This window comes from Lissotriton vulgaris, chromosome 2_1 (assembly GCF_964263255.1).
Source record: "Lissotriton vulgaris chromosome 2_1, aLisVul1.2, whole genome shotgun sequence".
In the NCBI taxonomy this organism is placed as follows: Eukaryota; Metazoa; Chordata; class Amphibia; order Caudata; family Salamandridae; genus Lissotriton; species Lissotriton vulgaris.
Window position 1 is genome coordinate 1,245,179,620 of NC_141687.1, and position 144,179 is coordinate 1,245,323,798.

Consider the following 144,179-nt stretch of genomic DNA (forward strand, 5'->3'; position numbering starts at 1 on the left):
GAGCAATGGGCAAAGAGCTACAAGGTAATTCAGGACTGGCTTCAAAAATTTGCAGCTATAAAACAAAAGCAAAAGAAGTAGCAGAGTGGTACTCGCTATTAGCCCAAAATGGAGAGGATACGCAGCTTGAATGTTACGAGATTTGGAAAAAGGACCTGCCGGAGAAGACCTCGATATAATTGGGCAAGTATCTATGTCGTTTTTATGGTCATATGTAAATGCTGCACCATTAAAAAAAATCACCTCTTCACAGTACATAAAGCCTACTGGACACCTCAGAAACTATCGAAAATGGGGAGGCAAGAAACCAAGAAGTGTCCAAAATGTGGAGAAGGAAAAGCAAACGAGGTACATATGTTCTGGAGCTGCCCGGTAATTTTCCAGTTTTGGTAGAAAATAGGTAAGACTATTTCAAATATTATGGGTTTGGAAATAATGTTAACAATGGTGGCTATAATATTTGAGATCTTACCAAAGGTTTTAACTGGTGTGTTTCTAACTAAAAACATAGAACATTGTTTTTCACTCTAATACTCTTGGCACGAAGAGAATTGTGCATTAAATGGATTTTAGTTGCCCTCCCACGGAAGACGCATGGATATATTCCATCCAAAGGGTAGCAAAATTGGACCAAGCTGGTACTAAGCGTAAGAAAACTGCCATTTGGGAAATTTGGGATAACTGGGTGGAGAGGAGTTCTGGGATTTAGGTCGGATTTTCACAGTCAGAGTTCTAACACCAGTTAAGGTAAATCAGTACATTGAATTTTAGGTACACAGGTCTCTCACACACGATTTTTGTGTTGGGGAGGTAACGGGTTGTGACTTATTTTTTTTTTTTTGTGTGTTGCTCAGTCCAATGATTACAAAAATATGCTATAAATAAACCCCAAGGATTGGGGACACTAGTGGTGCAAGAACCTCCCAAGAATCAAGATCAGGGTTGGTCTTTTCACAACAAAGCCGATGGGCAGCTTTCCCGGAGTCCTAGGACCGGAAGCCCCCTTGGAAAAATCCCAGCTATCTGTGATAAGCGAATAATTCCCATCCTTGAACCGAATGCATATTTAAAGATATATGAGGACAAAAAAAAAACAAAAAAAAGAAAATCAAAAACAAGAAAATCAAACATCAAAAACTCAAACTATGAAAAAAACCCAGAGCAACTCAAGGTGCTCCACACACAAGTTGTGCAAATCAGGAAACAAGATAAGAAGAAAAAAAGGCAAGTGGAACACACATAACTGAAGATGGAATCTTGATACAAGCTGATTGATCTGAAAATGTCTGAAAAATAATGGCGAAATAACAGCACAAACTGTGACAGATATGAATGACAGACTTCTGAAAATCTGAAGTCAGAAGATCAACCAAATAAGAGCGCCAAACAAGAAGTATGCATCTCCTGAATGGACATATTTGGCAAAGATTAAACTAGAACAAAATTATTAATCTGAGAGATTATTGATTTCAGTTGGAGACATAAACTGAGAATGAAGGTGATCAACAGTGAATAATTTCCTGATGAAGTGACTGTACTGAATTTCGGAATAATAGTTTAAGAAGATGATTTTTCATAGTGCGCCTGCAGAACTCTCTTATATGAGATTACTAGTTAGAGATTTTCACATGCCCACTTTTTGATAGTAAGGCTGGCAATTGAAGAAAATAAATGTTTGCCTTATATATCCAGCTGAAGATAGCTTTGAGCCTGCATTGAACTTTGAGCTGCTGAATAATATGCCCGCACCTGCTTACATCAACTTAATTTTTGAAAAAAACGAAAATACTTGGCTCAAATGTATGACATTTTTTGAAGAATTTATTCTTAGAATTTTTCTCCTTGTTTAGAGAGCTTGATTTTTGTAATATTTTTGAGAAGCCATTGTCTTAGAAAGAAGATGGCTACATGTGAACAACAATTTTGAAGGATGTAAAAATTGTTTTATGACTTTCATTTTGCAAGTTTCAATTGGTATATTTTAGAAAATTGTCCTTTTTGAAGGGTCTCCAAAAATGTCTTGTCTTTATGCTGAACCCTATTTTTGCTGGATATGGAACTCTGTGCATTTTACTGCTGCTACCCAGTGGCGGGATTTGGTGTTGCGCCTTGCAGCATAGTAAAATCAGTACCCTCCTAATTGGCATATTTAACTTGTGTATAAGTCCCTAGTGTATGATACCAAGGTGTACATTGAGCCTTCAGCACCCATTGTGCCATCCACTACACTGGTAATGTAAACACAACTTTCCAGAAATTTGACATGTCAAAATAACCCATTTGACAGCCTTAAACATTCCTTTTGAATATTTAAAAGTCACCCCTAATTAGGCCTTAATGCCCATAACCCAGCGTGCATGTTTTTTAAAAGTAGTACATGTAAATGCATAATGTTAAACATGTCCTTACGGTGAAAAATTACTAAAAGCTATTTTCAATTTTGGAAGGTATGGCTGTGTCATAGGAAACTACTGGGATCTGGGATGCAATATTAAAAAACTAATACTGTATCTTGGGAATAGGACTAGCTAGAAAAGTAATTAAACTACTATTTTTCATAGTTATTAAAAACTCAATTCAATGGTGAAGTTGGAATTTTTCTAAATATTACAGAAAAGTAAGTTATAGAAAGTTGCCTTTGCCCTGTCTGGAGTTCCTAATAACTAAGGGGCCCATTAGGATGGCGGGCGGATTGACCCCGCTGAGCCGGCGGTAGCCACCGCCGGCCTGGTGGGGATGATCTGCCCGCCATCCGTCCATGATTCACCCCCCACCACATTAGGATGGCTGGGGGGTCCGTGGTTGATGGGAAAACCGCCCCCCACTTTCCCGCCGGTCGACACATCGACCGGACGTAGACTGCCACAATATGGTGGCGGTGTCTGTAAGACACCACCATCCATATTATGATGAGAGTGAAGATGAGCCTTTCCATTGCGGCGTTGCTGCCATGGAAAGGCATGCGGTCATAGGCCCCCAGGATATTGGGGGGTGGGTGGTGCACATGGGGGGTACCTATGGTACCCCCCTGCATTGGCGTGGACAAGGTAGCAGGCACCGCCCGGTGACTGTCACCTTGTGCATGCCAATGCACAACGTGCATTCCCAGCATTATGGCGGGCGTTGCTGTGAGCACCGCCCACCACAATGCTGGGAATGAGGGATGCCACTGCCACGGTGGTGGTGGCATCCTAATTGCAGCTGTGGGACCACCGCACCCCTGGTGGACGGTCCTGCATTCCGTTACTTGCCAGGCGGACTTTGTCCGCCAGCCATCCTAATGGACCCTATATTCTGCATTTTAATTCTCCCACTTAGGCAAATCAGTAATTAGCATTTAAATATGCATGAATGAGGTATGAATTTACTCCCAGGAGCAAACTATAGGCTGATCTGAATGGGTAGAGATGAACTATCTGTGCCTGACAGAATATGCAGGGGAGGCTGGGTGGACTTTCTTTGATATGAAAGTGTCAAACCTGGGTCAATGTCACATCTTGTTTTACAGGTCTGCTGAGATTTGTCATATGATCCTTGAGTCGCACTTCAAAGAGGCATCCTTATCACATTCAAATGTTAGTTGACACTTGGGCGGGGCCCATCTTTTTGTCATTGCCCCCCCGGCCCCCAGCCAGTCTTTTCGACATTAGAGTATCACAGCCTGTTTGGCAGGGTTGCTGGTCTTACATATAACATATGGGTGCAGTTCGAAGGAGGAAAATAGAATGCCAAAACAATTTTGTATTTCCACTGTCTAATTGATTAAACCTCAGCTTTGTTCTACTAGACAGGGACTACAGGGAGTACATGGACTGCCTAAAAGTGGGTTTTAGTGTTAGATATGTAAGGACTGTAGTATAGTCATATTATAGTCCCCAAACACTTCCAGCCCTGAGATCCAACGTTTAGTGTGGCCGAAGACTTTGGCCATCTTGAAAATGCCCAAAGTGAGTATCATTTTTTTTAAAAATAATTTTATTTATGCATTTTAATCATACAATTGTACTGTACATCAGTGTAATGCAAGGCACAGTATCATCTGCCACAGTAGTATACATATCAATGACACCTTCCCGTACTAGTACAATTACAAAAGTAACGTCCCCCCCCCCCAAGTATTCCTATATAGGTCAAAAAGTCTATATGATATGTCCAAAAGATCCGCAGCACGGTTCATAGGAATTGCAAAGGTAGCATCTGGTAACAGCAGGTATGTAGTCCAGGTAGTACAGATTTGTGAGACATCACAGCGCAGACATAGTTATGTTACAGCCCACAACCTCCGCCCCCTGCTCCCAAGGAAATTGTCCCTCTGAGAATTCAACATTTCCAGAGCTACCAACTAATTCATGTACCAGAGTCACCACCCAGGTGTCCCTCCCGGGAGGTGGGAGACTGGGTTCCCAGCACAACAGCATTATCTGTTAGCGAAACATTCCTCCTTTCTGTACACACACCTTCTTCTGCCCTCTCCAGCAGGTATAAAATTAACGGACCCCAAATGTCTTTAGGACGTGATTGGATGGGTAACATGTCTGCATATTGATGCATATGGTCTTGCCAAGTAATCATTGTTTGAAGCCAATCCTTAAACTTGGGAGCTCGACCTCTGCCCCATCAACACACCACCTGCCGTTTTGCCAATAGGTACCCCATAGCCAGGAACTTTTTATGTACTGTGTTAATGTCTTGAATTAATCCCATAAGGGACAGTAATGGGCACGGCCTCAGTCGATCCCCTATCATGGTCAATATCGCATCAAAGACCTGAGTCTAGAACTCAGCCACCAGGGGGCAGCTCCATGCCAAGTGTATAAAGTCTGCCTCCGCCTGCCCACACCTTACACAGTTATCATGCTCTCTGAGTCGGAATTTATAAAGTTTAGCAGGGGTATGATATAACCGGTGTAAGAACTTAAAATGCACTGGGCATAGCCTACTGTTACCTGTGACGGCCTATGTCTGTGTACAGCTAAGTTCCCATTGGTCATCAGTCAACGGGGCATCAAGATCACCATCCCATTCCGATCGGGCTCGGGCTGGATGGGATAACGGAGCATTTTCTATGTGCTTATATAGGAGGGATATGGCATGCCTAGGGGGTTCTGCCTGTAGGAAGACATGTAGTGGAGCAAATGTGTCTGGCTCATGAGGGAACTTCAGAGTGGTGGCCCGCACACTTTGCGGAAGGCGTGCGTACATGACTGTGTCCATAACTGATGGGGTGCGCGTTCCAAAAAACTGTTACCTGGAGCAGAAGCTCCCCTCTAAGTAAAAGTCTCCCCAGGTGTAATATTTAAGATCCTCTAACATCTTCCTGCAAATTCCCTCACATGTAACCTGTAACAACGGGTTGTGCAACAGGGGCATTTTTGGAAAATAGAACATAGTATTCCCAAGTTTGCGAGCAATAAGATACCATGCCTGTATTGTACAGTCAACTGTGGATGGGTCTCTCATACGCTGCCCTACCACTGTGAAAATGAATCCCGAAGGGGACACCTGGGCCATGTATCCATTTTCCACCGCTAGGTGCGGCATAAAAGGCGGAGGATGGAGCAGTATATTGCATAGTGGGCCTGCATGCAATAATAATAGTATTCAAAATTAGGGACTTCGTATCCTCCAAGATGATACGGCAACATCAACGTGTTTAGGTTTAGACACGCCTGATTTCCACCCCATATGAGTCGCGTGAGCTGGGATCGTAGTTTACAAAAGAAAAAGGGTCCCGGGTGATAAGGAATATTGATGAAGAGGTATAATAGTTTCGGTAGCAGGACCATCTTAATTAATGATATACGTCCTGCTATTGATAGGGGAAGTCGCAGCCATTTAGTGACGGTGTCAGTTATTTTATCAATAGCTGAGCCATAATTCTGCCTCATTAGGCCATCTTTATCTCTAGCATGTGTATTCCAAGGTATTTAACCTCATCAGTTTCTCACATCGGGGGTAGTCCAGGGGATGCTCTTGAGTGTTACCCGTCAAAGGAAAAAACGCAGATTTTGACCAATTTATTTGTACCCCAGAGATAGCGCAGAATTTAGTTATCTCGCGTAAAATAGGGTTAAGATTATCCTGGGGGTTTTAACAAACAATGTTGTATCATCTGTGTAGAGCGTAACGAGCAGCTGTTTAGAGGGTTAGACTAATGCCTTGTCATTAATGCGCTGTCTAAGTTTGGCGACCAGGGGTCCAATAGCCAGGTGAACAAAATGGGGGACTGGGGCAGCCTTGGCGTGTCTCCCTAGATACCTCAAAGGGAGTGGATCTAGCCCCATTCAGTAGGACTGGTGCCACTGGTTGACTATAGAGAAGTTGCACCCACTGTAGGAAAGTAGCAGGCATCCCCATATTCCCCAGAGTACCTAGGAGATAGTCTCACTCCAGGGAATCGAACGCTTTAGTAGCGTCTAGGAATACCGCCACCGCAGAGCAGTTAGGGTCAATGTCCTGCAAGACTGCCGCCAAGGTCCTTAAATTGTGCGATGTAGCTCGGCTGGGGATGAATCCTGCCTGATCCGGGAGCACAAGGCGCTGCATCAATAAATTCAGCCTTGTTGCCAGGAGCTTTGCTAGGATTTTGGTGTCACAGTTTAACAGAGACAAGGGCCTGTACGAATCACAATTATGTGGCGGCTTCCCCGGCTTTAATAGTAAAGTGATGAGGACTTCTCGCATAGTGACAGGCAAGCGACTTTCCTCAAAAGCTGCATAGTATACTTCTTTCAGGATAGGCGCCAGGATGGAGACGTAGGTTTTATGAAATTCAATTGGTATCCCATCCGACCCTGGGGCACGGCCCAAATTCATTTGCATAATAGCCTCTAATATTTCATCCAGCTCCAAGTCTAATGCCAGAAAATTCCTCTGCACATCTCCCAACCAAGCTAGTGCTGTATCCTCAAAATATTCAGACAAAACTAGCGGGGTACCCTTCTGTGACGAGTATAACAAACTATAAAAGTCTCGGAATGTGTTTAGATGATCAGGAAGGTTCCTATGCACATTGCCCCGATTATCCTGTATCTCTGTAATATAGTTGGAGAATCTTGGTGGTCTGATCGCTGCTGCCAAGGCCTTCCCTGGCCTATCCCCTTCTCCATATATTCTTGCCAAGTGTGGTTTCCCCCTGAATTTTGCATTCCCTATCTGCCAGCTCCTCATACTCCGTCAGTTTGCTGCATAGAGTAGCTTTGAGTGCAGAGGTAGTAGCACATACAGTTATGTCTCTTTCTAAAGTTTTAAGCTCAGATTCCAGGGATGCGAGATCCCTACGCAAAGTTTTAAGGACAACCCCTCCATTAGCTATTCATATGCCACGTATCGTTACTTTAAATGCCTCCCATACCGTGGTGATGCTGGGGACCGAGGCAGTGTTGCATTCGAAAAAATTGTGGATCTCTTGTTTTAGCTCTGTCTTATATACAGTTTCCTGCAAATGTGAGGGGTTGAGACGCCAATTAATGTATGGGGAATATTGTAAGGGAGCATGAATGTCCACAAGCACTGGGGAGGGGTCTGAATACGTTCGGGCCAGATGAGTGACTCGGCCCAGCCAGTGCGACATACCCACAGACACAAATACATAATCCAACCTAGCCCAAGAGGAGTAGACTGCAGAATAGTGTGTGCCTTCTTGCATCGTCGGGTGTGTGTGCCTCCATGAGTCCAGTAATAGTTGTCCGCTACGAGGGCCTGCAGCGTACGCTGCGTAACGGTAAAATGAGACGGGGAGGCATGTGATCTATCCATGCGAGGTTTTAGTGCTGTATTGAAGTCCCCCCCCATATAACATAGGTAGTGTCTACTTCTTGAATTTTGTCCCATAATTGGAGGAGAGCTTGGGGATCATCAGTATTTTGGCAAAAGTAGCTGGTAAAAGTGACATCATATGAGTAAAGTCTCCCCCATACCAGACAATATCTTCCCCCCATCTGTTGCTGTTCCTCCTAGCAGAAAGGGCACCCCTTTTTTAAACAATATGGCGACACCATATAAATAATAAGAGTAAGAGGCGAAGCAGCGGTGTGAGGCCCAGCGGGAAGCGAACTGGGGGTCCAAACCAGTATTCAAGTGGGTTTCCTGCAACATGGCCACCTCAATATTATGTCTGTCTAAATACCCTAGTATTTGTCTCTTCTTCCTGGGGTTGTTTAGACCCCGCAGATTCCAGGACACTACCTTATGGCTGTGAATATTACAGTAGCCTGCTGACATTATCTCTGCTGTGAAAGATTGGACCTGACCGAACCATCTTGACCATAATTAGGAATAAGAACTGAAAGTTTACAAATAGAAAACAATCTCCCCCAACCACACCGGCTTCCCCAACTCGCCGGGTACAATCCCCCACCCTAACCCAATGCCCATCCAGAGACTATAAACCTGTCTCCCCCGAAAGTAAGAATACGGGTACGCCCACATGTGGAGGCCACCAGGGAACCACAACTCGCCCACTTCCTCCATACTTACACCTACATACTACACTGCAAGTGGCGGTCAGTTACGGCAGGAAGTTGCCAAGCAGGACAAGTAACACAGAATATAAAGTATAATTATACATCACCAAAATCGAGAGTCTCGTAAGTGGCAAATTGTCCATCTAAGGCTCGGGAGGATCAATGTTCATTCGATAAGTCAGTCCAGTTCCGACAGTGGAGATTGGGATCTCGAGCGCCTCTGTTCTCCTGCTTCTTTAGTAGCATCCTTGCGGCCTTTCTTAAGATAATCTTCAACTTGTTGCGGGTTCTGAAAAAGGTGTTGCTTTCCATGGTGTGTGACCTTCAATTTGGCTGGGTATAGCATCGCATATGCTATGTCTTGCTGTTGGAGCTTCTTTTTTACCACAGTGTACTTGCGCCTGGCCTCCTGAACTGACGGCGTAAAGTCTGGAAAAAATGCCAGGGTGGTATTCTTGTAGTGGACTTGCTTTCTTTCTCTGGCCAAGCGTAGGACCGCATCCCTATCACGGTAATTTAGAAAGTGAGCAATGATTGGTCTTGGCGATGCTCCCGGGGGCGGACGAGCCGCCAGGGAACTCTTTCCACCGTAAGATAGCCTGAGAAAGATTCTCTACCAAATAAATCCAAAAGCAACTTTTCGATGAAGTTCTCCATGCGGCCCACATTTGTCGACTCCGCAAGGCCCAGAATTCGGACATTATTTCTTCTGGAGCGCGCCTCTAAATCCTCATTTTTATCGGCAATAACTTTGCTCGCGGTTGGCCCATCCTCCAAATCCGACACTCTGGTTTCAGCTTCCTTCAAGCGCTGGTCATGTTGGTCTGGCTTGTTGACCATGGCCTCCATCCTCCTGTCCATGGTGTCCATCTTGGCATCTATGGATGTGAGGCTTTGCTTCATACCCAGCAGGAGGGCCTTCCAGTCTTCTTCAGGCGCGTCCAGGGCTTCCGAGTCTTCGCGCTGCAACGACTGCGACCTAGGTGTCTTGCGTGTCTCAAAGGGGATTTTAGTTTAATTAGCTTTGGTACGCCCAATATTATCAGCTGCAGATTAAGGCTGAGGTTCAAGCCAGACACTCCCTGCGGTCTCCCCCAGGTCCAGGCACAGGATAACAAGCTAGATGCGCCAGACTCCGTAGATGAATTAGAGTGCCTAGTAGCAAGCAGGGTCGTGCCCGCCCGGGATGACAAGCAGCAGTTGTCCACGCAGTATACTAGGCCGGTTCTCCTAATGACTGTCATACCCTGCAAGCAGTGTGCCCAGCTGATCGACAGCAAGGGTACCAGGAGAGGACTCAGGCAGGTAAATTGTCCCAAGCAGGTACTTCAGGATTAAGTATACATCCGAGACAAAGCGACTACAGGCCTTCAGCCCCCACGGGTCCTCCTCTCTCAAGGGTCATATCGTGTGCACCAGTTCCAGCAGCTAAGGGGAGCTCAGGACACTGCTCTCCATGCACGTGGGATAGACGGTCACAGGTCTGCTCTAAACCCCTTGCCCCTGCGGATCTCCACCGCTTAATGGGAATAGGAGCGCTCTTGTTAGCAGCCTCGAGGTGCCCGCATGCCGTCTTATAAAATGGTGGTCCCCTTCCTTAAGGCCCGGGGCTACGGAGGACCAACAGTTCTGGGCACAGTAGCCAGCAGAAAGCGGATCCAAGGACGAGAGAATGTTGGTCCTCAGCCTCTGAGCAGAGCGAGGTCCCAACTTACCAGTAGTACAGCCGTCCGCCACCCCAGGGCAGCATCTGCAGATTCTAGGGTGTCTCAGCGCGTCCAGCTCCGGCAGTAGCAGCGCGGGTATGCAAAATGTCAGCCACACTCGCAGCGTCTGTGTTCCCTGGGCGCCAAACACCCGCAATGCTTCCCTCTGTGCCCACAATCTCTCATGGCGCAATGCGGCAACCCACCTCCTCTGCCAGTCATTGATGCATAGGTTGGAATGGAGCGGCCCTCCAAGTCGCGCTTCTCTGGCCCGTGGTCTTCTTTCCACCGTGACCGTGGCCTTTGGTAGCCACTTCCCCGCTCTGCAGGCACAGGAGCAAGACTCAGCAGCCCGCCAGCAGCACAGCAGCTCCAGGCACGTCTCCACACCGGACCTTCCACCTCAAGTGGTATCAGCGGAGCCCTCATTACTTCAGCAGACTCGAGGTGAGGTCACTGAGCAATATAAGCAGGATAGGATGGTCAGAGAGGATGAAATATAGCTTGGCAGGGTTCGAGCCTCACCGGTGTGTGGCCATATTGATTGTGCGCCACCTAGCGCCCCTAAGTGAGTAGCAACCTTTACCCCATTGCTTAGGGCATCCCCAGGGGTAACTCCCATCCACTGTCTTGAGCTGGGCATAAATGTGGCATCTCCAGGTGCCCACTTCAGAACACTCTTGGACCTGTGGAAGATTAGAATAGGACTGAACCTGCCGTCTGAGACCCGAGAAGAGCCTAGAAGAATGTAGCTACTCTGCCTTTTGTACCTGGGCAAAGAGGTGGACTCCAAAGGGCATAAGGCTGACCTCCTGTTAAAGGGACACAACAAGCTACAAGAAGCCTTTTCCTGCAACTGACATGTGGCAACTGGCCCTTGGCTGATCCTTTCTGTAGGCCTCTGTCTGACACCCTGTGAGTCTATGTGACTTCCCTGAGGTCGTGGGAGGTTTTAGACATCTACTGCTGTGGTGGATTGAGACTTAAGGACTAAGAGAAGAAGGTGAAGTCTTTGACCAGGATGGAACTGGTTAGTGTAGCCGACTTGCACTTCATCATGGTCAGCATAAAATTGCACCCAAGTCCGGTTCTAATGTGACCATTGACTATAAATGGTACATTGTGCTTCATCAAGATATTTCTACTTAAAACAATATAAACATTTGTCTCCAGTTTCCTTTATTGGGTTTTTGTCATATTGTTGTAATTTAATTTTACATTTCAGGGTTTTCATTGTTTTGCATTTTGACTTCATTACTGTTCTAGTACTGAATAAATACTTAACACATTGACCTTAAATTAATCCTGCTCTTTGCCTAGCTACCAGAGGGTTGAATTAAGATTTATTTATGGACTTTATTGGTTTATCCTGACAGGGATTGTGATTATTACTTGAGGTGAGTACTTACCTCCCTCAACTAATAATGCAATTTCGATGGATTTAGGCCCAGATCCTTGTACTGGGGTGAATGTATGACATTGTTCTACATTCTGCCCATCAACTGTGTTTTTTGCAATTTTCACCCCGAGTGTGCTGGGTATACTCAGACGTGAGTCCTAGGCTCTCCACACCACTGGAGTCAAGCTATCCAGGCTGATGAAGGCTGATAGCCAGAAACCGATCCTTGGATGCTTGATTCCGGTCTGGGAAAGACATGGCTTGGTAGTACGGACTATACTGTTCCCATGAGGCACAGGGTCAGAGCTGATTTGCATATAGCCAGTGTCTAACCCAGGGTGGTGTGGAGTGCAAAGAAACGATGGATTTAGGCCCAGATCCTTGTACTGGGGTGAATGTATGACATTGTTCTACATTCTGTCCATCAACTGTGTTTTTTGCAATTTTCACCCCGAGTGTGCTGGGTATACTCAAGCGTTAGTCCCAGGCTTTCCACGCCACTGGAGTCAAGCTATCCAGGCTGATGAAGGCTGATAGCCAGAAACCGGTCCTTGGATGCTTGATTCCGGTCTGGGAAAGACATGGCTTGGTAGTTCGGACTGGACTGTTCCCATGAGGCACAGGGTCAGAGCTGATTTGCATATAGCCAATGTCTAACCCAGGGTGGTGTGGAGTGCAAAAAAACGATGGATTTAGGCCCAGATCCTTGTACTGGGGTTAATGTATGACATTGTTCTACATTCTGTCCATCAACTGTATTTTTTGCAATTTTCACCCCGAGTGTGCTGGGTATACTCAGACGTGAGTCCCAGGCTCTCCACACCACTGGAGTCAAGCTATCCAGGCTGATGAAGGCTGATAGCCAGAAACCGGTCCTTGGATGCTTGATTCTGGTCTGGGAAGGACATGGCTTGGTAGTTCGGACTGGACTGTTCCCATGAGGCACAGGGTCACAGCTGATTTGCATATAGCCAGTGTCTAACCCAGGGTGCTGTGGAGTGCAAAAAAACGATCGATTTAGGCCCAGATCCTTGTACTGGGGTGAATATATGACATCGTTCTACATTCTGTCCATCAACTGTGTTTTTTGAAATTTTCACCCCGAGTGTGCTGGGTATACTCAGACGTGAGTCCCAGGCTCTCCACACCACTGGAGTCAAGCTATCCAGGCTGATGAAGGCTGATAGCCAGAAACCGGTCCTTGGATGCTTGATTCCGGTCTGGGAAAGACATGGCTTGGTAGTTCGGACTGGACTGTTCACATGAGGCACAGGGTCAGAGCTGATTTGCATATAGCCAGTGTCTAACCCAGGGTGGTGTGGAGTGCAAACAAACGATGGATTTAGGCCCAGATCCTTGTACTGGGGTGAATGTATGACATTGTTCTACATTCTGTCCATGAACTGTGTTTTTTGCAATTTTCACCCCGAGTGTGCTTGGTATACTCAGACGTGAATCCCAGGCTCTCCACACCACTGGAGTCAAGCTATCCAGGCTGATGAAGGCTGATAGCCAGAAACCGGTCCTTGGATGCTTGATTCTGGTCTGGGAAAGACATGGCTTGGCAGTTCGGACTGGACTGTTCCCATGAGGCACAGGGTCAGAGCTGATTTGCATATAGCCAGTGTCTAACCCAGGGTGGTGTGGAGTGCAAACAAACGATGGATTTAGGCCCAGATCCTTGTACTGGGGTGAATGTATGACATTGTTCTACATTCTGTCCATCAACTGTGTTTTTTTGCAATTTTCACCCCGAGTGTGCTGGGTATACTCAGACGTGAGTCCCAGGCTCTCCACACCACTGGAGTCAAGCTATCCAGGCTGATGAAGGCTGATAGCCAGAAACCGATCCTTGGATGCTTGATTCCGGTCTGGGAAAGACATGGCTTGGTAGTACGGACTATACTGTTCCCATGAGGCACAGGGTCAGAGCTGATTTGCATATAGCCAGTGTCTAACCCAGGGTGGTGTGGAGTGCAAAGAAACGATGGATTTAGGCCCAGATCCTTGTACTGGGGTGAATGTATGACATTGTTCTACATTCTGTCCATCAACTGTGTTTTTTGCAATTTTCACCCCGAGTGTGCTGGGTATACTCAGACGTTAGTCCCAGGCTTTCCACGCCACTGGAGTCAAGCTATCCAGGCTGATGAAGGCTGATAGCCAGAAACCGGTCCTTGGATGCTTGATTCCGGTCTGGGAAAGACATGGCTTGGTAGTTCGGACTGGACTGTTCCCATGAGGCACAGGGTCAGAGCTGATTTGCATATAGCCAATGTCTAACCCAGGGTGGTGTGGAGTGCAAAAAAACGATGGATTTAGGCCCAGATCCTTGTACTGGGGTTAATGTATGACATTGTTCTACATTCTGTCCATCAACTGTATTTTTTGCAATTTTCACCCCGAGTGTGCTGGGTATACTCAGACGTGAGTCCCAGGCTCTCCACACCACTGGAGTCAAGCTATCCAGGCTGATGAAGGCTGATAGCCAGAAACCGGTCCTTGGATGCTTGATTCTGGTCTGGGAAGGACATGGCTTGGTAGTTCGGACTGGACTGTTCCCATGAGGCACAGGGTCACAGCTGATTTGCATATAGCCAGTGTCTAACCCAGGGTGCTGTGGAGTGCAAAAAAACGTTCGATTTAGGCCCAGATCCTTGTACTGGGGTGAATTTATGACATCGTTCTACATTCTGTCCATCAACTGTGTTTTTTGAAATTTTCACCCCGAGTGTGCTGGGTATACTCAGACGTGAGTCCCAGGCTCTCCACACCACTGGAGTCAAGCTATCCAGGCTGATGAAGGCTGATAGCCAGAAACTGGTCCTTGGATGCTTGATTCCGGTCTGGGAAAGACATGGCTTGGTAGTTCGGACTGGACTGTTCACATGAGGCACAGGGTCAGAGCTGATTTGCATATAGCCAGTGTCTAACCCAGGGTGGTGTGGAGTGCAAACAAACGATGGATTTAGGCCCAGATCCTTGTACTGGGGTGAATGTATGACATTGTTCTACATTCTGTCCATCAACTGTGTTTTTTGCAATTTTCACCCCGAGTGTGCTTGGTATACTCAGACGTGAGTCCCAGGCTCTCCACACCACTGGAGTCAAGCTATCCAGGCTGATGAAGGCTGATAGCCAGAAACCGGTCCTTGGATGCTTGATTCTGGTCTGGGAAAGACATGGCTTGGCAGTTCGGACTGGACTGTTCCCATGAGGCACAGGGTCAGAGCTGATTTGCATATAGCCAGTGTCTAACCCAGGGTGGTGTGGAGTGCAAAAAAACAATGGATTTAGGCCCAGATCCTTGTACTGGGGTGAATGTATGACATTGTTCTACATTCTGTCCATCAACTGTGTTTTTTTGCAATTTTCACCCCGAGTGTGCTGGGTATACTCAGACGTGAGTCCCAGGCTCTCCACACCACTGGAGTCAAGCTATCCAGGCTGATGAAGGCTGATAGCCAGAAACCGGTCCTTGGATGCTTGATTCCGGTCTGGGAAAGACATGGCTTGGTAGTTCGGACTGGACTGTTCCCATGAGGCACAGGGTCAGAGCTGATTTGCATATAGCCAGTGTCTAACCCAGGGTGGTGTGGAGTGCAAAAAAACGATGGATTTAGGCCCAGATCCTTGTACTGGGGTGAATGTATGACATTGTTCTACATTCTGTCCATCAACTATGTTTTTTGCAAGATTAAGTGATTTGCCCAGAATCAGAGAATGTTGAGCGTCTATGCTGAGATTCGAACGTGGTTAACCAGCTCTGAGGTCAACCACCCTAGCCGTTAGTAGTGAAGTAGAGCAGTGGGTCATAAAATAGAGTGGAGTAAAGTAGCATGGAATGGCGTAGAGGGAGTTACGTGTAGCGTCATACAGTGGCATAGATTGGAGTGTTGTGGACTGGCATAGAGTGGAGCAGAGTAGAGTGGAGTAGAGTTTAATTGAGTAGAGCATCATATAATGGAGTATTGTGGTGTGGAGTGTCACAGAGTAGAGTAGGGTGGCCTAGAGTGAAGTGGTGTAAAGTACAGAGTCGATTGGTGTGGACTGCAGTGGCATAAAGTGTATTGGTTATGAACAATGCGGTATAGAGCACATTGGCATTTAGTGCAGGAACAAAGAGGAGAGTGGTGTAGAGTAGAGTGGTGTAGATTGGACTACCGTAACATAGAGTGCAGTGGAAAAGAGTGGAGTGGCGCAGGGTGGAGTGGCACAGGGTGGAGTAAAGTGGCATGGAATGCAGAGATGTAGAGTGCAGAGGTGTAGATTGTTCAAGCTAAAGTGAAGAGGAGTGCAATGGTGTTGGATTGAGTGGAGTGGTGGAGTGTAGAGTGCAGCGGTGTAGAGTGATGTAGAGTAGAATGGCATAGAGTGCAGTGGTGGAAAGTAGATTAGAGTGACATAGGGTGCTGTGGCATAGAGTGGAGTGATGCAGAGCAGACTGGCGTAGAGTACATTAGAGTGACATAGAGTTGAGTGGTGTAGAGTAGAATGCAGTGGCATATAGTGCAGTGGTGCAGAGTAGGATGGTGTAGGGTTCAGTGATGGAGAGTGCAGTCTTGCAGAGTAGAGTGTCATAGAATGCAGTGGTGTGGTGTAGAGTGCATTGGCTTAGAGTGCAGTGGTGAAGAGTAGAGAGGTGCAGAGTAGAGTGGTGTAGAGAGCAATAGGGTGGAGTACAGGGGTGCAGTGTAGTATGGAATGGCATAGAGTGCAGTGACGGTGCAATGGTGTAGAATTGCTTAGAGTGCAGAGGTGTAAAGTAGAGTGTTGTAGAGTATAGTGACAAAGAGTGCAAGTGATGCAGAGTAGTTGGTGGTGCATTGATTTTGATTAAAGTGGTGTGGAATGCATTGGTAAAGAGAGCAGTGGAGTAGAGTAGAGTGACATAGGGCTCAGTGGCGTAGAGTAGAATTGTGCAACGTAGAGTGCAGTATGTAGAGTGGTGCAGAATGCAGTGGCAAAGAGTAGATTGTTTCAGAGGCGAGTGAAGTAGCATGGAGTGGAGTGGTATTTATTTAGTTATTTATTTATTTTCTAAACTTATAAAGCGCAAACAAATACCACGAATGGTGTCTCGGCGCTGAGCAGACAGAGAGGCACCTCCTGTGCATTATTGAATGAATAGCCAGGTCTTCACTTGCTTTCTGAAAATCATCAGTGAAGAGCTGCTTTTTATATGGTGGGGCAAGGTATTCCAGAGCTTCGAGGCGGCCACCAAGAAGCGTCTGTCTCCCCATGTAACTGTTCTCACCCGTTGAATGCATAGGGATGCGGATGAGGCAGATCTTAGCGCTCTTTTAGGGACATACACCTGCAGTGATTCCCTAAAAATGTCAGGTCCTTGGCGATTCAGTGCTTTGTATATAATACATAAAGCCTTGAATTTGGTTCTCTTTTTTACTGGGAGCCAATGTAGTTGGTAAACGATGGAGGAGATGGGTGCGGACTTGGGAGTTTTGGTCAAAATTCGTGCAGCGGCATTCTGCACCATTTGTAACTTTTTAAAGACCTGCTCCTGGGCATTCAGCTGAAGCCCATTACTGTAGTCCACCTTGGATAACACCAAGGAGGACATAAGGGTTTTCCCTGCAGACAGGGGAAGGTAAGGTAGCAACTTTTTCACTTTTCATAGCGTGAAAAAGGAAGAGGAGACTACTGCAATAGCATGATTGGTGAAACTTAGTTTGTTGTCAAACAACACTCCTAGGTTTTTGACCTTTGAAACTGGGGTGGGTGGATTACCCATTTCAGGTGGCCACCAGATCGGGGACCAAGATGGTTTTAGGTCTCCAAACACCATTACCTCGGTCTTATCGGTGTTTAATTTTAGACAATTACTGTCCATCCAGTGACTGATGGCTCTCATGCCCGTCTGAAAGTTGGCTGCCACTTCGATCCCATTTTTATGCACAGGGTACAACTGTATGTACAGGGTAGAACTGAGTGGTACAGTGTTAAATGCAGTACAGGAGACTTGGAATACAAGTGGGGGACTTTACTTGGATGGTTATGTCTCTTTCTCAATCAAGGCTTCCCTTTAATTAGTGGAAGAGCTAGTGGGGTCCTTGTGACATTTTTAAATTGGATTTAGTCGATAAAGTGGAAGAGATTATGGATACTTCTCCCCATATTCGTTGTGTTCTTCTATCTTTAAAGAACAGTGCAAGAATTATGTGCATGAATGTTTATAACGCAACTCACAGGAGGTGGTCTGAGGACGTGATGTCTTCTTTAAGTACCTTTTTGCGCTAATTTTCTGTGGGTTGTCCAAGGTTCCACATTAATCTGTTGATGATTGGGGCCCTTATTTATACCCCTATAGTGGTTGTTATTTGTATGGTGGAGGAGATATTGAGGAAGATGATCATTAGGACCAAATTCATCTTAAGCATACCCTTCAGGGGCACATAATCAATGATTTGTCAGCGGAATTTACTATGGTGAATCTTTTGAGTTTAGAGAGTCTGAGTGCAGAAAATAGTGTCCCTACTTTTAAGGACTCTGTCAAGGGAATATTGACCACATTTAGGTGTCAGCCGGTCTGTTCTCTTCTCTTATTTTTTTCTCAGTAGACTGCAATGTAGCCAGCAACCATAATCCACTTGTTGCTGACTTCCACTGGGAAACAGGGCAGTCTGAATCTTATTGTTATTTTAAATCTCAGGTCAAGACAATTGATCAGGGGTGCAGACTAAAGTGGTGCAACATTATCCCTCAGACCTTTATCACTCAGTTAGTCACACCCTGCCTTTTAGAAATACAGACCTGTTTAAATACAAAGGCCTCCTGTCGTAGAATCCTACTAGCAAAGATGACGTCTTATAATAATACTGCCCTTTCAAGGCCAGCTAGGAGGGATATTTTGGCACCTTTTCACTGGTTTGATAATAACTGCACTAATGCACGAAAGGCACTTTTAGCAAAGCTGAAACGAAAGTCTAGGGATGCATGGCATTGTATAAAGCAGGTGTTAATTATAGGAAGAAGAAACTAAAGACAGGGATGTGGGATGACCTTCTCTTGGCAAGCACATCAAAGATAGCACCCAGTTCTGGAAAGTGGTCGCCCACCTTTTTTTTAGGGAGAATAAGGTGCTCGACTAAGCAACGTTGATTTCTGCTCTTTCTTGGGAAGATAATTTTTCCACTTTATATCTGGGGGATTACCCATTCTCTTCTTCTCTGCCCCTGACCTTCTCTGCTAGACTGACATTACAATGGGAAGAGGCCAGAGATCCTATTGTGTCTTTGCCTGGGAGGAATGCTCCTGGGGCAAATGGAGTTTCAGGTGACCTATTTAAGTCTCTTGTGGAGCTGTGGACCCCACTTCTCAAACAGTATGTTAATCAGTTGTTCCTTCCCAGAGTCATTGCATAATTTTGTCATTATACCTGTGTTTAGGAAGAGGATTAGGACTTACCCTGCCTGTTATAGGGCCATTTCTCTAATTGAAATAGATGTTAAGATCATGGGTAGTGTCAAACTGAAACATTCAACCCAGAGGAACGTAACATACTGTCAGACATTCAATATGGATTTTTCATGGGAAAGGTCCACTATAAAGAAGAACCTCAATCTCTATCTTTTAACCAACATATATGTTCGAGAAAAAATGAATCACTCCAATTAGCATTCATGAGCCTCAGCTCTGCATTCGATCTGGTCGACAGAGAGAAGCTCTGGGAAGAGCTGGGGTCCATGGGGGTGGATGTGACTTTGGTGAGCTTTCCCAGGGATCTCTATTGTGGGCCGATGGCTTTGGTATGCTACTTTAGTAACCGTGAATGCACAAACACTTTGCTTTTTAGAAAGGGGGTCTGGGAAAGTGGTATTTTGGACCCCTTTCTTTTTGTACTGTATGTTAATCATCTACAGAATACACTCATTGACCTAGGCATTGACGTGCCAAGAGCAGGAGACAGATTGCTCCCAGCCCTTTTGTACGCTTATGATGTTGTTTTAATTGCCCAGACTGCTAGAAGCCTGCAGCAGCTTTTAGATGCTTTTGACATTTTTATGAGTAGCTTGGATTTGCGTCGTAATTTTTAAAAATCACATGTTAGGGCCTAAAAAACACAAAAACTGATATGTTATCCTTTTACAGACATACTACAAGCAAGCTTGATCATTTTATATATGTAGGTATTTTATTAGACTTTAGATTGAGCTGGCAACCTGTAATAAAAAAGGAACACCTGTAATCTCACGAGAACATGTGCCTTAGTAAATAACTTTTCTACTCCATTGGGTCATAAGCCATTAACAATCATGTTGAATGTTTATAAATACAAATACATCCCCATCTCTGCCTTTTGGTGTGAGATTTGGGGTTATTCAAATCTAGATTATCTAAGGGTAGCAGAGAATAAATACCTTATGAGTCTTTTAGGAGTGGGACAGTATACCCCAAGTGAAATAATACTAGAAGAGCTAGGTATGAGATATATTGGAGATTATATCCAGCTACGACCTCTCTTATGACAGTGTGCTATTTAGCTAAAGGTTGATCTAAGTCTGAAAGGGTAATCATTTAAGATTTATGAAATGGTATAACGTGTAACATTCCCTGGTTGGTATATATTAAAGACAATTTCAGAATTTTAAGAAGGCCAGAGTTATATTTTAATCCCCTAAACATTACCAAAAAGATGTTGCATGGTTAAAAGAGACCTTCTATCAAAGAATGACAGTGGAAAGGGAATCCCTAGCATTAGCCAAACCTCTATAACCAAAAACGTTTTGGTCAAAACAGTACCAGGAATAGAGTCCAATCTTGCTATGCAATGCTATGGTGATTTGTATAGCGCACGGCTGCCTCAGCAAAGAGGCGTCCCGGCGCTGCGGAAGGACAGTGTACAGTGAGGTGGAGACGCTAAGGATGAAACTATTGTTGAAAGAGGTGTGTTTTGATAGCCTTTCTGAAGACTAGAAGATCCTGAATCCCGCGGATAGCTTCAGGGAGACTATTCCATAGCTTGGCCGCTAGGAAACTGAAAGAGCGACCGCCCACTCTGGCCAGTCTGGTGCGGGGGATGATCACAAGATGCTGCCCCTCTGACCGGAGCGATCTCCTAGGGATGTACTCTGACAGGAGTGGGCGAAGCATTGGGGGGGAGGAGGTTTTAAGGATTTTGAAAGCGAGGCACAATGCTTTGAACTGGACCCTTTTGCCCACCGGGAGCCAGTGCAGTTTCTTCAAGGTTCCCGATATAGAGGAATGGCGCGGGAGACCAACCAGAGCCCTGGCGGCCGCATTCTGAACTCTTTGCAATCTAGTGATTTCAGCTAGATTAGCTCCCAATAGAAGGGAGCTCGCATAGTCCAGTCTGGAGAGAATGGTCGCCTGGACGATAAGTTGGCGAGTGCGGCAGTCAAAGAACTTCAGAATGGGCCTGATGTTACGCAAGACACCAAAGCATGTGGCGGCAACTTTTTTGGTGTGGTGCGTGAACTTTAAAGCAGAGTCCACCCAAACTCCCAGGTTTTTGACACATTCCTTAGGCGTAGGGGGAGAGCCTAGCACATCCGGCCACCAGTTGTCACCCCAGGACGAAGTGTTTTTGCCCAGGAGGAGAATCTCCGTTTTCCCGGCATTTAGTTGGAGAAAATTCGCCGTCATCCAGTTGGTGATGTCAGTGAGTGTCTGTTTGAAGTGTTGAGCCTCCAGACCACTGTTGTCATTAAGTGACACCACCAACTGGGTATCGTCGGCGTAGGAAACCAGGGCAAGTCCATTTCTTCTAGCTATCTCTGCCAGGGGGCGGACATATACATTGAACAGGGTGGGGCTCAGGGAAGAGCCTTGCGGCACTCCCTGTCCAATGTTATGTTCCTCAGAGATGTAAGGAGGGGTAGAGACTCTAAAGGACCTGTTGAAAAGGAAGTCTCTAAACCATCCCAGAGCTGACCCTGTGATCCCAATCTCCTCCAATCTCGACAAGAGGACCTCGTGTGACACCGTGTCAAAGGCAGCACTAAGGTCCAACAGGACCAGTGCTGCCGTGCCTCCGGTGTCAAGGATGGTACGGAGGTCCTCTGAAACACTGAGCAAGGCGGTCTCGGTGCTATGACCGGCTCTAAACCCGTGTTGAGAGTCATCCAAGATGTTATTGGTAAGGAGGAAATCTGTCAGAATATTGTTGACGTGTGCCTCGATAATTTTGGCAGGCCAGGGGAGCAGGGAGATAGGTCTAAAGTTCTCAGGAAGCGAGGGGTCTAGAGTGGGTTTTTTTAGAATGGGAGAAACCCAGGCCTGCTTCCACTTGGAGGGAACTTTAGCGGTCAGAAGGGACCGATTGATGATTTCTCGGATGTGCTCAGTGATTGATTCATGGGCTTCGCAGAAGGTATCCGGTTTAAGGGGATCTGCCGGAGAGCCTGATCTAATCTTTTTGCAGATTTTTTGGAAACTCTCTCGCTCAAGCGTGGGAAAAGAGGAGAGAGAGGGCCTAGTAGGATCAAAGATGGCAACTGGCTGCGGGCCTTTGGGAAAGGAGTCGTAGATTTTCAAGATCTTGTTGGTGAAGAAATTGGCCATGTTATTACAGAAGTCGGGGGAAGTGATAGTGGTGTTAACAGTTTTCTTTGCGGTGAGATCTTTCAAGATTTTAAATACAGCTTTCGAGGTGTTAAAGCTGTTATTAATTTCCTTGGCATAATATGCCGCCCTTATTCTGCAGATCTTACGATGGTAGGTTTTTTGGAGCATGACATAGTCTAGTTTTAGATTGACATCGTAATTTTTCCTCCATGCCCTCTCTGCCTTTTTGCATTCCTTTTTCAGGCTTGCTAATTCGGAGTTATACCAAGGGCTAGCTGTATGGGTGCGAGCTTTGAAACATCTGGCCGGGATCAAGGTATCAAGAGCCTGAGTGATCCACAGGCAGAACTGGTCATAGCTTACATCTAAATCTTCGGTAAGGGGTGGAGGATTTAATACCAGAAGATTGTGTAGGTCTTCAAGATGAAGCTTTCTCCATGGCCGTTTCTGGACTGAGGGAGTAGGTGCCGCGACAGATCTAATGCCTACCCATTAGATTTGTCTTTTGACTTTTTTTAGACTGGGTTTGTTCCATCATTTGCTCTATCCCGAAGGTACTTGGTATAAGTATTCTGATCCACCCACATGCATTTGTGATCTTTTCTGTAAATGTGGCAACTTGCATATTGTACTCATATGTCCTTCTTATACCTCTTTTTTATCCTTAGATTTCTATCAGGTTTTATATCTACAACTTTTAACTTCTTGTGGAATCTGTTATAATAGGTCAATATTTTGCATGGTAGTTTACAGATCAGCTTGACTGGGGAAATTGTTAATGAAAAGGCTCTTGATGTTTTTATATAATGTTATGTCATATTTACATTTTTTTGTATTGCTTTGTTGTAAAATTGTGATGCTCTATTTTCTGTTGTCCTTGTACGATTTCATTTTTGAAATTGAATAAAGTATTGAGAAACTGGGTTAAGTAGAGTAGCATAGCATAGTGGCATAGAGCGCACTGCGTGGAGTGATACAGAGTAAAGTAAAGTGCACAGGCATAGAGTGCAGTGGCAGAGAGTGCATTGTTGCAGAGTAGATCGGCATAGAGGGGAGTGCTGTAAAGTGGAGTGGTGTAGAGTGCAGTGGCAAAGAGTACAGTGGTGCAGAGTAGAGAGGTGTAGGGTGAAGTGGTGTAGACAGCAGTATAGCAGTGTGGTGTAGAGTAGAGTGGAGTGCAGTGGTATAGAGGGCATTGTTACAGAGTGAAAAGGCATAGAGTGGAGTGGTGTATAGTGCAGTGGCAAAGAGCAAAGTGGTGCAGAGTAGTGAGGTGCAGAGTGAAGTGGTGTAGATAGCAATAGAGTGGTGTAGAGTGGAGTGCAGTGGCACAGAGTAGAGTGTCATGGAGAGTGCAGTGGTCAATAGTCGAGGGTTGTGGAATACAGTGGTGAAGAGTAGAATGGCGTAGAGAGTAGTGGCATAGAGTACAGTGGTTCAGAGTTGAATAGAGTGGCGTAGAGTGCAATGATGTAGAGTAAAATGGTGAAGAGTGGCGTAGAGTGCATTGGCATAGAGTGCTGCAGAGGAGAGTATAGTGACATTGAGTGCAGTGGTACAAAGGAGATTGCCGTAAAGTACAATGGCGTAGCGTGCACTTGTTTTGAGTAAAGTGGTCTAGAGTGTATTGGCTTTGAGTGCAGTGGCATAGAGTGCATGGGTAGAGTAAAGGGCAGTGGCATAGAGTAGAGTTGTTCAGAGTAGTATTGAGTGGCACAGAGTACAGCCAAGTGGGACAAAGTGGAGTTGTGCAGCATGGATTGTAGTGGCGTAGACTGGAGTGGCGCAGTGTGGAGTGGTGCAGAGTAGATTGCTTCAAAGTGAAGTGGTGGAGAATGGAGTGGTGTGTGGTAGAGTGAGTGGTGCAGAGTAGACTAGAGTGGCATAGAGTGAATTCACATAATGTGCACTGGCATGGAATGGCACTGAGAAGAGTGCATTGGCATAGAGTGCAGTGGCATAGAGTGCAGTGTTGCAAGGTAAAGTGGCATAGAGTGGAGTCCCATAGAGTTGGGTGGTGCAGAGCGGAGTATAGTGGCCTAAAATAGAGTGGTATAGAGTGCGGTGACGAAGAATGCAGTGGTTCATAGTGGAGAAGAGAAGTGTAGCGTGCAATATAAAAGAAATAAAACAAAATAGAGGTATTTAAGTTGTTATTTGTGTAAATACTGGGACAGACCAACATATCTAACATTCCTACAGTGCATGCCTACCTTTTTTTATACAGGAACTGAAGAAAGCATTCCTTTCTTAAGTACATGAAAAGTGGTAAGTTGTGTGCATTTGTTTTCCCTCCATTGCTTTTAGGTGTGCATCTTCCCCCCCAACCCCATAACTCCCAGCCAGGATACCACAACAAAATGAGGCCTGATGGCGCCTTATGGCCTGCCTTTGTTATAGCAACAATCTACTGCAATACCTCCAAAAATGGTGCAGTTCCCCACTGATAGAAAACAATGTTGTTCAAAGAAATACAACAAAAAGAAAGTAGCACTTCCATTGCAAACTCTGTAAAGTGTTTGAGTGTGATTAAAACCAATCTATCCACTTTGGGATCACTGTGTCTTGCTTTTTTTATTTATTTATTTTTACATGCTTTGAACAATTTTTTTCCTCCATCCCGAAGCTGCACTTTGAAAGAGAAAATGCCAGACATTTCCAGCAAAAGTGTTTCTTTCTTTTTTGGATCAATTTCACAGGGAACACTAACAAAAAGCTAGCGTCTGAAGCAGCTGAAACCTGGTTGACCAATCACAAAGGCAAAATCGTGACATTATTGTAGCTACAAAAAATCGCTCAGTAAACATATGTACTGGAGTTTTTCTCTTTCTATTTATATAGACAAGCGAAAAATATTTTTCTGTCTGTCTTTATATGCAAAAATCTGCTTAAGCGGAAAACCTGGATATCATCAGTGATGTCATTTGAGATGTCATGAGTGATGTAATCAGTGATGTCATTGACCATGTCAAGAGTAATGTAATATGTGAGGTAATAATAAGCTGTGCATTGCGGGCTGTAAGTTATAGTTAGCTCAGGTAACTATAAATGCAACATTTCCGTTTCGGAGTAATCCGTCAAGCAAGGGGCGGGAAAAACATGATTTCACAGTGTTATGTCTATGGGGATTATACCTTTTTTTTAATACAACTATAACCCGATCGGCTGAATGGAATTACATCAAATTTGTAAGAAAGTTAGATGTTGGTCCTGAAAGCAGGCTTTTTGTAATTTGGTGTTGATCCATTCTGTAGTTTGTGAGATACTTGAGTTTAAAAATATATATATCTAAGGACGCAAGTCCTTGCAGTGAAATCGCGGATCCTACTGAGATTTGATTGGCTACCAAAAATTTAACCAAGAAGTACTGGCAGCCATCCTGGGATTCAACTTGATGCCAAGTCCCACACAAAATACTCTTTTTAAAAGAAAAGAGGGTAGGATAGCAATAGCCTGACCCTCAGGTCTCTTGAAGGTACCCCACAGAGATCCTCATGACCAAAAAAAGCCTTTTTTTTTTCCTGCCGAATTTTTTTAAAGTTTAGCATGGATCCATCATTTTGTTTTTACTCAGCCCCAGGGTAGCCCAGTTCCTGGAGCATTGTAATAAAGGAGGGCTCATTGATACCCCAGGTACCACCACCTCCTCGGGGCTTTGAAAGAATTCAAGTTGACCATGTGGACGCCACCTCCTTGGGGCTTTAAGTTTAAAGAATGCAGGTTAGCCATGCATACCTCCCCACAGCCCTGGGGGCTGCCACCTCCACTGGCAAAATTGAAGAAGAGAGGAGGCTGCATGGCCCCCCTCTTGAAGTCGTACATGGCCCTGGGGACCTCCCCCACTCATGGCCGACTCTTGCACTGTCCCAGGTTGCCCACGCCGGGGATATCACAGTTTTCTGTGGCTTGGCGGGAGCTTACCCCCAAGCCACAGCAAACACTCCGCTTTAGGCAAGCAAGAGCTCACAAATGCTCTTTCTTGCTGAAAGCAAAGCATTTGTCTGTTTCCCGGTCAGCTGTCAAGCGATCAGGGAAACAGACGAATTGTTTTGAGATACAGGGAGTTGCATGTTTAGCAGCTCTCTGGGTCTCAAAGCAATGCCGGCTCCTGGAGAAGGCTGGGAGCCCGCAGGGACAGTGGGGGCCTTGAGGCTCCCCCAGTGGTCCTCAACAGAGAGGCCAGGCCCTGGGGATGGAGTCCTCAGCCGAAATCAGTTTGAGGGAGGTGCGCATGGCCCCCTGCCCCTTTTTAAAAATAAAGGCCTCACCCCAGGGGGGTGGTGCTGGCCCTGGGGAGGGGTGCCTCGTGGTGCCCCTCACTACGTTTTTTTTTATTTCAAAAATGGCCAGGCCCTAGAGGATGTCCCCCCCAGGTTTGAAATTGGCATGGAGGCGTGTGGCTCCCCTTCCCCCTTCAAAAAAGACCTGGCTCAGAGGGGGGAGATCCCGGGGCCCAATTCCACCCAGGGAAGGGGGGCTGTGCACCCCCCTCACTTAAATAATAATTTACTTTTTTTTTAAAGGACTGGCAAGTCAGCCGCAGCTGAGAGGACTTCAGAGGCCATGCCCCCTCTCTCGATCACTCGCAAATACACCTCCTGGCACACGGCTTGTTGGGGGACAAAAGACCCTTGGCTCTAGAGTGTCCTTGGGGCCAACAAGCCCTCCTGTTACCTCTAGTAAGTCCCACACAGCAGAATTGCTGAGAGGTCTTCGAAGGCAATACCCAATTTCTCCACCACTCTGCAAACGCAACTCCAGGTGCTCTACTGGTTGGGAGATGAAGTCCTCTTGAATGCTAAGGGTTCTTGAGGTACAGAAGCCCTCCTGTTATCTCCAGTAAGTCTCAAGTAAGTCTGACGCAACAGGATTCCTGAGACCTGGTAGGAGGTCATGCCCTCTTTCTTCACCACTCTGTAAATGTGACTGCTAGTTAAAAAAAAATTGACATTTACTTAAAAAACCAAAGGTTACAGGGATATTATAGTTAAGAAACAGAATTCGAAAAACCTTAGAAATTCACTGAAACAATCAAAGGTTACAGTGACATGATAGTTAGGCTCAGATTTCACTCATACAAAACCAGTGAAATTCGGCCATTATAAGTAACTGAGCTAACTATAACATACTTCTGCAATGTACTGTCACATATTACAACACACATGACATGGTCCGTGGCATCACTGATGACATTCTAGAAAAAGAAGGTTATGCTGTTCCTCATTAATCAATGTCAGGACAAGGGAAAATGGGACCAAACTGACGGCTTGGGTTCAAAGTTGGGATCACTGATGACACCCGTACAACCTCTTGGATGCAAACTCGCACATGCACACAAACACTCACATACCCATTCACAGACCCATACTGGTACCGGTATTCACACACCCACTCACCCATCCATAGAGCCCCTCACACACCCACTCATGCACTTGTTCAACCACTCACACAGCCATTCACTCACCCATACAGCTACTAATACGACCAGTCATTCACCCATACAGCCACCCACACAGCCACACATTCAGCCCTACAGCTACTCACACACCCACTTAATTACCTACACAGTGACTCACACGCCCACTCACTCACCTATCCAGCCTCTCAAAAGAGCCACTAAGTCACTCATACAAGCACTCCTACACCACGCAATCACTAACATACCAATTCGTGCACCAATACAAGCACTCACACATCCGCTCACTCACCTATACAGCCATTCACACAGACACTCACTCTCCAATACAGCAACTCACACACTGACTTGTTTAATCAAACACCCACGCAAACAGCCACTCACTCACCCATACAGCCACTTACACACCCAGTTACTCACTCATACAGTCATTTTGACACCCACTCACTTACCCATACAGTCACTACACACCCAGTTACCCACCCATGGAGTCACTCACATGGTCACTCACTCACCCATACAGCCACTGACATTCCCATTCACTCACAATGCAGCCACTCAAACACGATCTCACTCACCCACACAGCTACTCACACACCCACTTATACACCCCTACTGCAACTCATACAGCTATACCCAAGGGTTCAAGACAAAAACCTATATTTAAGGGTGATTTCATCACTCGATCATGGCGCAAATGGTTAGGCATAGTATCTCAATCATTACCGGTCTGTCGATACCAAAATCGTCATGATACGATATTACTGACACGAGTGTAGAGCTTCGGTACCACACAATAGTAGGGTCCAGATTTCTCAGTACCACAGCCCCTCCTTTTGCCCTTATATAGGCAATAACCTATACTTGTGCTAATCTGAGTCCAGGTCTGTATACATAAAGTCATTGAGATGCTGCTGTAGCATCATCCTGTTCCTTAGTTCATCTCTTGACACAGGCTTCCTTACACATGATGTAGCACAGAGGCCACATATTGCAGGAGCGCACTGTATACACAGGCAGAACATGAACAGAATGGCTAAGGCCATCCCAACGACTATCAAAATCTTCCATCCCCAGGCAGATATCAGTTCCCAGAACCACCCTATTAATGACCAGTCTCCTTTATTCACGTGAATGGATTCAAAGATCTTATGCAGTTTGGAGATGGCCTGGTATACTGTCGGAGCGTTATCGGGGATGAAAATGCAGCAACTGGATTGGATCACTTTACATACCCCACCACGGTCTGCAAGTATGACATCTAGGGCAACCCTGTTCTGAAGAGTCATACGGCGGTCTGACTGGAGCTGCGCAGTCAAGTTACTAAGGGCACCAGCCGTTTCGATCACGGCGGATTCAACTACCCTCGTCAATTGGCGAATGTTCCTGCTGTTCACCATAGGCCCCCAAAACAGCTAAAAACCTTTTGCGAAATCCCCAAACTCCTGTTCCGCAGTGTCGTCTTTACTCACGACACCCCTAACTGTCCTTGTCCTATGGTAATCTGCCGCGGCCGTGTAGGTGGGTGGCAACAGGAATGAGATGAAACATGTGGCCGAAAAGTCAGGGGGCAGCCATGTATATGCTCTATCATGGCAGACGAAGTAGGTACCCTTAGCTGCTAAGAACGAAGGGGAGGTCTGAGACGGGAAGACGTAAGTTTCAGTACAGACACTCTTCCCTAACTGAGCTCTGGGGTTCTTGCCATTTCCCAGCAGACATAGGTGACCCTGATGGGGTACTATCCAAATTGGGGAGGACTTATATTTTGTTATATTCCATCTACTGTAAGCCTCCAATTCATCTCTGGGAATCGTTCTATATGTGTCGATATCTCTGCTCATATTTCTGATTCCCGCCACTAGTACCTTGTTGCTCGAGTTGCTTCCCGTGGAACGTGGAGGGTATGGTTCGATGGCAAATAGGAACATTGTTTGGAATGCCCACAGAGAACCATAGTAGCTAAATGGCAGGACAAAATATGGGATACCCTTATCTGTCGTATGTGGCATAAGTCCACATACCTAACAATTCGTCGTGTTCATTACAAACTGGTGTTGGTGTAGGAGCTGAACGAATGAGTTATTTATGAATTCTAATCTTCTGGCGGACTCGTGTTCAGGGAGAGGGTGAAAAGAGTGTGAGGAAACAGTAGGAGGAGGTATGGGTTGTGCAGTGGGTGCAAATGAAACTCGAAAGGTGTATAAAGCATAGCCAACTAAAAACATCATTATACTACACAACATAAAAATGCATATTATTAAAAATCGTGTTTTTGCCACCACAGTGCATATTCTGGTTTCAAAGTTCGTTGATCTGGCAGGTCTCTCCATCTTGGAAAACTCCATCCTCTAAGTTGCTGCCCGTGGTGGGAGATTGTTTCTGCTAAGGAGTGCTTCTGTCAATCCAGGGTAACTCCCTTGAACCAAACAGAACTGTCGACCTAACCGTCTCCAGCTGCACTCCAAAGACTGTGGCAACCGCGACCCTAGCAGCAGAACCGGATGGCGGTTCGAAAATCAAAAATGAGCAAGTTTCTTGGATGAGAGAGCTGCACAATCAAAAAGAAAAAGTATTTATTAGTCCATAGTCATAGGTCTTAGCCTCAAATTGTAGCGATTTCGACCAGGTGCTGTGTGGTTTAAAAACAAGAGTTCAGGATCAGCAGTGTTCAGTCAAATTGACGGAGGCACAGCTTCTTGTAAAATGTTATCGCTTTCCTTTTCAGAAGTAGTTCCTTTCAAACGTGCATCACTGAAGGGTAGGAAGCGAGGCACAGTCTCAGCCTCAGAGTCAGCAATTCCCTCCTGGACCCACCGGACATACGGAAGAGGCAGTGGGACCCGCTTGCAATGGGCGCCGTGCACCCAATTCTTCTTGCCGTGGACACGTACTGCAGAGCGGGTAGCCAGCAACACTTGGAAGGGTCCGGACCAGCGAGGCTGCTCGTTCTTGGTTCGCTGGAAGCTGCGCACCAGGACCCAGGTGCCAGGTTCAATTGCATGGCCTGGATCATCAGACGCAGGCGGGGAAGAGCTGTGGACCTGTTGGTGTAAGACACGCAATTTAGTCGTCAATTCGTACAGATAATCAAGCAGTACAGGGTGCTCTATTTCACTGAACCTAGTGGGCCTTGGCACTCCCCATATGTTGGCTGGGCGGCCGAACACAATCTCATGTGGACTAAGTCCCACTGTAGAGTGAACAGTCATTCTTGTCGATAGGAGTGCCAAAGGCAGGGCGTCAGGCCATTTAAGACCTGTGCTTGCTTGAATCTTGGCCAGCTTCAATTTTAACGTGCCATTATAGCACTCTACTAGTCCAGCTGATTGGGGGTGATTTGTAGTGTGGAACCTATGTTGTATGCCTAGCCCCTCACACACTCTCTTCATCACCCATCACCCATCCCACAAATTCACTCCCATTATCACTCCAGACCATTCTAGGCATTCCAAACCTAGGGAAGAACTCTTTGACAAGGGCGTTGGCTGTGGATAAGGCAGTGTTGTCCTTAAGGGGATACGCTTCCACCCACCTGGAGAAGGCACAAACAACAATGAGTACGTATTTCAGATTGTTGCACCTTCGAACGGATACGTTGGAGGCGCAAAATGACCAGCTGGAGTTGGGGTTCCCCTACCAGGATTGTACTTCAGACACACCATACAATTCTTGACCACATTCTCTGCACATTTAGGGATCCCACTATTCTGCCATACTGGAGCCAACAACTGATGTGAGCCATTCCATGAGCCATTGTCACCACTGCAAGCACATATGCATCGGGTAACAGCCATCTCTGATGTTCTGACATTTCAATCCAACAACCATTCGCATCCAATCTACCCTTTCTTTCTCTCCATTCGTTCACCTCTTTCTCTGTGGCTTCAGCTTGGATGGACTTCACACTCTCGATCGTGTCTTCACACATACCCACATCACCAATCCATCTCGCGGAACCTGCAACATACATTCGACTCATTACATTCCTTGCAGTTTCTTTCGCAACTTCATCCGCAAACGCACTCCCACTACCAACATCATCCGTCACCTTTTTGTGTGCACTGCATTTCACAATCGCAACTTGTAATGCAAAGTCAGTGACACGAGAAGCTCATTCACCAGCTGACCATGCTGAATCTTAGCACCATGCGATGTCAGGAACCCACGTTCACCCCACAATCGTGCAAAACTGTGAGCCACGCCAAAGGCGTATTGGCTGTCCGTGTACACCTTCACTCGCTTTCCTTTCGCCAACACACACGCTCTTGTAAGTGCAATCAATTCTGCTGCTTGTGCAGAGTTGTGTGGGATATGTGCAGCTTCAACAATCGTATGCAAGTTGTCACAGCATATGCTGCAGTCGTATCACCATTTGGCAACTTGAAACATGAACCATCAACCCATAAAGTATCATTACATTCAGGGAGAGGAGTGTCTTGTAAATCTACTCTCCCTTTTGTCTCTTCTTCTGTCCTAAAACAGCAGTCATGTTGTTCGACCTCATCTGTCTCTACTGGAATGGGCAATAACGTGGCTGGGTTTAGTGTGTCGCACCTCTTTATGTGTGCATGACTCGCTAATAGTGTCAGCTCATAACTTGACAATCGAGCACTAGTTAAGTGCTGTGTCCTTGTTCTGTTTAACAAAATGTCTACTGCATGTGGGACCATGACAATCAACATATTATTCATTACTATCCCAGCAGACTGTCGAATACAGACAGCTGCTGCCGCAGTGGCTCTCAAGCAACTTGGCAATGCCTTAGCCACCGGATCTAAAGTCGCCGAAAAGTACGCGCATGGACGCTGTTTGTCCCCAAAACACTGTGTCAGAACTGATAATGCACAACCTTCTTTCTCATGGACATACAATGTAAAATGCTTACTGTAGTCAGGGGTACCCAGCACAGGAGCCGAACACAATGCATCACGCAATTCGAAAAAACTTCTCTGACACTCCTCAGACCACGGAATGGGTTTCTGTGTATCTTTGCGAGTTAATGCCACCAAAGGTTTGGCCAACAAGGAGAAATTCGGTATCCATTGCCTGCAATATGATGTAATGCCCAAGAAAGCACGCACTTCTCTCTGTGTCCTTGGGACACTCAATTTTGCAATTGCCTGAATTCTTTCTGGGGTCAGTTTCCTTCCCTCCTTCGATAAGATGTGACCCAAGTAGGTCACTTCTTGTCGACAATATTGCAACTTTGAAAGAGAGACTTTGTGGCGCAGATCACACAAATGACGCAACAATGACAACGTGCTTTGTTTGCAAATCTCCTCAGTATCTGCAGCGACCAGTAAATCATCGACGTACTTAATAAGGGTCGCGCCATCAGGTAGAACAATCGTGTCAAGCTGTGATTTCAGAGCCTGACTGAATATTAATGGACTTTCACAGTAGCCCTGAGGAGCGCGTTTGAAGCGGAAACTTCGGCCTCCTAAATTGAAGACAAAAATATCTCTGCTCTCCTCGGCAATCGGGATGCTGAAGAAAGCATTCTTCAGGTCAATCACTGTGAACCAAGTCGCTGAAGCTGGAATCATAGTCAATAGTGCAGTTATATCGGGAACAACTGGAAAATGTGGCGCAACAATCCTATTCACCTCTCTAAGATCAATCACAAACCTATAGACAGGCGGTTGGGAAGGATCAGTGCGCTTTAAAACCGTCAGAACAGGACTGCTACAAATGTTGCCTGTTGTCTCTTCAATTACATCTTTCTCAATCAGATCATAAATGATTGCTAACAACGCCTTTTCACCTTCGCTAGAGATTTTATATTGGGGAATACGTGGCATTCTAACATTGGCTTTCAATGTTATAACGTATGGCGCTATTTCCAAGAGACCCACATCATTAGAGCCAGTAGCCCAAAGTATATCTGGAAGAGAAGACAATTCTGTTGGAATCTTTTCCCTTGACAGGTACATTGGAGAAACCACTTTCTTACCCAGTGTAAGTTGTACTCCTGAAGGAGAACAGTACAAAAATGCATATAATCTCTTTAGCAGATCCAATCCCAACAAGTTTTCACCACAACCTGTTGTAAGAATGAGGGGTGCTTCTAATTCACATGGCCCAACAGAAAGGGACATAGGACTAGAGATCGGGCTCCTAACCGGGGCGCCAGAAAAACCTACTGAAACGTTCATTTCGCCAGACAAAGGTGCGCCAGGGAGTTTTGAGTGCATAATAGCACTCTTTGTAGCACCAGTATCCAACAGAAAAGGCTCTGACACCCCTGATGTAATCACCTCAACATAAGGTCCATTCTGATCTACTGAAACTGAAACAACTCCCTCTCTTTGTCCATGGCTCTCCTAGCAATCATTACCCTCATTCTCGTTTTCTGCATAGTAGTCATCAGCATAGTACTGAGCTGTCCTGGAAAACGCGTTATTTTGTTGGTCAAAACTATTCATAGAATTCTGAGGCGGAAAAGAAGGAGCATTCTGGGGGAAATTTCCACGACCCCTACCTCTAGGGGCCTGTTGAACACCTCGACCTCTTGCACCAGAAACAGAATTCATACGCCGTAACAAAACCGGACAATTAATCTTGAAATGACCCTCTTCCTTGCAGTAAGCACATTGATTTGGACCATACCGTAAACGCTGTTGAGAAGGCTCGTTTCTTTGCGAGTTTCTCGAATACTGCTGGGGTTGCTGATAATCGTGCTGACTAGCAGTACGAGGTGGATAAGCTTGCTGTAGAAGGACTTTAGTTTTCAATCCTTTAGTCTTTTTATCTGCCTTCTCTAGCTCATCTTTACGTCTATTCTCATAGTACTGGGCCGTGGCTAAAATCTGCGCTGACGTGGAAACGGCCCAAGCACTCTCAGAATCCTTCAACTTATTACATAGTTCAGGAAGCAGATTATGCACAAATTTGTCAACAAACAATCTTTGGCCACCCTCAGTAGCCATATCCTGACCACTATGATCGACGAAGGTCTCTTCAAACCTCGTGAAGAAGTCAGTTACAGTCTCATCTTTCTTTTGTTTGCACGCAGACAACTTGTCCCAATTCACACGCAATTCAGGCATTAAAGTCTTCATATACCCAATAATTCTGCCAGGAAGCTCTGCTACTAAAGGCTCGGGCTTAGAACCACCAACTTGTCTAGCATCAGCAGCAGCAATATTAACCCATGTGTCACCTAATTCCTGATCATGATCTGCATGACGAATCTTTCCCCATAAAGGCTGTGGAACAACATTTCCAAACAACATATCTACATCTGCTAGATTCATGATACAGGAGCTTGCAGTCTGTGATAACTCCTTATAATACCCTGCAGGATTTTTACTTCGATCAGGCAAGGTCTGTTTGAGCGCCAAAACCTCAGATCTCTTCCAAGGGACATGTACCCATACACGCTGAAAATGCGGCGGAATGGCTGGATTAGCATTTGCATCACCTTCCCTCCAAACTGGGGGAACCTCTCTCATGGGATACTGTCGCGCCTTTTTCCTACCTGGCATGTCATGATCAGAAAGTGATCTGGAATTGCTCCCCTTACTCCTATAAGACAACAACGTCTCAATCGCTTGTTCAACATCGGCACCCACAATCATGCCTTCTGCGAACTTGAACCGCACACGGAATAATTCAGGCATATCGTGCTCTGGATCATTTCCCCTCAAATCTTCACGGAGAAATACACACATTTGTTCAAAAACATATCTCTGCGTAGATGCTTCCCACTGACGGAAGACTTCCATGACGGACGGAACGTCATATCTTACAGTATCGGTAACCCATTTACATGCTAACTCATTCAGTACTTCTCTCTCTTGGTAGTCAGGCAGTTGACTCTGCAGCTGTCTTCGTTCTGCGTTAGGGGTCGTGTTAGGCGACCCAAAGAAAGATGAGAAAAGACCAGTAACAGTGTTTGCCACTCTCTGCCGAACAAAAGGAGAGACTGACGGAAAGGCAGATGTGCCAGAAAAGACAGGCTGATGTAAAGCGGAGGTGGAGGCAGTGGCAGAAGGAGTATTAGGATAAGCAGTTGGAGCAGTAGGCGAAGTCGTAGGAAAGGCAGATGGAGTAGGTAGCAAAGGCGGCGGCCCTTGAGAGGGCTGCGCCGGAGGAGTAGAAACCAGCTGAAGAGGAGCTGGCGATTGTGGTCCAACAATAGGAGGTTGGTGAACCAAAGGTTGCTGTGGTGCTGTAGCATTTTGCGCATAGGGAGGTGGTGAACTCAGTAAATGAGACATTAAAGGATCTTTATCAAGTTCCTCTTTTGATCCTCGTCCTTTATTTGGCAGAACTGGGTAGCCTTTATCTACTGCTAACTTCCTACTTCTAAGCGTTTGTTCATTCTCTTGCTCTTCCTCATTATCCCTGAACGCAATGGCAGCTTGTACCATTGACATGCCTTGTTTATTTTTCTTTGCTAATTTCATCTCTTTCTGTTTGGCTTATTAGGCGAAAGGAGTCAAACATCGCCGGCCGGGCTTTCTTCTTGAAAAGTTTTACCTCTAAATTATCTAAGATTTCTGTGTCAAAGCTACCATATTGGGGCCATTTTAGAACACCATCCTTTCTGGTGTATCGGATCCACACTTCATTATATGCGATAGGGCCTACGCCATGCTTCACATAGAGCTCATATGTTGGAGTTCCAATCGGAGGAACCGGACACGAGTCCTCCAATCGGGAGTCCCTATTACAACCAAGACAAAACAAATTTCCAAGTCTGCTAAGACCAGGCATCTTTGCTCTCTAGTCTAGCTTCAAACTTCAAAGGATTATCGAATACGATAGTCTCGTGAATACACGAGTCCCTCGACTTTGGCGCTTGCAAGTTCCAAATCAAAGCTATCCCAAAGGATATCAAACTCAGAACCAAACTAAGGACTGGGAGACGCTCCACTTATACTTAACTGAAGTATCGATGATCGATGACGTCACCAGAAGACTCGTCTATCGTTTCGCTCTACCAATCATCAAGGGTCCAAAACAGGGCGATAGTCAGGGCAGCAGTCCTTCGTAGCCGTCAGGACGCGGGGAACCTCGCAGCAAAGGCCTTCGGAACCACGTCGACATACAGGGGTCGCTGAAGTGGCTGGCCGTCCTCTGGAATTTTCACACGAAGCTCCTCACGAACATCTGGCTTGCACCGATACCGCCGGGGGGAACACCCAAAGACCTCTTGAGTCCTTCCTGTTTTGGACCACAGAAACACAGAGTCTTCTAGGTGATGTCAAGGATCGAGTTTATTGGCTGCAACCAGTAACAGGTATCCTAGAAGTACAACAGCATGTAGCGCATGTATGTTCTCAGGAGACTGCTCGTTTTTACAGAACCAGCCCCTACTCTTTATACTGAATATTAAGCTTCAGGCAAGAATTCCTTGCTTTACAGTTCGGCCATATAAATATTTCTACTACAATGAAAAAGTAGAGTCATGATGACAAGTCCACATTACAGTTTGTCCAGTTCGTGATAGATTACCCGGCAAGGCCCAGAACTTTCATCATAATAAAATCGGGCACCTCCTCCTTGTAAAACAGACCATAAAGAAGAAGCAGGGACAGGTGTGTGTAAGATAAAACATGGCTTGTATGCGATGAACGGTTTATGACATGTTGTGCCTTGATACTAATCTCGTTCGGCCATTGGGAGAGGAACTGCCCGAACAGGTTTAGCTTGAGGCAGTGGAGTTAGCTCGCCCAGGTCACAGGGGAGTCAGCAAAAGGTGTACGTGTCCTTTCAGATCGAATTCGGCCTTGGTCATTTGACTATGTAAGGGCAATCACAAAATGGATGCCGCTCACAAAATGGAACCCGAGGGTTCAAGACAAAAACCTATATTTAAGGGTGATTTCGTCACTCGATCATGACGCAAATGGTTAGGCATAGTATCTCAATCATTACCGGTCTGTCCATACCAAAATCATCATGATACGATGATATTTCTGACACGAGTGTAGAGCTTCGGTACCACACAATAGTAGGGTCCAGATTTCTCAGTACCACAGCCCCTCCTTTTGCCCTTATATAGGCAATAACCTATACCCGTGCTAATCTGCGTCCAGGTCTGTATACATAAAGTCATTGAGATGCTGCAATAGCATCATCCTGTTACTTAGTTCGTCTCTTGACACAGGCTTCCTTACACATGATGTAGCACAGAGGTCACATATTGCAGGAGCGCACTGTATACACAGGTAGAACATGAACAGAATGGCTAAGGCCATCCCAATGACTATCAAAATGTTCCATCCCCAGACAGATATCAGTTCCCAGAACCACCCCATTAATGACCAGTCTCCTTTATTCACGTGAATGGATTCAAAGATCTTATGCAGTTTGGAGATGGCCTGGTATACTGTCGGAGCGTTATCGGGGATGAAAATGCAGCAACTGGATTGGATCACTTTACATACCCCACCACGGTCTGCAAGTATGACATCTAGGGCAACCCTGTTCTGAAGAGTCATAAGGCGGTCTGACTGGAGCTCCGCAGTCAAGCTACTAAGGGCACCAGCCGTTTCGATCACGACAGATTCAACTACCCTCGTCAATTGGCGAATGTTCCTGCTGTTCACTATAGGCCCCCAAAACGGCAGAAAACATTTTGCAAAATCCCCAAACTCCTGTTCCGCAGTGTCGTCTTTACTCACAACACCCCTAACTGTCCTTGTCCTATGGTAATCTGCCGCGGCCGTGTAGGTGGGTGGCAATAGGAATGAGATGAAACATGTGCCCGAAAAGTCAGGGGGCAGCCATGTATATGCTCTATCATGGCAGACGAAGTAGGTACCCTTAGCTGCTAAGAACGAAGGGGAGGTCTGAGACGAGAAGACGTAAGTTTCAGTACAGACACTCTTCCCTAACTGAGCTCTGGTGTTCTTGCCATTTCCCTGCAGACATAGGTGACCCTGATGGGGTACTATCCAAATTGGGGAGGACTTCTTTGCTCGCTGGCTCTCACTCAAGAAAATTCCATATTTTGTTATATTCCAGCTACTGTAAGCCTCCAATTCATCTCTGGGAATCGTTCTATATGTGTCGATATCTCTGCTCATATTTCTGATTCCCGCCACTAGTACCTTGTTGCTCGAGTTGCTTCCCGTGGAACGTGGGGGGTATGGTTCGATGGCAAATAGGAACATTGTTTGAAATGCCCACAGAGAACCATAGTAGCTAAATGGCAGGACAAAATATGGGATACCCTTATCTGTCGTATGTGGCATAAGTACGCATACCCAACAATTCGTCGTGTTCATTACAAATTGGTGTTGGTGTAGGAGCTGCACGAATTAGTTATTTTATGAATTCTAATCTTCTGGCGGACTCGTGTTCAGGGAGAGGGTGAAAAGAGTGCGAGGAAACAGTAGGAGGATGTATGGGTTGTGTAGTGGGTGCAAATGAAACTCGAAAGGTGTATAAAGCATAGCCAACTAAAAACATCATTATAGTACACAACATAAAAATGCATATTATTAAAAATCGTGTTTTTGCCATCACAGTGCATATTCTGGTTTCAAAGTGCGTTGATCTGGCAGGTCTCTCCATCTTGGGAAACTCCATCCTCTAAGTGGCTGCCCGCGGTGGGAGATTGTTTCTGCTAAGGAGTGCTTCTGTCAATCCAGGGTAACTCCCTTGAACCAAACAGAACTGTCGACCTAACCGTCTCCAGCTGCACTCCAAAGAATGTGGCAACTGCGACCCTAGCAGCATAACCGGATGGCGGTTCGAAAATCAAAAATGAGCAAGTTTCTTGGATGAGAGAGCTGCACAATCAAAAAGAAAAAGTATTTATTAGTCCATAGTCATAGGTCTTGGCCTCAAATTGTAGCGATTTCTACCAGGTGCTGTGGGGTCTAAAAACAAGAGTTCAGGCTCAGCAGTGTTCAGTTGAATTGACGGAGGCACAGCTTCTTGTAAAATGTTATCGCTTTCCTTTTCAGAAGTAGTTCCTTTACAACGTGCATCACTGAAGGGTAGGAAGCGAGGCACAGTCTCAGCCTCAGAGTCAGCAATTCCCTCCTGGACCCCCCGGTCATACGGAAGAGGCAGTGGGACCCGCTTGCAATGGGCGCCGTGTACCCAATTCTTCTTGCCGTGGACACGTACTGCTGAGCGGGTAGCCAGCAACACTTGGAAGGGTCTGGACCAGCGGGCTGCTCGTTCTTGGTTTGCTGGAAGTTGCACACCAGGACCCAGGTGCCAGGTTCAATTGCGTGGCCTGGATCATCAGACGCTGGCGGGGAAGAGCTGTGGACCTGTTGGTGTAAGACACGCAATTTAGTCGTCAGTTCGTACAGATAATCAAGCAGTACAGGGTGCTCTATTTCACTGAACCTAGTGGGCCTTGGCACTCCCCATATGTTGGCTGGGCGGCTGAACACAATCTCATGTGGACTAAGTCCCACTCTAGAGTGAACAGTCATTCTTGTCGATAGGAGTGCCAAAGGCAGGGCGTCAGGCCATTTAAGACCTGTGCTTGCTTGAATCTTGGCCAGCTTCAATTTTAACGTGCCATTATAGCACTCTACTAGTCCAGCTGATTGGGGGTGATTTGCAGCGTGGAACTTCTGTTGTATGCCTAGCCCCTCACACACTCTCTTCATCACTCGTCCCACAAATTCACTCCCATTATCACTCCAGACCATTCTCGGCATTCCAAATCTAGGGAAGAACTCTTTGACAAGGGCTTTGGCTGTGGATAAGGCAGTGTTGTCCTTAAGGAGATACGCTTCCACCCACCTGGAGAAGGCACAAACAACAACGAGTACATATTTCAGATTGTTGCACCTTTCCATGTGAATGAAATCTAGCTGCAAAACCTCAAACGGATACGTTGGAGGCCCAAAATGACCAGCTGGAGTTGGGGTTCCCCTACCAGGATTGTACTTCAGACACACCATACAATTCTTGACCACATTCTCTGCACATTGAGGGATCCCACTATTCTGCCATACTGGAGCCAACAACTTACAGATTCCTTTCACACTGATGTGAGCCATTCCATGAGCCATTGTCACCACGGCAAGTACGTACGCATCGGGTAGCAACCATCTCTGATGGTCTGACAGTTCGACCCAACAACCATTCGCATCCAATCTACCCTTTCTTTCTCTCCATTAGTTCACCTCTTTCTCTGTGGCTTCAGCTTGGATGGACTTCACACTCTTGATCGTGTCTTCACACATACCCACATCACCAATCCATCTCGCGGGACCTGCAACATACATTCGACTCATTACATTCCTTGCAGTTTCTTTCACAACTTCATCCGCAAATGCATTCCCACGACCAACATCATCCGTCACCTTTTTGTGTGCACTGCATTTCACAATCGCAACTTGTAATGGCAAGGTCAGTGACTCGAGAAGCTCATTCACCAGCTGACCATGCTGAATCTTAGCACCATGCGATGTCAGGTACCCACGTTCACGCCACAATCGTCCAAAACTGTGAGCCACGCCAAAGGCGAATTGGCTGTCCGTGTACACATTCACTCGCTTTCCTTTCGCCAACACACACGCTCTTGTAAGTGCAATCAATTCTGCTGCTTGTGCAGAGTTGTGTGGGATACCTGCAGCTTCAACAATCGTATGCAAAGTTGTCACAGCATATGCTGCAGTTGTATCACCATTTGGCAACTTGAAACATGAACCATCAACCCATAAAGTATCATTACATTCAGGGAGAGGAGTGTCTTGTAAATCTACTCTCCCTTTTGTCTCTTCTTCTGTCCTAAAACAGCAGTCATGTTGTTCGACCTCATCTGTCTCTACTGGAATGGGCAATAACGTGGCTGGGTTTAGTGTGTCGCACCTCTTTATGTGAACATGACTCGCTAATAGTGTCAGCTCATAACTTGACAATCGAGCACTAGTTAAGTGCTGTGTCCTTGTTCTGTTTAACAAAATGTCTACTGCATGTGGGACCATGACAATCAACATATTATTCATTACTATCCCAGCAGACTGTCGAATACAGACAGCTGCTGCCGCAGTGGCTCTCAAGCAACTTGGCAATGACTTAGCCACCGGATCTAAAGTCGCCGAAAAGTACGCGCATGGACGCTGTTTGTCCCCAAAACACTGTGTCAGAACTGATAATGCACAACCTTCTTTCTCATGGACATACAATGTAAAAGGCTAACTGTAGTCAGGGGTACCCAACACAGGAGCCGAACACAATTCATCACGCAATTCGAAAAAACTTCTCTGACACTCCTCAGACCACGGAATGGGTTTCGGTGTATCTTTGCGAGTTAATGCCACCAAAGGTTTGGCCAACAAGGAGAAATTCTGTATCAATTGCCTGCAATATGATGTAATGTCCAAGAAAGCACGCACTTCTCTCTGTGTCCTTGGGACACTCAATTTTGCAATTGCCTGAATTCTTTCTGGGGTCAGTTTCCTTCCCTCCTTCGACAAGATGTGACCTAAGTAGGTCACTTCTTGTCGACAATATTGCAACTTTGAAAGAGAGACTTTGTGGTGCAGATCACACAAATGACACAACAATGACATTGTGCTTTGTTTGCAAATCTCCTCAGTATCTGCAGCGACCAGCAAATCATCGACGTACTGAATAAGGGTCGCGCCATCAGGTACAACAATCGTGTCAAGCTGTGATTTCAGAGCCTGACTGAATATTGATGGACTTTCACAGTATCCCTGAGGAGCGCGTTTGAAGCGGAAACTTCGGCCTCCTAAATTGAAGCCAAAAATATCTCTGCTCTCCTCGGCAATCGGGATGCTGAAGAAAGCATTCTTCAGGTCAATCACCGTGAACCAAGTCGCTGAAGCTGGAATCATAGTCAATAGGGCAGTTATATCGGGAACAACTGGGAACTGTGGCACAACAATCTTATTCACTTCTCTAAGATCAATCACAAACCCATAGACAGGTGGTTGGGAAGGATCAGTATGCTTTAAAACCGGCAGAACAGGACTGTTACAAATGTTGCCTGTTGTCTCTTCAATGACATCTTTCTCAATCAGATCATAAATGATTGCTAACAACGCCTTTTCACCTTCGCTAGAGATTTTATATTGGGGAATACGTGGCATTCTAACATTGGCTCTCAATGTTATAACATATGGCGCTATTTCCAAAAGACCCACATCGTTAGAGCCAGTAGCCCAAAGTATATCTGGAAGAGAAGACAATTCTGTTGGAATCTTTTCCCTTGACAGGTACATTGGAGAAACCACTTTCTTACCCAGTGTAAGTTGTACTCCCGAAGGAGAACAGTACAAAGTTGCATATAATCTCTTTAACAGATCCAATCCCAACAAGTTTTCACCACAACCTGTTGTAAGAATGAGGGGTGCTTCAAATTCACATGGCCCAACAGAAAGGGACATAGGACTAGAGATCGGGTTCCTAACCGGGGCGCCAGAAAAACCTACTGAAACGTTCATTTCGCCAGACAAAGGTGTGCCAGTGAGTTTTGAGTGCATAATAGAACTCTTTGTAGCACCATTATCCAACAGAAAAGGCTCTGACACACCTGATGTAATCACCTCAACATAAGGTCCATTCTGATCTACTGGAACTGAAACAACTCCCTCTCTTTGTCCATGGCTGTCCTAGCAATCATTACCCTCATTCTCGTTTTCTGCATAGTAGTCATCAGCATAGTACTGAGCTGTCCTGGAAAACGCGTTATTCTGTTGGTCAAAACTATTCATAGAATTCTGAGGCGGAAAAGAAGGAGCATTCTGGGGGAAATTTCCACGACCCCTACCTCTAGGGGCCTGTTGAACACCTCGACCTCTTGTACCAGAAACACCATTTATACGCCGTAACAAAACCGGACAATTAATCTTGAAATGACCCTCTTCCTTGCAGTACGCACATTGATTCGGACCATACCGTAAACGCTGTTGAGAAGGCTCGTTTCTTTGCGAGTTTCTCGAATACTGCTGGGGTTGCTGATAATCGTGCTGACTAGCAGTACGAGGTGGATAAGCTTGCTGTAGAAGGACTTTAGTTTTCAATTCTTTAGTCTTTTTATCTGCCTTCTCTAGCTCATCTTTATGTCTATTCTCATAGTACTGGGCCGTGGCTAAAATCTGCGCTGACGTGGAAACGGCCCAAGCACTCTCAGAATCCATCAACTTATTACATAGTTCAGGAAGCAGATTATGCACAAATTTGTCAACAAACAATCTTTGGCCACCCTCAGTAGCCATATCCTGACCACTATGATCGACGAAGGTCTCTTCAAACCTCGTGAAGAAGTCAGTTACAGTCACACGCAATTCGGGCATTAAAGTCTTCATATACGCAATAATCCTGCCAGGAAGCTCTGCTACTAAAAGCTTAGGCTTAGAACCATCAACTTGTCTAGCATCAGCAGCAGCAATATTAACCCATGTGTCACCTAATTCCTGATCATGATCTGCATGACGAATCTTTCCCCATAAAGGCTGTGGTACGACATTTCCAAACAACGTATCTACATCTGTTAGATTCATGATACAGGAGCTTGCAGTCTGTGATAACTCCTTATAATACCCTGCAGGATTTTTACGGGGATCAGGCAAGGTCTGTTTGAGCGCCAAAACCTCAGATCTCTTCCAAGGAACATGTACCCATACACGCTGAAAATGCGGCGGAATGGCTGGATTAGCATTTGCGTCACCTTCCCTCCAAACTGGGGGAAACCTCTCTCATGGGATACTGTTGCGCCTTTTTCCTACCTGGCATGTCATGATCAGAAAGTGATCTGTAATTGCTCCCCTTACTCCTATAAGACAACAACGTCTCAATCGCTTGTTCAACATCGGCACCCACAATCATGCCTTCTGCGAACTTGAACCGCACACGGAATATTTCAGGCATATCGTGCTCTGGATCATTTCCCCTCAAATCTTCACGGAGAAATACACACATTTGTTCAAAAACATATCTCTGCGTAGATGCTTCCCACTGACGGAAGACTTCCATGACGGACTGAACGTCATATCTTACAGTATTGGTAACCCATTTACGTGCTAACTCATTCAGTACTTCTCTCTCTTGGTAGTCAGGCAGTCGACTCCGCAACTCTCTTCGTTCTGCGTTAGGGGTCGTGTTAGGCGGCCCAAAGAAAGGTGAGAAAAGACCAGTAACTGTGTTTGCCACTCTCTGCCGAACAGAAGGAGAGACTGACGGAAAGGCAGATGTGCCAGAAAAGACAGGCTGATGTAAAGCGGAGGTGGAGGCAGTGGCAGAAGGAGTATTAGGATAAGCAGTTGGAGCAGTAGGCGAAGTCGTAGGAAAGGCAGATGGAGTAGGTAGCAAAGGCGGCGGCCCTTGAGAAGGCTGCGCCGGAGGAGAAGAAACCAGCTGAAGAGGAGCTGGCGATTGTGGTCCAACAATAGGAGGTTGGACAACCAAAGGTTGCTGTGGTGCTGTAGCATTTTGCGCATAGGGAGGTGGTGAACTCAGTAAATGAGACATTAAAGGATCTTTATCAAGTTCCTCTTTTGATCCTCGTCCTTTATTTGGCAGAACTGGGTAGCATTTATCTACTGCTAACTTCCTACTTCTAAGCGTTTGTTCATTCTCTTGCTCTTCCTCATTATCCCTGAACGCAATGGCAGCTTGTACCATTGACATGCCTCGTTTATTTTTCTTTGCTAATTTCATCTCTTTCTGTTTGGCTTCTTTGCGCCATAGGCGAAAGGAGTCAAACATCGCTGGCCGGGCTTTCTTCTTGAGAAGTTTTACCTCTAAATTATCTAAGATTTCTGTGTCAAAGCTACCATATTGGGGCCATTTTAAAACACCATAGTTTCTGGTGTACCGGATCCACACTTCATTATATGCGATAGGGCCTACGCCATGCTTCAGGTAGAGCTCATATGTTGGAGTTCCAATCGGAGGAACCGGACACGAGTCCTCCAATCGGGAGTTCCTATTACAACCAAGACAAAACAAATTTCCAAGTCTGCTAAGACCAGGCATCTTTGCTCTCTAGTCTAGCTTCAAACTTCAAAGGATTATCGAATACGATAGTCTTGTGAATACAGGAATCCCTTGGCTTTGGCACCTGCAAGTTCCAAATCAAAGCTATCCCAAAGGATATCAAACCAAGAACCAAACAAAGGACTGGGAGACGCTCCACTTATACTTAACTGACGTATCGATGATCGATGACGTCACCAGAAGACTCGTCTATCGTTTCGCTCTACCAATCATCAAGGGTCCAAAACAGGGCGATAGTCAGGGCAGCAGTCCTTCGTAGCCGTCGGGACGCGGGGAACCTCGCAGCAAAGACCTCCGGAACCACGTCGACATACAGGGGTCGCTGAAGTGGCTGGCCATCCTCTGGAATTTTCACACAAAGCTCCTCACGAACATCTGGCTTGGACCGATACCGCTTGATACCGCCCGAGTTGGGCGCCACCTGAGGTACCGGGTTTTTATGGACCCGGCGGTGCCAGGGGGAACACCCAAAGACCTCTTGAGTCCTTCCTGTTTTGGACCACAGAAACACAGAGTCTTCTAGGTGATGTCAAGGATCGAGTTTATTGGCTGCAACCAGTAACAGGTATCCTAGAAGTACAACAGCATGTAGCGCATGTATGTTCTCAGGAGACTGCTCGTTTTTACAGAACCAGCCCCATCTCTTTATACTGAATATTAAGCTTCAGGCAAGAATTCCTTGCTTTACAGTTCGGCCATATAAATATTTCTACTACAATGAAAAAGTAGAGTCATGATGACAAGTCCACATTTCAGTTTGTCCAGTTCGTGATAGATTACCCGGCAAGGCCCAGAACTTTCATCAGATATCGATGGACCCCTAATAAAATCGGGCACCTCCACCTTGTAAAACAGACCATAAAGAAGAAACAGGAACAGGTGTGTGTAAGATAAAACATGGCTTGTATGCGATGAACGGTTTATGACATGTTGTGCCTTGATACTAATCTCGTTCGGCCATTGGGAGAGGAACTGCCCGAACAGGTTTGGCTTGAGGCTGTGGAGTTAGCTCGCCCAGGTCACAGGGTAGTCAGCAAAAGGTGTACGTGTCCTTTCAGATCGAATTCGGCCTTGGTCATTTGACTATGTAAGGGCAATCACAAAATGGATGCCGCTCACAAAATGGAACCCGAGGGTTCAAGACAAAAACCTGTATTTAAGGGTGATTTCGTCACTCGATCATGACGCAAATGGTTAGGCATAGTATCTCAATCATTACCGGTCTGTCGATACCAAAATCGTCATGATACGATGATATTTCTGACACGAGTGTAGAGCTTCGGTACCACACAATAGTAGGGTCCAGATTTCTTAGTACCACACTACTGAGATTTGATTGGCTACCAAAACTTTAACCAAGAAGTACTGGCAGCCATCCTGGAATTCAACTTGATGCCAAGTCCCACACAAAATACTCTTTTTTTAAAGAAAAGAGGGCAGGATAGCAATAGCCTGACCCCCCAGGTGTCTTGAAGGTACCCCACAGAGATCCTCATGACCAAAAAAAGCCTTTTTTTTTCCTGCTGAATTTTTTTTAAGTTTAGCATGGATCCATCATTTTGTTTCTACTCAGCCCCCGGGTAGCCCAGTTCCTGGAGCATTGTAATAAAGGAGGGCTCATTGATACCCCAGGGACCACCACCTCCTCAGGGTTTGAAAGAATTCAGGTTGACCATGTGGACCCCCCCCCCCCGCAGGCTCGGGGGACGCCACCTCCTTGGGGCTTTAAGTTTAAAGAATGCAGGTTAGCCATGCATACCTCCCCACAGTCCTGGGGGCTGCCACCTCCTCTGGCAAAATTGAAGAAGAGAGGAGGCTGCATGGCCCCCCTCTTGAAGTCGTACATGGCCCTGGGACCTCCCCCTCTCATGGCTGACTCTTGCACTGTCCCAGGTTGCCCACGCCGGGGATATCGCAGTTTTCTGTGGCTTGGCGGGAGCTTACCCCCAAGCCACAGCAAACACTCCGCTTTAAGCAAGCAAGAGCTCACAAATGCTCTTGCTTGCTGAAAGCAAAACATTTGTCTGTTTCCCTGTCAGCTGTCAAGCGATCATGTAAACAGACAAATTGCTTTGAGATACAGGGAGTTGCATGTTTAGCAGCTCTCTGGGTCTCAAAGCAATGCCGGCTCCTGGAGAAGGCTGGGAGCCCGCAGGGACAGTGGGGACCTTGAGGCTCCCCCAGTGGTCCTCAACAGAGAGGCCAGGCCCTGGGGATGGAGTCCTCAGCCGAAATCAGTCCGAGGGAGGTGCGCATGGCCCCCTGCCCTTTTTAAAAATAAAGGCCTCACCCCAGGGGGGTGGTGCTGGCCCTGGGGAGGGGTGCCTCGTGGTGCCCCTCACTACGTTTTTTTTATTTGAAAATGGCCAGGCCCTAGAGGATGTCCCCCCCAGGTTTGAAATTGGCATGGGGCGTGTGGCTTCCCTTCACCCTTCAAAAAAGACCTGGTTCAGAGGGGGGAGATCCCGGGGCCCAATTCCACCCAGGGAAGGGGGGCACACACTTAAATAATAATTTACTTTTTTTTTTTTAAAGGACTGGCAAGTCAGCCGCAGCTGAGAGGACTTCAGAGGCCATGCACCCTCTCTCCATCACTCGCAAATACACCTCCTGGCACACTGCTTGTTGGGGGACAAAAGACCCTTGGCTCTAGAGTGTCCTTGGGGCCAACAAGCCCTCCTGTTACCTCTAGTAAGTCCCACACAGCAGAATTGCTGAGAGGTCTTCGAAGGCAATACCCAATTTCTCCATCACTCTGCAAACGCAACTCCAGGTGCTCTACTGGTTGGGAGATGAAGTCCTCTTGAATGCTGAGGGTTCTTGAGGTACAGAAGCCCTCCTGTTATCTCCAGTAAGTCTCAAGTAAGTCTGATGCAACAGGATTCCTGAGAGCTGGTAGGAGGTCATGCCCCCTTTCTTCACCACTCTGTAAATGTGACTGCTAGTTAAAAAAAAATTGACCTTTACTTAAAAAACCAAAGGTTACAAGGATATTATAGTTAAGAAACAGAATTCGAAAAACCTTAGAAATTCACTGAATCAATCAAAGGTTACAGTGACATGATAGTTAGGCTCAGATTTCACTCATACAAAACCAGTGAAATTCGGCCATTATAAGTAACTGAGCTAACTATAACATACTTCTGCAATGTACTGTCACATATTACAACACACATGACATGGTCCGTGGCATCAATGATGACATTCTAGAAAAAGAAGGTTATGCTGTTCCTCATTAATCAATGTCAGGACAAGGGAAAATGAGACCAACCTGACCGCTTGGGTTCAAAGTTGGGATCACTGATGACACCCGTACAACCTCTCGGATGCAAACTCGCACATGCACACAAACACTCACATACCCATTCACAGACCCATACCGGTACCGGTATTCACACACCCACTCACCCATCCATAAAACCCCTCACACACCAACTCATGCACTTGTTCAACCACTCACACAACCATTCACTCACCCATACAGCTACTAATACGACCAGTCATTCACCCATACAGCCACCCACACAGCCACACATTCAGCCCTACAGCTACTCACACACCCACTTAATTACCTACACAGTGACTCACATGCACACTCACTCACCCATCCAGCCTCTCAAAACAGCCACTAAGTCACTCATACAAGCACTCCTACACCACGCAATCACTAACATACCAATTCATGCACCAATTCAAGCACTCACACATCCGCTCACTCACCTATATAGCCATTCACACAGACACTCACTCTCCAATACAGCCACTCACACACTGACTTGTTTAATCAAACACCCACGCAAACAGCCACTCACTCACCCATACAGCCACTTACACACCCAGTTACTCACTCATACAGTCATTTTGACACCCACTCACTTACCCATACAGTCACTACACACCCAGTTACCCACCCATGGAGTCACTCACATGGTCACTCACTCACCCATACAGACACTGACATTCCCATTCACTCACAATGCAGCCACTCACACACGATCTCACTCACCCACACAGCTACTCACACACCCACTTATACACCCCTACTGCAACTCACACAGCTATACACACAAGGATACACATTGTCGCACAGCCACTCACATTTTATACATTAAAAATAGTATCACTAAGTAGTACCACACCTAGTATACTAAGATAACTTTTGTAGTAGATTACTATATTTGTTTAAGTCAGATTTCATCAGTGATGTCATTTCAGATGTCATCCTTGATGTAATCAATTATGTTACGGACCATGTCATGAGTGATATAATGTGTGAGGTCATAAGCAGTGCATTGCGGGGCATACATTATAGTTAGCCAAGGAAACTATAACTGCTAAATTTCACTGGTTTTGTATGAGTGAAATTAGAGCCTAACTATAACATCTCTGTAACCTTTGTTTTTTTTAGTGAATATTTATATTCACTGGAATATGTATGTGTATATTTATATATATATATATATATATATATATATATATATATATATATTCACTGAAAAAAACATAGGTTTCACACCAGTTATAGTTAGGAATTAGCATTTATAGTTAGCTGGAAATTTAACTCGCATAAAACCATTGAAATTCCCACGTTATAGTTAGTTGGACTCACTATAACTTGCGCGTGCAATGCACTGCTGATGACGTCACATATTACATCACTCATGACATGGTCAGTGACATCACTCATGACATCACTGATGACACCATCCTTGTGATACCGAGACAGACCTCCTTTCACTGTAATGTAACCCTTAAAACACATATTCAAAAATAGAAACTAAAATTTTCAAAAAAATGGAGATACCCATACCAGTTACAACAGCCAATTCAATAATTCCACCATCTATATACACATCCACTCATTCACCAACAGTTCTATATAATCACTCATACGTATACTCACTCATCAAATATAATGATACACATATATATCCTGTTACACACCGACAGTCATCCAAAAGATACTCTCACACATACTCACACATGCAAATAAACGATTGAACATCCATTTATTTGCATATACAGCTATACACACACTACCACCTTACTTCTAAGGAACCTTACACATACTTACTCTCTTAAACAATCACTTATAGAAACACATACTTATTTAAACAGGAACTCTTACAATCCCTTAGTCTCACATATACTCACTTATATACATCAATATTCACATATACTACATTAAAACATATGTAGTTACTATGAAAGACACTAGTGAGACAGTCATTCACTCACTAACATACACATATACACACTCATCCACCCATACAGTCCTGCACATATGCTGTCTTCAAAACACATACAAAGAGAGAGTCAGTCATTCACGCATCTATGTGCTAAGTAATACCCCCACCAAACCATATAAACACTCATACTGATACTAAGAAAAACATCTAATAACCCATACACCTACACATGTAGCTACTCACCAACCCATGCAGCCACTTATACACAAAGTGAAACACTAACACATATATTTAAATATTTAAACATTACTCTCTTATATATGTATTCACTAAGAAACACTCAATAAACCAGTTAACCAATCAAATTTTTTTTTAAAAAGCATCCATGTAAGCACTTATTTAAACATTTATTATTCCATCTACTTTTACATATACATATATAACACATATTTTTTTTTTTTAAAGACACACATTCACTGGATGGTGTCATCAGTGATGTCATGAGTGATGTCACTGACCATGTCATGAGTGATGTAATATGTGACGTCATCAGCAGTGCATTGCACGCGCAAGTTATAGTGAGTCCAAATAACTATAACGTGTGAATTTCAATGGTTTTATACGAGTAAAATTTCCAGCTAACTATAACTGGTGTGAAACCTATGTTTTTTTTGGTGAATTTAATAGGTTTTTTAAATGCTAATTCCTAACTATAACTGGTGTGAAACCTATGGATTTTTCACTGAATTTCATAGGTTTTTTAATAGCAAATCTCTATAGGTATGAAATGTAATATTTTTTATTCCGAATTTTATATTGTATAATTATGTAATATTATTATTTATTTTTTGTTGCCCCGGTGCGCTCCCGGGGCGCGTACCGATGCGCTCACCGGTAAGCGCAGAGCTATGGCGCACCCCGGGGCGCGTACCGGTGAGCTTCCCGTTAGCTATTTGCTATGGTGAGCAAAGTATAAAACTTATCATCTGTGCTGGGGATAACCATAAGTACCCGAAAAATCCCTATTTTTTTCTGGGTTTTTTTTGCTCCAGTTGAGCCATTTACAATTCCCTGTTTTTTGTTTCTGCCCATAAAAAATACAAAAAAAATATAAAACTGTTCAGAAAACCCAAAAAAAGTAAAAAATGTTCAAAAAAACAATAAAAAAATATAAAACAACAAAAAGAAGAAAAAAAACAGTTCTTTTTAGAACTACCTCCAATTTTAAAAAAAAGACTACATTTTTTATAAACTCTGTCATTCTTTTTTCCCCATGGTACGCTCCCCAGTGCGCGTACCGGGCGCTCCTCCGCGCAAATCGAAAACAAAAGTAATTTTTTTTTTTTGCCCCGCGGGGCCCTTTTATGGCCCCCACATCAATCCTAGGGGGTCGGGGGGGTCTACCCTGCCCCTTTTGGTCATTTCCCCCTTTGTTTTTGCCACCTCTTGTGTCTCAATCCTACCGAGACACAAGATGGCGGCCGCTCCGGACTGTTTGTAATGTTTACAGACACCCGAGAGCCAATCAGCTTTCCGCGCACGAACTCGCGTTGCGCGCTGGTACGCTCCCCGGTGCGCGTACCGGGGCGCGCTTACAGATATATATATTTTTTTTAACCTAAATTACTCAAAATCCTCTGGAGCACATTTCTTGAGACCTAGCAAAGGCACATCGGACTACCAGTCCCTACAATTTTGCCAAGTTTGGTGAAAATCCATTCAGCCGTTCGGGCTAAAAGTGAGTCCAACCGCCCTATGGAAATTAACATGGGGAAACACGTTTTGGGACCCCCCTTTTATCTCGGCCCCGCTTGACGAATCCCCCCCACATTTTCAGGGAAGGAGCGGATTGGAGCGTGCCATCTTCTTTGAGAAATTCGCGAAGATTCATCCACCGGTGCCAAAGTTATTCCCAATAGAATGTTGCGGATTTCCTATGGAAAGTAGATCCTAACTATAACTATATATATATATATATATATATATATATATATATATATATATATATATATGACCAATAGCTCTATTTACTGTAAGCACGTTGCACTTTACCAACAAGAATGTGACGGAATAGTGTCGGGCTCCGATGCTACCGCTCTGGTTTGTCTGCTCTTGCCCGCCAAAAAGATGAAAAATACATAAAATGTAAAAATCAAAAAATAGGAACAATGTAAATTAAATGCTGCTGCTCATTTTGATGAAAATCGATTTTAAATGCACTATTTTTGCACCATTTTGCACACATTTTTTTAGGGCTGCAGTTTTGCACAAAACAGTTTTTAATTATGTATATGTTTTTAGCCTATACCTAAATTGTTTACAATGCACAAGATTGTTTTACAAATTGAAAGTTTGTAGTTTTTGAGCACAGTAACTCTTCAATGTCTATACAACTTGTAGGCTAAATCATGTGATTGACAATGTGCATATTTAAACCTATGTCCTAGCGATCTACTGTGTCATGTGATCAAGCGCTCTGGGTAGCGCGAAACGCGTCATGGCGATCTGAAGCACTAAAAATAAAATTCACCAGCACTTATTTTGGGTCCGTATCTGTTTCTTTACACTGGATTGCAATCTGGGAGATCGGAAATTCTTGGAATATATATATATATATATATATATATATATATATATATATATATATATATATATATATATATATATATATATATATATTACCTACTGGCGGTCGCCAGTAGGTAGTTATAGTTAGGATTTTTTTCAATGTTAAATCTCAAAATTCTATTTGGAATAACTTTTGCGCCGGTTGACGAATCTGCCTGAAAATTTCCTGAAAATGGCCTCGCGGCGTTCCGGTCCTTCCCTGAAAGTTTGGGGGGGATTTGTCAAGCGGGGGCCGAGATAAAAGGGGGGTCCCAAAACGCGTTTTCCCCATGTTAATTTCCATAGGGCGGTCGATTTCACTTTTAGCCCGAACGGCTGAATGGATTTCCATCAAACTTGGCAAAATTGTAGGGACTGGTAGCCCGATGTGCCTTTGCTATGTCTCAAGATATGTGCTCCAGTGGATTTTGAGTAATTTAGGTTCAAAAAAATATATATATCTATAGCAGCGCACCGGTGCGCGCACCGGGGAGCGCTCCAGGCGCGCCACGCGAGGTGCGCATGGAAAGCTGATTGGCTCTCGGGTGTCTGTAAACATTCGAAACAGTCCAGAGCGGTCGCCATCTTGTGTCTCGGTAAAATCGAGACATAAGAGGTGGCTAAAACAAAGTGGGAACTGACCATAAGGCGTCAGGGATAGACCCCTTTGACCCCCTAGGTTTGATGTGGGGGCTATAAAAGGGCCCCGCGGGGCATTTAAAATATATTTTTTTTTTTCGTTTTGCGCGGGGGAAGCGCACGGTGCGCGCACCGGGGAGCGGCCCTTGGAGCGCACTATGATGAAAAAAGGTGACAGAGTGTTTAAAAAATGAAGTTTTGATTTAGAAATTGGAGGTAGTTCTAAAAAGAACTTTTTTTTTTCTTCTTTTTGTTGTTTTATATTTTTTTTGTGTTTTTTGAACTTTTTGTACTTTTTTTGGCTTTTCAAAACAGTTTTATATATTTTTTTGTATTTTTTGGGGGGGAGAAACAAAAAAAGGGAATTGAAACTGGCTCAACTGGAGCAAAAAAACAAAAAACCCAAAAAATTACTTCTTTTTGGGGCACTTGTGATTATCACCTGCAAGGACGATGAGTTTCACACTTTTTTCCCCATAGGAGATAAGTTTGCCACAAGCAGTGCAAGTAATTTTAAAATCAGCAAATCTCGGCTGAATGCAAGGCATCACCTCGGATGTTTCTGGTTGCGAGGAAGTGGGTTGGTTTCTTTGGGAGGGGGTCCTTGATGAATGGGGGAGGTTACTGGCCATTTCCCGGAACTCTGCACGAGAGTAGTTGTTTGGATGCTTTCTTGTCATGTGCCGAATCATGGTATAGTTACCAAAAGAATATTTCTTATTTGGGTTGCCCCGTGAAAGTTCATCATTGCAGATGAGGCAAGTGACTTTGGGCGCATTCACCTTTTTTTTCCCCTCTGGAATTGAAAAAAACTGCCAAATGAAGTGTGGTTTGGGTTTATAAGGTGTGTTTTCTTCAGGCAGCCATCTTCTTCTCCCCTCCTCCTCTTCCTCTTCCTCTTCCTCCTCCTGTTCTTGACCACCAACATAATTTGGAGCTGGTCCTCTTGGTGGTTGTGGTGGTGGTGGTGGGGCAGATGCACCAGCTGATGCTACTAATGAAGCCATTTTATAGTACAAAATATTACTCAAAGAGCAAAAAAGTAGACAGAGCAACAAACAGGTCTTCCTCAGTCAAAGGACAAAGTCAGAATAAGGAAAAAAGGTGGGGTCTTTCATCATTTAGAAAAAAAAACTGTCCTGAACCAATGAGAAGTGTTATTTTCAGGTCACAAGACCAGGGGCTTCATCATTATGAAACCAAAACTGTTATGAACCAATGAAAAGTGTTATTTTCTGCTCACATGACCCGACGCGCTTACGCTACGCGCCCGGGGCGCGCCCGGGGGCGCGCCCCGGGTCGCGCAGTGTAAGCGCGTCGGAAGTTTACGTTGTGCGATCGTATTCGCTCGAGTACTTCCGGGTGCGCTTACGCCGTGCGTATCACGCGGTCGCGGCTACGCGATACGTCACGATCATGTTTTCGTTTGCGATATTGGCGCTCACGGGACGCTCCCCGGAGTGCGCCCCGGGGCGCTTTGTAAAAATACGCTTTTCGGGGCGCTCCCCGGGGCGCGCTCCGGGAGCGCTCCCCAAAATAATTTTAAAAAAAAAAATTGGGAAAATTGTAGGGACAGGTAGCTCTATTCTGAAGTGGTTTGTAAAAAACATTAACTTTAGAAAAATATGTATTGTGCTACATTGGGCTTAATATATGTTAGAGCCAAAATGTAGCCCAAATGTAGCCCAAAGTAGCCCAATGTAGCCCAAAGATGGCCACCAGAGATCAAAAATTGAAAATGTAGCCCAAAATTCAACTAGATGTAGCCCAACTGTAGCCCAATGAGAAAATGTACCAGAGTGTTAAAAAGAACAACTAGAGTGCTAACAGTCTTATTTATAAAGTGAAACTTATAGTTAGGAATTAGCATTAAAAAAACCTTTGAAATTCACTGAAAAAACCATAGGTTTCACACCAGTTATAGTTAGGAATTAGCATTTAAAAAACCTATTAAATTCACTGAAAAAACCATAGGTTTCACACCAGTTATAGTTAGCTGGAAATTTTACTGATATAAAACCATTGAAATTCCCACGTTATAGTTAGTCGGACTCACTATAACTTGCGCGTGCAATGCACTGCTGATGACATCACATATTACATCACTCATGACATGGTCAGTGACATCACTCATGACACCATCCTTGTGACATAGTGACAGACCTCCTTTCACTATAATGTAACCCTTGAGACACATATTCAAAAATAGAAACTGAAATTTTTAAAAAAATGGAGATACCTATATCAGTTACAACAAGCAATTCAGTAATTCCACTATCTATATACACATCCACTCTTTCACCAACAGTTCTATATAGTCACTCATACATATACTCACTCATCATATGAAGTGATACACCTATACATCCTGTTACACACCGACATTCATCCAAAAGTTACTCACACACATATTCACACGTGCAAATAAACTATTGAACATCCATTTATTTGAATATAGAGTTATACACACACTTCCACCTTACTTCTATTTAAAATTACACATATTTATTCTCTTAAACAATCACTTATAGAAACACATACTTATTTAAACAGGAACTCTTACAATCTCTTACTCTCACATATACTCACTTATATACATCAATATTCATATATACTAGATTAAAACATATGTAGGTACTGATAAAGACACTAGTGAGACAGTCATTCACTCACTAACAAACACATATAGACACTCATCCACCCATACAGTCCTGTACATATGCTGTCTTCAAAACACATACAAACAAAGAGTCAGTCACTCATGCATCTATGTGCTAAGTAATACCCCCACTAAACCATATAGACAGTCATACTGATACTAATAAAAATATCTAATAACCCATATACATACGCATGTAGCTACTTACCAACACATGTAGCCACTTATACACAAAGTGAAACACTAATATATATATTTAAATATTTAAACATAACTCACTAATATTTATTTTTCAGAAAGACACATATTCACTGGATGGTGTCATCAGTGATGTCATGAGTGATGTCACTGACCATGTCATGAGTGATGTAATATGTGATGTCATCAGCAGTGCATTGCACGCGCAAGTTATAGTGAGTCCGACTAACTATAACGTGGGAATTTCAATGGTTTTATATCAGTAAAATTTCCAGCTAACTATAACTGGTGTGAAACCTATGGTTTTTTCAGTGAATATATATATATATATATATATATATTCACTGAAAAAACCATAGGTTTCACACCAGTTATAGTTAGGAATTAGCATTTAAAAAACCTATTAAATTCACTGAAAAAACCATAGGTTTCACACCAGTTATAGTTAGCTGGAAATTTTACTGATATAAAACCATTGAAATTCCCACGTTATAGTTAGTCGGACTCACTATAACTTGCGCGTGCAATGCACTGCTGATGACATCACATATTACATCACTCATGACATGGTCAGTGACATCACTCATGACATCACTGATGACAACATCCTTGTGACACAGTGACAGACCTCCTTTCACTGTAAAGTAACCTTTGAAACACATATTCAAAAATAGAAACTAACATTAACAAAAAAGTGGATATACCCATACCAGTTACAACAACCAATTCAGTAATTTCACCATCTATATACAAATTCACACATTCACCAACAGTTTTATGTATTCACTCATACATATACTCACTCATCATATGTAGTGATAACCCTATTCATTCTGTTACACACCGACAGTCACCAAAAACTTACTCATACATATACTCACACATGCAAATAAACTAATAAACATCCATTTATTTGCATATACAACTATACACACATTAGCACATTACTTCTAAGGAAACTTACACATACTTACTCTCTTAAACAATCACTTATAGAAACACATACTTATTTAAACAGGAACTCTTTCAATCTCTCACTCTCACATATACTCACTTATATACATCAATTCTCATATATACAAGATTAAAACATATGTAGTTACTCATAAAGACACTAGTGAGAGAGGCATTCACTCTCTAACACACACATATACACACTCATCCACCCATACAATCCTACACAAATGCTGTCTTCAAAACACATACAAACAGTGAGTCAGTCATTGATGCATCTATGTGCTAAGTAACAGCCCCACCAAACCATACAGACACTCATACTGATACTAAAAATACATCTAATAACCCATATACACACACATGTAGCTACTCACCAACCCATGCAGCCACTTATACACAAAGTAAAACACTGCTACATATATTTAAATATTTAAACATTACTCGCTAATATATGTATTCACTAAGATACACTTAATAAGCCAGTTAACCAATCAATTTAAAAAAAAAAACATCCATTTAGACACTTATTTAAACATTTATTCTTCCATCGACCTTAACATATACATATATAAAATATATTTATTTTTCAGAAAGACACACATTCACTGGACGATGTCATCAGTGATGTCATTTGAGATGTCATCAGTGATGTCATGAGTGATGTCACTGACCATGTCATGAGTGATGTAATATGTGATGTCATCAGCAGTGCATTGCACGCGCAAGTTATAGTGAGTCCGACTAACTATAACGTGGGAATTTCAATGGTTTTATATCAGTAAAATTTCCAGCTAACTATAACTGGTGTGAAACCTATGGTTTTTTCAGTGAATTTAATAGGTTTTTTAAATGCTAATTCCTAACTATAACTGGTGTGAAACCTATGGTTTTTTCAGTGAATTTTAAAGGTTTTTTTAATGCTAATTCCTAACTATAAGTTTCACTTTATAAATAAGACTGTTAGCACTCTAGTTGTTCTTTTTAACACTCTGGTACATTTTCTCATTGGGCTACAGTTGGGCTACATCTAGTTGAATTTTGGGCTACATTTTCAATTTTTGATCTCTGGTGGCCATCTTTGGGCTACATTGGGCTACTTTGGGCTACATTTGGGCTACATTTTGGCTCTAACATATATTAAGCCCAATGTAGCACAATACATATTTTTCTAAAGTTAATGTTTTTTACAAACCACTTCAGAATAGAGCTACCCGTCCCTACAATTTTCCCAATTTTTTTTAAAAAAATTATTTTGGGGAGCGCTCCCGGAGCGCGCCCCGGGGAGCGCCCCGAAAAGCGTATTTTTACAAAGCGCCCCGGGGCGCGCTCCGGGGAGCGTCCCGTAAGCGCCAATATCGCAAACGAAAACATAATCGTGACGTATCGCGTAGCCGCGACCGCGTGATACGCACGGCGTAAGCGCACCCGGAAGTACTCGAGCGAATACGATCGCACAACGTAAACTTCCGACGCGCTTACGCTGCGCGACCCGGGGCGCGCCCCCGGGCGCGCCCCGGGCGCGTAGCGTAAGCGCGTCGGGTCATGTGAGCAGAAAATAACACTTTTCATTGGTTCATAACAGTTTTGGTTTCATAATGATGAAGCCCCTGGTCTTGTGACCTGAAAATAACACTTCTCATTGGTTCAGGACAGTTTTTTTTTCTAAATGATGAAAGACCCCACCTTTTTTCCTTATTCTGACTTTGTCCTTTGACTGAGGAAGACCTGTTTGTTGCTCTGTCTACTTTTTTGCTCTTTGAGTAATATTTTGTACTATAAAATGGCTTCATTAGTAGCATCAGCTGGTGCATCTGCCCCACCACCACCACCACAACCACCAAGAGGACCAGCTCCAAATTATGTTGGTGGTCAAGAACAGGAGGAGGAAGAGGAAGAGGAAGAGGAGGAGGGGAGAAGAAGATGGCTGCCTGAAGAAAACACACCTTATAAACCCAAACCACACTTCATTTGGGAGTTTTTTTCAATTCCAGAGGGGAAAAAAAAGGTGAATGCGCCCAAAGTCACTTGCCTCATCTGCAATGATGAACTTTCACGGGGCAACCCAAATAAGAAATATTCTTTTGGTAACTATACCATGATTCGGCACATGACAAGAAAGCATCCAAACAACTACTCTCGTGCAGAGTTCCGGGAACTGGCCAGTAACCTCCCCCATTCATCAAGGACCCCCTCCCAAAGAAACCAACCCACTTCCTCGCAACCAGAAACATCTGAGGTGATGCCTTGCATTCAGCCGAGGTTTGCTGATTTTAAAATTACTTGCAAAGCTTGTGGCAAACTTATCTCCTATGGGGAACAAAGTGTGAAACTCATCGTCCTTGCAGGTGATAATCACAAGTGCCCCAAAAAGAAGTAATTTTTTGGGTTTTTTGTTTTTTTGCTCCAGTTGAGCCAGTTTCAATTCCCTTTTTTTGTTTCTCCCCCAAAAAAATACAAAAAAATATATAAAACTGTTTTGAAAAGCCAAAAAAAGTACAAAAAGTTCAAAAAACACAAAAAAAATATAAAACAACAAAAAGAAGAAAAAAAAAAGTTCTTTTTAGAACTACCTCCAATTTCTAAATCAAAACTTCATTTTTTAAACACTCTGTCACCTTTTTTCATCATAGTGCGCTCCCAGGGCCGCTCCCCGGTGCGCGCACCGTGCGCTTCCCCCGCGCAAAACGAAAAAAAAAAAATATTTTAAATGCCCCGCGGGGCCCTTTTATAGCCCCCACATCAAACCTAGGGGGTCAAAGGGGTCTATCCCTGACGCCTTATGGTCAGTTCCCACTTTGTTTTAGCCACCTCTTATGTCTCGATTTTACCGAGACACAAGATGGCGACCGCTCTGGACTGTTTCGAATGTTTACAGACACCCGAGAGCCAATCAGCTTTCCATGCGCACCTCGCGTGGCGCGCCTGGAGCGCTCCCCGGTGCGCGCACCGGTGCGCTGCTATAGATATATATATTTTTTTGAACCTAAATTACTCAAAATCCACTGGAGCACATATCTTGAGACATAGCAAAGGCACATCGGGCTACCAGTCCCTACAATTTTGCCAAGTTTGGTGGAAATCCATTCAGCCGTTCGGGCTAAAAGTGAAATCGACCGCCCTATGGAAATTAACATGGGGAAAACGCGTTTTGGGACCCCCCTTTTATCTCGGCCCCCGCTTGACAAATCCCCCCCAAACTTTCAGGGAAGGACCGGAACGCCGCGAGGCCATTTTCAGGAAATTTTCAGGCAGATTTGTCAACCGGCGCAAAAGTTATTCCAAATAGAATTTTGAGATTTAACATTGAAAAAAATCCTAACTATAACTACCTACTGGCGACCGCCAGTAGGTAATATATATATATATATATATATATTACCTACTGGCGGTAGCCAGTAGGTATATATAGTTAGGACCTAGTTTCCATAGGAAATCCCCAACATTCTATTGGGAATAACTTTGGCGCTGGTTTATGAATCTTCGCAAATTTCTCAAAGAAGAAAAGAAGATGGCTCGCTCCGCTCCTCTCCTTCCCTGAAAGTTTGGGGGGGATTAGTCAAGTGGGGGCTGAGAAAAAAGGGTGGTCCCAAAATGTGTTTTCCCCATGTTAATTTCCATAGGACCTTTAGACACGGCTACAGCCCGAACAGCTGAACGGAATTATTTGAAATTTGGTAAAATGGAAGAGACTGGTTCGCAGATTACGCTTTTCTTTAAATGGTATAAATCCGTCCAGTATTTGCTGAGAAAATTGCATTTAAAATCAATTATATGTCTATCGGCGCGCACCCGTGCGCACACTGTCCCCGCCTGCCAGCCTGAAATCGGGCCGCAGCGCTGCCCGCGGCGACCTGGAAGTGCTGGGGCCGGCCGGCCAATCCCAGCGCGGCCGGCTGGAAATGCCCGCTCCCGCCGCGAGGGGGAAGAAGGAAGATGGCGGCTGACTCTGCAGGGCTCCCGTGATGGGAGGGAGCCCTGCCACCTGCTAGAGAAGCGTCGTCTGCGGCTGAGTGCCCACCTCGTTTTTGTCCCCGCCTGCCTGCCTGAAATCGGGCCGCCGCGCTGCCCACGGCGACCCGGAAGTGCTGGGGCCGGCCGGCCAATCCCAGCGCGGCCGGCCGGGAATGCCCGCCCCCGCCGCAAGGGGGAAGAAGGAAGATGGCACCAGGACGAAGAGGAGGCGGGACGGACAGGTGCGGGGCTCCCCTGTGCCGAGGGAGCCCCGGAGACCAAGAAGGAGGCTGGAGCAGTGGCGGAGAGGGCGCAGGGCACATTGCCGGTGCCCGCCCCCGCCGCAGTCCAGCCGCTGCCCGGGGAAGCGAGGAGCCCGCCCGCAGAGCAGCCGGTAACCCACTGAGCTGTGCACATACGCCCCCGCCGCGAGGGGGAAGAAGGAAGATGGCACCAGGACGAAGAGGAGGTGGGACGGACAGGTGCGGGGCTCCCCTGTGCCGAGGTAGCCCCGGAGACCAAGAGGGAGGCTGGAGCAGTGGCGGAGGGGGCGCGGGGCACATTGTCGGTGCCCGCCCCGTGGCAGTCCAGCCGCCTCCCGGGGAAGCAAGGAGCCCGCCCGCAGAGCAGCTGGTAACCCACTGAGCTGTGCACATAAAATATAAATCTGTGACCTGCATGTTGCACGCGGTTTGTAACAGGGCAGCACATTAGCTCTCTCGCTACTTTGATATTGCCAGGTATTCAAATATCTCTACAGCTGGTGCCTTAACTTGTAAGATATTTTAAAATCGAACCTGTTCATGAATAAGTAAGCCAGAACAGAATTAATATCGCATTTGCCCTGGCAGATTAAAAAAAACGTGTAATTGGCTCTGACTTTGTGCCTCCTGACTCCCCCCATTTCTCCCCCCATACTGTAACCCACTTTTCTACACTAGCTGCGAATGTAAAAGGAGGTTTTCTCTAGAGTGATGTTTTCGTTGGTGTGAGGTTTAGGGAGGGGAGTCACAGGCATGCACCTGTGACTTAACAATGGAAGATTTGCACCTACTGCTGCATTGTTAATGTGCCTCTTGCAACAAATTGCACATCATCTAACTTGCACAAATGCAGTTTTGTGCTTATGCAGGAAAAAAGGCGTTCTGTGTATCGTTCTGAATATGTCTTTCTAAAGAATAGCTTTCTCCGTTTTTAAATTACCCTTCTGGAAATGGTTGCAGGGTTTGACTGAAGATGCACAAATATGGATAGGGCTGTGATAAAAGGCTGTTATTGCACTGGTGTAGCGCCCAAGGCCTCTTTTGCAAGTGTGGGTCTATTTCAAAAGCCCTTGGTGGGGAAATGGATGTGCGTTCAGAACGGAAATGAAACAAAAATGCAAATTGACCTCCTCTTACTGGAACAAAGGGTTGTGACTAGACGTACAGAGTGTGGTCACAGCTAGCCCTGGGCGAAGAACTATGCTCCGTTCGCGGAGTTTGCGGAGTTTTGGCAACTCCGCGCTCCGCGGAGAACGCGAAGTTGTCAAATACTCCGCAAACTGCTGCGTAGCGTAGTTCTCGCGCGCTCAATAGCATTTTCGCGTGCGCGAGGATGCTTGTCGGTAAGATTGAGTTGCCGAACACGCAGAAACTGCAATCTGGCACAGAATTACTCGCGAACACGTTAGTAGTGACCGGAAATAAGGGGACGCGAGCGGGCGGGACAAACCTCATGGGTAACTTCGCGCGCTACACATCCCGAGCATGCAGGCAATCAATCAATCAGGATATTTGTATAGCGCGCTACTCACCCAGAGGGTCTCAAGGCGCTTGGGGGAGGGGGGTCCGCTACTGCTTGAACAGCCATGTCTTGAGTTGCTTCCTGAAGCAGAGGTGGTCTTGGGTCAGGCGGAGGTGGATGGGAAGGGAGTTCCAAGTCTTGGCTGCCAGGTAGGAGAAGGATCTTCCTCCCATGGTGGATCTTCAGATGCGTGGCACGGCGGCGAGGGCATGGCTGGTCGATCGTAGCTGGCGGGTGGGAGTGTAGAAGGTCAGGCGGTTGTTGAGGTACCTGGGGCCCAGGTCGTGGAGGGCCTTGTGTGCGTGGGTGAGGAGTTGGAACGTGATTCTCTTGCTGACGGGGAGCCAGTGAAGGTCTCTCAGGTGTCCGGAGATGTGGCTGTGTCGGGGGATGTCCAAGATGAGTCGTGCGGAGGCGTTCTGGATGTGTTAGAGTCCTTTTCTGGAGTTTGGCTGTGGTTCCGGTATAGAGGGTGTTTCTGTAGTCCAGTCGGCTGGTGACGAGTGCCTGTGTGACCGTCTTCCTGGTTTCGGTGGCGAGCCATCGGAAGATCTTTCAGAGCATGCGTAGGATGTTGAAGCATGATGATGAGACGGCGTTGACTTGTCTGGTCATCGAGAGGGAGGAGTCCAGGATGAAGCCCAGGTTGCGTGCGTGGTCCGTTGGTTTGGGTGCGCTGCCCATGGCAGGGGGCCACCAGGAGTCGTCCCAGGCGGAGGGTGCTGATCCAAGGATGAGGACTTCCGTCTTGTCTGAGTTCAGTTTCAGGCGGCTGTTCCTCATCCATTCGACTACGTCTTTCATCCCTTCGTGTAGGTTGGTTCTGGCGGTTCCTGGGTCGTTGGTGAGGGAGAGGATCAGCTGGGTGTCGTCGGCGTAGGAGATGATGTTGAGGTTGTGTTGGCGTACGATGGCTGCGAGGGGGCTCATGTAGACGTTGAAGAGGGTGGGGCTGAGTGATGATCCCTGTGGTACACCGCATATGACTTCGGTGGCCTTGGATCTGTACGGGGGGAGGAGGACTCTCTGGGTTCTTCTGGTGAGGAACGTGATGATCCACTCCAGTGCCTTCTCTTGGATTCCGATGTTGCTGAGGCGCTGCACTAGGGTGCGTTGGCAGACCGTATCGAATGCTGCGGAGAGGTCCAGGAGGATGAGGGCCGCTGTTTCCCAGTTGTCGAGCAGGGCTCGGATGTCGTCAGTGGCTGCAATGAGGGCGTTTTCGGTGCTGTGGTTGGCGCGGAAGCCGGACTGCGAGTGGTCGAGGCTGGTTGGGCGAGCGCAATTGGTGATCCACTGTGTGAGGTTGTTGGCTGCTTGGTTGGGGTCCGTTGAGCTGGCGGGAGGGTTCTGGCTCAGTGAAGTGGTGAGCTGGTCGGTGGTGATCTTGTTCCAGTTCCTGCGGGGAACCTGTTGCGGGTGGTGGTGAGTCGTGGTCTTTCTGAAGCTGAAGTGGACGCAGCTGTGGTCTGTCCAGTGGAGTCCGGTGGAGTGGCTGAAGGAGATGTACTTGCTGGAGGAGAAGACTGGGTCAAGCGTGTGTCCGGCGTAGTGGGTGGGGGTGCTCACCAGTTGCATGAGTCCGAGGTTGGCGAGGTTGTCCAGCAGGGTGGTGGTGGTGTTGTCGTTGTTGTTCTCCAGGTGGAAGTTGAGGTCCCCTAGGAGGATGTAGTCAGCGGAGGCGAGGGCGTGCGGGCTGATGAAGTCTGCGATGTCTTCGCTGAATTGTGTGCGAGGTCCTGGGGGTCTGTAGATGAGGGTGCCTCTGAGTGTGGTCTTGGGGTCCGTGTGTATCTGGAAGTGAAGATGTTCGGCGGATGTGAGGGTGTCGTCTGAGTTGGTCGTGATGCGGATGGTGTTCTTGTGGACGATGGCGATGCCTTCTCCTGTCTGGTTGACGCGGTCTCTCCGGGTGATCTTGTATCCGTCCGGGATGGCGACGGCGATGTCGGGTGCTGAGGAGGCGTTCATCCATGTTTCCGTGAGGAAGGCGACGTCTGGAGATGTGGTGTCGAGCAGGTTCCAGAGTTCCACAGCGCTCCGGAAGACAAAAACGGCTCGCGAACGGGTCAAGCAAGCTACTACGCATGTTCGCGGAGTTATGCGTAGTTCGCGGAGTGCAAGTGCATCTTCGCGTAGCTCGCGGAGTGCGGCTACGCGAACTACGCCCAGGCTTAGTCACAGCCTAACTTCCTGATCCGCGGGCTGTGTGTGGGTGAGGTGTATGAAGAGCTTTGACCAAGACAGTAGGTTTGGCTATTCTATGGTACATACACAAATACAGCATTCATGCGCACAGAGCACACACACGTTCTGATGCATATAGGGTACACAAGTACGAAAACGTTTACTGATTGCTATGCACACAGGTTTTTGTATAGACGTTCACTGGTGCACACATCAAAAAAACATACACCACTAAACATAAAAGTGTATACGGTGGAAGATTGAATGATGATGGGTTTGGGTGCATACAATGGTATAAGTGGAAGGTTTCTTTGTTGCAGCAAGCACGCCCTGGACTCCAATTCAAGGAAGGGAAATGCCCCCCCACGCTTCATTTTAAGTTTTTCTAAAACAGTTGGCCTCTCATTGCTCTGGACTCCTGTGCCACTGTACCGACTGCAATAACTGTGCTTGAACGGATTGATGCATAGGTGTGAGTGGATAACTGGATTGATGAATGTGCAGGTGTTGTTGGATGTGTGGGTAAGTGCGTAAATGAACAAACAGGTGGAACTGATACAAACATGCCCACATAGAAGCAGATTGAAGGTTCATGAGTGCAGGTGATGAATAATGGTGGATGAATGAATGATTGGGTGTGGGTGGACGTGTGGTAAGTGGGCAGGTGATCTTTTCTCCTCCTGCTACTTCTGTCCTTTTTTTACTTCATTCTCCCCAAGAGACAGACAGATCTCCCACATCCTGTTCAGAGAGGTTCCTCGTGATGGATGAATGCATAACTGTGGGTTAATGAATGTATAGTGTGTATTTCTGGATGTGGCTATAGTGGATGTCTGGATACATTCTCGGGTAAGGTTGGATGGCTTGATAGATGAGTGCATGGATCTGGGTGAATTTATGAATGAATGTTTAATGTAAATGTAAATGTGTTTCGATTTATATAGCGCACTTTAACCCAGGGGCCTCAAGGCACTTGCTTAGGGAACCCGTCCTGGTATTCCCCTGTGAGATACCCCGGCCGGGTATCCACAAGGTGAAAGCCAGGGGGACGTAGTGGAGATTAAGCAAGCTATTGCCCAGAGTCGCAGAGTGTGACCCCGTGAGTCGAGTAGGCACCAGAGCGAGAATTGTCGACTCCGTGGAATTTTTGAGCCCAAGACCCGCCGAGGTGGGGCATCGAACCCTGGTCCACGGCCGATCTCAGCTTCTGGGTCTGCCGCCTCTAACCACTGAGCCACGCTTCTCCAAGGTGCGTGGTGGATCATTGAATCAGTGTGTTAATGAATAAGTGGATGTGAATGGCTGAGTGCAAGTGTGTAGACAGGTGGAAGCATGGTTGTGGATGTACAGACACATGCATGGCTGGATGGATAAGTGATTGCCAGCCTCTGCTGAATTGTTGAACCAAAATTTGCTTCCTTAGTGATATATACATACACACACATAAACCATTTGTTTTACTTTGAGAGAGGAAAACAAACCCACTACTCCGTTTTTTGGGTTAGGCACATACATTTTTGTGTTTTTATGTAGTGTGGACGTGGTCCTAGGGTATGTCAGACTGCTGTATAGAGGTAGCACCAGGATAAGAAAACACTTGGAAAATAGCAGGAAACAAATATATATTATTATAAAATGTATATGGAAACGCTGAGAATGCTAATATTGTGGGTTATTGGGTACAAAGGATTATGCTAGTGATAAAACAGCAATGTCCTCAGCACGCGCATTCATGCACCAATGCTCCACTCTGATATCAGACCGTCTACTGACCATTAGAAGCGCTATTTATGCCAAATGTTCTAGTAGGAGTCTATATATGATACGTCACGTAATAATGAATATATTTTACAGCTATAGATATTAGCTTTTAAAAAACCAATGAGATTCACTGAAAAAACCATAGGTTATAGACCATATATAGTTAGGAATTAGCCTTTAAAAAACCTTGGAAATTCACTGAAAAAACCATAGGTTTTAGGCCTTATATAGTTAGGAATTAACATATAAAAAACCATTGAAATTCCTCCTATATAGTTAGTTGGTCTAACTATATATGGCGCACCCGCAATCCACAGCTGATGATGTCCCATATTACATCATTCATGACATGGTCAGTGACATCACTGATGACATCACTGATGACATCTCAAATGACATCACTGATGACATCACTGATGACATCACTGATGACATCTCATTTGACATCACTGATGACATCACTGATTACATCATTCATGTGATAATACGATGCACCTCCTCACACTCTAATATAACCTTTGATACACCCAGTGTTAAATACAGACTACCATTCTTGAAACTATTGACACACCAATACCACTTACTACATAGGCACTCACTGATTCCTAGGTCTACTCACACATCCACTCATTCACCCATACAATCACTCATACATACAGTCACTCATCAATGCAACGATATCATATGTACTCATACACCTATGCAGACACTCACACACTGCCACTCATCCATGGAGTTACTCACATACCTAGTCAGTCATGAAAGAATCAATCACACTTCCATTTCCTCATCTATATAGTTATACACACAACACCTTACTTATTCAATCAAACATATACTAACACATACTTACTCTCTTATACAATCACTGATACAAGTACACATTGATCTGCACAGAGTCACACACCTCCCAGCCAGCCACACACACACTCAGTCTCCCATACAAATACTTGGGCAACCATTCAATAACCCATATAGCCACTCATATACATACAGCTTAATATACAGACAGTCACTGGATGATGTCATCAGTGATGTCAAATGAGATGTCATCAGTGATGTCATCAGTGATGTCATCAGTGATGTCATTTGAGATGTCATCAGTGATGTCACTGACCATGTCATGAATGATGTAATATGTGACATCATCAGCAGTGGATTGCAGGTGCGCCATATATAGTTAGACCAACTAACTATATAGGAGGAATTTCAATGGTATTTTATATGTTAATTCCTAACTATATAAGGCCTAAAACCTATGGTTTTTTCAGTGAATTTCCAAGGTTTTTTAAAGGCTAATTCCTAACTATATATGGTCTATAACCTATGTTTTTTTCAGTGAATATATATATATATATATATATATATATATATATTACCTACTGGCGGTCGCCAGTAGGTATATATAGTTAGGATTTTTTCCCTATGGGATTTCTGAAAATTCTATGTCTAATAACTTTGGCGTTTGTGGACAGAATCGGCTGAAATTTTCAGGAAAATGGCACATTTTGTTTCTGAGCAGCTCCTGGAAATTTGGGGGGGGTTCGTCAAGGGGGGGCCGAGAAAAAAGGGGGGTCCCAAAACGCGTTTTTCCCATGTTAATTTCCATAGGGCGGTTGGACTCACTTTTAGCCCGAACGGCTGAATGGATTTTCACGAAACTTGGCAAAATTGTAGGGACTGTTAGCCCGATGTGCCTTTGCTAGGTCTCAATATATGTGCTTCAGTGGATTTTGAGAAATGAACGTTTAAATCAAGATATATATCTGTAACAGCGCTCCGGGCAGCGATCCGGTTAGCGAACCTTTCGCGTATCGGAACTTTGCGATGCGAAGCTGATTGGCCCTCCGGTGTCTGTCAACATTCTAAACAGTCCGGAGCGGCCGCCATCTTGTCTCTCGGTAGGATCGAGAGACAAGAGGAGGCCAAAACAAAGGGGGAAATTACCATAAGGGGGCATAGTAGATCCTCGTTGACCCCCTAGGTTTTATGTGGAGGTTTTAAAAGGGCCTAGGAGGGTCCAAAAAAAAAAAAAAAATTTTTTTTTTGCGTGGTAAGCGCCAAGTTCGCGAACCGGAAAGCGTTCTGGGCAGCGAACTTTATGGATAAAAGAATGAAAGACTTTTCTAATACTGTATGTTAATTATTTGTTGGTTTTGTTGATTATTTTTTAATTTTTTTTATTTTTTAAGCAATTATTTATTATTGTGATTGTGTTTCAAAATTTAATAACATTTCTAACATTTAACTAGTTTATGAATTACATATAAAAATGATTAAAGACTCAAACAATTTTTTAATATTACATACAATTTTATTTTTCGGATTGTTTTTCAAAATTTAATACGTCTAGCATTTCACTGTCTGATATGTGTTCTTGTTCAGTGAACATAAGTTCCAACATTTGACCGTCATCATAATGAAGTAAATGATCCACAGATTCTACACATTGAACTAATTCATGGTCCCGTGATTCATCCATGAAATCTGAGTCATCATTGTCCTCAATAACTTTTTCTGTGTTGTTCTCCAGAACAATTTCGAAGGAAACATTTTGCTCACCTTCCATTTTATTGCTGTAATTTGCATAAAAAATAAATATATCAGTAGAGATAGGGCACTGTTGGGTTTAAGTTCAGACAGGCACTTGTGAGTTTATAACAGAGAAGTAATCTATGGGCACTGTATGGTTTCAGGCGTGAAGTAGTACTATTAAAAAGTGCCTGTGAAGAAGCCTAAGTAAATTCATAATTATACCACAGAAACCTAAATCAGTCCATAATTATAATAAAGAAGCCTTTCTCAATGTCTAACTCTTACAGAGGGATAGTATATAACTATCTGAAAAATTTTACCATATTTACTTATAGTGCACAATATACTTCAGTTTTAAAAATAACAACTTACCTTTAGAAACAAGTTGATGTTATTAGTGATATTCTAAATGATATATACAACAACAAGTAGTAGTCAAAATGGCTGTGTTTCCTTCTCTCCCTTTATATATATACAGGTATATAACCAATCAAATGTCAGGTAATAAAAGTAGAAAATGAAAGTAACATTTTCATTGGTTGTGAATTCCAACACTTCAGATGTGTTTTGTGAAGTAATTTACCTCACGGTACTTAGAGAGGTCTACAGGCTTCATGGCTAAATGGAATTTCAATCAAATTTGTGAAAATGAAAGGGATTGTTATGTAGTATGAGCTAATCTATATTTGGTGAGAGTGTCTCTAGTCGTTTTTCTGTAAATTACTTTCCCGCCTTTTTTTAGGACCGCTTTCCGGGAAGCGGCCCGGTTCGCGAACCTTAAGCGTCACGGGAGTCCACCATTTTGTGTTTCGGTCGCATTAAGATACAAGATGGAGGGCAAATAATGTTTAGAATGGGTAGAAGGGGTCATGGTAGACTTATCTTGACCCCCTAGGTTTTCTGAGCGTGGCTGAGGAGGCTTATATGTGCGGAAAAAAAACTTTTTTTAAAAAATTCCGCGAGGTTAGCTTTCGGTTCGCGAACCGGGTAGCGCTCCGGGGAGCGAATTTTGTGGAAAATTAGTGAAAAAAGTTAGAAAAAAATAATAATTGTGAGTGATCAGATGTAGGGTAGCTCTGAGAAGAGCTTTTGGGTTTATGGTACATTTAGGTACTTATAAGTAGGTACCAATGCACAGTCTTAAATTCAGAATGAAAATTCTGTTGCCCTCATCTGAGAAGTGAACTCCATCTCCTCTGTAGATATCTTGCATGTAGTAACGCAAGTTATTGTTGTACAGAGAGCCCATTCCATGGTCTCTCATGTAAGCTGAAACAGATTTGTTTACATGCTTCCTCGCTTTCTCAATTTGTGGACAAAATTGGTTGGACCACCTCCATTTCTGTCTTTGGCATATATTGGAATATACCAAGGCAGTTTGAGGAAAAAGTGCCATTAATTGCTCAAAGGTGTCCTTTAAAAGCATTTCCAGACCTACCCCTGTCAAAGTGCCCAAATCATTACCTCCACAGTGCACTATTAACAGGTCAGGTTTTGGCAAATGCATAAAGGTTTTCACCAATGGTATCAATTGGTGACATTTTAATCCTCTTTGGCCCAACCACTTAATTTCCACATCTTGTAAATTGAGGTTAGGTAAATTTCTGCTCTCAGCATACCTTTGAGCCCAGTGGATGTAACTATGTCCAACAATCCAGACCTTAAACATGGTGGGAGAAGGTTGTTCTGCAGTCAGATGAAGTGTGGTAATGAAAGGGCAGTTGAAACAGTAGGAGTTTCTAAAGAAAAAAAACTGTGGATTTACAATGCTAATGATTCATTAGCAGTGATTGGTGCATTTCCATTTCTGAAAACAGAAAGTTAGGGTGCATGGATGTGTTCTTTGAAACATGTAATTTGAATGGTCAAGGAAGAAACATTTAATGAAAGATTGCACTGGATACGCAGGTGCACTGAGAGTTCAGAGTTCAATTGAAACATTGTTGTGTGAATTTGCAAACATGAGAGGTCTTCCAGGAGGTGGTTGCTATGGAAACAAGGGAGAGAGGGCAGAGGGGGGAAGGGTTTTGATTTGAAAAAAGTGAGGGAAGAGGTATGATTGGCTAATATGAGAGATATGTGAAATGAATATCTGTATTTCTGTGCTTTCAATAGCTGCAGCCTTTGGAGTGCATCCTTTTTCTTCTGCTGAAGACAATTTGGTGTATTTCTGAGACTGTTTTCAAAACTCAAACAATATTTGCTAAGGTGAGAAAAGATTTATTTAATTTAGATAGAGAATAGTATGATTTAAGGAGAAAATGATGAAGAAAGCTGTGTTTTTAAAATGTGGTTTTGTCTCTAGTGATATAGTAATAGAATTAGTTTTATAGAGAAATTGTAATTGCATATTTGGTGTAACATTCTGGCATGCAGTAACACAAGTTATTGTGGTACATGGAGCCCATTCCATGGTTTGTTATGTAAGCTGAAACAGATATGTTGTTTTTAAAAACGATTTAAGAAATCAATTACATTTCTGGATATGTACTGCTAGAGCTTCATAGGTTGTTTTGAGCCATATTTATAAGGTATTTGAGTGTCTTAGATGTTATGTTTTCCTTTTAAAATGTAAAGTGTTCCTCATGGGGCAAGTGTCTTGTAAATACGCTCCCACTTGTGCTTGGCAAATTTAGATTTTGATTGTGGGAGTTACCTAGCCATGTTAATAGTGTCCCAAAAATGGTGCTAGGGAATTGCAGAAAACACTTTCATGTGTCTCAAGGACATTTTTAGTCATTTCTTCATGAATGCAGGTATACAATTGATTTATATGCTGTGTTTAAAAACGAATTTTGAAATCAATTAAATTTCAGGATATGTACTGTTAGAGCTTCATAGGTTGTTTGGGGTCATATTTAGAAGGCATTTTAGTGTCTTTGATGTTATTTTTCCCTTTTTAAATGGAAAGCGTTCCTCATGGGGCCCTGAGCAGTTCTTAGCCATGTTATTTAATAGGAAGTGGATAACATGGCTAAGAGCATTTGCTGGAAAATGCATGAATATTGCTGACTTTTCTGCGATGTTATGTTTACCTTTTTAAATGGAAAGTGTTCCTCTTGGGGCAAGTGTCTTGTAAATACGCTCCCACTTGCGCTTGGCAAATTTAGATTTTGATTATGGGAGTTACCTAGCCATGTTAATAGTGTCCCAAAAATGGTGCTAGGGCATTCCAGAAAACACTTTCATGTGTCTCAAGGACATTTTTAGTCATTTCTTCATGAATGCAGGTATACAATTGATTTATATGCTGTGTTTAAAAACGAATTTTGAAATCAATTAAATTTCAGGATATGTACTGTTAGAGCTTCATAGGTTGTTTGGGGTCATATTTAGAAGGCATTTTAGTGTCTTTGATGTTATTTTTCCCTTTTTAAATGGAAAGCGTTCCTCATGGGGCCCTGAGCAGTTCTTAGCCATGTTATTTAATAGGAAGTGGATAACATGGCTAAGAGCATTTGCTGGAAAATGCATGAATATCGCTGACTTTTCTGCGATATTCATGCATTGCGGCCGTTTTTTTTCGCATTTGCGAGCAGTTCTTAGCCATGTTATCCAATGGGAGGTGGATAACATGGCTAAGAGCATTTGCTGGATAATGCATGAATATCGTTGACTTTTCAGCGATATTCATGCATTGCGGCTGTTTTTAATCGCATTTGTGATAAACAATTACATTTCTTGATATGTACTTTTAGAGCTTCATAGGTTGTTTGGGGCTATATTTAGAAGGCATTTTAGTGTCTTTGATGTTATGTTTACCTTTCTAAATGGAAAGCGTTCCTCTTGGGGCAAGTGTCTTGTAAATACGCTCCCACTTGCGCTTGGCAAATTTAAATTTTGATTATGGGAGTTACCTAGCCATGTTAATAGTGTCTCAAAAATGGTGCTAGGGCATTCCAGAAAACACAATCATGTGTCTCAAGGACATTTTTAGTCATTTCTTCATGAATGCAGGTATACAATTGATTTATATGCTGTGTTTAAAAACGAATTTTGAAATCAATTAAATTTCAGGATATGTACTGTTAGAGCTTCATAGGTTGTTTGGGGTCATATTTAGAAGGCATTTTAGTGTTTTTGATGTTATTTTTCCCTTTTTAAATGGAAAGCGTTCCTCATGAGGCCCTGAGCAGTTCTTAGCCATGTTATTTAATAGGAAGTGGATAACATGGCTAAGAGCATTTGCTTGAAAATGTATGAATATCGCTGATTTATCTGCGATATTCATGCATTGCGGCCGTTTTTTTTCACATTTGCAAGCACTTCTTAGCCATGTTATCCAATGGGAGGTGGATAACATGGCTAAGAGCATTTGCTTCAAAGGTTGTTTGGGGTTATACACCATTTTTGGGAAATTATTAACATGCCTATCTAACTCCCATAATCAAAATCTAAATTTGCCAACCGCAGGTGGGAGCGTATTTACAATAAATTTGCACCATGAACAACGTAAAATAGCATACTAGACACTCAAATGCCTTATAAATATGACCCAAAACATCTTATGAAGCACTAGTAGTGCATATTTCCAGAAATGTATTGGTTTTCATTTAATGATTTACTTCATTGGTAGGCCTTCACATGTTTTTTTACCTTGGTTTTTTTCAGTGATAATCTTATCTGCAACCATGTGTTGGCCTCACCTCAAATAAACAAAACAGGTGATGGACTGAATGTGGATCAATGACACACATTCACCCCAGTCTAAAGATCTGGGCCTAAACAAATCTTTAGATAGGCTACATCTTATCGTCATCCTGAATTAATGATTTAAAATATTAGGGAGTGATTTATGAGTGTTGTATGCCTGTTTTGTACCATTGAGTGTCATTTTTGTGATGCAGTGCTGGTGGAAAATATTTGCTATGTTAAATAATTAGTACGGCATTAAGTTTTAGATGACTGTTATTTATTTACTGTTTGGTAATAGTGGTTAATAACATTTTATATTATATTTTTCCACAGATTCAACTGCAGATTCTTTCATAGTTTGTAAAATGCCTTCCAAAAGTAGAATAAGAAAGGCTAGAAAACGTCAAAGACAGCAGGATGATGTTTTATTGCAGCAGTCCTCTTCCCCAAATACTTGTCAAAACACCAAGAAAGGTCCGGGTAAGAGCACGAAATCATTCTTAAGAAATATTTGTAGTAAAAAAAGTTTTGCTCAAAAAAATGTTTCAGTTCACAAAAAGAAAAGTAATTTAAATGGAAAGGAGAGACCCATCACAAATGTTACTGGTAGAGGAAGAGATAACTCTGTGCATGATAGTAGAAGGAAACAACAGTTTAGGGACATTCGAAATCGAATGTTCCGTAATAGGATATTAGTTAATTTATTGAAAAATATTAAAAAGAAAGGCCAACAGAAAGCGGCATTTTATAAGAAGAAGAAAAATGTAGAGAAAATTATTGATCATGCTTTTGAAATTAAGCGAAAGTTGTTTATTTTGGTAATCAATAGAATTAGGAAACTAAGCAAGGTAATTTCTGATTTAAAAACAAAAAGTAGATGGAAGAGAGTAGTAAATCGTACTAACTTTTGTGAAGTTTTTTCCGGAGAATGGATGCATAGTTCAAGTTCTGAGGCATTTTTTAATGAGGAGACTTATTTTCAGGATAATGATTTGGTGCATGCAGTTGACATCAGTGGTCGAGCTTATGAAGTGAAGGATGGTTGTCCAGTTGAAAAAGAACAACTTGTGACAACAGAGACAGAAGAGGCGCTAAGTGATGAGGTTTTAGGAAGACGTCCTAAGGGTCCTGTGTACATTTGGAAGTGTAGTTCTATTTGCAGTGTGCGACAGGTTTCCATCAATTTGCTTTGTGATTTTATACGGACATTTAATAAGAAAAGTTTGAAGCAGAAAATGAAGTTGTTGCAAGATTTAGATCCTTGCAGAGTGAGACAAATGACAGGTTTGCGTGGTCATTCACTGGCTTGTCTTTCCAGGAGAGTATGCCAGAGTGTTTTTCATCATTTCAGGATGCTAGCAGTGCATCATAATAAAGTGAGAAAATTAGTGAGAATGTTTTATTATGCTAAGAGTCCAGCAATTATGCTTAAACAATTATGTGCTGCTCTTTTGCATGGTTCTGAAATAGATGTGAAGAATATTTGTGAAGAAATGTAGTTTTGTTACTTTGGTAGTAAAGATGAGAATGTGGGGCGCTAGAGGGCGCCGGACAAGATGGCCGCACTTGCGTGAGGCTCTGTCAGGACCACACAATATTCGCCCATTAATCCTGCTTACTTAGCAACCTGCACCCTGTAATTGAGCTGGGGGGGCCCCGCTGACATCGGGGGCCTGCTGCATACCCTTTGGCCGGAATCTGAGGCTGTCCTGAGCGCGATTGGAGAGGAGCGCTGCGAGCCGGGAAACTGCCGCCTGCAACGCTCGCACCTCGTGGACCCGGATTGCCGCTGCTGGCTGACTTGGGCACCCGCTGGATCCTGACGCTGCCGTCCGGCGGAGACGGGGACTGGGACCGGCGGAAGCGGGGCGGAGCGGAGTCGTCCCTCGGTGTGTCCCCGGAGAGGCGCCGGAGCAGAGAGCAGCCTGAACCCGGCTCCGCCGGAGTTGGTGAGTGAGGCGGGGCGCTACGCAAGCCCGGGGCTGCGGAGGCGGCGCTGGGCCTGCCGAGGCCGCGCCGCGTGAGCCGATTTCGGTGGGGGCAGGGGGAGGGGGCAGGCGGAGCCGTAAAGCGGAGAGGGGCCACCACTGAATGCAGCGCCTGCACCCTGGACAACAAATGGGCGCTAGTTTGGCCGCCTCTGCGCTGATACCCTCCATAGCCATGGTGGATGCTTGAGAGATCTATGGGGAGCCCGCCAATTCACGTTTTCACGCTGCAGGCTTAAGGCTATCGGTCCCTGAGTGGGGTGCTACGGCCAGCTGCTTTGGAGGGGAGCGTTGAGAGTACCTAGACTCGATTGGGGTACTGGTTCCTGTTGGGAGTGGTGACCTTGCCTGAACTTCGGACAGGTACATTACAGTGGGCTGACGCAGCGGAGCCCGCCTGACAGTTGCAACGGTCCCACTCGGCTGGCACGTCGGAACTGCTAGCTTGTGTACTTGATAGTGCTGAGTGCTCTGCAACCATGGGCCGAACAGACAGAAGCCAGCCGAAAATCACGTTCGAGGCGAAAAAAACTGCACTCTCGTCCTCCCAGGCTCAGGTGGACGCTGACCAGGGGGGGGCCGTGGGGGGCGCCCCGAATCTGGAATCCACGTTAGTGGCCATGCAGAAAACCCTACAATCCATCGAGGGCACCATGGAGTCAGTCAATCACCGTCTCGATCAAATGGCGACGCAATTTGACCGCCAAAATGAGCGCATGGGGGAGGTGGAACAAAGAGTGTCTGCCACAGAGGACGGCCTGGCCACTGTCTCATCTAAAGTATTCAGCATGGAGAGGGTGCTGGCGGTCATACAGGCGAAGAACGAGGAGTTGGAAGGGAGGTCCAGGAGGAACAACGTAAGGGTCACGGGCCTGCCGGAATCCACGAATGTAGGACGCATGGAGGACTATATGGAAAGGATGCTCATTGACATATTTGGAGCAGATCAGTTGTCTAGAGTCTTTATAGTGGAGCGCGCCCATCGTTCGCTGGCCAAACGTCCGCCACCTGGGGCGCCGCCGCGGCCGATAGTAGCCAGAATTCTGAACTATAGGGACAGGGACACTATACTTCGGCTCGCCAGGGAGAAAGGGGCCATTGACTATCAGGGCAACAGGCTAGAGTTCTACCCCGACTTCACCATGGCGGTGCAAACAGCCCGTAAAGAATTCGCCCCGGTGAAACAACTGCTGAGGACTAATGACGTAGCATACGCCATGTTGTATCCTGCGCGCCTGAGGATAGGGCCTCCGTCGGACAACAAGATCTTCTCCTCCCCCAAAGCAGCAATGGACTACGCTAAAAAATTGAAAAAGCGCGCCAAGGAACCGGACGGGAGACATGCGGCTGAGAATGAGGGGCTGGAAGAGGCCGCATGAGCTGTGTTTGGACTGATTGACTGCGACAGGGGCGCTGCTGCGGGGCGCTGTGCTGAGCTCTCCCCTGTGGTCTTTCATCTGCTTATTTTCTAACAATGTTGAGCGACCCACTGAGGCCTGGAGAATTTCAGAGCGAGAACATGTACATTGCGGAATGAGGAGGGAGCCGGCGAGTGGCGTTTTTACATCTGCTGTGGACTTGCGGTTTGCTGGCTCTGTCTCCACTGCACAAGATTGAAAGCTTTATCGGGCGATGGGCACGGGGGGGGGCTGGTACTGGGGCCGCCTGTGCTCTGGGTTATGTTTATAGCGCTGCTGGTTGTGGACAAGTCCGGGGTTTTTCTGGCAATGTACTGCAAATGTTTGACTTATCATTGGGTGTTTTGCTTACGACATAAGGGTTGCAAGGTTGGAGGGGTTCTTATTTAGAGTGGTCCACGCTCCCGTCACTTCTTGGCGGGGGAAGTGTGCCTCTACGCCCCCCGATATGGGAGATCCCCACACACTGTTGGTTGACGTGTTGAGGGTTGTGCGATGTTGGGGTTTGGGATGGCTTTGGCAAATTGGGTGCGCTGAAGTGGGTGGTGGGATGGGGGACGGGGATTTGAGGGATGTTGGGGGATTGTTTTCTTTTCTGGTCTGGGATGAGGGGTCTGTGATGCTGGTAATGTGTGTTCGACTCCATTGGTTGGGGGTCGGCCTACTAAATGAAGATATTCCTGTTGTTCGTGGGATGCGGGGTGCAGAGGTGAGATCCTCGGGGTGGACAGGGGGGCTGCTCTACTGGCTTTTGGGAGGCTTACAGAACGGGAGATATGGATAGGGGGGGTAAGATCACATGCGTAACTTGGAATGTACGGGGTCTTAATAGGCCGCAAAAGACAAGACAAATGCTTGCATTTTTGAATCAACATGGCGCACAAGTGGTGTTCCTGCAGGAAACACACCTTCAGGGCAGGGCGGCTGAAATGGTGGGCAGACAATGGGCGGGGGTGCGCTTGGCCACTACGTACTCTTCCTATGCACGGGGGGTGATGATTTTGATCAAGAGAAATATACCCTTTGAAGTGGTCCATGAGGAAATAGACCAGGAAGGAAGGTTTATTATTGTGCAGGGCAAATTATGTGGTACGCTGATTACTTTGCTTAATGTATATGGTCCAAACATTGACGATCCTGATTTCTATGTTATGCTCTGGAACAAACTTTATATGCTAGCTCCGTCAGCTATTTTATGCGGGGGGGATTGGAATGTCACGCTGGATTCGGAGCTGGACAAGAAACATGATAGACCTGTTGTGCACAAGAGGGCGGCGGAAGCGGTGAGCGAGGGTATGGCTGGGCTGCACTTGCTGGATGTATGGAGACTGCGAAATCCGACTGCGCGAGTGGGTACTTGTTACACATCTGCACACGACACGTGGTCGAGACTGGACTTCTGGCTGGCGACTAGGGATGTGAGTGGATGGGTGGTGGACGCTGCTCATTTGCCTCGCACTATTTCAGATCATGCACCTACTACACTGGTATTGCGGATCCCATCGCATGCTCCGCCCCCTTTCACTTGGAGACTCTCCCCCGGGATGCTGACTGATCAGGTGCTTTCCGACCGCCTGGGGCAGATAGTGGAGGATTTCTTTGTTAATAACGTGGGATCTGTTGAAGATATAGGTACGGTGTGGGAGGCCTTTAAGGTGACGGTGAGAGGTGCATGTATAGGTTTAAGATCGGGGGTGCTCACGTCCATCAGGGACTCCATGTCCAGGCTAGAAAGGGAGTTATCATCACTTGAGCGACGGTTGGAAGAGGGTGCGGAGGGCACGATACTTGCAGATATCAGGCTGAAGGTCACTGAGTACAATGAGTTGGCGGAGCAAGAGGTGAAATTCATGGCTAAACATGCTACTGCTAGATATTATGGAGAAGGGGGCAGGCCGGGAAAGGGACTGGCGGATCGCATCAGAGAGCCGTGGGCACGTCACTGCACGGTGCACGAGATCGAGGACCAAGGGGAAGTAGTGACTAATACTGAAGGCATCTTGGCTTGCTTCTCGAAGCATTATGCGCAACTCTATGAGCGAAGGGACACGGCTGATGAGGAGGAGGTTAACCGTTACTTAGAGGGTGTTGCCTTGGTGTGGCTCTCCAGAGGGCAGCAAGAATTCCTGATGCACCATATTACGGAAGCTGAGTTTAGGGATGCTATTGCGGCACTTCCGAATGGGAAGGCAGCCGGAACGGATGGCCTACCCTCCGAATTTTATAAAAAATATGCTGATATCCTGATTCCGCAGCTGGCGCAGGTCTTGGAAGAAGCGTTTGAGCGCGGGCGACTCCCAGCGACCATGAGAGAGGCGCTCTTGGTGGCACTGCCCAAACCTGGGAAACCACCAGATAAATGCGATTCCTATCGTCCCCTATCGCTTATGAACACTGATGTCAAGATCATTGCCAAAGTCTTAGCTACAAGACTGCGTCTCCTCCTGCCGGTCATGGTACTACCGGACCAATCAGGATTCATCCCTCTCAGGTCCACGTCGCATAATCTGCGAACCCTTTTTGCCGTATTACACCTGCTTAAGCCGGACCTCCCTGCAGCTGCAGTCCTGTTGGATGCGGCTAAGGCCTTTGATTCGGTGGCATGGAAATATATGATAACTGTCCTTCACCGGATGGGGGTGCCTTTTTTCTTCACTTCCCTTATTGCTTTATTGTACACTGCGCCGACTGCGAGAGTCAGGGTCAACGGGCATGTCTCCTCGTCGTTCCCGATCCAGAGGGGGACAAGACAGGGGTGTCCTCTATCACCACTCCTATTTGCCATCATGATGGAACCGTTGGCCTGTATTCTGCGGCAAAGATACGCGGAAGCAACGTTAAAATTCCCCCTCAGAACGCTGGCTGTGTCGATGTATGCGGACGACATGGTCCTGTATGTAAGAGACCCGGGGCTTCATCTCGAAAATATGCTCCGCGAATTCATTAAGTTTGGTCGGCACTCCGGGTTGACTATCAATTGGGACAAATCGGTGATACTCCCACTAACGGATGCGACTAGCCAGATACCGCTGGAATTCCCTCTGGAGTGGGCAACGGAGTCAGTTCGCTATCTGGGCGTCTGGGTACATAGGGATTGCCAGGAGGTCATAAGGGCTAACTACGGGGTCGCCATATCTAAGTTGGAGGATCAGGTGGCGAGATGGACTCGACTCCCTCTAACGCTGGCCGATCGCACCTCTCTAATTAAAATGGTAGTTCTGCCGAAGTTTCTTTATCTATTCGTAAATATCCCTGTACAGTTAAAGTCGCACTTTTTTGCAAGACTGAAGTCTCTTCTGATCTCGCTCACCTGGGCCGGCAAGAAACCACGTGTGACTTGGGACGTCATGATCAAGCCGCATGCACTGGGTGGGTTCGCCTTACCGGACATGAAGCTGTACTATCTATGCGCGCAAGCGCAATTTGCTAGTTATTGGATACAGGCTCCGCCGTATACACCACATGTGGCGCTTGAAGCTAGTGCAGTCTTGCCGTATCCGCTTAGGGCGATGATAACTAACAAACATTCGATATTTGAGAAAGGGGAGATCGATACTGTGCGGCGCACAGCATCCGCCTGGGAGGAACTTGGTAGACGAGCTGCCAGATTGCCGCTATATGCCCCGGCTATGCCTCTGTTGTACCACTCAGATATTTCAGTGACCAGTGAGCCCGGGGGATTGCAGGTTTTGAGGGAAGCAGGAGTTCAGACCATGGGGGATCTCTTCCCAGGGGCGTCCTTTCTTTCTTTACAAGACATGACAGCAGGCCCCACCAACGCAACTATGGCTACCTTTGTGTATGCACGATTGAGGGCAGCAGTACGAGATTTGTTTCCATCATATCCGGCGGAACCGGCGACACTTGGGGCATTGCAGCTGCTCTACACAGCCAAAGATAGAACTAAATTACTCTCTAGACTTTATAAGGCTGCGCAGGAGGATGAGGGAGGAGGGGCGGTCTTGGCCAGGGCGCGCTGGGATAGGAGTTTACCGGACCCTCTGAGCGATGATGAATGGGAAGAATGCTGTAGCATGACTGGGGGGTGCGTGATTAATGGCAATTTTCGCCTTCTGCACTTTAAATTTCTGCACCAATGGTATTACACACCGGTCCAGCTGGTCAGATATGGGCTCCGGTCTGGTGCCCAATGTGTTCGATGTGGAGCTGACGATGCCGATTTTATACACCTGGCATGGGGTTGTCCGCGTGTGTATGATTTTTTGAAGGAGGTGACCGAAAGACTGACTGTTATGATCTCTAGCGAGGTAAAATTGGATGTGCGTCTCTGCCTCTTGGGCATCGCTTCTGGGGTACCAGCCCAATCGAGATGGCTTGTGGTCCTGGCTTTGCAGTTGGCTAAAAGAAGAGTTGCGGTTGGATGGGGGGGGAGACGGGCGCCTGATGTACAGCTGTGGCTGAAAGACATGGCCTACTGTAGAGACCAATTGCACTGCTATTATGAGGGGCTGCCAGAGAGATCTCGTCCGAAGGATGTGTGGGAGCCGTTTACGCTCTACGTGCTGTCATTGGATGATTCTGATAGCGAAAGGAGTGAGTCAGTTGAGTTGCCGAGGGGGGTCCAGGAGTCTGCTTGAATGCGGCCGCACTCTGAGTGAGACGTCCCTGCTATGTTGGAGGTATGACTAGTACTGCCCCCTGGGGCTCTCGCCTTTGCCCTGAGAAAAGTCGGGAATTTGCTGGCCTTAGCTGCTCCGTACTAATGTGAGTGCTGAAACAGAAACTGTGAGATATTGCCCAACTCATTCGTATACTTTTTGTACCCTGTTGAACCGGTCGACATGTGTTCCACGCACTGACTTGATTTGGTATCTCAGTTAGGACCAGGAAGGAGAGGGGAGGGAGGGTGTTGGGGTTGGATGTTGGTTACCTTTAGTTCTACAAAATGGAAAAAGACCGAGATCACATAAGGGCTATACGGCCGGAATTGATAGTGCACCTTGGACAACGTTTCTGGAACATTTGTGGTGCCTTCACGGGCTTAGCATACACTGCATATGCGTTTGAACTGAACTGACACGATGTATTGCTTGCCCTGTCTAATCTGTGGTGCTCTGATTGCGGCCGGCCCGATCAGTGGGTTGTAGGCACACCGCTGTGTAAATGTATAATGTACAATAAAGGTCTACCAAAAAAAAAAAAAAAAGATGAGAATGTTCAAATTGACCCAGAAGTAGAGGGTAATGTGGAAGATAATGTACAGGTTTCCAGTACAGATAATTTTCAGAAGGAAATTGCCACGTTTCAGATGAAATCAAGTGAGAGGCCTAATTTCACTTGTGTATGTTGTCGACGCACTTATTATAAGAATCAGACTAAGGTAGTGGATTTATATGCAAAAAGTGAAAGGGAAAATAATAGTGAATGGAAGGATTTTGCCACATACTTGATGGTAGAAAATTATTTTGATTTGGGATCGGATCAACGTGTGTGTACTTATTGTTGTAATAAATTAAACCAAAACCAGATGCCTGCTAGGGCAGTTCATAATAATCTGGAATTGGTTGAGATTCCTTCTGAATTGAAGGATTTAAATACTTATGAATCTATTTTGATTCAAAGTATCCATCCCTTTCAGGCTATTGTAAGAATGGAGCCAAAGACAGGGAAGTTGCCTTCAGCAGATTTACAGAGAGGATTAAAGGGAAGAGTTGTTTATTTGCCTCTAGATTTGAACAAAAACATTAACACAATTGGAATAGAAAAAGTGGAAGAGGAACCTCTGGTTATCTTGGTTAATGGGGTTCCGACAAAGAATAAGAAAATATGGCAAGATTTAGTGGATGTTAGGAAAGTCAAAAAGGCAACAGTGTATTTGAAGAAAAATAATAAGTACTATAAGAATGTATATGTTGCAGAAGAGGAAGTAAGTGATGAAGAGGATAGCGATTTGTGTGCTGGCCAAATTGAGAAAGTACAGGCCTCTAAAAGTGAAGAAATATATGAACATTATAGTGTTCATCCTTTGCATTCCAAGGAAGTCATGGGGAATGCTATTGAGTTGTTTCAAATGAAACAAGCCAAAGGGAGTCCCATTAGTGTTTGGGAGGAAAGTTTGGAAGCTCGGTGTTTCCCACAGCTATTTCCCACAGGTCAAGGAGGAAGATATGATGAGCGACCTCATCAAATTCCTGCGTCTGAATACCGGACTTTACGATTGTATGCAGCAGATCCTAGGTTTCGGCAATGCATTCCCTATTTGTTTCATCTCCTGTTTGAAAGCGATCTGTCTGGACTGTCATATGCAGTGAACCACATCTTAAAAAGTGGTATACAGATGCGAAACATCTCGGCAAGTGACTTTATGCATAAAGTCAATGTCCAAGACAGTATTTTGGATTCTCACTTAATTAATCTCATGGCGTGTCAGCGTGGTACTAATGAGTACTGGTACCGTCGTCATGGTGATTTAAAATGTATGCTGAGGAACTTAGGAACTCCAACATGGTTCCTCACTCTGAGCTGTGCCGAGTATGGCTGGGAAGACTTACTTGAATTTCTACGAGAGGCAAATGGAAATATTGAAAACATTGAATTCAAGACACCTGGAGAACTGTGTTCTTTGGATCCAGTGAATGTATGCAGGTACTTCAATCATAGATTTGAAGCTATGATGTCTTTCATCACAAATAAAAAGAATCCACCTCTTGGAGAGGTGTTGGATTTCTTCTGGAGAAAGGAGTACCAAGCAAGAGGTGCCCCTCATATACATATGTTGTTGTGGATCAAGGATGCACCTAAATTTGGAACAGATCCGGATGACTTAGTGATGAATTTCATCGAACAGTATTCTACGTGTGCTGTTCCAAACGCAACGGAGAAGAAAAGTCTAAGAGAACAAGTTCTACGTTTCCAAAGCCATCGTTGTGGAAAGTACTGTCGTCGTAAATTCAGAAACAAGGACAAGTTCTACACCAAATGTCGTTTCAACTTTCCACGACCGGTGATTTCTAAAGGAAGAGTGAACAGTTTGATGTCTTCGCTGCGACATAATGTGACGAGGAAATCACCCAAGAATACATACAATTTGAAAAGGAACGAAGAGTCCAAGTACATCAATGACTACAACCCAGTGATTTTGTCCATGTGGAATGCTAACATGGATATACAGTTTGTGGCTGACAACTGTATGGCTGTGGCTCGGTATGTGACATCTTACATCACCAAAAAAGAAAAGACCGAACTGAAGGATATGTGGGAGGACATTTCTCATGAAAAGAGCCTCAGCAAGAAGTTGTACAGTTTCAGTCTGAAGATGTTGTCGCATCGAGAAATCGGAGCTTACGAATGTTCTGACCGGTTGTCTTCAGCAAGTCTCTATGCCAAATCCAGGAGTCTCGTTTGGGCGAGTCTTGGTCTTGCTGCAACGCGAAATCGAGTTCTAAAACCTGTCCGGGAAATTGAGTATTTGGCAGAAAAGGAACCAAACAGTACCGACATTTTGAAGACCAACATGTTGGATACATATTATCCAAATCGAAGCAGTCACCTTGAGAATGTTTGTCTATATGAGGTTCTCCAAAATTATATATTCAAGAGGAACATCAAAGAAGATATTGAGAAAGGAGTGTATGCTGTAATTGGAAGTGAGGGATGCCTGGTCAAGCAAAGAAAATGCCAATTAGTAAACCATCGAAAATTGAGTGGTGAATCTCCAGAAAAAAAGGAGTTTTTTTATTTAGCACTTTTGCAACTTTTCAAGCCTTGGCGTGCAGAAGAGGAACTGCTTGGAGATTTCCTCTGTTACGAAGACTCTTTCAATGCAGCCAAGGAGTCCATAGAATGTCCTGCTTTTTCTAAATATCAAGAAATGCTAACTTTGGAAATTGAGCAGGAAGCAACGATTGCAGCCGAGATTGCCAGAGACAGTTCTCAGGACAGTCAGAGTTCTGTTTCATTGAGTCAAGATCCACTTGGAGGACCTATTATCGAAAATGAAGCTGCCACTGCTATGAATGAAGTGGAAAGAGCCATGGCACATGCTCAGGAGGATTCAGTTAACTTAGAAGACTTGGAAAAACAACTCAACGTTGAGCAGAGGAAAATATATGATGAAGTTACCACGGAAATTGAGCACGGATTAAGTCATGAGAAGAACAAGTGCTCATGTACATCGTTGAAGCCTGTCCGACTGTACGTGAGTGGAGAAGCGGGAACTGGAAAAAGTTTCCTCATTAAAGCAATCTCTTGTTATTTGCAGGAAAGGACTGAGTCATCGCTGTCTTGTGTTGTCACCGCTCCTACTGGACTGGCAGCACATAACATTAAAGGTATTACTTTGCATCGTCTACTGATGCTGCCGGTGGAGCATGACAACAAATTACAATACAACAAGTTATCTGGAGATGCTTGCTGTGAAGTTTCAAGAGTCTTGAGGAAAATGAAACTACTTATCATTGACGAAGTAAGCATGGTTTCCAATGTCATGCTTGCCTTTGTGCATTTGAGAATGCAAGAAGTACTTAAAACTGAATATGATGTGTTATTTGGTGGGAAACACATCATTGTTTTCGGAGATCTTCTGCAGCTGACACCAGTAAAAGGTCAACCTGTGTTCAAAATACTCACGCATGAAGATACCAGGAAGTGCCTAGGGAGCATTGGCAACGTCAATATATGGTTAAACTTCAATTATGCAGAACTGCATCAAAATATGCGTCAGGCAAAGGATGAAGATTACAAGAATATTCTACAAGATATTAGAATTGGAAAAGTGACTGAGCATGGGAAAGAAGCTTTAAATGCACGATTACTGTCAAATTTATATCCCAAACAAGAGATTGTGCCTGAGAATATTTTTCAGAAAATTACTGAGAAGAAATCCGGGATATGTCTCATGCCAACTCTTGCAGAATGTGCCATCTTCAACAACAAAATGTTGAATTTAGAAAAGCAAGAGATTGTGAAACTTGAAGCTATCGACAAATTAGAGCATATGGGATCAACAATTATTTTGTCAGACAATTTGAAATCAAAATTGGATTCATTAGAGAAGACTATATCTAAAACAGCGGGTTTTGAAAAGAATTTGAATGTGTGTTTAAATTGCCGAATTATTTTGAGAAGGAATTTACATGTAGAAAGAGGTCTGGTAAATGGATCAATGGGTAATGTTGTTGATTTTGAGAAATACAGAAATAGAGATGGAATAGAATTTTTAAGAATTAAATTTGATGGCATTGAGGAAGTACAGCAAATTGGTCGTTGTTCTGCTAGGTTTTTGCTTGTTAAAGATTTATATGTTCGCCGTAAACAGTTTCCTGTTTGCTTGGCATATGCGGTGACAATCCATAAATCGCAAGGTTTAAGTGTAGACTGTGCATTGGTGAATATTGGCAGTTCTGTGTTCAAGGAGGGTATGGCATATGTGGCATTGTCACGAGTTAGAACTTTATCGGGATTGTACTTGATTGACTGTGATGTCACAAACATTTGTGCGGATCTAGATTGTGTTAAGGAATACAATAGGTTAAGAAGAGAGTATGCGCCACATTTGCCTCAATATCCTTTGTTTGAGAAACGTGTGGTAGGCCGCAAACGTAGAAATAGCAGTAATAGTAGGGAGGTTGTTGCAAAAAGACTAAAAGTCAATGAACCGAAAATTGTTAGCAGAAAGAAAGTGGATTCTGTTGAAGATGTTGTCGGTTTTCAATTTGAAAACAGTTCTGGTGTCAACTGCTATGCAAATGTAGTGGTTAATGTTCTCTTTTCACTAGAGAGTTTAAAAGAACAGATTCTGTTGAATTCTGAACAAATTTTATGCTGTTTGTTGAATTCTGTTTTCGAGAAATGTAGCACTGATCGAACAAAAGTAGAAAGTGTGTCTGAAGTTCGTTATCTGTTAGATGAATGTTCAGGTCAAACAGACTTCTCTGAAAATAATCAGCAAGATTGTCAGGAGTTTTTAATGTATATGCTTGATATATTGCAAGTTGAGGGTGTAGATGTAGATCACCTGTTTGGGCTTTCTTATCAATGGCAGCATGACTGCGAGAATTGTAGGGTATCAAGTACTACTAGTGTAGACTCAGAAAGATTTATATATTTAACTTTGCCAGACAGTAAATCAGTCTCCTTTAATAAGCTAGTAAATGCAGCGGATCACAACATGGAGTGTAGCCAATGTAAATCTGAAATGATGTCAACATTACTTATACGTAGATATGGACAGTATGTCATTTTAATGATGCAACGATGTAGGCCTGATGGATCAAAATTGTCAACTTTAATAAAAAAATTTGTGGCTTCTCAGCTTTCAATATCAGGAAGGACTTTTGTAACTGTAGCAATTATCTATCACGATGGTCCTTCAACAACTTCAGGACATTATACAGCTTATTTAAAGTCTCGAAACGGCTGGTCATTCTGCAATGATTCCGTTGTAAGTTTAAAAAAAAAATTGCCGTTTGACCTTAAAAATTCTTACCTGGTGTTTTTAAAACCAAAATTTTAAAGAAAGAATCTCGAGATTTCCTGTGAAGAATTGGAAAAGGTTCATCAAGTTGAGGGAATGTAAGTCTGCAATGCTGTCTAGATTATTGGTCCAAAACTTTTAATTATAATGTTATTTTGTAAAATCCGACTATATAAACCTGATGCAAGTAAGTCTGCTTCATAGTAAGCAGTATCAGTGTCATAGGAAAAGGAGAACATGAGTGACAAAGAAGAGTAAGATATTAGTAGTCCAGGATTGTGAAAATAATCTCAAATGTTTTCTTTTTGCAAGTTGCGAAAATAGAAAATGTCGGGATTTGATTGGAAGAATTACAAGACTTGCGAATCGCGGCAACATGATTTGGCCTAGTGGAAACATGTGATAGAATGAGAGAAGTCTTTTTTTCTATGTAACATATTTTTCGTATCGATGGAGGTTTTCTTTCAGAAAGTGGCGGGCTGAAAATATTTATAGCACAACAGAGTGGATGCTGTTCATAGGAGATCCTTCGACGTCATTGAAAGTAAGTTAATTTTAAGGAGTTTTGAAATCAGATTTCTTAGGTTGTATGGGTTTTTTAAACACAGTCATTTTGATTGTGTTTTTTTTTCCCCGCTGTTACATGATGAATATCTTCAAGTCACTGATTTAAGTGAAATTTGATACATTCTGAGAACAGCAAAAATAAACCATTTAACATGTATAATTAATGTTATGCTTTTTGTACTTATGATATACATTTAGAAATGTGAGGTAGATATGGAGAAGCTGAGTTTTCTGTAAGTGTCAATTTTAATGCTTACAGTGCTGTACTTCTGGGTACTGTTTTTTTAAAAAAAAAAAGAAATAGGCCTCACCTCAAAGAAAGCTCTTGAAAGTACACATCTTATTTGCATCCTAAAACAATCATTTAAAATGTTAGACACAATTTTATGATGGCTTTACATCTTTTTTGCGCTGCATTTGCATCACTATTGTGAGACATTAGCAGTGCAAAAAAAGCACCATGTTCCAAAATAGGCCTCAGTTATTCAACATCAAGATACAGTTTTTTGTAAAATATATATATTTAGGATTGTGTAGGGGACGTAGAGAAGCAGAGACTTCTGTAAATGTCAAAGTTGTTGAAAAACTGTTTGTTCTTGAACCTTTTCCCTTGTCTTTTCTAATTTTTAAGTACATGTTTTAATATTTTTGGAAATGTTTGTTCTCTGTTTCACAGATTGAAAGTATGAAAAAATATTTTAAAAAGGTAACAAGAATTATAAGGTAAATGTTTTCTACTCTTTTTACCCGCAATGCACTGCTGATGATGTCACTGACACTATCTCTCATTTACTCTCTATAGCTGTCTTTCTTTTTACATTATTCTCTGTTTACTTCCCTTATACTAACTCTTCTTTTTTTAAAAAAAATATTTTTTTAGTTCGCTTAAAGTTCGCGAACCGGTCAGCGAACTTGAAGCGAACCAAAAGAAATAGAGCTTGCCAGAGTGATAAACATTCTAGCAATTTTATTTGAAAGGGGAGGTAGTTCTGAAAAGAACTTTTTTTTGTTGTTTTTGTTGTTTTATATATATTTTTTTTTTCTGAACATTTTTTGATTTTTTTGTATTTTTAGAGCAGTTTTATGTTTTTTTTGTGTTTTTTATGGAGGGGAAACAACAAAAAAACAGGCATTGAAAACGGCTCAACAGGAGCAAAAAAAAAATTACTTCTTGGGTGCATTAGGGCACTTATGGTTTTCGAACACCATATTAATCAAGTTGATGCTCATGTTCCCATACGACAACATAGCACCGCAATATATACAAGTAAACCTCATATGTTGGAAATTTGGTTGAATATTTGGCACAGTTTCCTGTGCCTCTCTTCCTGACAAAGACATTGATGAGGTAGATCTGGCCACAGGAGTTGTCGGGGGATTGTCTTGTAGGTCCCTTAACTCAGCCCGGCTGTAGTTCAAGGGATGCCACCTGGTCATATGTCGATGCATAGTATAGTTGCCCATACTATATTTCTTCTCTGTGCCTCTTGACAATCTGTAATCACAGATGAGGCAGGTGGCATATTTCGCATTCACCTTCTTCTCCCCTGGAGGGATGGAAAAAAACTGCCAGATGAAACTAGTTTTTCTCTTTGAAACACGGGGCAACTCTGGGATAAATTGTTGTTGATCTGGATCCTCTTCTTCTTCTTCCTCCTCTTCCTGCTCTCTGTTGGAGGTAAATTGACTTGGTGGTCCTCTCTTCTTATGAGGAGGTTGAGGTGGTGGTGGGGGTCCACCAGCTGCAGCAAGTACAGAAGCCATTGCTCAATTATAGGTAAATGGTCTTTCTCTCACCAAGATGAAAGTCAGAGTGAGGAAATAAGGAGGGGTTTACATGATTTGGGAAAAGCAAAAGTTCTGAACCAATGAAAAGTGTTATTTTTAGGTCACATGACCTAGTCATACATCATTTGGAAACCAAAAGTGAAATGAACCAATGAAAAGTTTGATAAACAAGTCACATGACCTGTTCCGCTTACGTTACGCGGTGCGCGCCGCGTCTCGGATCGCTTCCGGTTCGCGGTCCGGAGCACTTCCGGGAGCGCTAACGCAGCGCGTCATTAGACGCATTACGCGACAACGTGATACGTCGCGCTTCCGCGACGCGTCACAGTTCCGCTAACGTAACGTTGACCGGTTCGCGGACTAGGTCGCGGTATCAAGATGAGCTAACGGAAAGCTTCCCGGTTCGCGAACTAGAAGCGAAGGAAAAAAAATATTTAAAAAAAATTATTAATAAACATCTAAAATATATTTTAAGATTTAAAGAAGAATACATTTTACAGTTACAGATGTTAGCTTTTAAAAAACCAATGAAATTCACAGAAAAAACCATAGGTTATAGACCATATATAGTTAGGAATTTGCATTTACAAAACCTTGAAAATTCAGTGAAAAAACCATAGGTTATAGACCATATATAGTTAGGGATTTGCATTTACAAAACCTTATTTTACTCGCATAAAACCATTGAAATTCCATATATAGTTAGTTGCGCTAACTATATATCGCGCACCCGCAATCCACTGCTGATGATGTCACATATTACATCATTCATGACATGGTCAGTGACATCACTGATGACATCACTGATGACATCTCAAATGACATCTCAAATGACATCACTGATGAAATCACTGATGACATCTCATTTGACATGACTGATCACATCACTGATGACATCATTCATATGATAATACGATGAACCTCTTCAGACTCTAATATAACCTTAGATACACTCAGTGTAAACAGACACTTACAGACTGTCACTCATTCATGGAGTTACTCACACACCTAGTCAGTCATGCAAAGAATCAATCACACCTCCATTTCCTCAACTATACATTTATACACACCTTACTTATTCAAACATATTCAAACACATATTTACTCTCTTATACAATCACTGATACAAGTTCTCAATGATCCATACAGCCACTCACACATTCACTGGCTCTTATGCACAGTAATTTATATATGTCAACTCTCACATGTACTGTGTTTACATATGTACTTACTTTGACATGTAGCACTGAGATATCCATTCACTCACCAATACACTCATGCACACAGTCAACCGCCCATACAGCTGTTTCCACATGCACTCTTGAGCCCATACATCTAGTGAATCAACTGCTCACACATCTATGCACAGAGTCATACACCTCCCAGCCACCCACACACACACTCAGTCTCCCATACAAATACTTGGGCAACCAATCAATAACCCATATAGTTACTCATATAGCTACTGATCAACACATGCAGCAGTTTACAGAACAACAGACATAATAATGCACAAATTAAGACAGTTTAGTCACTAACCCATGCACTCAGTGAGACATATTTAATCACTCACTCATACAGTCAGTCATGCACCTACTAAATCCTTCATCCAGACACTTATACATCCACTCATTCTTCAATATGTAAGACATATTTACACTTTACAGAAAAATACAGTCACTGGATGTTGTCATCAGTGATGTCATCAGTGATGTCACTGACCATGTCATGAATGATGTAATATGTGACATCATCAGCAGTGGATTGCGGGTGCGCGATATATAGTTAGCGCAACTAACTATATATGGAATTTCAATGGTTTTATGCGAGTAAAATAAGGTTTTGTAAATGCAAATCCCTAACTATATATGGTCTATAACCTATGGTTTTTTCACTGAATTTTCAAGGTTTTGTAAATGCAAATTCCTAACTATATATGGTCTATAACCTATGGTTTTTTCTGTGAATATATATATATATATATATATATATATATATATATTTTTTTTCCAACAAAGTCGATCCTTGAACCAACAGAATGAGCCGCCACAACAGCCAATCTTCTTGCCAAAAGGTATTTAATGAGCACAGGAATCCCAACGCGTTTCGGTAGTTACATCTACCTTGTTTACGTTCAGTTTAAACTTGCACAAAGTATTGTTTAAATTGCCCCTGTGTACCCAGGAAGTTGTATGTCACTTCCGCCCACAAGGAATTCTGGTCCATGTAGTTTGTCAAATCAAACATTATTTTACATTTGTTTTGTGGAAGCACCCATCGTACTTATTCATACCAACTGTACAGTGAAATGAAAATCAAATAATCTATGAAAATAATGCCCTCCAGTGGGCTTTTTCCCAGAAATTGTTTATGATCATCATTATCAATAATGAAAATTCATAAGTTCTATTTAGTGCTGCCCTCCAGTGGGCTTATGCTTTAGCATGTTCGTGGAAAACAACTTCATTGTTCTGCAAGGGGTGTTTTGAAAAAAAAGGGGGGGGTGGGGGGGATTTGAAGGGTACCATAAGGGAAGGGGAATACATTGAATCAATTGTCAATGGAAAGGAGTAGAGATTTCATTGTTTATAAGTGAATATACATTTCTTCTGACTGGTTCAAACTCAAAGGTGACAAGGTCCGAAAATTCAGGATCTGGCGTGACTCTCTTTGTCTTAATAGCTTTTCCCGGTGGCCACCTCGATCTGATAGGGGCATTGTTTCCAAACCCCAGAACTTCAGGAGTTTCCAGTTGCTGTTGTGGTGTTTTTCCATATGTTTGGCTACAGCGTTGTTTCTGTCCTTGTTAGTCGTTGCACGAACATGTTGAAGGATTCGTATTTTTAGTTCACATATGGTACTGCCTATGTACCTCAACTTGCATGGGCATTCTATCATATATACCGTGTATGGGCTTTTGCAAGTGATGAGTTCTTTTATTTTCCAAGTTTTTTGGTTGGCCATTGTTAGTTCTTTCATTGGTTTGGCAATCTCGCAAACTTTGCAGTTAAAACACTTTACGATCCTTGTGTTTTCAGCCAAGAAGTTTTCGGTTTATTGCTGTAAAAATGGCTGTGGACCAATTGGTCTTTTAAATTGGTTGCTTTCCTGTAAGTAATTACTGGGTGGGTCCCCATCTTTTCCCCCATCATGGGATCCAATTGGAGTATCTTCCAGTTTTTTTTCAAGATCTGTGAGATTTTTTGGGATTCTTGACTATAATCCAATATCAGTCTTATTGGCTCGTTTTCCGGTACATTTTTCTTTTCTTTGTTTCTGAGGCAATCCTCTCTGGTTTTTTCTGCCGCTTGTTTCCAACATTTGTTGATTAGCCGTGTGCCACATTTTCTGTTTTGAAAACGTTTGATTGTGCCTGCACTGTGTTTTTTCCACTCCAGGTCTTTACTGCATATTCGTCTTAGACGGAGAAATTCCCCATAGGGAATACTCGAAATCAAGGAAGGCTGATGGAAGCTGGTTGCTTCTAGGGTTGCATTTGTTGCAGTGGTTTTTCGATAAAGTGTTGATTCCAACTGATTGTTTTTAACATACACCTCCGTGTCTAAGAAAGTTACTTTGCTGTTACAAGTTTCAAGTTTAAATACTTTATTCGACAACATTGTCATAAAAGCTTTCATCCCTATCTAGACATAATAAATACTAATCTAATAGTAAAAAACATATTAAATAACATGCATTAGTGCATTGTTGGCGAATAAGAATCTTTGCTGTTACTCATTTGATAGGTAAATTTGAGGCACGGTGTGCTGGTGTTCATATATTCAAAATATTGTTGGAGCTCTGCTGCACTTCCACTCCAGATGATGAAAAGATCATCAATAAACCTTTTCCAGGTCACTATATTGCGGGTGAAGTGATGATTTTGTTCGTTCCAAGCCACTGTTTCCTCCCACCATCCCATTGCTATGCAAGCATAGCTTGGGCTGAAGGAAAAGCCCATAGCGGCCCCATTTAGTTGTCTGAAGATTTTGTCTCCGAATAAGAAAACATTGTTTTCTAAACAAAAAGAAATCATGTCCATTAACATTTTGTTGTGGTCCGTGTAGTGGATATTCCGATCTTGCAAGTAATATTCCCCCCTTCCTGACTACTTACTCTTGTTGTGGGACTCGCTAGCGCCGGGACACCTCCCCAGAGGTAGCTGTTCGCGCTCAATAAATTTCTGTATTATTATTATTATTATTATTAATATTGGCAGACTTGCATGCCCAGGTTATTGTCAATGTTCGTATAAAGGGCGATTACGTCCATTGTGATCATCTGAAAGTTGGGTTGCCAAATTAATTTTTTTATTGTGCAAAGAAAGTCAGTGGAGTCTTTTATGTATGATTTTAAATTTTGGACATAAGGGTTGAGAAAGTAATCGATAAAGTTGGCCATTGGTTCTAATACTGAATCCTTTGCAGGCAATATCGGTCTCCCTGGCGGTGTTTTTGGATCCTTGTGTATTTTTGGTAAAAAATACATTGTTGCAGTTCTTGGGAAATCCACCACTAGGTATTTCTTTTCATCCAAATCGATTAAATTCTGTGATTCCCAAATGTCAAGTTTTCTGTCAGTCTCCCTTTTGATCTTATCCGTGGGATTCTTTGATAGTTGTTCGTAGTAAAGGGGGTTGGATAATTGAGACTATGCTTCTGTGATGTATGCGTTCCTGTCCCACAGAACCACATTTCCCCCTTTATCCGCCATTTTTATTTCAATTTCTTTGTCATTGATCAGTTTCGAGAGTGCAGCTCTTTCTTGAGGGGTTAAGTTATCTTTGCCTTGGGTTTTGGTGATGTTATACAAATCATGTATCACTGCCTCTTGAAAAGTGTCTATTTTATTGCCAGTAGCGCGAAACGCGTCATGGTGATCTGAAGCACTAAAAATAAAATTCACCAGCACTTATTTTGGGTCTGTATCTGTTTCTTTACACTGGATTGCAATCTGGGAGATCGGAAATTCTTGGAATATATATATATATATATATATATATATATATATATATATATATATATATATATATATATATATATATATATATATATATATATATATATATATATATATATATATATATATTGATCAAAACTCCTTCGTAAACTTCTTCAAACAAAGAACGAAAGAACCAAGCCCAAACTCCGTATTGCATGTGAAAAGGGGTTTATTTAGTCATAAATCGGCAGTCCTGACCAACGCTTTTCGGAGCCTTATATATATATATATATATATATATATATATATATATATATCCAAACACTAGTCATATTATCTCGAAAACAACAGACTGCAGCCCATAATCATTCTCCTACGTTCAATTTATTTATGGCACAAACAACACCCGACTCGTTTCGCGGCCGTTGCTGCTTGTTCACAGGCACGGGTAGCCACAAATCACAATAAAGTTATATTCAGAGAAAACACCATGTGACATGTTTTTCTGTAACAAGTGTAGACATACTTTGTTGAATAAAACAATGCATTTAACTTCGGTCCTACTCAAATTTAGTACCTTTTTATAACCAAATTAATGATTCATCATAAATCAAGTATTTACAAAGGGTAGAAAATATTTGTCATTTCCAAAACACAGTATTTTCAAAAATATTCGTATATTGGTCTCGAACCCCCGTCCTTACATCAATGCCAAAATAAAAGAAAATCAGTACAGCTCTAACACTTTGAGCTATTCTATTATATACAAAGGTTACAAGTTGTTTTACCACTCATTCCTCATAATACTGCCCCAGTGGGCTAATAATGTAGCAATATTTCACCAACAAACCAGCTTAATATTGGTTTTGGCGGCACATTTAGAAAAAGCATATATTGCACTTCAGTTCTATTTATATTGATACAATTCGAAAAACAAATATGTAATTCGAAATTAAGTATTTCCAATTGATAAAGAATATTTAGTGTTTTCAAAAAGAGGTTACTACTGGTCTCGAACCCCAGTCAACACATCAATCCTGCTGTCTTTAAAGAAAGAGAATCAGTGCTACTTTAGCACATTGAGCTATTTTAGCACATCCAACAATCACCAGTTATCATATAACTGTGACTTATACTACCACAGTGGGCTAATTTTATAACGATGTCAAAACATCATGACGGATTGCGCTGATTTTCGCTATATTTAATACTCATGTGTGTCTCTGACGCCACTTCCATGATCAATTAATTTAACCAATATTTTCTACTTCTAATAGACTATTGTTCACTTTCTTATTTAGCCCTAGTGGGCTTCAAAATTATTCAATTGCTGCTAATTGTGCATTCAGACAGGGAAAATCAATTGTTTCCTCTTTCTAATGTAGAAGAAAGAATAATACTGATTAACAATCTCAAGCTGCCTATAATCAAAGAGGCTTTCAAAATAATAACAAACAATTTATCCCTTGAAACTTTGGCTCTTTAACCATCTTTTACTAGTCTTCCGAGGACCACAGAGCATCTGTAACATAAAATACAAAGAATGCCATACTTAAAATCTCATATTTTACAGTGAAAATAGTGTACTGAACAACCCCAATAATTACTAAAGTGAATCAGCTAAAACCATAGTTCTCTTTTTACTTCATTTTCATATACAGAGCAATTAGTTACTGGATATTTTAGCCCAAATGTACGGCTAGCGCCTCATCACCATTATGGCCAGATGGCTGTAACGTGTGGTATTTTATAATCATCTTTGATTGAAATCTGCGGCGTTCTTTTAACTTATCACACCTCTTTCCCGCCTCGGGATACAATCCAGAACAACGAAAGATAAGAGGCTGGGGTTTTGTTTATGTTCCGCATAAAAATGGCGCGCAATTGGGTATTACTTGTCATGGTGGTCAATCGCTCTCAAGTGCTCCAGCACTCTCTTTTTTGCTTTGTGGATCGTGCTTCCTATGTAAAACTTATTGCATGGGCACCTGAGAGCGTATACTGCATAGTCTGTTTCACATGACACATGTTTTAAGATCTTGAATGTACTACACTCACTCGATAATTTTACTGTCTTACAACTGGAGCTATACTTGCAGGCCTTCCAACTGCCACATACAAAAAACCCTTGTACAGCTCAAGTTGATTTTTTGGTTTCTTTAGGTAACAATGCTGGACACATTAAATCTTTAAGAGATTTTGCTCTCCTGCATATTATTTGTGAGTGGGTTTCAATACATTTCTCTAGATCATTGTCAGTTTGCAGAATATTCCAATGTTTAGCCAAACATTGTCTCTGATCTAACCATTTATTGTTAAAACTAGTAATGAACCTTATTTTATTCATTTCTGTTTCTTCCAATGGTTCATCCTTCTCTTTTAACAATTCATCTCTGGTCTTCCCCTCTACTTTTTTACAGGCTGACTTGATGCACACATCTTTATAGCCTCTCTCTTTAAACCGTGTTATCATAGTCTTCTTTTCAATCTCATATTTTTCTGGGGAACTACAGATTCTCTTACCTCGTAAGAGCTCTCCGTACGGGGTGCTTTCTATAAGGTATTAGGATGATGGCTTCGAGAATGTAACATGGTATTGGCCGCTGTATTTTTTGGTGTAAAGCAGTTTCAAGCTTCCCATTATGTATCTCCACTGTCACATCTAGGAATTCCAATGTTTTGGAATCCATTTCACTTGTGAATGACAGATTGAGATCATTACTGTTCAGTAGCACCACAAATTCATCTGCTTCATTCTGTGACCCTTCCCATATGCAAAAAATATCATCCATATATCTTGACCAGAATTTAATTTTGGTTTGAAAAGTATCTGGGACCTGGACCACCTGCTCCTCCCACCAGCCAAGGTAAAGACAAGCAAAACTGGGGGCAAAGCAGGTGCCCATCGCTGTCCCATGTTTTTGACGATATATCACATTGTTGAACAAAAAGAAGTTGTTGGTGAGGCAAGTGTGCAGAGAGATATATATATATATTCACTGAAAAAACCATAGGTTATAGACCATATATAGTTAGGGATTTGCATTTACAAAACCTTATTTTACTCGCATAAAACCATTGAAATTCCATATATAGTTAGTTGCGCTAACTATATATCGCGCACCCGCAATCCACTGCTGATGATGTCACATATTACATCATTCATGACATGGTCAGTGACATCACTGATGACATCACTGATGACAACATCCAGTGACTGTATGTTTCTGTAAAGTGTAAATATGTCTTACATATTGAAGAATGAGTGGATGTATAAGTGTCTGGATGAAGGATTTAGTAGGTGCATGACTGACTGTATGAGTGAGTGATTAAATATGTCTCACTGAGTGCATGGGTTAGTGACTAAACTGTCTTAATTTGTGCATTATTATGTCTGTTGTTCTGTAAACTGCTGCATGTGTTGATCAGTAGCTTTATGATTAAGTCTATGGGTTATTGATTGGTTGCCCAAGTATTTGTATGGGAGACTGAGTGTGTGTGTGGGTGGCTGGGAGGTGTATGACTCTGTGCATAGATGTGTGAGCAGTGGATTCACTAGATGTATGAGTTCAAAAGTGCATGTGGAAACAGCTGTATGGGCGGTTGACTGTGTGCATGAGTGTATTGGTGAGTGAATGGATATCTCAGTGCTACATGTCAAAGTAAGTACATATGTAAAACACAGTACATGTGAGAGTTGACATATATAAATAACTGTGCATAAGAGCCAGTGAATGTGTGAGTGGCTGTATGGATCATTGTGAACTTGTATCAGGGATTGTATAAGAAAGTAAATATGTGTTAGTATATGTTTGAATAAGTAAAGTTTGTATAACTGTATAGTTGAGGAAATGGAGGTGTGATTGATTCTTTGCATGACTGACTAGGTGTGTGAGTAACTCCATGGATGAGTGACAGTCTGTGAGTGTCTGTTTACACTGATTGTATCTAAGGTTATATTAGAGTCTGAAGAGGTTCATCGTATTATCACATGAATGATATCATCAGTGATGTGATCAGTAATGTCAAATGAGATGTCATCAGTGATGTCATCAGTGATGTCATTTGAGACAGTGATGTCATTTGAGATGTCATCAGTGATGTCATCAGTGATGTCACTGACCATGTCATGAATGATGTAATATGTGACATCATCAGCAGTGGATTGCGGGTGCGCGATATATAGTTAGCGCAACTAACTATATATGGAATTTCAATGGTTTTATGCGAGTAAAATAAGGTTTTGTAAATGCAAATCCCTAACTATATATGGTCTATAACCTATGGTTTTTTCACTGAATTTTCAAGGTTTTGTAAATGCAAATTCCTAACTATATATGGTCTATAACCTATGGTTTTTTCTGTGAATTTCATTGGTTTTTTAAAAGCTAACATCTGTAGCTGTAAAATGTATTCTTCTTTAAATCTTAAAATATATTTTAGATGTTTATTAATAATTTTTTTTTTAATATTTTTTTTCTTCGCTTCTAGTTCGCGAACCGGGAAGCTTTCCGTTAGCTCATCTTGATGCCACGACCTAGTCCGCGAACCGGTCAACGTTACGTTAGCGGAACTGTGACGCGTCGCGGAAGCGCGACGTATCACGTTGTCGCGTAATGCGTCTAATGACGCGCTGCGTTAGCGCTCCCGGAAGTGCTCCGGACCGCGAACCGGAAGCGATCCGGGACGCGGCGCGCACCGCGTAACGTAAGCGGAACAGGTCATGTGACTTGTTTATCAAACTTTTCATTGGTTCATTTCACTTTTGGTTTCCAAATGATGTATGACTAGGTCATGTGACCTAAAAATAACACTTTTCATTGGTTCAGAACTTTTGCTTTTCCCAAATCATGTAAACCCCTCCTTCTTTCCTCACTCTGACTTTTATCTTGGTGAGAGAAAGACCATTTACCTGGAGTTCAACAATGGCTTCCATACTTGCTGCAGCTGGTGCACCCCCACCACCACCTCCACCTCCTCATAAGAAGAGAGGACCACCAAGTCAATTTACCTCCAACAGAGAGGAGGAAGAGGAGGAAGAAGAAGAAGAGGATAGAGATCAACCACAATTTATCCCAGAGTTGCCCCGTGTTTCTAAGAGAAAAACAAGTTTCATCTGGCAGTTTTTTTCCATCCCTCCAGGGGAGAAGAAGGTGAATGCTAAATATGCCACCTGCCTCATCTGTGATTACAGATTGTCTAGAGGCACAGAGAAAAAATATAGTATGGGCAACTATACTATGCATCGACATATGACCAGGTGGCATCCCTTAAACTACAGCCGGGCTGAGTTAAGGGACCTACAAGACAATCCCCCGACAACTCCTGTGGCCAGATCTACCTCAACAATGTCTTTGACAGGAAGAGAGGCACAGGAAACTGTGCCAAACATTCAGCCAAATTTTAAACATATGAAGTTTACTTGTATATATTGTGGTGCTATGCTGTCGTATGGGAACATGAGCGTCAACTTGATTAATATGGTGTTCGAAAACCATAAGTGCCCTAATGCACCCAAGCAGTAATTTTTTTTTTGCTCCTGTTGAGCCCTTTTCAATGCCTGTTTTTTTGTTGTTTCCCCTCCATAAAAAACACAAAAAAACATAAAACTGTTCTAAAAATACAAAAAAATCAAAAAATGTTCAGAAAAAAAAAAAAATAAATAAAACAACAAAAACAAAAAAAAAAGTTCTTTTCAGAACTACCTCCCCTTTCAAATAAAATTGCTAGAATGTTTATCACTCTGGCAAGCTCTATTTCTTTTGGTTCGCTTCAAGTTCGCTGACCGGTTCGCGAACTGGAAGCGAACCAAAAAAATATTTTTTAAAAAAAAAGAAGAGTTAGTATAAGGGAAGTAAACAGAGAATAATGTAAAAAAAAAGACAGCTATAGAGAGTAAATGAGAGATAGTGTCAGTGACATCATCAGCAGTGCATTGCGGGTAAAAAGAGTAGAAAACATTTACCTTATAATTCTTGTTACCTTTTTAAAATATTTTTTCATACTTTCAATCTGTAAAACAGAGAACAAACATTTCCAAAAATATTAAAACATGTATTTAAAAATTAGAAAAGACAAGGGAAAAGGTTCAAGAACAAACAGTTTTTCAACAACTTTCACATTTACAGAAGTCTCTGCTTCTCTACGTCCCCTACACAATCCTAAATATATATATTTTAAAGAAACTGTATCTTGATGTTGATGAACTGAGGCCTATTTTGGAACATGGTGCTTTTTTTGCACTGCTAATGTCTCACAATAGTGATGCAATTGCAGCGCAAAAAAGATGTAAAGCCATCATAAAATTGTGTCTAACATTTTAAATGATTGTTTCAGGATGCAAATAAGATGTGTGCTTTCAACAGCTTTCTTTGAGGTGAGGCCTATTCATTTTTTTTTTTAAAAAAACAGTACCCAGAAGTACAGCACTGTAAGCATTAAAATTGACACTTACAGAAGACTCAGTTTCTCCATATCTACTTCACATTTCTAAATGTATATCATAAGTACAAAAAGCAAAACATTAATTATACATGTTAAATGGTTTATTTTTGCTGTTCTCAGAATGTATCAAATTTCACTTAAATCAGTGACTTGAAGGTATTCATCATGTAACAGCGGGGAAAAAAAAACACAATCAAAATGATTGTGTTTAAAAAACCCATTCAACATAAGAAATCTGAATTCAAAACTCCTTAAAATTAACTTACTTTCAATGACGTCGAAGGATGTCCTATGAACAGCGTCCACTGTGTTGTGCTATAAATATTGTCAGCCCGCCACTTTCTGAAAGAAAACCTCCAACGATTCGAAAAATATGCTACATACAAGAAAAGACTTCTCACATTCTACCACATGTTTCCACTTGGCCAAATCATGTTGCAGCTATTCACAAGTCTTGTAATTCTTCCAATCAAATCCCATCATTTTCTATATTCGCAACTTTCAAAAAGAAAACATTTAAGATAATTTTCACAATCCTGGACTACTAATATCTTACCCTTCTTTGTCACTCATGTTCTCCTTTTCCTATGACACTGATACTGCTTACTATGAAGCAGACTTACTTGCATCAGGTTTATATAGTCGGATTTTACAAAATAACATTATAATTAAAAGTTTTGGACCAATAATCTAGACAGCATTGCAGACTTACATTCCCTCAACTTGATGAACCTTTTCCAATTCTTCACAGGAAATCTCGAGATTCTTTCTTTAAAATTTTGGTTTTGAAAACACCAGGTAAGAATTTTTAAGGTCAAACGGCAATTTTTTTTTTAAACTTACAACGGAATCATTGCAGAATGACCAGCCGTTTCGAGACTTTAAATAAGCTGTATAATGTCCTGAAGTTGTTGAAGGACCATCGTGATAGATAATTGCTACAGTTACAAAAGTCCTTCCTGATATTGAAAGCTGAGAAGCCACAAAATTTTTTATTAAAGTTGACAATTTTGATCCATCAGGCCTACATCGTTGCATCATTAAAATGACATACTGGCCATATCTACGTATAAGTAATGTTGACATCATTTCAGATTTACATTGGCTACACTCCATGTTGTGATCAGCTGCATTTACTAGCTTATTAAAGGAGACTGATTTACTGTCTGGCAAAGTTAAATATATAAATCTTTCTGAGTCTACACTTGTAGTACTTGATACCCTACAATTCTCGCAGTCATGCTGCCATTGATAAGAAAGCCCAAACAGTTGATCTACATCTACACCCTCATCTTGCAATATATCAAGCATATACATTAAAAACTCCTGACAATCTTGCTGATTATTTTCAGAGAAGTCTGTTTGACCTGAACATTCATCTAACAGATAACGAACTTCAGACACACTTTCTACTTTTGTTCGATCAGTGCTACATTTCTCGAAAACAGAATTCAACAAACAGCATAAAATTTGTTCTGAATTCAACAGAATCTGTTCTTTTAAACTCTCTAGTGAAAAGAGAACATTAACCACTACATTTGCATAGCAGTTGACACCAGAACTGTTTTCAAATTGAAAACCAACAACATCTTCAACAGAATCCACTTTCTTTCTGCTAACAATTTTCGGTTCATTGACTTTTAGTCTTTTTGCAACAACCTCCCTACTATTACTGCTATTTCTACGTTTCCGGCCTACCACACGTTTCTCAAACAAAGGATATTGAGGCAAATGTGGCGCATACTCTCTTCTTAACCTATTGTATTCCTTAACACAATCTAGATCCGCACAAATGTTTCTGACATCACAGTCAATTAAGTACAATCCCGATAAAGTTCTAACTCGTGACAATGCCACATATGCCATACCCTCCTTGAACACAGAACTGCCAATATTCACCAATGCACAGTCTACACTTAAACCTTGCGATTTATGGATTGTCACCGCATATGCCAAGCAAACAGGAAACTGTTTACGGCGAACATATAAGTCTTTAACAAGCAAAAACCTAGCAGAACAACGACCAATTTGCTGTACTTCCTCAATGCCATCAAATTTAATTCTTAAAAATTCTATTCCATCTCTATTTCTATATTTCTCAAAATCAATAACATTACCCATTGATCCATTTACCAGACCTCTTTCTACATGTAAATTCCTTCTCAAAATGATTCGGCAATTTAAACACACATTCAAAGTCTTTTCAAAACCCGCTGTTTTAGATATAGTCTTCTCTAATGAATCCAATTTTGATTTCAAATTGTCTGACAAAATAATTGTTGATCCCATATGCTCTAATTTGTCGATAGCTTCAAGTTTCACAATCTCTTGCTTTTCTAAATTCAACATTTTGTTGTTGAAGATGGCACATTCTGCAAGAGTTGGCATGAGACATATCCCGGATTTCTTCTCAGTAATTTTCTGAAAAATATTCTCAGGCACAATCTCTTGTTTGGGATATAAATTTGACACTAATCGTGCATTTAAAGCTTCTTTCCCATGCTCAGTCACTTTTCCAATTCTAATATCTTGTAGAATATTCTTGTAATCTTCATCCTTTGCCTGACGCATATTTTGATGCAGTTCTGCATAATTAAAGTTTAACCATATATTGATGTTGCCAATGCTCCCTAGGCACTTCCTGGTATCTTCATGCGTGAGTATTTTGAACACAGGTTGACCTTTTACTGGTGTCAGCTGCAGAAGATCTCCGAAAACAATGATGTGTTTCCCACCAAATAACACATCATATTCAGTTTTAAGTACTTCTTGCATTCTCAAATGCACAAAGGCAAGCATGACATTGGAAACCATGCTTACTTCGTCAATGATAAGTAGTTTCATTTTCCTCAAGACTCTTGAAACTTCACAGCAAGCATCTCCAGATAACTTGTTGTATTGTAATTTGTTGTCATGCTCCACCGGCAGCATCAGTAGACGATGCAAAGTAATACCTTTAATGTTATGTGCTGCCAGTCCAGTAGGAGCGGTGACAACACAAGACAGCGATGACTCAGTCCTTTCCTGCAAATAACAAGAGATTGCTTTAATGAGGAAACTTTTTCCAGTTCCCGCTTCTCCACTCACGTACAGTCGGACAGGCTTCAACGATGTACATGAGCACTTGTTCTTCTCATGACTTAATCCGTGCTCAATTTCCTTGGTAACTTCATCATATATTTTCCTCTGCTCAACGTTGAGTTGTTTTTCCAAGTCTTCTAAGTTAACTGAATCCTCCTGAGCATGTGCCATGGCTCTTTCTACTTCATTCATAGCAGTGGCAGCTTCATTTTCGAGAATAGGTCCTCCAAGTGGATCTTGACTCAATGAAACAGAACTCTGACTGTCCTGAGAACTGTCTCTGGCAATCTCGGCTGCAATCGTTGCTTCCTGCTCAATTTCCAAAGTTAGCATTTCTTGATATTTAGAAAAAGCAGGACATTCTATGGACTCCTTGGCTGCATTGAAAGAGTCTTCGTAACATAGGAAATCTCCAAGCAGTTCCTCTTCTGCACGCCAAGGCTTGAAAAGTTGCAAAAGTGCTAAATAAAAAAACTCCTTTTTTTCTGGAGATTCACCACTCAATTTTCGATGGTTTACTAATTGGCATTTTCTTTGCTTGACCAGGCATCCCTCACTTCCAATTACAGCATACACTCCTTTCTCAATATCTTCTTTGATGTTCCTCTTGAATATATAATTTTGGAGAACCTCATATAGACAAACATTCTCAAGGTGACTGCTTCGATTTGGATAATATGTATCCAACATGTTGGTCTTCAAAATGTCGGTACTGTTTGGTTCCTTTTCTGCCAAATACTCAATTTCCCGGACAGGTTTTAGAACTCGATTTCGCGTTGCAGCAAGACCAAGACTCGCCCAAACGAGACTCCTGGATTTGGCATAGAGACTTGCTGAAGACAATCGATCAGAACATTCGTAAGCTCCGATTTCTCGATGCGACAACATCTTCAGACTGAAACTGTACAACTTCTTGCTGAGGCTCTTTTCATGGGAAATGTCCTCCCACATATCCTTCAGTTCGGTCTTTTCTTTTTTGGTGATGTAAGATGTCACATACCGAGCCACAGCCATACAGTTGTCAGCCACAAACTGTATATCCATATTAGCATTCCACATGGACAAAATCACTGGGTTGTAGTCATTGATGTACTTGGACTCTTCGTTCCTTTTCAAATTGTATGTATTCTTGGGTGATTTTCTCGTCACATTATGTCGCAGCGAAGACATCAAACTGTTCACTCTTCCTTTAGAAATCACCGGTCGTGGAAAGTTGAAACGACATTTGGTGTAGAACTTGTCCTTGTTTCTGAATTTACGACGACAGTACTTTCCACAACGATGGCTTTGGAAACGTAGAACTTGTTCTCTTAGACTTTTCTTCTCCGTTGCGTTTGGAACAGCACACGTAGAATACTGTTCGATGAAATTCATCACTAAGTCATCCGGATCTGTTCCAAATTTAGGTGCATCCTTGATCCACAACAACATATGTATATGAGGGGCACCTCTTGCTTGGTACTCCTTTCTCCAGAAGAAATCCAACACCTCTCCAAGAGGTGGATTCTTTTTATTTGTGATGAAAGACATCATAGCTTCAAATCTATGATTGAAGTACCTGCATACATTCACTGGATCCAAAGAACACAGTTCTCCAGGTGTCTTGAATTCAATGTTTTCAATATTTCCATTTGCCTCTCGTAGAAATTCAAGTAAGTCTTCCCAGCCATACTCGGCACAGCTCAGAGTGAGGAACCATGTTGGAGTTCCTAAGTTCCTCAGCATACATTTTAAATCACCATGACGACGGTACCAGTACTCATTAGTACCACGCTGACACGCCATGAGATTAATTAAGTGAGAATCCAAAATACTGTCTTGGACATTGACTTTATGCATAAAGTCACTTGCCGAGATGTTTCGCATCTGTATACCACTTTTTAAGATGTGGTTCACTGCATATGACAGTCCAGACAGATCGCTTTCAAACAGGAGATGAAACAAATAGGGAATGCATTGCCGAAACCTAGGATCTTCTGCATACAATCGTAAAGTCTGGTATTCAGACGCAGGAATTTGATGAGGTCGCTCATCATATCTTCCTCCTTGACCTGTGGGAAATAGCTGTGGGAAACACCGAGCTTCCAAACTTTCCTCCCAAACACTAATGGGACTCCCTTTGGCTTGTTTCATTTGAAACAACTCAATAGCATTCCCCATGACTTCCTTGGAATGCAAAGGATGAACACTATAATGTTCATATATTTCTTCACTTTTAGAGGCCTCTACTTTCTCAATTTGGCCAGCACACAAATCGCTATCCTCTTCATCACTTACTTCCTCTTCTGCAACATATACATTCTTATAGTACTTATTATTTTTCTTCAAATACACTGTTGCCTTTTTGACTTTCCTAACATCCACTAAATCTTGCCATATTTTCTTATTCTTTGTCGGAACCCCATTAACCAAGATAACCAGAGGTTCCTCTTCCACTTTTTCTATTCCAATTGTGTTAATGTTTTTGTTCAAATCTAGAGGCAAATAAACAACTCTTCCCTTTAATCCTCTCTGTAAATCTGCTGGAGGCAACTTCCCTGTCTTTGGCTCCATTCTTACAATAGCCTGAAAGGGATGGATACTTTGAATCAAAATAGATTCATAAGTATTTAAATCCTTCAATTCAGAAGGAATCTCAACCAATTCCAGATTATTATGAACTGCCCTAGCAGGCATCTGGTTTTGGTTTAATTTATTACAACAATAAGTACACACACGTTGATCCGATCCCAAATCAAAATAATTTTCTACCATCAAGTATGTGGCAAAATCCTTCCATTCACTATTATTTTCCCTTTCACTTTTTGCATATAAATCCACTACCTTAGTCTGATTCTTATAATAAGTGCGTCGACAACATACACAAGTGAAATTAGGCCTCTCACTTGATTTCATCTGAAACGTGGCAATTTCCTTCTGAAAATTATCTGTACTGGAAACCTGTACATTATCTTCCACATTACCCTCTACTTCAGGGTCAATTTGAACATTCTCATCTTTACTACCAAAGTAACAAAACTCAATTTCTTCACAAATATTCTTCACATCTATTTCAGAACCATGCAAAAGAGCAGCACATAATTGTTTAAGCATAATTGCTGGACTCTTAGCATAATACAACATTCTCACTAATTTTCTCACTTTATTATGATGCACTGCTAGCATCCTGAAATGATGAAAAACACTCTGGCATACTCTCCTGGAAAGACAAGCCAGTGAATGACCACGCAAACCTGTCATTTGTCTCACTCTGCAAGGATCTAAATCTTGCAACAACTTCATTTTCTGCTTCAAACTTTTCTTATTAAATGTCCGTATAAAATCACAAAGCAAATTGATGGAAACCTGTCGCACACTGCAAATAGAACTACACTTCCAAATGTACACAGGACCCTTAGGACGTCTTCCTAAAACCTCATCACTTAGCGCCTCTTCTGTCTCTGTTGTCACAAGTTGTTCTTTTTCAACTGGACAACCATCCTTCACTTCATAAGCTCGACCACTGATGTCAACTGCATGCACCAAATCATTATCCTGAAAATAAGTCTCCTCATTAAAAAATGCCTCAGAACTTGAACTATGCATCCATTCTCCGGAAAAAACTTCACAAAAGTTAGTACGATTTACTACTCTCTTCCATCTACTTTTTGTTTTGAAATCAGAAATTACCTTGCTTAGTTTCCTAATTCTATTGATTACCAAAATAAACAACTTTCGCTTAATTTCAAAAGCATGATCAATAATTTTCTCTACATTTTTCTTCTTCTTATAAAATGCCGCTTTCTGTTGGCCTTTCTTTTTAATATTTTTCAATAAATTAACTAATATCCTATTACGGAACATTCGATTTCGAATGTCCCTAAACTGTTGTTTCCTTCTACTATCATGCACAGAGTTATCTCTTCCTCTACCAGTAACATTTGTGATGGGTCTCTCCTTTCCATTTAAATTACTTTTCTTTTTGTGAACTGAAACATTTTTTTGAGCAAAACTTTTTTTACTACAAATATTTCTTAAGAATGATTTCGTGCTCTTACCCGGACCTTTCTTGGTGTTTTGACAAGTATTTGGGGAAGAGGACTGCTGCAATAAAACATCATCCTGCTGTCTTTGACGTTTTCTAGCCTTTCTTATTCTACTTTTTGAAGGCATTTTCCAAACTATGAAAGAATCTGCAGTTGAATCTGTGGAAAAATATAATATAAAATGTTATTAACCACTATTACCAAACAGTAAATAAATAACAGTCATCTAAAACTTAATGCCGTACTAATTATTTAACATAGCAAATATTTTCCACCAGCACTGCATCACAAAAATGACACTCAATGGTACAAAACAGGCATACAACACTCATAAATCACTCCCTAATATTTTAAATCATTAATTCAGGATGACGATAAGATGTAGCCTATCTAAAGATTTGTTTAGGCCCAGATCTTTAGACTGGGGTGAATGTGTGTCATTGATCCACATTCAGTCCATCACCTGTTTTGTTTATTTGAGGTGAGGCCAACACATAGTTGCAGATAAGATTTTCACTGAAAAAAACCAAGGTAAAAAAACATGTGAAGGCCTACCAATGAAGTAAATCATTAAATGAAAACCAATACATTTCTGGAAATATGCACTACTAGTGCTTCATAAGATGTTTTGGGCCATATTTATAAGGCATTTGAGTGTCTAGTATGCTATTTTACGTTCTTCATGGTGCAAATTTATTGTAAATACGCTCCCACCTGCGGTTGGCAAATTTAGATTTTGATTATGGGAGTTGGATAGGCATGTTAATAATTTCCCAAAAATGGTGTATAACCCCAAACAACCTTTGAAGGAAATGCTCTTAGCCATGTTATCCACCTCCCATTGGATAACATGGCTAAGAAGTGCTTGCAAATGTGAAAAAAAACGGCTGCAATGCATGAATATCGCAGAAAAATCAGCGATATTCATGCATTTTCCAGAAAATGCTCTTAGCCATGTTATCCACTTCCTATTAAATAACATGGCTAAGAACTGCTCTGGGCCCCATGAGGAACGCTTTCCATTTAAAAAGGGAAAAATAACATCAAAGACACTAAAATGCCTTCTAAATATGACCCCAAACAACCTATGAAGCTCTAACAGTACATATCCTGAAATTTAATTGATTTCAAAATTCGTTTTTAAACACAGCATATAAATCAATTGTATACCTGCATTCATGAAGAAATGACTAAAAATGTCCTTGAGACACATGAAAGTGTTTTCTGGAATGCCCTAGCACCATTTTTGAGACACTATTAACATGGCTAGGTAACTCCCATAATCAAAATCTAAATTTGCCAAGCGCAAGTGGGAGCGTATTTACAAGACACTTGCCCCAAGAGGAACGCTTTCCATTTAAAAAGGTAAACATAACATCAAAGACACTAAAATGCCTTCTAAATATGACCCCAAACAACCTATGAAGATCTAAAAGTACATATCAAGAAATGTAATTGTTTATCACAAATGCGATTAAAAACAGCCACAATGCATGAATATCGCTGAAAAGTCAACGATATTCATGCATTATCCAGCAAATGCTCTTAGCCATGTTATCCACCTCCCATTGGATAACATGGCTAAGAACTGCTCGCAAATGCGAAAAAAAACGGCCGCAATGCATGAATATCGCAGAAAAGTCAGCGATATTCATGCATTTTCCAGCAAATGCTCTTAGCCATGTTATCCACTTCCTATTAAATAACATGGCTAAGAACTGCTCAGGGCCCCATGAGGAACGCTTTCCATTTAAAAAGGGAAAAATAACATCAAAGACACTAAAATGCCTTCTAAATATGACCCCAAACAACCTATGAAGCTCTAACAGTACATATCCTGAAATTTAATTGATTTCAAAATTCGTTTTTAAACACAGCATATAAATCAATTGTATACCTGCATTCATGAAGAAATGACTAAAAATGTCCTTGAGACACATGAAAGTGTTTTCTGGAATGCCCTAGCACCATTTTTGGGACACTATTAACATGGCTAGGTAACTCCCATAATCAAAATCTAAATTTGCCAAGCGCAAGTGGGAGCGTATTTACAAGACACTTGCCCCAAGAGGAACGCTTTCCATTTAAAAAGGTAAACATAACATCAAAGACACTAAAATGCCTTCTAAATATGACCCCAAACAACCTATGAAGCTCTAAAAGTACATATCAAGAAATGTAATTGTTTATCACAAATGCGATTAAAAACAGCCGCAATGCATGAATATCGCTGAAAAGTCAACGATATTCATGCATTATCCAGCAAATGCTCTTAGCCATGTTATCCACCTCCCATTGGATAACATGGCTAAGAACTGCTCGCAAATGAGAAAAAAAACGGCCGCAATGCATGAATATCGCAGAAAAGTCAGCGATATTCATGCATTTTCCAGCAAATGCTCTTAGCCATGTTATCCACTTCCTATTAAATAACATGGCTAAGAACTGCTCAGGGCCCCATGAGGAACGCTTTCCATTTAAAAAGGGAAAAATAACATCAAAGACACTAAAATGCCTTCTAAATATGACCCCAAACAACCTATGAAGCTCTAACAGTACATATCCTGAAATTTAATTGATTTCAAAATTCGTTTTTAAACACAGCATATAAATCAATTGTATACCTGCATTCATGAAGAAATGACTAAAAATGTCCTTGAGACACATGAAAGTGTTTTCTGGAATGCCCTAGCACCATTTTTGGGACACTATTAACATGGCTAGGTAACTCCCATAATCAAAATCTAAATTTGCCAAGCGCAAGTGGGAGCGTATTTACAAGACACTTGCCCCAAGAGGAACGCTTTCCATTTAAAAAGGTAAACATAACATCGCAGAAAAGTCAGCGATATTCATGCATTTTCCAGCAAATGCTCTTAGCCATGTTATCCACTTCCTATTAAATAACATGGCTAAGAACTGCTCAGGGCCCCATGAGGAACGCTTTCCATTTAAAAAGGGAAAAATAACATCAAAGACACTAAAATGCCTTCTAAATATGACCCCAAACAACCTATGAAGCTCTAACAGTACATATCCTGAAATTTAATTGATTTCAAAATTCGTTTTTAAACACAGCATATAAATCAATTGTATACCTGCATTCATGAAGAAATGACTAAAAATGTACTTGAGACACATGAAAGTGTTTTCTGCAATTCCCTAGCACCAATTTTGGGACACTATTAACATGGCTAGGTAACTCCCATAATCAAAATCTAAATTTGCCAAGCACAAGTGGGAACGTATTTACAAGACACTTGCCCCATGAGGAACACTTTACATTTTAAAAGGAAAACATAACATCTTAGACACTCAAATACCTTATAAATATGGCTCAAAACAACCTATGAAGCTCTAGCAGTACATATCCAGAAATGTAATTGATTTCTTAAATCGTTTTTAAAAGCAACATATCTGTTTCAGCTTACATAACAGACCATGGAATGGGCTCCATGTACCACAATAACTTGTGTTACTGCATGCCAGAATGTTACACCAAATATGCAATTACAATTTCTCTATGAAACTAATTCTATTACTATATCACTAGAGACAAAACCACATTTTAAAAACACAGCTTTCTTCATCATTTTCTCCTTAAATCATACTATTCTCTATCTAAATTAAATAAATCTTTTCTCACCTTAGCAAATATTTTTTGAGTTTTGAAAACAGTCTAAGAAATACACCAAATCGTCTTCAGCAGAAGAAAAAGGATGCACTCCAAAGGCTGCAGCTATTGAAAGCACAGAAATACAGATATTCATTTCACATATCTCTCATATTAGCCAATCATACCTCTTCCCTCACTTTTTTCAAATCAAAACCCTTCCCCCCTCTGCCCTGTCTGCCTTGTTTCCATAGCAACCACCTCCTGGAAGACCTCTCATGTTTGCAAATTCACACAACAATGTTTCAATTGAACTCTGAACTCTCAGTGCACCTGCGTATCCAGTGCAATCTTTCATTAAATGTTTCTTCCTTGACCATTCAAATTACATGTTTCAAAGAACACATCCATGCACCCTAACTTTCTGTTTTCAGAAATGGAAATGCACCAATCACTGCTAATGAATCATTAGCATTGTAAATCCACAGTTTTTTTTCTTTAGAAACTCCTACTGTTTCAACTGCCCTTTCATTACCACACTTCATCTGACTGCAGAACAACCTTCTCCCACCATGTTTAAGGTCTGGATTGTTGGACATAGTTACATCCACTGGGCTCAAAGGTATGCTGAGAACAGAAATTTACCTAACCTCAATTTACAAGATGTGGAAATTAAGTGGTTGGGCCAAAGAGGATTAAAATGTCACCAATTGATACCATTGGTGAAAACCTTTATGCATTTGCCAAAACCTGACCTGTTAATTGTGCACTGTGGAGGTAATGATTTGGGCACTTTGACAGGGGTAGGTCTGGAAATGCTTTTAAAGGACACCTTTGAGCAATTAATGGCACTTTTTCCTCAAACTGCCTTGGTATATTCCAATATATGCCAAAGACAGAAATGGAAGTGGTCCAACCAATTTTGTCCACAAATTGAGAAAGCGAGGAAGCATGTAAACAAATCTGTTTCAGCTTTCATGAGAGACCATGGAATGGGCTCTCTGTACAACAATAACTTGCGTTACTACATGCAAGATATCTACAGAGGAGATGGAGTTCACTTCTCAGATGAGGGCAACAGAATTTTCATTCTGAATTTAAGACTGTGCATTGGTACCTACTTATAAGTACCTAAATGTACCATAAACCCAAAAGCTCTTCTCAGAGCTACCCTTCATCTGATCACTCACAATTATTATTTTTTTCTAACTTTTTTCATTAATTTTCCACAAAATTCGCTCCCCGGGGCGCTACCCGGTTCGCGAACCGAAAGCTAACCTCGCGGAATTTTTAAAAAAAATGTTTTTTTCCGCACATATAAGCCTCCTCAGCCACCCTCAGAAAACCTAGAGGGTCAAGATAAGTCTACCATGACCCCTTCTACCCATTCTAAACATTATTTGCCCTCCATCTTGTATCTTAATGCGACCGAAACACAAAATGGTGGACTCCCGTGACGCTTAAGGTTCGCGAACCGGGCCGCTTCCCGGAAAGCGGTCCAAAAAAAAAGGTGGGAAAGTAATTTACAGAAAAACGACTAGAGACACTCTCACCAAATATAGATTAGCTCATACTACATAACAATCCCTTCCATTCTCACAAATTTCATTGAAATTTCATTTAGCCATTTAGCCTGTAGACCTCTCCAAGTACCGTGAGGTAAATTACTTCACAAAACACATCTGAATTGTTGGAATTGACAACCAATGAAAATGTTACTTTCATTTTCTACTTTTATTACCTGACATTTGATTGGTTATATACCTGTATATATATAAAGGGAGAGAAGGAAACACAGCCATTTTGACTACTACTTCTTGTTGTACCTCCTATTTCAATAGCTTCAAAAAACTTCAACTTCTTTGTGAAGGTAAGTTATAATTTAATATATTGTGCACTATAACTTAATATAGTAGACTTTTTCTGCTAGATATACACTATCCCTCTGTAGTAGTAATGTATTTAGATAGACTTCTCTGTTATAGTTATGAATGGAGTAAGGCTTGTCTTTGTTAAATCACATACACTTTTTTATAGTCCTATTTCCACTCTCATACTATACACTGCCAAAAGATAAATTCACTGATAAAAACTGCCTATCTAAAATTAATCCCAACAGTGCCCTATCTCTACTAATATATATTTTTTTAATCCAAATTTCAGGCAAAATGGAAGGCGAGCAGCAAGTTTCTTTTGAGATGGACCTGCAAGAGAGCAGCCAGGAATTAATTGAACAAATTGACATGGAATTTATGGATGAAAGCTTGGATAATGAACTGCTGCAATGTGTCCAAGCAGTAGATGTCCTCCTTGCAAATGAGGACATTTTGCAACCTCACAGATTGCAAACAATATTTCAAGAAAATAATGACATTTCAGACACTGAAATGTTAGAAAGTTTAATAAATTATGAAAAAGAATCAAAATAAAAAAAACACTTTAAAAAAAAGAAAACAAAAAAAAACAAGAAAAACAACAAACAATTAACATACAGTATTAGAAAAGTCTTTCATTCTTTTATCCATAAAGTTCGCTGCCCAGAACGCTTTCCGGTTCGCGAACTTGGCGCTTACCACGCAAAAAAAAAATTTTTATTTTTTTTTTGGACCCTCCTAGGCCCTTTTAAAACCTCCACATAAAACCTAGGGGGTCAACGAGGATCTACTATGCCCCCTTATGGTAATTTCCCCCTTTGTTTTGGCCTCCTCTTGTCTCTCGATCCTACCGAGAGACAAGATGGCGGCCGCTCCGGACTGTTTAGAATGTTGACAGACACCGGAGGGCCAATCAGCTTCGCATCGCAAAGTTCCGATACGCGAAAGGTTCGCTAACCGGATCGCTGCCCGGAGCGCTGTTACAGATATATATCTTGATTTAAACGTTAATTTCTCAAAATCCACTGAAGCACATATATTGAGACCTAGCAAAGGCACATCGGGCTAACAGTCCCTACAATTTTGCCAAGTTTCGTGAAAATCCATTCAGCCGTTCGGGCTAAAAGTGACTCCAACCGCCCTATGGAAATTAACATGGGAAAAAGGCGTTTTGGGACCCCCCTTTTTTCTCGGCCCCCCCTCCACAAAACCCCCCCAAATTTTCAAGGGCTGCTCAGAAACAAAATGTGCCATTTTCCTGAAAATTTCAGCCAATTCCGTCCACAAACGCAAAAGTTATTAGGCATAGAATTTTCAGAAATCCCATAGGGAAAAAATCCTAACTATATATACCTACTGGCGACCGCCAGTAGGTAATATATATATATAATATATATATATATATATATATATATATATATATATATATATATATATATATATATATGTCAAACAAAGTGCACTGCAGCTTGGAAGCTCACTCGAAGTCACTCTACCATCCGGCTCTTTCACGTGCAGCCTGCGCTCTGTTCCACGTATTTATACAGGATGCCTACGCGTTTCAAGGTTTCCACGACCCCTTCTTCCTGGGCAAAACAAACAACAGCATTTCAACTTTTCATGCTTGCATTTCCGGTTTTATTCATTTACAGGTAACATGTGCATTTTCAACATCATTACAATGCATGATGGGACATAGGGTTCCTTAGTTAAGTTCAAATGCGCAGTCCGTAATTTTTAAGTTCATCATTACCTCCAGTAGGTTTGTGTCACAGTTTGGCAGGTTTCATTTAGCACTGAGTGACTTGCAGAACCAATTTTGATGAGTTCAAAGTTGCTGCCTCGCCAGCTGGTTGCAGATACTTTCCCAACTGGCAATGGTGCTGCTTCCCACGGCCAGGCTGCCGCGTAGAAATGTGTCAAACAAAGTGCCCTGAAGCTTGGAAGCTCACTCGAAGTCACTCTACCATCCGGCACTTTCACGTGCAGCCTGCGCTCTGTTCCACGTATTTATACAGGATGCCTACGCGTTTCAAGGTTTCCACGACCCCTTCTTCCTGGGCAAAACAAACAACAGCATTTCAACTTTTCATGCTTGCATTTCCGGTTTTATTCATTTGCAGGTAACATGTGCATTTTCAACATCATTACAATGCATGATGGGACATAGGGTTCCTTAGTTAAGTTCAAATGCGCAGTCCGTAATTTTTAAGTTCATCATTACCTCCAGTAGGTTTGTGTCACAGTTTGGCAGGTTTCATTTAGCACTGAGTGACTAGCAGAACCAATTCTGATGAGTTCAAAGTTGCTGCCTCGCCAGCTGGTTGCAGATACTTTCCCAACTGGCAATGGTGCTGCTTCCCAACGCCAGGCTGCCGCGTAGAAATGTGTCAAACAAAGTGCCCTGAAGCTTGGAAGCTCACTCGAAGTCACTCTACCATCCGGCTCTTTCACGTGCAGCCTGCGCTCTGTTCCACGTATTTATACAGGATGCCTACGCGTTTCAAGGTTTCCACGACCCCTTCTTCCTGGGCAAAACAAACAACAGCATTTCAACTTTTCATGCTTGCATTTCCGGTTTTATTCATTTGCAGGTAACGTGTGCATTTTCAACATCATTACAATGCATGATGGGACATAGGGTTCCTTAGTTAAGGTCAAATGCACAGTCCGTAATTTTTAAGTTCATCATTACCTCCAGTAGGTTTGTGTCACAGTTTGGCAGGTTTCATTTAGCACTGAGTGACTTCCAGAACCAATTTTGATGAGTTCAAAGTTGCTGCCTCCCCAGCTGGTTGCAGATACTTTCCCAACTGGCAATGGTGCTGCTTCCCACGGCCAGGCTGCCGCGTAGAAATGTGTCAAACAAAGTGCCCTGAAGCTTGGAAGCTCACTAGAAGTCACTCTACCATCCGGCTCTTTCACGTGCAGCCTGCGCTCTGTTCCACGTATTTATACAGGATGCCTACGCGTTTCAAGGTTTCCACGACCCCTTCTTCCTGGGCAAAACAAACAACAGCATTTCAACTTTTCATGCTTGCATTTCCGGTTTTATTCATTTGCAGGTAAAGTGTGCATTTTCAACATCATTACAGTGCATGATGGGACATAGGGTTCCTTAGTTAAGTTCAAATGCGCAGTCCGTAATTTTTAAGTTCATCATTACCTCCAGTAGGTTTGTGTCACAGTTTGGTAGGTTTCATTTAGCACTGAGTGACTTGCAGAACCAATTTTGATGAGTTCAAAGTTGCTGCCTCGCCAGCTGGTTGCAGATACTTTCCCAACTAGCAATGGTGCTGCTTCCCACGGCCAGGCTGCAGCGTAGAAATGTGTCAAACAAAGTGCCTTGAAGCTTGGAAGCTCACTCGAAGTCACTCTACCATCCGGCTCTTTCACGTGCAGCCTGCGCTCTGTTCCACGTATTTATACAGGATGCCTACGCGTTTCAAGGTTTCCACGACCCCTTCTTCCTGGGCAAAACAAACAACAGCATTTCAACTTTTCATGCTTGCATTTCCGGTTTTATTCATTTGCAGGTAACGTGTGCATTTTCAACATCATTACAATGCATGATGGGACATAGGGTTCCTTAGTTAAGTTCAAATGCGCAGTCCGTAATTTTTAAGTTCATCATTACCTCCAGTAGGTTTGTGTCACAGTTTGGCAGGTTTCATTTAGCGTATAAATACGTGGAACAGAGCGCAGGCTGCACGTGAAAGAGCCGGATGGTAGAGTGACTTCGAGTGAGCTTCCAAGCTTCAGGGCACTTTGTTTGACACATTTCTACACGGCAGCCTGGCCGTAGGAAGCAGCACCATTGCCAGTTGGGAAAGTATCTGCAACCAGCTGGCGAGGCAGCAACTTTGAACTTATCAAAATTGGTTCTGCAAGTCACTCGGTGCTAAATGAAACCTGCCAAACTGTGACACAAACCTACTGGAGGTAATGATGAACTTAAAAATTACGGACTGCGCATTTGAACTTAACTAAGGAACCCTATGTCCCATCATGCATTGTAATGATGTTGAAAATGCACACGTTACCTGCAAATGAATAAAACCGGAAATGCAAGCCTGAAAAGTTGAAATGCTGTTGTTTGTTTTGCCCAGGAAGAAGGGGTCGTGGAAACCTTGAAACGCGTAGGCATCCTGTATAAATACGTGGAACAGAGCGAAGGCTGCACGTGAAAGAGCTGGATGGTAGAGTGACTTCGAGTGAGCTTCCAAGCTTCAGGGCACTTTGTTTGACATATATATATATATATATATATATATATATATATATATATATATATATATATATATATACTCGAAGGGGTAACTTTTGCAAACAGAATAGTGACCAGCCCTTGGTCATGGAGGTGCACCATCGCTGTTACTTGGGGTCCGTGTGCCTTTTAGATGAATCCGACACACGGAGAGGTGGATCCAGCATGGCGGTGTCTGCGAGGGAATCTCGCCAACGAGCAACGCGGTTGTTCACTGTTTGGATTGACACAACTTGAGCAGAATGGAGGATGCCCTAAAAAAGGTCGGATTGCTGGACTTTATCCACTTATGATTGTGGAGAAGCGTGGCTCAGTGGTTAGAGGCGGCAGACCCGGAAGCTGAGATCGACCGTGGACCAGGGTTCGATTCCCCGCCTCGGCTGGTCTCGGGCTCAAAATTCCACGGACTCGACAATTCTCGCTCTGGTGCCTACTCAACTCACGGGGTCACACTCTGCGACTCTGGGCAATAGCTTGCTTAATCTCCACTACGGCCCCTCGCGGCGGGATGCCTGGCTTTCACCTTGTGGACACCCTGCTGTGGTTTCTCACAGGGGAATACCAGGACGGGTTCCCTAAGCAAGCGCCGGGACGCTTACGGGCAGCTGTGCGCTTTACAATTCCAGCACATTTACATTTACATTGTTTTAAGTGGTCATGACGACGCCCATTTCGGTGGGTATCTGGGCACTACCAGTCCCAGGATGCATTGGAGGTGATGTACATGCTGATGGTGAAATAAAAGTGGGACTCAATTGGGTGGTGCTTCCTGTGCCGTCATTTTCACATATTGCCCATGATGAAGGGTGTTCCCTGCCCGAAACGCGTAGGCTGTAACAAGGAGGAGGCTGTCCTTTGATACCTAACTGTCATATGGCGCCATTCCACGTGTGCCCTTCACTCGAAGGGTTAACTTTTGGTGGTGCACCATCACTGTTGCTTTGAGATGCGAGTGCCTCTTAGATGAATCTGACACACGGACAGGTGGTTCCAGCATGGCGGTGTCTGCGAGGGAATCCCGCCAACGAGCAACGCAGGTTTGTTCGCTGTTTAGATTGACACAGCTTGAGCAGAATGGAAGATTCCCTAAGCATCAAACTGGTCAGGATGCTAGACTTTATCCCCTTATGATTGTTTTAAGTGGTCATGACGATGCCCATTTGGGTGGGTATTTGGGCACTACCGGTCCCAGGATGCATTGGAGGTGATTTACATGCTGATGGTAAAATAAAAGAGGGACTCAATTGGGTGGTGCTTCCTGTGCTGTCATTTTCACATATTGCTCATGATGAAGGGCCTTCCCTGCCCGAAACGCGTAGGCTGTAACAAGGAGGAGGCTGTCCTTTGATACATCCCTGTCATATGGAGCAATTCCAAGTGTGCCCTTCACTCGAAGGGGTAACTTTTGGTGGTGCACCATCACTGTTGCTTTGAGATGCGAGTGACACACGGAGAGGTGGTTCCAGCGTGGTGGTGTCTGCGAGGGAATCCCGCCAACGAGCAACGCGGGTTTGTTCGCTGTTTCAATTGACATAGCTTGAGCAGAATGGAAGATGCCCTAAGGATCAAACAGGTCAGATTGCTGGACTTAATCCCCCTATGATTGTTTTAAATGGTCATGACGACGGCCATTTGGGTGGGTATTTGGGCACTACCAGTTCCAGGATGCATTGGAGGTAATTTACATGCTGACGGTGAAATAAAAGAGGGACTTAATTGGGTGGTGCTTCCTGTGCCCGTCATTTTCATATATTGCCCATGATGAAGGGTGTTCCCTGCCCGAAACGTACAGGCAGTAAAAAGAAGGAGGCTGTCCTTTGATACCTACCTGTCATATGGAGCGATTCCACGTGTGCCCTCCACTCGAAGGGGTAACTTTTGCTAACATAATAGTAACCAGCCTTTGGTCACGGAGGTGCACCATCACTGTTCCTTGGGGGTCCGTGTGCCTTTTAGATGAATCTGAAACAAGGAGAGGTGGTTCTAGAGTGGCAGTGTCTGCGAGGGAATCCCGCCAACGGGCAATGTGGGCATGTTCGCTGTTTGGATTGACACAGCTTGAGCAGAATGGAAGATGCCCTAAGCATCAAACAGGTCGGATTGCTGGACTTTATCCCCTTATGATTGATTTAAGTGGTCATGACGACGCCCATTTGGGTGGGTATTTGGGTACTTCCGGTCCAAGGATGCATTGGAGGTGATTTACAGGCTGATGGTGAAATAAAAGAGGGACTCAATTGGGTGGTGCTTCCTGTGCTATCATTTTCCCATATTGCCCATGATGAAGGGCGTTCCCTACCCAAAACGCGTAGGCTGTAACAAGGAGGAGGCTGTCCTCTGATACCTACCAGTCATATGGAGAGATTTCACGTGTGCCCTTAACTCGATGGGGTAACATTTGCAAACAGAATAGTGACCAGCCCTTGGTCACGGAGGTGAACCATCGCCGATGCTTGGGGGTCCGTGTGGATTTTAAATGAATCTGACACACTGAGAGGTTGTTCCAGTGTGGCTGTGTCTGCAAAGGAATCTCGCCAACGAGCAATGCGGGCTTGTTCTCTGTTTGGATTGACACAGCTTGAGCAGAATTAAAGATGCCCTTAGCATCAAACAGGTCGGATTGCTGGACTTTATCCCCTTAATGTTTTTAAGCGGTCATGACGACGCCCATTTGGGTGGGTATCTGGGCACTTCCAGTACCAGGATGCATTGGAGGTGATGTACATGTTGATGGTGAAATAAAAGAGGGACTCAATTGGGCGGTGCTTCCTGTGCCGTCATTTTCACATATTGCCCATGATGAAGGGTGTTCCCTGCCCGAAACGCGTAGGCTGTAACAAGGAGGAGGCTGTCCTTTGATACCTAACTGTCATATGGCGCCATTCCACGTGTGCCCTTCACTCGAAGGGGTAACTTTTGGTGGTGCACCATCACTGTTGCTTTGAGATGCGAGTGCCTCTTAGATGAATCTAACACACGGACAGGTGGTTCCAGCGTGGCGGTGTCTGCGAGGGAATCCCGCCAATGTGCAACGCGGGTTTGTTCGCTGTTTAGATTGACACAGCTTGAGCAGAATGGAAGATGCCCTAAGCATCTAACTGGTCAGGATGCTAGACTTTATCTCCTTATGATTGTTTTAAGTGGTCATGACGATGCCCATTTGGGTGGGTATTTGGGCACTACCGGTCCCAGGATGCATTGGAGATGATTTACATGCTGATGGTAAAATAAAAGAGGGACTCAATTGGGTGGTGCCTCCTGTGCTGTAATTTTCACATATTGCTCATGATGAAGGGCCTTCCCTGCCCGAAACGCGTAGGCTGTAACAAGGAGGAGGCTGTCCTTTGATACATGCCTGTCATATGGAGCAATTCCAAGTGTGCCCTCCACTTGAAGGGGTAACTTGTGCACACATAATAGCCCTTGGTCACGGAGGTGCACCATCGCTGTTGCTTGGGGGTCCGTGTGCCTTTTAGATGAATCTGACACACGGAGCGGTGGTTCCAGCGTGGTGGTGTCTGCGAGGGAATCCCGCCAACGAGCAACGCAGGTTTGTTTGCTGTTTAAATTGACATAGCTTGAGCAGAATGGAAGATGCCCTAAGGATCAAACAGGTCGGATTGCTGGACTTAATCCCCTTATGATTGTTTTAAATGGTCATGACGACGGCCATTTGGATGGGTATTTGGGCACTACCAGTTCCAGGATGCATTGGAGGTAATTTACATGCTGAAGGTGAAATAAAAGAGGGACTCAATTGGGTGGGGCTTCCTGTGCCCGTCATTTTCATATATTGCCCATGATGAAGGGCGTTCCCTGCCCGAAATGTGCAGGCAGTAAAAAGAAGGAGGCTGTCCTTTGATACCTACCTGTCATATGGAGCGATTCCACGTGTGCCCTCCACTCGAAGGGGTAACTTTTGCTAACATAATAGTAACCAGCCCTTGGTCACGGAGGTGCACCATCGATGTTGCTTGGGGGTCCGTGTGCCTTTTAGATGAATCTGAAACAAGGAGAGGTGGTTCCAGCGTGGCAGTGTCTGCGAGGGAATCCCACCAACGGGCAATGTGGGCATGTTCGCTGTTTGGATTGACACAGCTTGAGCAGAATGGAAGATGCCCTAAGCATCAAACAGGTCGGATTGCTGGACTTTATCCCCTTATGATTGATTTAAGTGGTCATGACGACGCCCATTTGGGTGGGTATTTGGGTACTTCCGGTCCAAGGATGCATTGGAGGTGATTTACAGGCTGATGGTGAAATAAAAGAGGGACTCAATTGGGTGGTGCTTCCTGTGCTATCATTTTCCCATATTGCCCATGATGAAGGGCGTTCCCTACCCAAAACGCGTAGGCTGTAACAAGGAGGAGGCTGTCCTTTGATACCTACCAGTCATATGGAGAGATTCCACGTGTGCCCTCAACTCGAAGGGGTAACATTTGCAAACAGAATAGTGACCAGCCCTTGGTCACGGAGGTAAACCATCGCCGATGCTTGGGGGTCCGTGTGGATTTTAAATGAATCTGACACACTGAGAGGTTGTTCCAGTGTGGCTGTGTCTGCAAAGGAATCTCGCCAACGAGCAATGCGGGCTTGTTCTCTGTTTGGATTGACACAGCTTGAGCAGAATTAAAGATGCCCTTAGCACCACCTCCATCCCATGCGATCTTACTAGCCTGGCAAGAGGGGCCACATAGATATTGAAAAGGGTCGGACTCAAGGCCGACCCCTGTGGGACCCCACATTGCACAGGTGTAGCAGGGGAGAGGTACTCTCCTAGCTTGACCCTCTGCTCTCTCTGATTAAGGAAAGAGGTCAGAAGGCTCAATGCTAGTCCCTCCATCCCTATCTCCCTCAGATGAGCTGTTAAAGCAGAGGGAGATAGGGTATCAAAAGCTGCCGTCAGATCGAGCAGGACCAGAAAAGTAGTCTGGCCTCGGTCGACCTTTGATCGGATGTTGTCTACCACTACCGTAAGGGCCGACTCGGGGCTGTGAAATTTCCGGAACCCATGCTGAGATTGATCCAGGAACCCAGACGCATCAAGAAAGGTAGTCAAATGCTGATTAAGATGGAATTCAAGCATTTTAGCTGGGGCAGGCAGCAGAGATATAGGTCGAATGTTTTTGAGGGTTTCCGGATCCAGAGTCGGCTTTTTAAGTAGAGGCTTGACTATAGCTTTTTTCCATGCTGCTGGAAACAGGCCCTCATTTATGGCACGATTCATCACCTCAAGAAGAGGGGGGAGCAACGTTTCTCTGCACTCTTTCTGGACCCTCAAAGGGCAAGGGTCCAGAGGAGATCCTGATTTAGTTCTATTCAAAAGTGAGTCGAGATGATCGAGAGTGAGGAGAGGGAAGTTGGTAAGACTCTTGGAGGGTTCCTTTGCCCAGCACTCTAAAGCAGGCTGAGCCGGAACAGGATGGGAGCACATTAGATCTCTCTGAGCTTCAAGAGTGGAATAAATATCGGTGATTTTAGTGTGGAAAAACTGCGAGAGCTTGTCACACAGCTCTTGGGAACCTATGATGGGATCGGGAGTTTGTAGAGAACACAAAGAATCAACGATCTTAAAAAGTTCCCTAGGAGAGGTAAGGGACGTAGTTAGCCTGGAGAAATAGGCCTGTTTTTCTTTAACGACCCTAGCCTTATAGTCTCCAAGCAAAGACTTATGTTTTTCTCTGTCTGTGGGATCCCAGGTTTTTCTCCATAGTCTCTCCTGTTTCCTGCAACTCTGCCTTAAGAGCCTGAGAGGCTCTGTAAACCAGGGGGCTGAAGGTTTTCGCCTAGCTGAATAGCAAAGAGAGGCAGGGGCTAAAAGATCTACTGCTCTGGAGATAGAGTTGGAGAGTTCCAGTGCAACATCACGGGCATCCTTCACAGAAGAGATAGTGACTTGTGCCATGAGGGGGGCAAGAGAGTCATTCGTGATTCCCCTAAAATTCCGCCTAAGTTCTTTGTTGGTGGGGCCGAGGGGCGGTGGAAAAGAGAGGGAAGATTTAAGTTCCAGGGGGACTGCAAAATGGTCTGACCAGACCAGAGGAATGGGAGGACCCGTGGAGAGTCTAGGGTCGTTGGAAAACACCACGTCCAGAATATGACCAGCCCGATGGGTAGGACTAATTACTAGCTGGCGCAAGCCACATGCAGCTAGGGGGTCCACCAAGGCAAGAGTATCATTAGAGCCAAGGTCATCTAGATGGAAATTTAGGTCCCCCATAACTGTAAGGTAGGGTTTGCCAAAGTAGGGTTCTGGGATTTTGAGTAAATTATGACTAAAGCTGGATCTAGGGCCAGGAGGTCTATAAATGAGAAGACCAGTAAAGGATACTGAGGGAGAAGAGGATATGAAAAAATAAACTGCCTGGAAAAGGTCTGAAGGAGCAGAGAGAGTTTTAATGCGGCATATGGATGAAGCCTTATATAAGATTGCCAAACCTCTGCCCCTTGTGACCCACTCTATCCAATCTGGCTAACGCATAGCCCTGGGGGATAGCGTTCAGAAGGTCAGGTCCAGAGGCTTCAGACGCCCAGGTTTCGGTCACAAAAACCCATGAAGGGTCCCTGGCTGTAACGAAATCGTGGAACGCGATATTGTTTTTAATCAATGATCTGGCATTGATGAGGTAGCCCCCTTCCGTATGGGTGGTAGGCGTAGTAAAGGTTTTAGCCAAGGTCTGCTTTTTAGAGGGATCAGGAGGAAAGGGCTCTATATGAGCAGTATAACAACAACATAAAGGAGAGCAAAGAAGAGCCTCCGGGGTAAAACTATAGTGGCAGGGTAATAAGGTGGGCTTTAGTGCTGCAATATATCATTATAAGCATAGGACAAGGTTACCTGGCTAGCCACCAAGGTAGCAATATCTTCTCTGTGCAGCCCGTCCTGCAGCCCATCCTCACCGCGGACGGGCGCAGACGGGCTTAACTTTGGCGCAACTTCGGCGCACGACCGCGGTGCGCGTCCGCTGTGCGCGGAGATATTCATCCCAGTTAAATGCATCCGGTCCCGAGTCTGGCGCCCCACCTGACCAGCACCGGCCAATGAGAACGGGACCAGCTCTCTGCATACGTGCCCTCCACTCAAACGGGAGAACCCGCGGAGGAACGGGGCACAGGCAGTGAAGATAGCACACAGGAGAATAAGATACAGACAACAGTTTAAAAAGCGACTGAAATGTAAGTGATTTTAAAACACGCCGAAATTAAAAGACTGATTTCCCCAAGTTTCCCTAATAGCAGCAAGTACGATAGAATTAGCAGCAAGGCAGTCACAAAATAAAGTTAGCAACCAGGCATAGTATTCATGCACTGGAACCTCGGATATGTGCATATGATAGTGTTGTATTGATGAGTGACTGTATGTATGAGTGATTCTATGGGTGAATGAGTGAATGTGTGTGTAGACCTAGGAATCAGTGAGTGCGTATGTAGTAACTGGTATTGGTGTGTCAATGGTTTCAAGAATGGTAGTCTGTATTTAACGCTGGGTGTATCAAAGGTTTTATTAGAGTGTGAGGAGGTGCATCGTATTATCACATGAATGATATCATCAGTGATGTGATCAGTGATGTCAAATGAGATGTCATCAGTGATGTCATCAGTGATGTCACTGACCATGTCATGAATGATGTAATATGTGACATCATCAGCAGTGGATTGCGGGTGCGCGAAATATAGTTAGTACAACTAACTATGTAGGACCAATTTCAATGGTTTTTAAAATGCTAATTCCTAACTATATAAGGGCTGAAACCTATGGTTTTTTAAGTGAATTTGCAAGGTTTTTTAAATGCTAATTCCTAACTATATAAGGCCTGAAACCTATGTTTTTTTAAATGAATTTGCAAGGTTTTTTAACCACATGGCTGCTAGGCGTTTTCCCGTCCTGCGCTGAAGATCCAAAATCACCATAATTCATGACGAGCTGGCCTTGTCATCCGCGCACGGCAGGTAAGCGCCATGACGAGCCCAGCTCGTCATTAGCTTCGAAGGGGTTAAATGCTAGTTCCTAACTATATAAGGCTTGAAACCTATGGTTTTTTCAGTGAATTTGCAAGGTTTTTTAAATGCTAATTCCAAACGATATCAGGCGTTAAACCTATATTTTTTTTCAATAAATTTCAAAGGTTTTCTAAATGCTAATTCTATTTGTGGATAACGTTTATATATGTTATTATCCTTCTGGGACCACCTGAGCAGCCATCTTGTTTCTCAGGAGAAGTGAGGCACAAGAGAGCACAAAACCAAAGTGGAAAATGCGAAAAGGGGGCAGGGTTGAGACCCCCTGAGCCCCTAGCCCTTCTTAGGGGGTCCCAGAAGGACCACCAAGTGCAAAAAATGTTTTTTTATTTTTTTTTTTAATCGCGGGGTACGCGCACCGTACGCGTACCGTATGCATACGGTGCGCGTACCCCGCGATTTTTTCGATTTTCTTTTTTTTTTTTTGCCCTTGGGGGTCCTTTTGGGACCCCCTGAGAAGGGCTAGAGGGTTGGGGGGTCTCTACCCTGCCCCCTTTTCATGTTTTCCACTCTTGTTTTGGGCTCTCTTGTGCCTCAGTTCTGCTGAAAAACAAGATGGTGGCCAACACTTCCTGGTTTGGACAGTTTGGAATGTTGACAGTCTACTGCCAGCCAATCAGAAACTCGCTTGCGCACGTAAGGGTACGCGCAGGTACATGTACGGTACGCGTACCGTACGCGTACGGTGCGCGTACGGTGTGCGCATATAGATATATCATTTGCTCAAATTCAATTTTCTCAACAACTACTGGAGGGATTTTTACCACATATAGAAAAGGCACTACTGCATACCTGTCCCTACCATTTTGCCAATTTTGGTGTAATTCCGTTCAGCCGTTCGGGCTGTAGCCATGTCTAAAGGTCCCATAGAAAATGCCATTTCAAAAATTAAAAAATCAATTTTCTCAAGAACTATTGGAGGGATTTTCACCAAACATAGCAAAGGCACATCTGCATACCAGGCCCTACCATTTTGCCAAGTTTGGTGTAATTCTACCAGGTGAGGTGGGGCTGTTCCTTCCCATCACGTGGGTGAGTGAATCTATACTTGTAATAACACACTTAATATAGTGATTGTTGACTGACTCTGACGGTCCAAATGCTGGTCATTATTTGCCCATGACCAGTATATCCTACATAACTTTGTAACTCAGTGCATGTTATGTTGGTTAAATTGATTTATTTGACACTGTACCTTTATATATATTATTTTCCTCCTTATGGTCTAGGATGAGAAGATGATCGCACATACACTCTCAGGTGATATGGTTTAATTCAGCAGTAGCACTAATGGTCCTGAAGAAGCAGCAGGGGATCTCTAGACCTCACTAGTCTGCAGAAACATGTCGACCTTATATCCTTTTTTAGTGGACATTTGTTATACCACTAATTTGCACTGTTTTTATTGATTTAGGAGTGTGAGGGTTTATATTAAAATTACTGTCCCGATCACGACCTAATTTTAGAGCCTTTTCTTTCTCTTTTCACACATTCACTATTTTCTAAGCACTGCTATTCAGTTCACCACAAGATACGCTATTCCTATCACATCAGCATCAAGACGGTTTTTCCTGTGCATGGTGTATTCACCTTCCAGCACAGGTTTTTTTACCTCTGATTGTGATTTACAACTACACAAGAGATCCCAGATGATGAAGGGCGGTCTCGATGGTGGACTGATGGGAACTCGTTCTAGTTAGAACCATTTCCTCCTTGTATATTCAGGTACATTGTTCAATTTGGACTCTCTGTTAATTTTGGGTTGGTGTAATTCTATTCAGCCGTTCGGGCTGTAGCCGTGTCTAAAGGTCCCTAAGGAAATTAACATGGGGAAAACACGTTTTGGGACCCCCCTTATTTCTCTGCCCCGCTTGCCGAATCCCCCCGAAACTTTCAGAGAAGGAGGGCAGCGTAGCGAAGCAATTTTATGGAAAATTACACGCAGATCCCTCAATCGGCGCCAAAGTTATTCCCAATAGAATGTTGGGGATTTCCTATGGTAACTAGGTCCTAACTATATATACCTACTGGCGACCGCCAGTAGGAAATATATATATATATATATATATATATATATATATATATATATATATATATATATATATATATATATATATATATATATATATATATATATACAGCGAAAAGTCTTCAACTACAAGAAGAACTGGAGGAACCAAACGGGGAATTCAGGTAAAGCATTTATTGACAACCAGCAAAGGCATGACGCGTTTCGACGTAAATGTCTTCCTCAGATGCCTGCCAACACCGTGCTTGCAGGCCAGCCACTTGTAACTACTCCATCCGTTCTGTCTTAATGACATAGTCAGGCCGGCTCTGAGTCACCATCATCGCTGTGGTTGTCTCGGAAAACCACAGTTCCCAGAATGCCCCTCTCACGGTAAAACTGGGTCGGGATCTCTTTCACGGCACCATGTATCCCTTCCTGGGTCCTGGCTGTCGGTAAGATAAGAACGTGGTGCAAGTGCTCTGATATATATATATATATATATATATATATATATATATTTTTTTTTCCCTTCGTTAAAAACCTTCCGTCCTATCTGAAGGACACACAAGACTTCCTGAGCATTATGGACAACATCACATGGGATTCCGGAATGTTGTTAATCACCTTAGATGTAGTTAATCTTTATACCTGCATCAACCATGAGCAGGGCCTATTGGCCGTGAAATGGTTTTTAGACCAAAAACCAGAACATTTCCGTAACCATAACAACATGATTTTGTCTATGATTAGATTTTGCTTGTTTAATAACATTTTCTTATTTGATGGGATCATGTACAACCAGAAACGGGGGACCTCAATGGGTTCGTGCTTCTCCCCCAGCTACGCGAATTTATTTGTGGGCTGGTGGGAGAAGCACGAGGCATGGAGTGACTCTCATTATGAATGGACAGAGAAAATCTTGATGTGGACTAGGTACATAGACGACCTGTTCATAATCTGGCAAGGGGATCGTCAGTCAGCAGAAGAGTACATCTCCACCCTGAACACCAACACTCTCAATTTGAGATTTACTAGCACAATCAGTACCAGTAGCATCAATTACCTTGACCTTGAAATTTTTGTACATAATAATGTCTTACAAACCCGCCTGTACAGAAAACCGACTGCGGGAAACGCGGTCTTGCATGCCAGGTCATACCATCCGAAAAGTCTTGTAAAAAATGTACCATACGGCGAATTTCTACGCCTAAAGAGAAATTGTTCTCTTGAACAAGACTACAACCAGGCAGTAACTGAAGCTCATGGTAGATTTGAGAGTAGGGGATATAACAGCAATATCTTGAAACAAGCCAGTAGTAAAGCCTCTGGGATTAATAGGAGGGATCTCCTTGTTCCGAAACAAAAAACTGAGGCACCTGATGAGGTCCGTATGATAACGGAATTTAACACCAAATCAGGCGAAATAGTGAGCATTTTTCAGAAACACTGGCACATACTCACTGCTGACAGGGTCCTCAAGAAAAATCTGCCAAAGAGGCCTTTAATCACTTACAGAAGATGTCCGTCTTTGGCCGATCATTTGGTCCATAGCCATTTTAGATCCTTGGCTCAACCCATCAAAATTTCGAAATCGGTTGGTTTCTTTCCCTGTCTTAAGTGTAAGGCATGCAGATTCAGTAGTAAAATATCTGAATACCCAAACCGTACAGGCGATAACAAACCCAACATCAAGATCAAGCAGTTGCTTAATTGCAACTCAGAATACACTGTATATTGTCTCACCTGTCCTTGCAAGCTGCGATACATCGGCAGCACTATTAAACCAGCGAAACTAAGAATTCTTGAACACATGCGGGCAATTACAAACAAAGATAAATCATATCCTTTTGCCCGACACTTTGCTGAACACCATCAAAGCAAGTGGGAAAAACTTAGTTTCTACTGCATCGACCAGGTCCCCAAATTAGAACGAGGGGGTGACAGAGACAAGGCCCTACGTATTTTGGAGTCTAAACAAATCATTAGCTTAAAAACTACTACTCCGTGGGGTTTGAACAATAATGAAGAACTTTGGGTTCATTCATAATCTGTAAATTGCCTGGAATGTGTGGATAAGATGGTACGAGGATGAACTGAAACTATATAACATCTCCATCTTTTCCAACAAACATGTCATGCCTGATTAACACTGTTTGCACTGTCGATGAAATTGCCCATTCAGGGCTCAATAACTAACATCAAGCATATTGAAAAAAACAATTGTGGGAAACATTTCAATTGCTGCATACATGAATTTTTGCTGTGTCAATGTATTGATGAAAAAAACATATTTTTATAACATAACGTTAATGGTTTTTAATGAGCACTATGCACTTTCACATTAGTCGCCTCTTTTTAGCCTAAGATTTCAATGTAATATGTACATTACAAGATGGCCGCCAAATTGTCAAACAGATAATGTCCCTCTTTTATGTTTGTGACATGCATAGCGGGCCAATGGCTTTAAAATGGCGATTTCGATTTTGCACTAACGTTACACTGACGAAGTCTGCAAAGGCGAAACGCGTCTGTAAGGGGTGAAGGGGGTCTTTTGGTGTAATAAAATCTGTGAATCGGATACCAGTGTGCCAGCCTATCTTTTTCTGACACCTTTATGGGACAACAGAAACGTGCAGCTATATATATATATATATATATATATATATATATATATATATATATATATATATATATATATATATATATATATATTCACTGACCATGTCAGGAGTGATGTAATATGTGACGTAATCAGCAGTGCATTGCGGGCGCGCGAGTTATAGTTAGCTGAACTAACTATAACGGGGGAATTTCCATGGTTTTGTCCGAGTGACATGTCCAGCTAACTATCACGCTCCTGAAACCTATAGTATTTTCTGTGAATTTCTAAGGTTTTTTAAATGCTAATTTCTAACTATAACGTGCTTGAAACCTATGTTTTTTTAGTGAATTTCAAAGGTTTTTTAAATGCTAATTTCTAACTATAACGGGCGTGAAACCAATGGTTTTTTCAGTGAATTTCACAGGTTTTTTAAATGCTAGTTTCTAACTATGCCTACAGAGGTAGGAATGTGAAGAAAGAAGAAAAACACACAGAAAGAAGAAAAAGAAATGCAGAAAGAAGCAACAGAATTCCTCAAAGATGAAGAAAAGTGCAGGAAGAAGGAAGACGTACAGAAAGAACAAACAGAGGAGCAGAAAGAGGTCTTGTTGCAAAATCATCCTGTACCCTCAACTTTTTCCGTTGGGTACTAATGTTAAGCGACTCTGAATAACCAGTCCTGGAGCCAGTGCTATGCTAAAGGACACATAGAATACAGTTAAAACACCTATATACACTAGGGAACACTATGCGTTGGGGTACCCCTGTGATTACCATGCCCTTCTCTGTAAGACCCTAGTATATAATAGGGCAGGGGGGTTAAAACTACCTCTTAAAAAACACCACACTGTTGAAGCGAGGAGGGGGCTGAGCTGACATGTGCAAACACCCTCTGTGGCCATTTTAATTTGCGGGATAAAGTCCCCTTGAATCCTGAGTGTCCCTTGGGTCTAACTAGCCCACCAGGTATCTCCAATTGTCGCTACAGAGCTGCATTGCAGAAGGTGTAAAAAGGGGCATGGCCTGGACCACCTCTCTGCAACGCAGTGCAGTGGCACTTACTGAAAGCACCTGGTGGACTAGTTGGCCCCCAGGGACCCTCAGGATTGAAGGGGAAATATTTCCCCAACTTAAAACGCTCCACAGGGCGTGTTTGCACACGTCACCTCAGGCCCCATCTCCTCCCTTCACCACTGTGTAAACGCACCCTGTGGCCATTTTGAGTTGTGAGATTAAGTCCTCTTAAATCCTGAGGGTCCCTAGGGTCCAACTAGCCCACTAGGTACCTCCAGTAAGCGCCACAGAGCTGTGTTGCAGAGAGGTGTAAAAAGAGGCACGTCCTGGACCACCTCTCTGCAACGCAGCGCAATGGCGCTTACTGGAAGCAACTGTGGGCTAGTTGGCCCTCAGGATTGAAGGGGAATTTTTTCCCCAACTTAAAACGCGCCACAGGGCGTATTTGCACAAGTCACCTCAGGCCCTGTCCCCTCCCTTCACCACTGTGTAAACGTGCCCTGTGGTTCTGTGAAAACGGCCTTGTTACGTAAGGTCATGGTTCCGTCACGATTTTGGTGATGTCGGAACGTATTTAGCGAATGCGGCTAATGTGGAGTGAATTCGTCAGGTTAGTTAGCGAGTTCACCATGTATTTGGAGATTTCATTTTGAACATGGGTTCCATTTTGTTTAAGTCTCCATTTTGTCTTGCCATCACGCAGGAAGACGAATATGGTCGAACGAATGAAGCTGCCTGGCCTTCATGTGTTGGTATACATTAACAGGGTCTTTTTTGACTCTGAGGTGAATTGCAAGGATCTCATTCCTTCACCTGAAGCTGACCCTGCCTAGTCAATTTCCCTGGTTTGATCGTTGCCTGAGATTGCCAATCATTGTTCAGGACATCGTTAACTTTTAGTCTTCCTACACATGGCTTATCTTGCTCACTATTAGACATTGTTTCCTTTTCTATGTTCTTTACTACATGCATTGTGCTTTTCAATTATGGGTTTGTCCTGCTTGTGGAGATTGGATTTGGGACATTCCCAATGATTAACTTTGGGTTGGGATGTTGCAAACTGAGTTTTTTTCGTCATGTGATACTTTGTTTGAGAATGTACCCTATTGGTCAAATTTTTTCGCAGTGGGAGTATGTGGTAAATGCGAATATTGTGTATAAAAGGAGATGTCTTGCTCTACGAATTTGAGCAGTCTCCTGAAATACTTCCATGCTGTATTTCGAAGATCACTGTTACTGGCTGCAGCTAATAAACTTGGTCTCTGACGCCACTCAGAAGTATTCCGTGTCTCTGTAAACCAAGACAGGTGAATCCGAAGACTTTGGGCGTGCCCCTGGCGCCTCTGTGTTCTAAAAACCCGGTTCTTCAGTTGGCGCCCACGTGGGGCGACTTCAGCGGTACCGGTCCAAGCCCGAAGATTGTGAGGAGCTTTGTGAGGAATTTCTGGAAGAGGGCCCCCACTTCATCGACCCTGGCATGTCGAATGTGGACTGAAGATTTTTGCTGCGAGGCTTCCCTTTCCGGCGGCTACAAAGTACTGCTGCCCTGACTGTCGCCCTGTCTTGGACCTTTTTGTGATGATTTGTAGAGCAAGACGACAGACGGTCTTCTGGTGGCGTGACCAGACATTTTGGTTAAGTATAAGTGGGTCGCTCCCACGACTTGGTTTTGTTTCTTGGGTTCTTTGATTTGGTTTTTGCAAATACCAAAGCGGAGGGGCTCGTACATTTGCGAGTATATCGTGTTAGATAACCCCTTGAAGTTTGAAGCTAGATTAGTGAGCGAAGATGCCTGATCTTAGCAAACTTAGGAATTTGTTTTGTTGTAGAAGCAACAGGGATTCCCGATTGGAGGACTCGTGTCCGATACCTCCGGTTGGAACTCCGACTTATGAGCTCTATTCAAAGCATGGAGTGGGTCCCATTATGTATAATGAAGTATGGGTTCGCTATACACGTAAAGATGGTGTCTTAAAATGGCCACAACATGGTAGTTTCGAATCAGATGTTTTAGATAATTTGGAAGTTGCGCTATTTAGGAAGAAAGCCCGGCCGGCGACGATTGACTCTTTCCGCCTCTGGCGTAAGGAAGCCAAACAGCGAGAAATTAAGCAAGCTAAAAGAGATAGGAAAGAAAAGGATATGTCGATAATGCAAGCAGCTAGGCAGTTTAAAGAAGATGAAGAAGATCGTGCGATTGAGGTGTCAGATAGACAACGTTGCATGGCCATTGATAAGTGTTATCCGGCTTTGCCACTACTCGTCTCGACTGTGACTAAGGACCCTGAAAAGGATCCTTTGATGTCGCATTTGTTGAGTTCACCACCCCCTTATGTGCAGAGTGCTACGGCACCTCCGCAACCCCCAGTTGTGCAACCCCTAGTTGTGCAACCTCCTGCTGTTGTTCAGCCACCCGTTCTTCCACAGTTGGTTCTCCCGCCTCTAGCGCAGCCTTCTCTAGGGCCGCCAGCTTTGCTTACAACTTTGCCTTCTACTCCTTTGCCTTCTACTCCTTTGCCTTCTACTCCTTTGCCTTTAACTTCCTTTTCTACTGACCCTATATCTTTGTCGTCTCAGAAAACTTTGTCTCCTGTCCTCATGTCGTCTTCTTCTCCTTCTACTCGACAACGAATGTCTGAAACTGTCACTAGCCTTTTGTCTCCTCTTTTTGGGTCGTTTAATATGACCCCAGTTTCTGTACGGAAACAAACGCGTAGTCAGCTCCCTAGTTCTGAGGAGCGGACTGTGTTAGATCTTCTTGCTCGTAGATGGGTTTTGAATGCCTCCAGGTATGATCTGCAAGCGGTTATGGATGTTTTCCTACAGTGGGAAGCGCCAAAACAAAGGTATGTTTTTGATGTTATGTGTACTTTCCTTCGTGAAGAGTGGGACGATGCTAAATTGGGTCCGATTCCATCGGAGTTACTTAATGTTCAGTCCGACTTTGCTAAAGGGACGATAGTGGGTCCCGATGTTGAAGAAGCGGTAGAGACGCATCTTGCGTTTAGGTGTAGACTTCCTTCTCAGCTGTTGTTTGAACCTGATCCTTCTGTTAGGAGAAAAGTGAAGCAGTATCCGATGAGAGAAGTTCCTCCGGTATGGAGAGAGAAAGTTTTGGCTGATGCCACTCATGGAATTGCGGCTGCACCAGCTCATTTTCAGTGTGTTTAGGTACATGTTCCTTGGAAGAGAGCTGAAGTCTTGGCTCTTAAGCAGACTCTACCTGACCCCCATAAAAATCCTGCCGGTTTTTATAAAGAGTTGTCCCAGACAGTTGATGCATGTGTGATGAATTTAGCTGATATAGATATGTTGTTGGGGAATGTAGTCCCTCAACCCTTGTGGGCGAAGATCCGTCACGAGGATTATGCAGTAGAGTTAGGAGATACGTGGGTTAATATTGTCGCTGCAGATGGTCGTCAAGGTGGAGGGGATAAACCTGAGCCTTTAGTTACAGAACTCCCTGGTAAGATTATTGCCTTAATGAAGACTTTGATGCCTCCTATGCGAGTGAATTGGGATAAGTTAGCAGCATGTAAGCAGAAGAAAGACGAAAGTGTGTCTGATTTCTTCACTAGGTTTGAAGAGACATTCATCGATCATAGTGGTCAAGATATGAGTACGGAAGGTGGACAAAGGTTGTTTGTGGATAAGTTTGTCTATGATTTGGTTGAGAAAGATGTGATTGAAGAAACGAGAGGTAACGTGTGTAACAGTCCAGTTTTGCCTGTTCTTAAGCGTACTGACTCTTCCCAGCCACCTGTGTATCAGTTTGTGATCGACCTTCGTGAAGTGAATAAGATTGTGGTTCCGCAGTTTCCTGTTGTTCCGGACATTACTGCTTTACTGACTATGATTCCAGCTTCGGCTGCCTGGTTTTCTGTGATAGATCTGAAGAATGATTTCTTTAGTATTCCCATTGCTGAAGAGTGTAGAGATATTTTTGGCTTCTCTTTAGGAGGCCGAAGCTTCCGGTTCAAACGTGCTCCTCAAGGTTATTGTGAGAGTCCATCAATCTATAGTCAGGCTTTAAAGACTCAGCTTCATTCTTTTGTTTTGCTTTCTGGTGCGACTCTTATCCAATACGTGGATGATTTGTTGGTTGCTGCTGATGATGAAGAGCTTTGTAAAGAAGTTACGCTTTTGTTGTTGCGGCATTTGTCTGATCTTCATCATAAAGTGTCACTTTTGAAGTTGCAATATTGTTGTCAAGAAGTGACCTACTTAGGTCATCTCTTGTCGAAGGAGGGAAGACGATTGACCCCAGAGCGTATACAAGCGATTGCGCAAATGACTGTACCATCCACACAGAGAGAAGTGCGTGCTTTCTTGGGTATCACTTCGTATTGTAGACAGTGGATTCCGAATTTTTCCCTATTGGCGAAACCTCTGTTGGCACTTACTCTTAAGGATAATCCGAATCCTCTTCCTTGGTCTGACGAATGTCAGAAGAGTTTTTCTGAATTGCGCGATGCGCTGTGTTCTGCGCCGGTGTTGGGTACCCCTGACTACAGTAAGCCTTTTACTTTGTACGTGCACGAGAGAGAAGGATATGCGTTGTCAGTGTTGACACAACAGTTCGGAGACAAGCAATGCCCATTTGCGTATTTTTCGGCTACGTTAGATCCGGTAGCTAAGGCGTTGCCGAGTTGTTTGAGAGCTACAGAGGCAGCGGCTGTTTCTATCCGACAGTCTGCTGGTCTGGTATTGGATAATACGTTGATTATGATGGTCCCACATGCAGTGGATACCTTATTGAATAAGACAAGCACTCAGCATATTACTAGTGCACGTTTGTCAGGTTATGAGTTGACGCTTTTGGCTAGTCATGTGCATATAAAACGATGCAACATGTTAAATCCAGCTACGTTGTTGCCGATTTCTGTAGAGACAGATGTTCAGTAACAGCATGATTGTTTCTTTCGGACAGATGAAGAAATGAAGGGTAGAATTGATCCTCTTTTGAATTCTGATGGTACCTTATGGGTAGATGGTTCATGCTTTAAGCTCCCGAATGGCGATACGACTGCAGCGTATGCAGTTACGACTTTGCACCCGATTGTTGAAGCTGCACATATTCCACAGAATTCAGCTCAAGCAGCAGAGTTGATTTCACTGACAAGAGCGTGTGTGTTGTCAAAAGGAAAGGGAGTGACTGTGTATACCGATAGCCAATATGCGTTTGGTGTTGCTCATAGTTTTGGACGTTTGTGGAGAGAGAGGGGATTCCTTACTTCCCATGGTACGAAGATTCAGCATGGACAGTTGGTGAATGAAGTTCTTGAGTCACTTACTTTGCCGACACAAGTTGCGATTGTGAAATGCAGTGCACATAAGAAGATTACGGATGATGTTGGTCGTGGTAATGCGTTTGCGGATGAAGTAGCGAGAGAAACAGCGAAAAATGTGACGAGTCGAATGTATGTTGCAGGCCCTGCTAGATGGGTTCTGGAAAGAGGAATGTGTGAAGACACAATAGAGAGTGTGAAATCGATTCAGGCTGAAGCTACTGAGAAAGAATTGAGTGTATGGAGAGAGACTACGGGAATGTTGGATTCGACTGGTTGTTGGATTGAGTTGTCAGAACACCAGCGATGGTTGTTGCCTGATGCGTATGCACTTCCAGTGGTTACGATAGCACATGGATTGGCTCACATCAGTGTGAAACGGATATGTAAGTTGTTGGCTCCAGTATGGTAGAATGCTGGAATTCCTAAATGTGCTGAGAATCTGGTGAAAAATTGTATGGTTTGTTTAATGCATAATCCTGGTAAGGGAACCCCAACTCCAGCAGGTAATTTTGCTCCTCCATCGTATCCGTTTGAGGTTCTACAGTTGGATTTTATTCATATGGAGAGATGCAACAACCTAAAGTATGTCCTTGTGGTTATTTGCGCCTTTTCAAGATGGATAGAGGCTTACCCTCTCAAGGATAATACTACCTTATCTACAGCCAAAGTCTTGTTAAAGGAGTTTTTCCCTAGATTTGGAATTCCGAGAATGGTATGGAGTGACAACGGAAGTGAATTTGTGGGTCAGATTATGAAGAAAGTGTGTGCAGGTTTGGGAATAAGGCAGAATTTTCATGCTGCGAATCACCCCCAGTCAGCTGGTTTGGTTGAATGCTATAATGGCACCCTTAAGTTGAAGTTGGCTAAGATACAAGCAAGCTCTGGCCTGGCATGGCCCGATGCTTTGCCGTTGGCACTTTTGTCGACGAGGACGACAGTGCATTCTCATATGGGACTTAGTCCATATGAAGTTGTGTTTAGTCACCCGGCGAATGTTTGGGATTTGCCGCGGCCAAAGAAGTATAGTGATATCGAGTACCCTATGTTGGTTGACTACTTACATGATTTGACTGCTAAATTGCGTCTTCTTCACCAACAGGTGCACGATACCTTGCCTTCAGCTTCTGTGGATGCAGGCCACTCCATCCAACCTGGAAATTGGGTACTGGTCCGGAACTTCCAAAGTACGAAGAACCTCGAGCCGAGGTGGATCGGTCCATTCCAAGTCCTTTTAGCAACTCGAACAGCTGTCAAAGTTTCTGGGAAGAAAAATTGGGTGCATGCCACCCACACCAAGAAGCTTCCACTTCCCTTGCCGTATGATCAATGCATTGTTGATGGTGTTGCTGATTCAGAAAGCGAGAGAGTTGTGGAGTTTGTCCCCTTTAGTGATGCGCATCTGAAATGGACTGAGTCTGAACGTGTGGATGATGAAGTTTTACAAGAAGCTCTGCCTCGGTCGTTGAGACTCGACACTACAAATCCAGAGACATTGTTCCAGGATCAGACTGTGTCTGGTAAAGAGCGCTATAATCTGCGAAGCAAGAAGGACAAATAAAAGATTACGTGTTTTTGGTGCTTTTGGTGAACTATACTCTATCAGACAAGAGACTTTTTTTGTCTTTTTTTTTTTTGAACCACCATCCGGGTTCAGCTGTAGGGTTGCGGTATAAAGACTTAAGGTTGTGAGCCGTGTGGACGCAAGGTCAGCGGTTCTGGTTTATTCTAGGGCGTTCCCTCGACTTACAGACGCACACTTGAGCGAAAAGAAACAACTGCCGCGAACAGCACGATTAGAGGATGGAGTCTTTTGTAATGGATAGAGTTGTTGAGAGAATGAATTTTAAGATGAGATTGCGTATATTGGTTCATAACAAATGTTTTTTAATACTGTGTTCTTCTGTGCTCTTAAGTATCACATTGGCTTGTGTGGGTTGGATTGTATATGCTACACCATTGATTTCTGCACCCACCATCCAACCTATGCTTTCCTCTACTACTATTTCTTTGCACAAATTCTATACGTTGCCTGAACACGAACAGACACCAAGATCGGAGTTCGTAAACAATTCATTTATACAGCTCCTGCATCAGCATCAGTTGGTAGTTAAAACTACAAATTGTTGTGTATGTGGTCTTATGCCTCATACGACAGATAAAGGTATGCCATATCTGGTTTTGCCTTTTTCTTCCACTAGGTCTGTGTGGGCTTTTCAGACAATGTACATCTATGCGAATGAGGTATACCCTATGCGTTCCATGAGAGACAACCCGAGCAATAGTGTTTTGATAAAGGTAATAGTAGATATGATCAGAGATATCGATGCATACAATGCTATCCCTAAGGATGAAGCGCAGGCTTCTATTGGTTGGAATGTCACTGGGTATAGCACTAGTTTGACGGAAAAGGAGAGACGAAAGAGGTCTACCCCGATTTGGATCGTACCCCATCGAGGCCACTTTTGTTTACGTGGTAATGGTCAAAATCCGACAGCTCAGCTAGGTGAGAGTGTATGTGCTCAAACCTACGTTTTTGCATCCCAGACTTCTACTCCGTTTGTGCCAGCTAAAGGTACATATTTTTATGTTACGACAGAGCCTATACATGGTTGCCACCTGATTTTTCAGGCACATGTTATGTAGCGTTTTTGCTTTCCCTACGTACACGGCTTCCATGGATTACCACAGAACAAGATATGTTAGAGGTGTCTTTGATCAGGAGGATACCGCAGCACAGGAAGTAGGAGATTTTTTTAAGGGTTTCCTACCCTTTCGGGGTCCTATGGCCAATAGCAGACACATACGGCAGCTTACAAGAGTGGTTGAGGCCACCATAAATGAAACTGCAGGTGCTCTCAGCAATATTACAGTGGAGCTACAAGCTGATCATGTTATGACATTGCAGAATCGTGTTGCGTTAGATGTTATACTTGCAGATAGAGGAGGGGTATGCAAATTTGATCCAATCTAGTTGCTGTATTTACATACCAGATAATGCCCCGACAGTGTACCAAGCCATTTCCAGATTGCATAAGGTTTCTGAGTCTATTCATGTAGACGAAGGAACCTGGTAGTTGATTGGATGGTTTGGGAATTGTTGTCTAAATGGGGATGGAAAGTTCTGATTTTCCTTGGTATGGCTCTAGCTATTCTCTTCTCTTGTTGTCTTTGCATCCAGTGTGCTCCCGCCGTTTGTGGTCTTTGTGCTACTATGTGTGTGCGGAGACCTGTCTCGAGAGAAGTAGAAAGTAATAGGGTGATGCTCCAGCAACACCTTGATGGTCTGATGAAGATTGATATAGACCTAGATTCAGATTAACGTGAGTTTAGGTGATTGCCTACGTAATGGCAAAAGGAGGGTCTGTGGTTCTGTGAAAACGGGCCTTGTTACGTAAGGTCATGGTTCCGTCACGATTTTGGTGATGTAGGACCGTATTTAGCGAATGCGGCTAATGTGGAGTGAATTTGTCACGTTAGTTAGCGAGTTCACCATGTATTTGAAGATTTCGTTTTGAACATGGGTTCCATTTTGTGTAAGTCTCCATTTTGTCTTGCCATCACGCAGGCCGACGAATATGGTCGAACGAACGAAGCGGCCTGGCCTTCATGTGTTGGTATACATTAGCAGGGTCTTTCTTGACTCTGAGGTGAATTGCAAGGATCTCATTCCTTCACCTGAAGCTGACCCTGCCGAGTCAATTTCCCTGGTTTGATCGTTGTCTGAGATTGCCAATCAATGTTCAGGACATTGTTAACTTTTAGTCTCCCTACACATGGCTTATCTTGCTCACTATCAGACATTGTTTCCATTTCTATGTTCTTTACTACATGCATTGTGCTTTTCAATTATGGGTTTGTCCTGCTTGTGGAGATTGGATTTGGGACATTCCCAATGATTAACTTTGGGTTGGGATGTTGCAAACTGAGTTTTTTCGTCATGTGATACTTTGTTTGAGAATGTACCCTATTGGTCAGATTTTTGCGCAGTGGGAGTATGTTGTAAATGTGAATATTGTGTATAAAATGAGATGTCTTGCTCTACGAATTTGAGCAGTCTCCAGAAATACTTCCATGCTGTATTTCGACGATCACTGTTACTGGCTGCAGCTAATAAACTTGGTCTCTGACGCCACCCAGAAGTATTCCGTGTCTCTGTAAACCAAGACAGGTGAATCCGAAGACTTTGGGTGTGCCCCTGGCACCGCTGGGTTCTAAAAACCCGGTTCTTCAGCCCTGTGGCCGTTTTAAGTTGGGAGATTAAGTCCCCTTGAATCCTGAGGGTTCCCAATGGTCCAACTAGCCACTAGGTACCTCCAGTAAATGCCACAGAGCTGTGTTGCAGAGAGGTGTAAAAAGTAACCGTGGGCGGCCAGCTACGCTCCGTCTGCGGAGTGTGCGTAGTTCCGCCTACTCCGCATTTTGCGGAGCTGGCGGAGCCAGGCGGCACTACGCACGCTCCGCAGACGGAGCGTAGCTGGCCGCCACCCGCCTCCCTCCCGCCCTCCCTAAATACTTTAAAATAAAGGAACGCAATAATTTTAAAAGCACTTACCTTGCCGCCGCTGGCCGCCGCGTTCCCCGGGGCTCGTTATCTTCCGTCTTCCGTATTTTGCAGTAATGCGCGTGCGCGGACGGCCGCGCATGCGCATTTTCACGAGAAAATGCGCATGCGCGGCCGCCCGCGCATGCGCATTACTGCAAAATACGGAAGACGGAAGAGAACGAGCCCCGGGGAACGCGGCGGCCAGCGGCGGCAAGGTAAGTGCTTTTAAAATTATTGCGTTCCTTTATTTTAAAGTATTTAGGGAGGGCGGGAGGGAGGCGGGTTGCGGGGCTGCCGGCCAGTGGTTTTGCGGAGTGGGGCTACGCGGAGTGCGGAGGTGGGCGTAGTTTCTCGCCCACTTCGCGTAGCTCCGCGAAGCCCCACTCCGCGAACTCCGCCCAGGGTTAGTAAAAAGCGGAGTGGGCTCTGAACACATCTCAGCAACGCAGCTCCCTGGCGCGTACAGGAGGTACCTGGTGGGCTAGTTGGCCCCCAGGGACCCTCAGTATTGAAGGGGAATTAATTCCCAACTTACATCTCACCAGGGGGTGTGTTTGCACAGTGGTGATCGAAGGGGGCAGGGCCTGAGGTGACATGTGTGCAAACACGCCCTGTGGCGCATTTTACATTGGGGAATTAATTCACCTTCAATCCTGAGGGTCCCTGGGGTCCAACTAGCTCACCAGGTACCTCCAGTATGCACCAGGGAGCTGTGTTGCAGAGAGATGTTCCGAGGCCACGCCCCTTTTTACAGCACTCTGCAACGCAGCTCTGTGGCACTTATTGGAGGTACCTGGTGGGCTAGTTGGCCCCCAGGGGACCTCAGGATTAAACAGGAATTAATTTCCCATCTTAAAACGGGCTACATGGCGTGTTTGCACACTTGTTACCTCAAGCCCCAACCCCTCCCTTCACTACTGTGCAAAAGCACCCTGTGGCACGTTTTAAGTTGGGGGATTAGGTCCCTTTGAATCCTGAGGGTCCCTGGGTTTGAACTAGCCCACCAGGTACTTCCATTAAGTGCCACAGAGCTGCGTTGCAGGGTGTTATAAAAAAGGGCGTTGCCTCTGAACACCTCTCTGCAATGCAGTTACCTGGTGCATACTGGAGGTTCCTGGTGGGCTAGTTGGCCCCCAGGGACCCCCACTGTTAAAGGGGAATTAGTTCCCCATCTGCAAAAGCGCCAGGGGGCGCATTTGCAGAGTGCTGCAGGAAGGGGATGGGGCCTCCAGCACAATGTTGCGCTTTTTTTTTTAAAGAAGGGGGCTGTGTGGCCCCCCTTCTTTTCCTTTTTTATCGGCCCTGGGGACCCCATTCCCAAGGCCTGACCCATTTTTTTTATTATTAAAAAATTGGAAGGGGGCCGCATGGCTCCCCTCCCGGGGCCACAATCGGCCCAGGGGACCCCATCCTCAGGGGCATGGGCAGTTTTTTTTTTAATATTAATTTTTGGAGGGGGGCTGCATGGACCTCTTCCTCAGGACACTTATGATCCTGGGGACCCCATTTCCCGGGGCCGGCCCTATCCGTTGGTGTCCGTGGGGGGATCCCCAATCCCCCCATGGTCCCGCCAGCTCCCTGCGTCCTGCGGGAGCCGGCATTGCTTTTCCACATGGGGAGCTGCTAAGATGCACCTCCCTGTGAGGAAAAGCAATCGTCTTCGGTTTTT